This window comes from Fulvia fulva, chromosome 4 (assembly GCF_020509005.1).
Source record: "Fulvia fulva chromosome 4, complete sequence".
Lineage (NCBI taxonomy): Eukaryota > Fungi > Ascomycota > Dothideomycetes > Mycosphaerellales > Mycosphaerellaceae > Fulvia > Fulvia fulva.
The window spans coordinates 826,905-952,970 of record NC_063015.1 but is presented as its reverse complement, the minus strand read 5'-3'; the positions used below and the strand labels follow the sequence as shown (position 1 = coordinate 952,970).

At 49.2% G+C, this 126,066-nt stretch overlaps 36 protein-coding genes across 36 annotated transcripts; 19 read left to right on the top strand and 17 right to left on the bottom strand.

The window, feature by feature from the left end:
- Window positions 1-16,444: 16,444 nt before the first annotated feature.
- On the top strand, window positions 16,445-16,964 carry CLAFUR5_04087 (uncharacterized protein; the record flags this gene model as incomplete). Its single annotated transcript, XM_047903235.1, has 2 exons — window positions 16,445-16,487; window positions 16,537-16,964. The coding sequence occupies 2 exons, from the start codon at window positions 16,445-16,447 to the stop codon at window positions 16,962-16,964; spliced, it is 471 nt and encodes a 156-aa protein (XP_047761486.1).
- Window positions 16,965-17,283: 319 nt separating this feature from the next.
- On the bottom strand, window positions 17,284-18,219 carry CLAFUR5_04086 (Short chain dehydrogenase citE; the record flags this gene model as incomplete). Its single annotated transcript, XM_047903234.1, has 2 exons — window positions 17,284-17,471; window positions 17,526-18,219. The coding sequence occupies 2 exons, from the start codon at window positions 18,217-18,219 to the stop codon at window positions 17,284-17,286; spliced, it is 882 nt and encodes a 293-aa protein (XP_047761485.1).
- Window positions 18,220-19,389: 1,170 nt separating this feature from the next.
- CLAFUR5_04085 (uncharacterized protein) lies at window positions 19,390-20,040 on the top strand (the record flags this gene model as incomplete). Its single annotated transcript, XM_047903233.1, has 3 exons — window positions 19,390-19,491; window positions 19,545-19,648; window positions 19,698-20,040. 3 exons carry the CDS (start codon window positions 19,390-19,392, stop codon window positions 20,038-20,040), a joined length of 549 nt encoding a protein of 182 aa, XP_047761488.1.
- A 1,129-nt stretch (window positions 20,041-21,169) lies between these two features.
- CLAFUR5_04084 (uncharacterized protein) lies at window positions 21,170-21,895 on the bottom strand (the record flags this gene model as incomplete). Its single annotated transcript, XM_047903232.1, has 4 exons — window positions 21,170-21,557; window positions 21,610-21,657; window positions 21,711-21,739; window positions 21,809-21,895. 4 exons carry the CDS (start codon window positions 21,893-21,895, stop codon window positions 21,170-21,172), a joined length of 552 nt encoding a protein of 183 aa, XP_047761487.1.
- A 164-nt stretch (window positions 21,896-22,059) lies between these two features.
- CLAFUR5_20175 (uncharacterized protein) lies at window positions 22,060-22,509 on the top strand (the record flags this gene model as incomplete). The annotated part of the gene is made up of 1 exon (XM_059463012.1): window positions 22,060-22,509. One exon carries the CDS (start codon window positions 22,060-22,062, stop codon window positions 22,507-22,509), a length of 450 nt encoding a protein of 149 aa, XP_059318956.1.
- A 737-nt stretch (window positions 22,510-23,246) lies between these two features.
- CLAFUR5_04083 (putative feruloyl esterase) lies at window positions 23,247-24,896 on the top strand (the record flags this gene model as incomplete). The annotated part of the gene is made up of 2 exons (XM_047903231.1): window positions 23,247-24,342; window positions 24,397-24,896. 2 exons carry the CDS (start codon window positions 23,247-23,249, stop codon window positions 24,894-24,896), a joined length of 1,596 nt encoding a protein of 531 aa, XP_047761490.1.
- Window positions 24,897-25,227: 331 nt separating this feature from the next.
- On the top strand, window positions 25,228-25,443 carry CLAFUR5_04082 (uncharacterized protein; the record flags this gene model as incomplete). Its single annotated transcript, XM_047903230.1, has 1 exon — window positions 25,228-25,443. The coding sequence occupies one exon, from the start codon at window positions 25,228-25,230 to the stop codon at window positions 25,441-25,443; it is 216 nt and encodes a 71-aa protein (XP_047761489.1).
- Window positions 25,444-25,745: 302 nt separating this feature from the next.
- Window positions 25,746-28,583, top strand: CLAFUR5_04081 (Transcription factor pbcR; the record flags this gene model as incomplete). Its single annotated transcript, XM_047903229.1, has 2 exons — window positions 25,746-27,223; window positions 27,275-28,583. 2 exons carry the CDS (start codon window positions 25,746-25,748, stop codon window positions 28,581-28,583), a joined length of 2,787 nt encoding a protein of 928 aa, XP_047761492.1.
- Window positions 28,584-33,746: 5,163 nt separating this feature from the next.
- On the top strand, window positions 33,747-35,549 carry CLAFUR5_04080 (uncharacterized protein; the record flags this gene model as incomplete). The annotated part of the gene is made up of 1 exon (XM_047903228.1): window positions 33,747-35,549. The coding sequence occupies one exon, from the start codon at window positions 33,747-33,749 to the stop codon at window positions 35,547-35,549; it is 1,803 nt and encodes a 600-aa protein (XP_047761491.1).
- A 135-nt stretch (window positions 35,550-35,684) lies between these two features.
- Window positions 35,685-36,152, bottom strand: CLAFUR5_04079 (uncharacterized protein; the record flags this gene model as incomplete). The annotated part of the gene is made up of 2 exons (XM_047903227.1): window positions 35,685-36,025; window positions 36,086-36,152. 2 exons carry the CDS (start codon window positions 36,150-36,152, stop codon window positions 35,685-35,687), a joined length of 408 nt encoding a protein of 135 aa, XP_047760374.1.
- A 2,891-nt stretch (window positions 36,153-39,043) lies between these two features.
- On the top strand, window positions 39,044-41,311 carry CLAFUR5_04078 (Patulin synthase; the record flags this gene model as incomplete). The annotated part of the gene is made up of 5 exons (XM_047903226.1): window positions 39,044-39,186; window positions 39,539-40,614; window positions 40,674-40,910; window positions 40,941-41,088; window positions 41,146-41,311. 5 exons carry the CDS (start codon window positions 39,044-39,046, stop codon window positions 41,309-41,311), a joined length of 1,770 nt encoding a protein of 589 aa, XP_047761093.1.
- A 186-nt stretch (window positions 41,312-41,497) lies between these two features.
- Window positions 41,498-42,109, top strand: CLAFUR5_04077 (uncharacterized protein; the record flags this gene model as incomplete). The annotated part of the gene is made up of 1 exon (XM_047903225.1): window positions 41,498-42,109. The coding sequence occupies one exon, from the start codon at window positions 41,498-41,500 to the stop codon at window positions 42,107-42,109; it is 612 nt and encodes a 203-aa protein (XP_047761087.1).
- A 770-nt stretch (window positions 42,110-42,879) lies between these two features.
- Window positions 42,880-44,569, top strand: CLAFUR5_04076 (Cytochrome P450 monooxygenase gloP; the record flags this gene model as incomplete). Its single annotated transcript, XM_047903224.1, has 2 exons — window positions 42,880-43,110; window positions 43,163-44,569. 2 exons carry the CDS (start codon window positions 42,880-42,882, stop codon window positions 44,567-44,569), a joined length of 1,638 nt encoding a protein of 545 aa, XP_047761088.1.
- A 1,832-nt stretch (window positions 44,570-46,401) lies between these two features.
- Window positions 46,402-46,833, top strand: CLAFUR5_04075 (uncharacterized protein; the record flags this gene model as incomplete). The annotated part of the gene is made up of 2 exons (XM_047903223.1): window positions 46,402-46,570; window positions 46,622-46,833. 2 exons carry the CDS (start codon window positions 46,402-46,404, stop codon window positions 46,831-46,833), a joined length of 381 nt encoding a protein of 126 aa, XP_047760370.1.
- A 651-nt stretch (window positions 46,834-47,484) lies between these two features.
- On the bottom strand, window positions 47,485-49,647 carry CLAFUR5_04074 (uncharacterized protein; the record flags this gene model as incomplete). The annotated part of the gene is made up of 3 exons (XM_047903222.1): window positions 47,485-48,317; window positions 48,367-48,948; window positions 49,002-49,647. 3 exons carry the CDS (start codon window positions 49,645-49,647, stop codon window positions 47,485-47,487), a joined length of 2,061 nt encoding a protein of 686 aa, XP_047760371.1.
- A 1,203-nt stretch (window positions 49,648-50,850) lies between these two features.
- CLAFUR5_04073 (uncharacterized protein) lies at window positions 50,851-51,907 on the top strand (the record flags this gene model as incomplete). The annotated part of the gene is made up of 2 exons (XM_047903221.1): window positions 50,851-51,451; window positions 51,501-51,907. The coding sequence occupies 2 exons, from the start codon at window positions 50,851-50,853 to the stop codon at window positions 51,905-51,907; spliced, it is 1,008 nt and encodes a 335-aa protein (XP_047761089.1).
- A 36-nt stretch (window positions 51,908-51,943) lies between these two features.
- On the top strand, window positions 51,944-52,681 carry CLAFUR5_04072 (uncharacterized protein; the record flags this gene model as incomplete). The annotated part of the gene is made up of 1 exon (XM_047903220.1): window positions 51,944-52,681. The coding sequence occupies one exon, from the start codon at window positions 51,944-51,946 to the stop codon at window positions 52,679-52,681; it is 738 nt and encodes a 245-aa protein (XP_047761090.1).
- Window positions 52,682-53,095: 414 nt separating this feature from the next.
- CLAFUR5_04071 (uncharacterized protein) lies at window positions 53,096-53,467 on the bottom strand (the record flags this gene model as incomplete). The annotated part of the gene is made up of 1 exon (XM_047903219.1): window positions 53,096-53,467. The coding sequence occupies one exon, from the start codon at window positions 53,465-53,467 to the stop codon at window positions 53,096-53,098; it is 372 nt and encodes a 123-aa protein (XP_047761091.1).
- Window positions 53,468-53,494: 27 nt separating this feature from the next.
- CLAFUR5_04070 (uncharacterized protein) lies at window positions 53,495-54,744 on the bottom strand (the record flags this gene model as incomplete). Its single annotated transcript, XM_047903218.1, has 2 exons — window positions 53,495-53,732; window positions 53,819-54,744. 2 exons carry the CDS (start codon window positions 54,742-54,744, stop codon window positions 53,495-53,497), a joined length of 1,164 nt encoding a protein of 387 aa, XP_047761092.1.
- A 239-nt stretch (window positions 54,745-54,983) lies between these two features.
- CLAFUR5_04069 (uncharacterized protein) lies at window positions 54,984-55,451 on the bottom strand (the record flags this gene model as incomplete). The annotated part of the gene is made up of 1 exon (XM_047903217.1): window positions 54,984-55,451. One exon carries the CDS (start codon window positions 55,449-55,451, stop codon window positions 54,984-54,986), a length of 468 nt encoding a protein of 155 aa, XP_047760359.1.
- Window positions 55,452-56,230: 779 nt separating this feature from the next.
- Window positions 56,231-56,498, bottom strand: CLAFUR5_04068 (uncharacterized protein; the record flags this gene model as incomplete). Its single annotated transcript, XM_047903216.1, has 2 exons — window positions 56,231-56,414; window positions 56,461-56,498. The coding sequence occupies 2 exons, from the start codon at window positions 56,496-56,498 to the stop codon at window positions 56,231-56,233; spliced, it is 222 nt and encodes a 73-aa protein (XP_047760358.1).
- Window positions 56,499-57,549: 1,051 nt separating this feature from the next.
- On the bottom strand, window positions 57,550-57,869 carry CLAFUR5_04067 (Alpha-L-rhamnosidase; the record flags this gene model as incomplete). Its single annotated transcript, XM_047903215.1, is given in 2 exon segments — window positions 57,550-57,833; window positions 57,851-57,869. The coding sequence occupies 2 exon segments, from the start codon at window positions 57,867-57,869 to the stop codon at window positions 57,550-57,552; spliced, it is 303 nt and encodes a 100-aa protein (XP_047760532.1).
- Window positions 57,870-57,977: 108 nt separating this feature from the next.
- CLAFUR5_04066 (Alpha-L-rhamnosidase) lies at window positions 57,978-58,433 on the bottom strand (the record flags this gene model as incomplete). Its single annotated transcript, XM_047903214.1, has 1 exon — window positions 57,978-58,433. One exon carries the CDS (start codon window positions 58,431-58,433, stop codon window positions 57,978-57,980), a length of 456 nt encoding a protein of 151 aa, XP_047760357.1.
- Window positions 58,434-58,740: 307 nt separating this feature from the next.
- Window positions 58,741-59,106, bottom strand: CLAFUR5_20028 (uncharacterized protein; the record flags this gene model as incomplete). The annotated part of the gene is made up of 1 exon (XM_059462884.1): window positions 58,741-59,106. One exon carries the CDS (start codon window positions 59,104-59,106, stop codon window positions 58,741-58,743), a length of 366 nt encoding a protein of 121 aa, XP_059318955.1.
- Window positions 59,107-60,028: 922 nt separating this feature from the next.
- Window positions 60,029-60,819, top strand: CLAFUR5_04065 (Low glucose sensor SNF3; the record flags this gene model as incomplete). The annotated part of the gene is made up of 3 exons (XM_047903213.1): window positions 60,029-60,125; window positions 60,176-60,419; window positions 60,471-60,819. The coding sequence occupies 3 exons, from the start codon at window positions 60,029-60,031 to the stop codon at window positions 60,817-60,819; spliced, it is 690 nt and encodes a 229-aa protein (XP_047760356.1).
- Window positions 60,820-61,460: 641 nt separating this feature from the next.
- CLAFUR5_04064 (Beta-glucosidase 1) lies at window positions 61,461-61,870 on the bottom strand (the record flags this gene model as incomplete). The annotated part of the gene is made up of 2 exons (XM_047903212.1): window positions 61,461-61,656; window positions 61,803-61,870. 2 exons carry the CDS (start codon window positions 61,868-61,870, stop codon window positions 61,461-61,463), a joined length of 264 nt encoding a protein of 87 aa, XP_047760355.1.
- Window positions 61,871-62,532: 662 nt separating this feature from the next.
- Window positions 62,533-63,614, bottom strand: CLAFUR5_04063 (Growth hormone-inducible transmembrane protein; the record flags this gene model as incomplete). The annotated part of the gene is made up of 2 exons (XM_047903211.1): window positions 62,533-63,164; window positions 63,221-63,614. 2 exons carry the CDS (start codon window positions 63,612-63,614, stop codon window positions 62,533-62,535), a joined length of 1,026 nt encoding a protein of 341 aa, XP_047760354.1.
- A 562-nt stretch (window positions 63,615-64,176) lies between these two features.
- On the bottom strand, window positions 64,177-65,805 carry CLAFUR5_20174 (uncharacterized protein; the record flags this gene model as incomplete). The annotated part of the gene is made up of 1 exon (XM_059463011.1): window positions 64,177-65,805. The coding sequence occupies one exon, from the start codon at window positions 65,803-65,805 to the stop codon at window positions 64,177-64,179; it is 1,629 nt and encodes a 542-aa protein (XP_059318954.1).
- Window positions 65,806-66,672: 867 nt separating this feature from the next.
- Window positions 66,673-67,147, top strand: CLAFUR5_04062 (uncharacterized protein; the record flags this gene model as incomplete). The annotated part of the gene is made up of 2 exons (XM_047903210.1): window positions 66,673-66,981; window positions 67,004-67,147. 2 exons carry the CDS (start codon window positions 66,673-66,675, stop codon window positions 67,145-67,147), a joined length of 453 nt encoding a protein of 150 aa, XP_047761086.1.
- Window positions 67,148-67,801: 654 nt separating this feature from the next.
- CLAFUR5_04061 (RNA-binding protein 8A) lies at window positions 67,802-68,353 on the bottom strand (the record flags this gene model as incomplete). The annotated part of the gene is made up of 2 exons (XM_047903209.1): window positions 67,802-68,026; window positions 68,096-68,353. The coding sequence occupies 2 exons, from the start codon at window positions 68,351-68,353 to the stop codon at window positions 67,802-67,804; spliced, it is 483 nt and encodes a 160-aa protein (XP_047760353.1).
- An 862-nt stretch (window positions 68,354-69,215) lies between these two features.
- Window positions 69,216-71,696, bottom strand: CLAFUR5_04060 (uncharacterized protein; the record flags this gene model as incomplete). Its single annotated transcript, XM_047903208.1, has 3 exons — window positions 69,216-69,410; window positions 69,466-71,531; window positions 71,585-71,696. 3 exons carry the CDS (start codon window positions 71,694-71,696, stop codon window positions 69,216-69,218), a joined length of 2,373 nt encoding a protein of 790 aa, XP_047760352.1.
- Window positions 71,697-72,171: 475 nt separating this feature from the next.
- Window positions 72,172-72,354, top strand: CLAFUR5_04059 (uncharacterized protein; the record flags this gene model as incomplete). The annotated part of the gene is made up of 1 exon (XM_047903207.1): window positions 72,172-72,354. The coding sequence occupies one exon, from the start codon at window positions 72,172-72,174 to the stop codon at window positions 72,352-72,354; it is 183 nt and encodes a 60-aa protein (XP_047761018.1).
- A 399-nt stretch (window positions 72,355-72,753) lies between these two features.
- On the top strand, window positions 72,754-73,957 carry CLAFUR5_04058 (putative serine racemase; the record flags this gene model as incomplete). Its single annotated transcript, XM_047903206.1, has 2 exons — window positions 72,754-73,090; window positions 73,143-73,957. The coding sequence occupies 2 exons, from the start codon at window positions 72,754-72,756 to the stop codon at window positions 73,955-73,957; spliced, it is 1,152 nt and encodes a 383-aa protein (XP_047761019.1).
- An 879-nt stretch (window positions 73,958-74,836) lies between these two features.
- Window positions 74,837-75,271, top strand: CLAFUR5_04057 (uncharacterized protein; the record flags this gene model as incomplete). The annotated part of the gene is made up of 2 exons (XM_047903205.1): window positions 74,837-74,977; window positions 75,029-75,271. The coding sequence occupies 2 exons, from the start codon at window positions 74,837-74,839 to the stop codon at window positions 75,269-75,271; spliced, it is 384 nt and encodes a 127-aa protein (XP_047760425.1).
- A 3-nt stretch (window positions 75,272-75,274) lies between these two features.
- CLAFUR5_04056 (Fe(II)/2-oxoglutarate-dependent dioxygenase nvfI) lies at window positions 75,275-76,260 on the top strand (the record flags this gene model as incomplete). The annotated part of the gene is made up of 4 exons (XM_047903204.1): window positions 75,275-75,726; window positions 75,783-75,895; window positions 75,973-76,098; window positions 76,175-76,260. The coding sequence occupies 4 exons, from the start codon at window positions 75,275-75,277 to the stop codon at window positions 76,258-76,260; spliced, it is 777 nt and encodes a 258-aa protein (XP_047760104.1).
- Window positions 76,261-76,653: 393 nt separating this feature from the next.
- CLAFUR5_04055 (uncharacterized protein) lies at window positions 76,654-78,225 on the bottom strand (the record flags this gene model as incomplete). Its single annotated transcript, XM_047903203.1, has 6 exons — window positions 76,654-76,984; window positions 77,037-77,281; window positions 77,336-77,437; window positions 77,493-77,852; window positions 77,911-78,036; window positions 78,091-78,225. The coding sequence occupies 6 exons, from the start codon at window positions 78,223-78,225 to the stop codon at window positions 76,654-76,656; spliced, it is 1,299 nt and encodes a 432-aa protein (XP_047760103.1).
- Between the last annotated feature and the right edge of the window lie 47,841 nt (window positions 78,226-126,066).

Below are 126,066 nucleotides of genomic sequence, written 5' to 3'. Positions count from 1 at the left end.
CTCTAGCTTTCGTCTATTAGACTCTTATACGGTAAAGAGTCTCACTACGCCTATTGCCTCTACCCTCGCTCTAACTACCTCCTTTTGGCCGATTCTGTCGACAATCTCTTTACTTATTAGGGCTACGATTTCTTGTTTCTCCGCCGGATTAGTAATATATAGGCGTACCGCCTTACTTACCTTCGGAGGGGGTTAATTCTTACCTACTACTACTATTACCTATATAGTTAGTCTCTAGGCTACCTTCTATATTACTTATTAGATTGTCTTCGGGATTTAGTATAATAGCGCTTTTAGCACTCCTAGTAGCTATACTATAGTGTTCTTATATATCCGGGCTAGGTGTTTATTATCCCCTAGCAAGTTTTCCGCCTCCGTATATAGGGTCGTCCACGCTATATTATTAGTCGTTAGCCTCTACTTTCTATATAGTAGGCCTTAGCTTATATCCTAGGTTTTTTCTTAGTTTGTTCCCCGGTTTAGCTCTTAGTATAGAATGTTTATAAGGCTATAGCTCTCGTTAGTTACTATCCTTCGCTACTATTCGGAGTCGCGCTTCCTAATTAGGTAGTTATCCTCCGTAACTCCGTAACTATAGGGTCTGCCTTTAGGGGAACGGAACCTTAGTTTTAGGGTTCTTTATACTACGATTACGCCGCCGCTAGCGTAGGCAGGTCGCTACTACTTAAGTAGATTACTCGTCTTAATAAGGGCTGTCGAATAAATAGTCCTCGTCGATATTCCGCTCTCCGTAAAATCCTTAGTACGAGTATATAATCGATAGTATATATTAATAGGTATGTCGTACGGTACTAAAACTAACTTAGTATATACTAAGCTAGTCGAGACAATAGTACGGTAATACTACCGAGATATCGTACGAATAGTAGGAGCGACTTAGAGGACCTAAAGTTACTTAGCTAGTTAGTACGAGACTGTCGGAGGAACTGCCGTCGTAGGATAAGATATAGATAAAACCGATAAGACGTAGTGAAACAGAACTAGGACTAGAGTAATAACCCTCTATATAGGTATATAAGACGTAGTCTCTATACCGATAGTAGAGACACCTTTAGTACTAAATACTGTTCTACTATATACCTTCGTATACTATATTAGTCCTTCCTCCTTCCCTATTACGTGTCCTAACTTCCGCGTATATATATACTATACCTGTTTAATACTAGTCGAGTTTTAGGGTACCGTTACGCCTATTATAGGTAATCTTTAGTCCTAGTAGTTTCTCCGGTTCTCCGAGATCCTTAATCTTAAAGTATTACGCGAACTACTTCTTAAACTATTAGATATCGGCTAACCTTAGTACTATAATAGGTATATCGTCTATATAGATAAGTAGTATAATATCTCTCTTAGTATAAGTTAGGAGATATAGGTCTACCTCGGACTAGTAGAATCCTATTTTGACTAACGTAGCGATATAGAGCTTGTTCTAGTCTCTAGCTACCTACTTTAGGCTATAGAGACTCCGGAGTACCTTAAGGACCGTATTCGGTAGGGTTTCGACTCCTAGTAGGGGTTTTATATAGATGTCTTCGGCTAGGTAGCTTTAGGTAAACGTATTGTTAACGTCGACCTAGTATATCTCGAGATCCCGCTCGTAAACTACTACTATAAAGACCCTTAGGGTGTTATAGCGTACTATAGGTACGAATGTCTCTTTAAAGTTAACGCCGAATTTCTATAAAAACCCTCTTACGACAAGTCTTGCCTTGAACTTTTCGATTACTCCGCTAATAAGTCTCTTTACGTTAAAGACCTACTTAGAGGTGACTATATTCGCCCCTCTTAGAGCGATAGCCGTTTCCTCGGTATTATTACTTAATAACGAGAGTGGCTCGGTATCGATAGCGTCCTTCTATAAGTAGCCCTATTTAGGATCCCCTACCGTAGCCTTATATATCTTCGGGATAGGTACTTCTAATTAGTAGGCGATACCGGGTCCGAATATAGTAAAGGCGTGTTCTTAGACTTCGTCGAACAGTTCCTCTACCGTAGCTAGAAATATACGTTCGTCGGTATTAGTAAGTCTATTATTTACCTATAGTACTTAGTAGAACAAAGCTATTATAGCTTTGTAGTACTTAGCCTTATAGTCCTAGTCCTAGCCGTAGTTATCGTTAGGATCCCTAGTCCTTTTCCTCCGAACGATTAGTTCCGGTAGCTCCGGGGTTTCCTCGATCTTCTTATAGTCCGCGATATTATCTAGTTTACCGGGAAGTTAGATATAGAGCGGTCTTAAGACAGTTAGTCCTTTATCCTTAGCCGTAGCGGGTTCGGTCTCTACGTAGGGAGCGGGGATTAGCTAGGTCGGTTCTTCTATAGAGGACTCGGCTACTTTAGTAGTAGAAAGTTAGGGTATTTTATACCCTATCTCGCTTACGTTACTCTCGTCGGGCCTAGGTATTATACTTTTTATACCCTATCTCGCTTACGTTACTCTCGTCGGGCCTAGGTATTATACTACCCGAGGATCGTAAGATTGCTATCGGGGTATCCGCTAGTCGCTAAACTAGTAGTAGTCGCGAGACCGCTAGTAGTCGACCGACTAGCCTTCGTTCGGGTACCCTACTAGGTTAGTTCGTAAAGGAGATACCTAAGTCTAGATCTCCCCCCTTCTCGTTTTCGAACTAATCTACTTAGCTATACTACCTAATAGCTCGTATATCTAGCTCCTAGAACAACTATTACTTAGTCGATTGACTATATCTAACGAAAATAGCTTCCTTACCCCGGTTTATTAACTTATCCTATCGTAGCCCTTTTAACTATAATTTCGGTCCTACGTAAACTACTACCCTACAACCCTATACTCTTAGGTGATCCACCGTCGGCACTTTACTAGTGAATGCTTCTTCCGGCGAAAGTTAGATACCGTTAAGTAACGGTCCGTTCGGTAGTAGGTTACGTATAACCGCCTATACCTCTAGCGCTTTAGGCTAGAATTCTACCGGTATCCCCGATTCCTCGAGTATTACGCGGATCGCGTTCTCCGATACCTAGATTGACCTTTCTACTACTCCGTTTTATATAGAGTTATAAGTATCCGTCGTATCGTATTAAACCCCCGATTCTTTCTCCTATTCTTTTAGAACTATTAGTAGCTTAGGTGTATTATTACTCCGTACTACTCTTACGTAGCATTTCGATACTTTCTCTTTAGTTAGCCGTTATTATCGTAGTACTTACGGTACGTTGGATTTGTTCTTAAGCGGGATTACCTACTTCTTTCTTAAGAAGTTATCTACGATCTCTAGCTAGTATTTAAAACCTAGCCTAGATGTCGTATTTTCGAAGGGTCCGTAGATATCGATAGATATAAGCGTAAGTCTTTCGTTCTTTCGTTCTACGACAGCGCCTTTAAACTTCCGTTTATTCGCGATAGAGTATACCTTATAGTTATGCTCGTCCGGGATAGGAATCGGGTCCTTCTTATTACTTACCCTATAGACGTTCCGGAGTAATCCTTTACCTAGGTATACGAATCTTCTATACTAAAGCTCCTACTAATCCTCGGTAGTTGCCGCGGCTAGAGCTTCCTCGTATAGCATCTCCGGGGGTCTATTATCTACCTAGTTTAGGGAGTCGGATATCTAAGATACTACCGGTACCCCCTCTCGTAGTACTATCCGTACGATAGGCTTTCCGCTCTTATACTTAAGTATAAAGTTTAGAGGTTCGACATCGAATTGCTTACTAAATTGCCTCTATAAAACCAGATTAACTCCGAGATTAGGAATAAACAAGACTTTCTCTAGCGCAATTTATTTCCCTATTAGGCCTCCTATAGTTACTATTTCTTTATAGAATATATCTAGGTACCCCCTACCGACTTTAATTACTTTCCTTCTCGCTAGTTTCCTAAGCGATCTAAATAGAGACTTATTATTAGTTATATATAAGGAGGTATAGGAGTCTAGTAACTATTCGGAGGCGGGAAACTTACCTTTTACTTCGGTAGTAGAATAGGCGACTTCGTCGTCGTATATTTCCTCGGTATTGCTTTCTCGTAAGGTATAGGCTCGTGTCGCCTTTGCCTTTATCTTATTGTCGGATTGGCTTCTCCTATCCTTCTACTGTTTCCTAGACTTCTTAAGGGCGTTTTAGGCCTTCTCTAGATCCCGGACTAGCTCTTCGTAGGACTTCTTCTCCGGTTACTTCTAGGTGTTCTTCTTTTTAATAAACTCCTTTACGGAATCGAGTTCCGGGCACGATATAACTAGGTAGTTACTATCGTAGATAAAGTAGCCGCTCTTACCCCCTTGCCTCTAGGAGTATAGAGCGGTCTCGCCCTTACTCTCTTAGATCCGTAATTCGTAGGATTTAAGTAAGGTTATAGCGGATTCCTAGCCTAGGTTTAGCTAGGCTAGGATAGTGTCCCTAGTACTAGCGTAGACGTCCGGGAGGCTACTTAGTAGGTACTTAAACCTCCGGATAGGGTCCTTATAGTAGGTCTCTTTACTATCTGTTTCGGCAATCTATATAGATAGGTTACCTAGATATGTCTACCCTTATCTAATTGTCTAATCGTCCGGTAGCTTAAACGATACTAGCTCTTTTATAAGCGCTACTACGTATGCCTTATAGACCTTACTATACTTCTTCTATAGAAGTTTCTAGATCTCTTTCGTATCTCGTATATCTAAGATTTCTTAGTTATCCTCCTTAGATAAATATACTAAGATAGTATATCTCGCTATACCGTTCGCCTTTAAAGTAATCTTAGGCGTAACGGATTCTAGGAGATTAGCCGACGAGTCGTCGATAACCTAGAATACCTCCCGGCTTTCGAGATAGTCTCGTAGTATAACGAACTAGCGCTTCTAGTTCTTACGAGTAAGGGTAGGGCCGACCTTCCGGGGGCTCTCGTAACTCGTTAAGTCTTCTATAGCGAAGGTAGCCTTAGATATATAGTAAGCTCTACTTGACTACGGTAGTTAGAATAAGCTTAGACTCCCCGAGTCTATTAGTAGCGTTCGGTATAGTAGACTCCCCGAGTCTATTAGTACGTTACCGTACGGATTACGGGTATAGGGTATAATACCCTACGTCGTACTTCCTTAGTATATCGGTATCCTATTAAGTAAACCCGGGCTTATAACCTATTAAATAGGTATAGTATATATGTACACGGAAGTTAGGACACGTAATAGGGAAGGAGGAAGGACTAATATAGTATACGAAGGTATATAGTAGAATAGTATTTAGTACTAAAGGTGTCTCTACTATCGGTATAGAGACTACGTCTCTTATACCTATATAGAGGGATCGGTCGACGACGAGAATCACCTATACGTAGTGTCGGCTACGAACCTCTCGTCTTGCTATAAGAGAGCTAAGTATTCTTACGCTAGAGCGTCGTAGGCGCGACGGGCGCGTAATATAGGCAAAGCCGCGGCGAATAGAGGACTACTAGTAAAACGGGTATAAAAACTATCCGACGAGCGTGTACTCGTATCGGGAGCGAGTCCCTCTTCTTTCTACGTATAAGAAGGGCGCGGAACCGTAGCCTATACGCTCGATAGGACACCTCTAGTATAAGTATAGAATTTTTACCTCCGGAGACCGTAAACCGAGTAGGCTAAGTAACGAACATTAGACGAGCGGACTATAGAATAACAACTAAGCGGACTATACGACGGCGTCGAGCGGACTACGAAACAATCTAGTGTTTACTAGCGGGCAATACGGTAGGTAGGTAGACACGCGACGAAGCCTATAAGGGCCTATTAAACACCCGGTATAGGAACGAGGGTTTTACCTAAGGTACTACCTATCCTACTACATAACGTACCTAGTCTAATATAGTAGATTACGACGAGGAAAAGACGATAGCCTAAGTAAGGAAAAGACGGCTATTAGGACGGGGAAAAGACGTATAATATAAGTAGTGTTAAGATGTAGTATCTCAAAGGGAGTCAACAATCAGGAAGTGATCTGGTAGCCTAAGGCATCCACAATGACTCAGCTTGTAGGGAGATACCTTCTCTCCCCTTTAGCTTAGATAGACATCTAACACAATCAACATATTGGTTCCTGATATATTGCTGCATGCTCGTGCTATTAGTCAGTTGAAGATTGATCTCTTACTCCACTCCGCTGCCATCCACCCGTACCTGTTTCAACAGGTTATGAGCCCGGGTTTGTGCAGGAATAAGAGCAACCTATATCAGTACAGGTTACTTGTATCCCTTGCTATCGTAGCAGAAAACATCTGGGAATCAGAAGTCTACCCCGTCTATCCTATCAAGGAGCTTAGTTCGATACTAAGTGATAGGTAACCTAGACAAGGACTCTGTGCGGCTTACTTAAAGCCAATACCTTGAAGATACTCTATAGGCAGAACTGCATCGAGATACTATCAAGAAGGACTTCAAGTAAGTCATTTGAAGCTCTGCTAGGAGAGACAGACCTGTGTCCTAGCCCCGAGACCTCACACCGCTCCTTCTTTACTTTACCAAGCAGGCCTTAGTATCCACACCTACGAACTTTCCCATTCTACACCAGAAGCCTCAGCAGGATCTGAGCCACCACCTTGGAACATACACACCTTGTTTCATTACATCCAATTTATTATGGATTCATACCAAGAGAAGACAGAGGAGAAGGGAGGCAAAATCCCAATTCTTGGGAGGGACAATTGGAAGAGATGGTTCAACCTTCAGAGATACAAGATGGAGAGCCAATCAGCATTCTTTGCAATTGATGACCTAATGGAGGTGTCTTTTGACAACATCAAGGGCAAGACTCTGAAACTCCAAGAAGAGGCTACAACCAAAGAGATCCTCAATACGCCAACATGGACAAGACACAATGCAGTATGCAACTTCAGTATCCTTAGTAGGATCACAGAAGAAGATGAATTTGAGCTTGAGGGCTCATGTGAATCTGGAAGAGCTGCTGAGAAGTGGGTGTATCTCTGGAACAAGTATAGCCAGGTGCTACCAACCCATGCACATGAGCTCACAAAGCAATTTGTGACCTTTGAGATGAGTGAAGAGTTCACCATCAGATCTGCATAGACACACCTGGTTTCTCTTGGAAAAAGGATTGCTGATGTTGACCCAGAGGGTCAGCATTACAGGAAAGCTGATGTGAGGATGACCCAGCTCTTAAGCTCACTGCCACCTGACTACCATGTAGCCAGGGATACTATCATGGCTCAGCCAAAGATGGATCATAAAAGGACCTTAAAGATCCTTGAAGCTCAAGAAGCCAGGTTGGATCCCTCTAAGGCTGAGTATGGCATGGCAGCCACCTGGGTCAAGCCCTCAGGTCTAGCAAGACCACTCTCCTGCCTTCTCTGTGAGAAGGATCATCTGATCAAGGACTGCCCTAGTTTGCCTGAGGCAAGAAAGGTCCTTAGATCTCATTCCCAACCACCATCTTCCCAGAATACAACACATGTCAAGAAGAAGAGAACTCCACCACCCACTTCAAGGAGGACACCAAGAGAGAAGTCCTCTATGGAAGAACTTAAGAAAATGGTGAAGAAACTCAGCTCTGACATGCTGTCACTCCAGAAGAACCAGGCCCAGTCTTATACCTCTAAAGCAAAGAAGACTGGAAAAGGTTTCTCCGCCCAAGAGTCACCATGCAGCTCATCCCCAGAGACAATGTCTGATGATGATGAGTATGATGAAGTGGCTCACTCAACTGCAGAAGTCCAAGGCAAGTTCCCCTCGTCAGAGTGGTTACTTGACTCCTGTGCTTCATCCTATATGACTGACCAAAGCTGCCTCTTTAGATCTATGACTCCCTTGACAAGGAAGAAATGGATCAAAGTGGGAGGTGGGTTTTTATTGGCCACTCATATTGGGAATGCAGAGATGAGTGGGAGAGCTGGCAGAAAAGTTGTTTTGGAAGATGTCCTGCTTGTACCCAAGCTAGGAGTGAACCTGGTTTCATGGAACCAGTTTAGCAAGCAGTTTGGTGTGCAACCTCCATCATTTTCTCTTGTTTCCCCCTCTGGTGAGACTGTTGTCCAGACAAAGCTCCTTGGGGGGGTTCCATTCATTGATGAGATTTCTCCTCTCCTACAAGAACGGGCACATTACTCATCATGTGCACCACCAATGGAGAATGCCTTTGTGACTGCTCAATCAGAGACCGACCTGAAGCAGTGGGAGCTTTGGCATAGAAGATTTGCACACTTTGGGAAGAATTTGCTCCAGAATCTTCACAAGGTAACAGACTTGAAAGAACCCATTCCTATCCCTAAGGATGGCTTTCACCAGTGCAGAGTATGCTCAATAGCAAAGATGAAGAAGTACAAAGGCAAAGTTACAGAGAGAAGACCTGAAAGACTTGCCCTTGTATCTATTGACATATGTGGCCTACTACCAATCTCAAGACTAGGATTCAAATACTGGCTTGAGATTGTTGACAACTTCTCTAGGAAGAAGTGGACCTTTTCTCTTAGGAAAAGAGAAGATGCTCTAGTTGCTCTCCAGAACTGGAAGATCAAAGCAGAGAGGAAATCATCAGCGCAGCTGAAAGCAGTAAGACTTAACAATGCAAAAGAACTTATTGCATTAGTAAAGCAGTGGGAGAAGGATTTGGGGATTGGGCTCGAGCCGACTGAGGCATACAACTCTCTACAGAATGGACCAGTTGAGAGGTCAATACAAACCTCAGAGGACTCTATAAGGGCAATGCTTGAAGAGGCTAAAATGCCGGTTAAATTTTGGCCTGAAGCACTAGAGACCCAAACTTATATAAGGAACAAACTACCAAATGGCCTAGATTACGATAGGTTTAAGGTTTTACTAGATGAGGCTTTTAATGGTATCAAACCGACCATCAACCATTTGAAAGTTTAGGGATGCAAAGCTGTTGTCTATATAGACACAAGATCCTAACCTTAATAGGCAAGAAGTAACAAGCTAATGAATAGGGGTAAAGAAGCAGTGTTTATTAGGTATGTTGAAAACATAGCTAAAGCCTAGCTCTTTTGGGAGCCAGACATAAGAGCTGTTAAACAACACACACATATAGACTTCTTTAAGGACTAGCCTGGAGGTGATATAGGTCTCAATGTTCCAACATTGAATCTACTAAGTAGTACACTAGCTAGGAAGCCCTTAGGAAGGCCGAGGAAGAACGTATCCTTAGGACAATCTACCTACTATTTAGGCGTCCATTAGAGCACCCCCGAAATAGATTAGCTAATTGAGAGCCCTAAAGTCGCTCAGCCGAGAAAGCTGTTTGTGCAAATTCCCTAACCTCCGGAGAACGTAGGGGAATTTCAGAAAATCGATCAGCTAATCAAGAGAAGCTCCCTAGATCCCTAGGAAATAGACGTTACTAGGTCATAAGTAACGGTCCCTAAATCATCCCTTAGAAAGAGAAAGGCTGACTATGATGTTGAGGGCTATGACATGAAACAGAAAGCCCCAAAATCTATAGTCCCTAAGCCCGAACTAACTACTGAAGTGGGAGAAGCAATAGACCTCTTAGAGAATCTTGCTGCTTTTCACTAAGCTTTCTTTGTAGCTATACAATCAGTAGGCAGTTCAATACTATAGGATAGCGAATTCCTAGAAGAAGTTGAGGAAATAGCCTTTGTAGCAACTGTAGAAGCTATTACATATAAGCAAAAGGTCCCAATTCCAAAATCGTACAAGGATGCTATAAATGACAAGAAATGGGGACATCTTTGGAAGGAAGCAATCCAAAAGGAACTAGATGCTCTACAGAGTAACAACACCTAGGAAAATTCTGTTCTACCAAAAGGAGCAAATCTGGTTACATCAAGATAGGTCTTTGATATTAAGAGAAGCATTAATGGAGCTATTAAAAAGTTCAAGGCTAGACTAGTTGCAAGGGGCTTCTTACAGAAGTTTGGTGTTGACTTTATAGAGACATTTGCACCTACAGTAAGACAGGACACCCTTAGGGTGTTTATGGCTATTGTGTGTAAGAAGGATCTTCATCTTTACTAAGTGGATGTGAACAATGCATTCACAGAAAGCACCCTCCATGAAGACATCTTCATGTTACTACCACTAGGAGTTGAGCTTCCACCAAACATGGTGTTCAAAATCCTCAAAAGCTTGTATGGACTTAAGCAAGCAGCTAGAGATTGGAATCAACTCTGTGTGTCAAAGCTCAGAGAGATTGGATTCACACAGTCAGAAGTGGATCCATGCCTACTTATCCATAAGAAGAGGGAGATCATAATCCTTATACATGTGGATGACATTCCAATTGCTGCACCAAAGTTGACAGATGTTCTCTGGTTCAAAAGAGAACTTGGCAAGATCTTCAAGATCAAAGATCTAGGTGAACCTGAAAAGATCCTTGGCATGAGAGTCACAAGGGACAGGAAGAGAGGAATCCTGAAACTTGACCAAGGACACTTTGTTAGGGACAGCCTAGCCAAGATGGGAATGAACCATGAGAAGGCAGCACCTACACACTCACCTATAGACAGCTATGAGGCCCTCAAACCTTCAAGCCATATAGATGAGAGGTGTGACAAGGCAGAGTACCAGAGTATCAATGGTACTTAGATGTGGCCAGCAACAATCATAAGGCCAGACATTGCTTTTGCCCTAGGAAGGATGAGCTCATTTGTGAGTGACCCATCCACCTACCACATGAAGGCTTTGAAGAAGATCACTAGGTACCTAAGATCATACCCTGATCTAGGACTTCAGTTCTCAAAGTCTGGAAAAGGACACCTTATTGGATACTGTGATTCTGATTATGCAATGGACAAAGCAGACAGAGTCTCAATCTTTGGGTATGTCTTCTTCCTCTGTGGGGCACCAGTTTCTTGGATGAGCAAGAAGCAAAAGTCTGTAGCAACATCCACAATGGAGGCTGAATACATAGCTATGAATGCATGTGCGAAGCAGTCCCAATTCCTAGCTTCACTGCTGAGGGAAATGGATTGTCCAGAGTTAGTGGGAGACTGTTCCTATCAACTAAGAATCACTGGAAACCAGGAGACTGTATCAAATTTGAGACCAGTCCAATTAAGAGGTGACAGTCAAGCTGCCCTCACCCTAGTGAAAGATGCATATGTTTATAACAAGTCGAAGCACATTGACATTGCCTATAACGCTGTTAGGAAACTTTGGTAGAGGAGGCTTATTACTGTTAAGTACACCCCAACCTCTAAGATGGTTACAGACGGGTTTATAAAACCAAAGACTGGTCTACACTTCTAGAGGTTTGTAAGCCAGCTGAACCTGTCATAAAAAGGTCCAAGTACTATTGACAGGAAGTGAGCAGACTGTAACCTCCTATACGAGATGAGTGGGAGTGTTAAGATGTAGCATCTTAAAGGGAGTCAACAATTAGGAAGTGATCTGGCAGCCTGAGGCATCCACGATGACCCAGCTTGTAGGGAGATACCTTCTCTCCCCTTTAGCTTAGATAGACATCCAACACAATCAACATATTGGTTCCTGATATATTGCTACATGCTCGTGCTATTAGTCAGTTAAAGATTGATCTCTTACTCCACTCCGCTGCTATCTACCCGTACCTATTCAACAGTTCTTAGCAAAAGTGGCCCGCTCGGTAGTAAAGCACGTTACTAAGAATTAGGTAACTAATTAGTTACCTATAACTAGCCTCTTTGAGAGTAACTAATACTTGTCTATTCTAGATAGATATATACAATACACACTCTGCTTTTAAAACACCCTATATAAGCCCGTACAATAACTTCCTACACTTCTAACGTGATAACATAACTATAGAGCCGTAACGCTATGCAGCCGACGGGGCTATCTTGAGATACGTTGCCGTTCAGGCTTCCGCCGCAACCCCTGCAGAAGGTCTCGCACCTTTTAACCTTTAGAATACCCGGAGCAACCGACGCCAAGCGAAGGATGCAACACTGCCACTTCTGGCCATCAGCTACATTAGCCGAACCTAGCTTCGGATGTATCCATCTCCAGACCGAAGCTTGCTGCAGAGTGTGCGTAGGGCAAAGCATGTGCCGCGTTCCTGTTCAGGCTGTGTCAAGGTACTTTCAGGTGGCAACTTGCTTTGTATGGAGGTATCTGCAACCTCGTTTCAACCCGCAGTACTCCTTTCGTTTGGATGCTCATGGTGAGAAACATCAAAGAGCGCGCAGGCACAGGGACCATAGCAATGAATGGGATTGGTGCCGTGTTCATGTTTTTCTTGGACGAAGGCTGGACAGGGTGAAGAAGGGGATAAAGCATTCGGAATTGTGAGGCGCATGATTTGGTTCAATGTAGCTATTTGGTCTTTCAAAAGTCTGTGTACTTACGGAAGACCTAGCGTACAACAGTAGTGCGCTCGTGCGTTCTTCTTGAGCATGTGATGATGTGTCTGGTGTGTTGTGCGGCGACGGCAGCTGACCAACTGTTGGCGACTTGCACACGCGAGACGGAAGCGCGCTTGCTGCAGCGGTCGACTGACGCGCAGGAGGATGCGGACCAGGCACAACACGGATGCAGGTGAGCGCACAAGCCGGCGGTGCTGTACGCTGCACGTTACTGGTGCTTTGCTGCTGCACGCTGCTGGAAGCCGCAGTCAAAGCTCGCGGCCAGGACGATGTTGCTTTTTGATCCTTCGATGTCGGTTTATCCTATCGCGCTGCAGTCAAGACAGCTGACGCCATGTCCCTTCCTTCGCAGCTTGTGCTTGGGACCAAACACCTTGTCGAAAGCTTTGGCAACCTCCTTGTATGACTCTGTCTTCTTCCGGACCATCGCTGAGACCTGCTTCTTCTGTTCAGAGCTGTAGCGCTGTCTGGAGTCGGCAATCTTCTGGCTCCAATCTTGACAGATCCTAGTCTCTCCAAGCATCCAAAAACCTTCGGGTAGGTGCGCTGTTCTGATGCAAGCGTTGGCGACACCTGCGTTGCGGAATCAGCGGAAGTCAATACAGCAGAGACAAGGACCGTGAAGGATGGGAGGGCAGTCTTAATCAGAATGATGAACCACTCAAAAATGAGTATCCACGGTCCAAATTGAAACGGGACGATAGACTTCCATCATGACTGCGAAGCGTCGGTCTTGGGTGATGAAGCTGCTTACCGGCGGTGGTGTGACCCGTGCCGATGGATGGGCTGACGGAATGCTGCAAGCTCGTTGAGGAGTGGAAGGTGACGGGCGGAGATCGCTACCGTGTGTGCCTGCCCAATGGAAGTTAGCAGGGGACAAATGGAACACAGGCAGGTACATGATATAGTTGCAATCGAGCTCAGTATGTGTTTGTTGTCAGCGAAATCGCCGCGGCAAGCCATGGAGACTTCTCAATCAGAAAAGACAAATATGCTCATCATATCGGGAGTGGAATGGAACGAAAGAGTATTTCAACTGACCTTTTGTTGAAGCAGAGCCCAACTTGACGAAGTCTCTTCGAGAGTCTGTGCGTGAGTGACTCCTGAAGCAGCATCCGAAGCCTGTTGAAGATCGTCAGCGTAGGTCGAAGTCACGTATTGTTGATGCAGGATCGTGGAGTCAAGCTGAAAGTCAGACGCTGTAAAATCATCAGGAACCACAAGACTGAGTTGCGGCTCCCTCAAATAAGTGTAGTAATTTTTTGGACCATCATCAATTTCTTGAAGATGATGATCATCATTCTCTTGAAGAGTTTCCGGAGTGAGGGTGAATCGGACTGACCTTGGGGTGTAGATCACTGGTTCCAGACAATATGCGGTGCTTGAGCAGAGGCGCGTTGAGGACTTGCGTGATAAGACAAGTCGAGACCTTGACTTATCGTTGATCTCCTGTTCAAATGGGTCAGCGATGAAAGAAGGTGCTCGAGCGTCGAGACCAGTTATGATAGGGCAGAGGGTCTCATAGAATGGTTCTTATCGGTCGAACCACAATGGCGAACCAAGGTAGTCCTTCGATACAGGTACACATATGCGGATCATCATAGGCGAGTGACTGGAGTTGATTGGGTGTTGTACTGACCTTGCGATTCGAGTAAAGTTGGTGATGCTCATGCTTCTATTCTCGCGGGTCAGTATGTCTCGAGATGAGAAGGTGTCAAGGAATGGTGTGGTATTCGGAGGCGTCAGACTTGTGTAGTGATTATCAGGAGCAACCACGATGGCGGACCATGGGCTGCTGCTCAAGTATCGGTTCGATGTCATCACTCGCCGGGGAAGAGCGGAGCGATTGCTTGGACTGACCTTTCGATATATGCAGTGGAGTGACGTTGGAACTGTATGCATCAGCCAGACGGGAAGCCTTCAAGCATGGGAACAGTGGTGGACCCTCGACTGTTTGAATAACAGAGCTGATCTGGATATTTGGCATCTGTTTGAAGCGGTCAGCAACGGTAACGGTGACAGCCACAGCAAGCGATGACAGTGCAGGGTTGCAATCAGTAGCATGGCCTCAGTTTGGCAGCAAGAGGAACCACAAGGGCTCCTTCAGAGGTGTGTCATTGGTCAAAATGAAACGAGAAAATCGGGGTGGTTTCATCATGCGAGTGCAGGAGGTCGTGTAGGGGTAACTTACTGCTGTAGTGGTACACTTCGCGTATGCTGTGATGGCGAAGGTATCGAGGGGGTCGTTGACCTTGTTGACTTTGGTCTACGTGATGATAGAGTCAGCCAGGAAGCGCATGAAGTTCCGGTGGCGATGGGGGATGGGAGGGGAGGATCAGATCAAAGCGATTGTGTGACTAAATTAGCGTGTGAGGAGCCGAATCCTGCTGCCAGTGATGCCAACGCAAACATTCGCGGATCCAGGAAGTCGCCCGCCCTCAAGGACGACTTCCACGAATGCTACGTCCGTTCCAAGTGCACCCGGCATCGCACAATGGCAGCACCAATGTGGGCGGCATCTATTGCTGGATTATATGCCTGACAACAGTGTACACTTGGCGCCGATTTTGATATCGTCATCTCCAAGGAGGTGTGCGTGTGAGGAAGAGATGTTGACATACCGTCCTGGTCCAGCGCCGATGGCTTGCTCTTTGTGGGTGGAGGTCTTGAGAGTAGTGGTGTCGTGCTCTGGGGTTCGCATAGGTCAGTGAAGGTAAGCAGAGAGCTTGGAGTGCATTAGGCAAAGTGCTGCTGGGTGCTCGCCATGGTAGTGGGTGGTTGAGCGTGAGTGAGCTTTACGTACCATTCTGCTGCAGCTTCGTGCACCAGCGCCTTCCAGCTGTTGGCGGCGGCGGTAAGCATGGCGGAGGAGCTGTTGATGATGGAGGAGCTTGCAGCTACTGGAAGAAGGCGGCGGCATATAGTCGAGAGGAATCATAAGGCGGTCCGATGAGGGTGATGTGTTGTGTTGTGTTGTGTGGTCGCGGTCGTGTTTGAAGCAAATCGGGCAGAATTCGAAAGCGGGCGAAGATTTCACCTTGGCCTAACCTTTCTCGCGTGCTAGCACTGACCAGCATAAATTACGCGAGAACTCACGTCAATTATCAACGGTCGTGATGAATCAGAGAGGTACCATGTACGTACAGGAGCATACGGCTCCTAATAAGTTACTACTAACAAAGGAGACCGGATGCGGTGAGGTATGTAGAGCCCATTGTCCAACAGGTCGTCGTGCATAGCCACTGTCGGTCGTCGAATACCAGGCAGGATTGCAGACAGAACTAGGTTAACTTCAATACTTCGAGACACAACATTGGCAAAGAGCCCTCTCGCTCTATTGTGCAGACGTTCGATGGAAGCTCCTAACTGACAGCATCCAAACAAAGGGAGAACGAGATGGATTGTCCCTTCGCCGCAGCAGAGCGTTGCGGGACTTCGCCGATCTCCCGACTTCAGTCAAGCCAGGGCCAGAACTGCCTTACCTGTTGAGGCCTGCCCCCTCGCATGAATACGGTCTCTCAACGTTGCAATAAATAGCAGCTTAGTCACGAACGAAAACAGTCTCTCTAATGGAGACAGCAAATGTGGCCCATGGCATGTCATGTTACGGTTTTCAGAGCCGTGATCGCCCATGCCCAGCGATCACTCGAGAACAACAAGCAATCAGCGGCCAGCGCAGCAGTATGCAAAGGCCAGGGCTACCATGAACAAAGGACATAGCGGTCGTATAGGCGTGAGGACACTTCGACGTGGGCGATCGGTAGAGGCTTGGCTCGCACGTGAAAGCCGACGGCAGCGACACATGTTGTAACGATGTCCCCGGAACGACTTTCCCACAAGAACTCTAGACAACTTCGTATCTATGACGGGCGATGATAACATGTATGATAGCCCTTAAACATGTTCTTCGAGCATGTGCCGATCGACCAACAGCACTTTATGTATGGGTTTGTGGCACTTGGGTGATCTAGCGCCAAGCTGATTGACAACTTGAGATAAGCGCCCTACTCAAGATTGCGGGATCTCCCAGCTTCGACGCGTGAGGAGTATTCGAATTTGTTGCTACCACAAGTGTTGACAACACGGCGAAATACTCCTGCTGTCCACGCTGCCGTCCTCAAAGCTCTCTACCACGTATAATATACCTTAGACATTATGGCCTACAGCAGACACGACTACGACTCCATCATCCTACCCGGTATAATCTTGCATATAAGCCCCTGGTCAATATAAGCTAACGATGATAGTCCTCGACGACTACCGCATAACCGATGGACCGTACGATGCTTTCGCTCGCCGGATCCTCGACCTCCAGCAGCAACTCGCTTCGCGCGACATGATCATTCACAGCCAAAGCGTCATGAACGATGCTCAAAGCCAGGCCATCGCCACTCAAGGTCAGCAGATCGCGGCTCAAAGCGACCATAGCGTAGCACAAGACGAGCGCGTTGCCTCCCTCGACCGAGCATTGGGCTCCTTCAAGCAGCAGGTCGAGCAGCTCACAGCCCGCCTGCACGATGCAGAGTGGCACCGCAACAAGGCGGAGATTGACGCGAAGATAGCGGAGGACAGCAAGAAGGCGCGCCGGGCCTACTACGATCGACGTGTTGTGGAGCTGGACCAAGAGAAGGAGGAGTTGAGGATGAGGTTGAGGAACTTGGCTGAGAATATTTGAAGAGCACGATACGTAATACTGTTGATCAAGCGCAGCGGTACAGGCGAGGTGTCCTTGGGCGTTGTTGCTTGGGCTGGTGATAAACGAATCGTGGACGCGCAAGGTAGGTCGTATCAAGAGGGAGAAGCAGCGAACCGACATTGTGTTTGTTGCAACGTTTTCTTTGTACCATATTCGCCATGACGCTCAGTGTCCCGTGGACTATGCTCTCCCATAACTAGAAAATCGCTCGAATGCCACAGACTGACCTCTAGGGCTAACTCCAAACCTCAGAAGCATTTCCGGCCGCCTGGAACTTCCAGCCCTCACTTCCGAAAGGTCACCTTACGAGGCCAATCGACAAGAACTCGCTGTCCCGGATCTCCTCCGTGCGAGTCTTGAGTTCATTGACATCCCAGTTTGCCCACAAGTACTTGCCTCGAAAAGGAATTGAGCTTCTGGACTCGCGAGCCAGACGTTGAGCTTCTGGACTCGCGAGCCAGACGTTGAAGCTTGCTGGAAGAGACACTGGAAGACGAGTCAGCATGAGGGCAGCGGGAGAAACAAGACGGCATATTATACCATGGTCCTCGTGACCAACAGCAGCAACACCCCCTACCGCTTTGTCCATGTCGGTATCCACGACTCCGGGCTGGACGTGAAAGACACTGATGTTTGGATTGGAGACAGTGATGGTGTCCCACAACCGGAACACTGCCAGCTTGGCGACACTGTAAGATGCGACGCCAGGGCCGAAGCTGACATGAGCAGCTGAACTGTTGATTTCGATAGCGGTTGCATTTACCGATGCATGACGAAGGAAGGCCTGCGCAACGTACAACGAACCTCGCCGATTGAAGTCGATGGCGTCCATGAATGCCTCGCTGCCGACACCGCCGACAGGCTCAATTGGACCAGTCATTGCCGCGTTACTGACTACGACATCGATCTTCTCAGCCTTGGCGTGTTCATCAAAGGCATCGTCGACTTGCTGCTTCTTTGTCACATCGGCGGAGACTACGAAGACGGAGGTGCCTGGAAACTTCTGTTCGATTGAAGTCTTGGTGTCGAGGAGTGGCTGCTTGCGGCGTCCGAGCAAGGCGACTCGAGCTGCTCCTGCTTCGGCGAAGTGGCGAGCTGTTTCTGCACCAATTCCGGTGCCGCCGCCTGTTACGAGGTTTGATTTGCCTTCCGCAGAGGGCTTAGGTCGGCGGGGAGGAAGAGAAGGATAAGTGTTGTCGTGGAATTTGGAGGTCGGAGACGGGAAAAGAGGCATTATGGTGGAGCTTGTGGATACGGCGCTGGAGGGCGATGAGTTAGGATGTTCGAGATGTGTGCTGGTAGCTGGGAGGGTGACATCTTCAGCAACGACGGTATACCGCTCTTATATGCTGCAGAGGGTGCAAAAGACACAATCAAGCCCGGCAGTACAATTTGCAGGTCGGATCCACCATCGATGGACTGGAGTTCCTCTCTTCGCAGCATGGCTACCACGATTTTTTGACGATGTACATGCTCTGCTGGTGTCGACAATGTGTTCCGGTGTTGCACAGTGGAAGGATCGCGGCGCCATACAAATTTGGTCCGCCCGAAATCCTTCGAGCTGAGCTGCCAAATGCTCACAACTTGCGATTTCACAATCTCTAAACCTTCCACCTTCGCAGTCTGCTTTGATTATGTACGAAGATTCCAATTCGTAAGTTTTGCGCTGCGAGCAGTGCAATAAGCCGTTCGACAAGCGTCAGTCATCTTCCGCTATGCCTTGCGATCGCCTACCTTGCTGACAACACTTGAGCATCGACATTGAAGCGACATCGATACTATTGCCGTTCTCGGGCATCTGGTATCGTGTGTGCAAAGACCAAGTCTCGTTGTGACAACCGCCGACCACAATGCGCACGGTGCTCGACAAAGGGAACACAATGCCATTATCCAGGCAAGACCACCGCGGCTGGGAATACACTCAGGAACGATGCAGCTGTATCGTTGAATTCCTCGCCCGCATCCAGGACTGGACCCGCGACATCTGACGATGCATGGGAGTTGACTCTGGAGGGTGGATTCCTACCTTCGATCGACTTCCCTGACACCGATCTCGAGCCCTTTGAACTGCCGGATCTGGATTGGGCGCAGCCTTTGTCGGATCATGCGTTGCCTTCCCGAGCCCCAGATAGCCTTCAGCTCGCCAAGACGGTGTCTGATATGCCATTGAACATACCGCCTCAGCCAGCTGACGCTGTCCGAGCACTCGTAGCTTCTGCCCTTTATTCACCCAACAGTGTTCTCCCTGGACTCGCTGAGCAAATACATGGAGCCGCTGACGGACTGCATCAACCTTACCCGAATGAGTGACAACGGATTTCGAGGCAGTCGCAAGCTGTTCTGGAAGAACGTCAGATTCGAGTGCGAAGGACTTTGCGCACAGCCTCGGCACGAAGCTTGATCGATGGGAACTGCTTGCTGCTCTACAGGCTTTGTTCGTCTACATCCTGACAAGGGAGAAAATGAGCATAACAATGTTGACTTTTTGATGCTGAGGATTGTGACGGTGAGTCTTGACCGGTGTTACAAGGAAGCACAGGCTGAGACAAAATCACGAAGATGCTCTCCATGCAGCTGAACGGCGACGCTGCTACGCAGGCAGCATTATTCAACGACTTTTCCATGAGCTGGCAAGACTGCATCTTCAACGAATCGGCTCGAAGGTAAGATATGTGCTTTCTAGCCTACTGCTCGCCCTCAGCTGACGGACAGGCTTTGCATAATCTACCAAATTGTCAAAATGCTAGTCCACTTCGAACCAGCTTCACGGTGCAAGGACTGGACTATTCTTGTGCTTGCTCGACTTCCCTCGAGAAAACAGCTCTGGGAAGCAAATAATGAGACTTCATGGATGGTAGCGACCGTGAGACCGGACTCACGGGACGCCTATGGTATGGCAGTGAGTGGTCAGCTTGTCAAGCTTGATTTCCACGAAGCGGTGGACATTGCAACGGCCCTCAATGGACCAGGCTCGCGCTCTCCCGCGAAGTGGCAAGATTGGTGCGCAGGCATTGATAGCTTTGGTGGACTGGTACTGCTTGCTGCTGCCATGTAATATCATCAGGCATTGCTACTGCGAGTGGGAAGAGAAGCCGTTTATGAGATGTAAGCCACGCGATTTCTTCGATCAATTTTGACAATCAAAGATTACTACACGATCTTACTCCCATACGACCCATTCTCTCGCTGACTATTGTACAGAGCTCGTAGCCCTATCCCCGATCATCACAAACAAACGAGCCCAACCCAAATGAATGGATACCAGCCTCATTGGCACTCGCGTACCATCTTTTCAGCCCTTGAAACTCCTCGCGCGGCCACCGCGGTCGTCCTTATCCCGTTCGATCTATCCCTTCTTGCTCGCACTCTTACCATGGGTTGCACCGCTTCCTGCTCCAGCCCCAGAGGGTCCTGTCTCGACCGTATCAGGAAGTGGTACATCTGCTTGCTTGTCACGGCGACCCACGTGTGTGCAGTCGTCGCACTCGCAGTGTGCGCAGCGGCTACAGATCGATGAGCCGGTGGTGCAGGTGCCGCAGCGACAGCAGACGAACATGTTGTTGATGGGACGCGGTTCGTGGCTCGGAGGATGTCACATTGGAGCTTGCTGTGTGACAGGTATGGTGGTCTGGTCGAAGTTGCGATGCTTGAGGGATGTGTTCTGCCTTGGACGAGAAGAAGAAGGTAGACGATCTGGGCTGGAGTCTCATGGATCTAGAGATGATGGCTGCAAGAATCGTGAAGAGCGAGAGGAGACTGTTATTTACTAAGACTGCACGCTACCTGCATGTTCACCTCAATGCCTGGCTCGTGGATGCGCTTCTCTCCTGACTCGAGGACAAGCCAGCCTCGTCAACCGTAGAGAACTTCAACCAGTGGCGTCGGATGTCCCCTTCTGCGGTATTGGGCGACCGGAAGCGCCCTCCCTACTCCCTGAATATCATCTTCTCCTCGACCACCTTCCTGCCCTCCTCAGACTCACCTTGGGCAGCTACTGGTTTCACTCGAATCGAGCTACTCTCTCTTGGTTTCGCCCCGAAGGACTACTCACGCCGGTCACCACGTGAAGGTGTCTGCCATCGACCGACTTCACTGCTCAGCAGCGCCCTCGCGGACGGTGCTGCAGCGGCCCATTTTTCGGTGTCAAGCATGGGTGCTTGTATCTTGTCGTGACCTACACCAGGTCAATTGTGGCGTCGAGCCTGTCGTCGTTGCCACTGCTGCTGGCGGCGGATGTTGCGCGCTCGGCGCAAGGCCCATCTCTCTGCTGGCGACAAAGTGCTTGTCTGGTGGTGGTGGGCTGCGCGGGCCCGGTTGAACTCGCGGAGGTTGCGGCGCAGCGTGAGCTGTTGGCGCGCGTGGGTGGCGGCGCGGCTCAGCGGCCACCACCCGCTGCCTCGATTGATGTTGATGATGCGTTGCCATAGAGCATCGATGCTGCTGTCATCGTATGTGTTGATGGCGGTGGCGTACCGCTGGGCCTCTGCCAGCTCGCGCTGGGCGACGAGATCTTGCACCGTTCGGAGGGCCATGAGGTCGATGGAGAGGGTGATTGGTGTGGAGGCGGCGGTACTACAAGGTTATCAGTGACGTCCAGAGGCAGGTGTCATGCTCTATGACTTACAGGATGTAGCGGCGGGAGAGAAGTTGGTTGGCGGTGTATGTGATAGCCCTGGGCTCAAGCTGTTAGTACTGTCCAATCCATCGAAAGGGGTCTGTACTGACATGTCGAGTGATGTGTATGTCTTGTTGTTCTGCAAGCAAGAGAGGTGATACGTTAGCAAAGGCTGCAACGCAGGTGCTGGTCAATGAGTGGTACGTACTGTGTGTGTTCTCGTCGCTGAGAAGGAAGTGTTGCAGCAGGCGGCTAAGAAATCAAATATGACCGCGAGAGCCCGCCAAGCCGCCATTGAGCCTTGCAGTGACCTCACACAGCAACAATAGCTCCTAGAGCCACACCCTCACTTAGATCGATTGGAATCATACAGCTTCACAGCGCTTCGACATCGACAGATACCATCACACAGCACCAACAACCACAACAACAAGCTCACACCCACCACCACAACCCACAATGCCTTCCGCAGAGCAAGAGCAGTACCGCCGCCGCTTCAACGAAGCAAGATCCTTCAACGAAAACGACGACGACGAATTCTTTCCCGGCCCTCCTTCGACAGCACCACCACCACCACCATCATCATCACCCGCTGCTCAGCAGCAGCAGCAACCGCAACAACAGGCGCTGAACCCAGCAGCACGGCCCTTCGTTCCTCCAGCCAGGCTCAATCAGCTCAGCATGCCCGGCCTTCGCGGCCCAGTGGACGAGTTCCGGCTCCGCACCAACATGGCGGTCTTGGGCTTGCCAACGCCCAGCCGCATCTCGATCTGGCGAGAGGGGAATGGGACGTGGACTGTTGTGGCGTTATATAGTCGGCAAGAGCACGCGCAGCTCGCCACTGCGTCGATGCAGTCAGGGTGGCTGCTCGGCTGGATGCATCTGTGGGAGCACTGGGGGTTGGCGTGAAGGGAGGCGGTGGGAATAGGTAGAGTAGGTAGGCTAGGTAGAGTATATAGGGGCGCAAGACCTGGGGGCGGTCGGGGAGGGCATCAGGTTGGTTTCGTCCGTGGACAGGCCACTGGAGACTTCCCTCATCGTTGAGGCGATGCGGTGGGTGCTTCGAGTAAGATGAGTACTCTATGCTGTCTATTGAGGCTCTCGCTGATTCGACCTTGCAGCATGTTCCATTGTCAGGAAACAAGATTTTTCAAAGCGCCTCGCCTGCAATCCGATCAATTCAAGTCTTTCAGATATTCTCTGCAGCTCATGTTGGCCTCGCGGTTCAAGACAGCAGTATTTGAGCAGTATGATGGTCGCGATGCATTTCAAATGTTGCATATATCGATCCCAAACAACCACGCCAATGCATTCACCCACATCTTTCACCACGCTCAATCAGGAAAAGCGTCAGCTGCCAATCGCGACAAAGCCAAGCTCAGCACAAAGCCAGCCCATGGCAGTATCGTTACCCAGATTTCGGCAAGGGAAGCCCAGTCTTCGGATCAGAACTCTCGTGCGGGGAAAGCAGGAGGCTAAAGCAGGAGGCTCCACTTTGTTTGCATCATTCATCTTGCAGTCTGCGTCATCCATGGATCTCAGGCTTCGGGACCTCGATCTGGTAGCACTGTAGTGGGTACAGTGTAATGCAGCAAAAGGAAGCAAGATAGCCGGCTGGGCACGGGTAAGAGTATAAAGAGGCGGTCATGGCGGAGCAGGACTTCCTCGCTGTGATTGAGCAGCTACCTTTGCAAACGACAATGGCATCCTACGGCGAAATCTCCAGCTCCAATCTCGTACAGCGCTGCAATGGTTCCTTCCTGAACAACCTCGACGTCTTCGGCGCCAAGATCCTCGAAGTCCAAGCAAACCCCGTCCACAACTTCGCCGCCACATCAGCAGAAATCGAAGGCACAAGGGTAAACGGCACCTGGAACGACCTCAACTTCTGCAACGTAACAGTGACATACACCCACCCCGGCCGTCATGACGAAATCAACGTCTTCGTCCTACTACCCTTCGACAACTGGAACGGCCGCTTCCTTGGAACCGGCGGAGGAGGCTGGAGGACAGGCAGGCCGTGGGACCAAATAGCTCCGAACACTGCAGATGGATGGGCCTCGGCGTCGACGGATGGGGGTCACTCGCAGTACGATAGTAGTGCGGAGAGTTGGATTCTGGATAGTAATGGGAATGTCAACCTGACTGGGTTGCAGAATTTTGCGAGCGTGGCGTTGAATGATCTGGCAATCACCGGGAAACAAATCACGGCCAACTTCTATCAGACAAAACCGAAGAAGAGTTACTGGTCAGGCTGCTCGACTGGAGGGCGACAGGGACTGATGATGGCGCAGAGGTATCCGGATGCGTATGATGGAATCTTGGCGATTGCGCCGGCGATCAATTGGGCGAACTTTTTGCTAGCGGAGTTTTGGGGTCAGCAGGTTATGAATGAGATGGATTATTATCCGGCTGAGTGTGAGATTGAGGCTATCACGAGGAGGGCGGTGGAGGCTTGTGATGAGATTGATGGGGTGAAGGATGAGATTATTAGTTTGCCTGGATTGTGTGAGTTTGATGCGAGGAGCCTGGTTGGGGAGGAGTTTGAGTGCAATGGGGAGCAGAGGAGGTTTAGTAAAGAAGCTGCAGACATCGTCAATGCCGTTTGGCGAGGAGCGAGGAGTAAGGATGGGAAGTATGGATGGTACGGTTTTACGCATGAGACGGATCTGACTGGTGGAACATTGGGAACCGAATGTTCAGGCAATGCCAGCGTCTCAGCGTGTACCGGTGCCTTTGGTTGTGAGTTTGCTTCTTCAGCCCTCAATCAATGACGACCACTGACCATGTTCCCAGCCGAACACATCAAGTACCTCCTACTGAAAGACGAAGATGCAGACCTCCGCAACTTCACAAACGAGGAATACTTCTCCCTCTGGCATCGATCGATACAAGAATACACCAGCATAATCGACACTTCCGATCCAGATCTCTCAGCCTTCCGTGACCATGGCGGTAAAATGTTGACTTGGCACGGTCTGGCTGATCAACTCATCATGCCGAATGGGTCCTCGCACTACTATCAACGGGTTCTCGAGCAGGATGCTAATGCAGCGAACTTCTATCGATACTTTGAAGCTCCTGGGGTGGCTCACTGCGCTGGTGGAACTGGGCCCCCACCTGCAGGATCTCTTGATGCTGTGATTAACTGGGTTGAGGGGGGAGTTGCGCCCGAGACACTTCTTGCGAAGGGCAAGGGGGATATGCACATGGAACGGAGAGTATGTGCGTGGCCGAAGCAGCAGGTGTATCTTGGTGGAGATGCAGCAAGCGTTGATAGCTTCGCGTGTAAGTGAGTAGGTCGAATGTAATGAAGGTTGTGTTATTGGGAGGGTGCCGTAGAAGAGGGCGTAGCATTGCAATGCTTCACACTGGAGTTCCGTTCCTTCAACGGGCGAAGATACTAGCAGAGAGGGGTGTCTGATCCTTGCCAATGCTACGCGAGCGGTTTGAGTAGTCAGCAGGTGAAGCGCCGCCAGCAAATTACATACCTCTCGACGAGCCCAACCGTCTCTGCTACGAACAACATCGCCGCGAGGTACGTGAAACCACCTTCACCGCCCCATGCACTCTCCCGAAACTTTCATCTCTTGCCCCATACCATATCACTGACCTTATCTTCCAGAAATGGCCAACTTCAACGACCTGCCAGCAGACATCCAGGGCGCAATCTACTACCACGCCCTCAAGGCCATATACCTCCCGCAGTACTGCCCGGCAGTACTGCCAAAGTACACAGATAAGTGCCAGCGGCTCGTGGCCATCCGCAACCTCTTCAAGGCGCACCCGAACACGGGCAAGAGGTTCTGCTCGAAGGCGAGGGCGTTGGTCCTGCGGGATTGAGGTACGTACAACACCACATGCGCGAATTCACTTGCCGGACCGCGTCGTGCATTGCTAGATACCAGATGGATGCGGCGCCCATGCTGCTGGACGTGGAAGTGTTGATGTTGCAGTGGCACAAGGAAGTGAAGGACGGCATTATATCGATGAAGTTCAGGCCTCAGGCAGAAATGCTTGGCGAGGATCCTCCTTCTCGGTTACTTCGGATCTTTCACAGTCGCATTCGCGGCCTCTTTCACGCCGTGTTCTCGCCGACCACCGACGACGACCAGGCTAACAGTAAGTATCAGGCTATCGCGACCATGAGCGGACAACAGCAACACCCGCAGATCGACCCTCGACTTCGACTCGGCGGCGACTCCACCCCCTCCGCTCCGCCACCGCCGCTCAAGTACGAGCGACCACCACCCGTCCCACAGACATACGCACCATCCCCGCCGCAGCCATACTACCACTATCCGACACCGCAGGGACACACACCCCAGCAGCCGACTACAGGAGCACCATCGACAGGCAGCGCGAGCAACCAGGCGAGTCCCGCTGCCCCACCGCCGCCGGGCGCGTATCACATTCCACACGACGCAAACGCAAACAACTCCCACGATGACGGCGAAGGAGGAATTGGCGAAGATCCAAAGAGACCACGCGCGTGCGAAGCCTGCAGAGGGCTGAAAGTACGATGCGACCAGGACCCGGCCCACCCCGAGCTGCCATGTCGCAGATGTCAGAAGGCAGGCAGGCAGTGCATCATCACAGCACCAAGTCGTAAGAGACAGAAGAAGGCAGACAGTCGAGTCGCTGAGCTGGAGAAGAAGTTGGATGCCTTGACTGCCGTCCTCCAACAGCAGCAGCAGACAGGACATGTGCCACAACCTCAGCAACAGTACGCTCCCTCTCCACGAGCTGGACCGGCACCGCCTGCGGATATGATGCAGGGTAGACAACAGCCGGCGAATATACAGCAGGCACTGCAGCAGTATCATCAGAATGCGGCAGACAGCCCGTCCGCGAGATCTGGATCGTCTGGAATGCAGCCTCCGCAGAAGCGACGACGCACTGAGGAAGGCGCTACGGACACGCAGGAAAGTGCAGACAATGCCAATGCTGGACGGATGGGACGATATCAAGCGAACCAGCCAGTTCAGGACGACTCGATGAAGAGGCTCCAGCAAATGAGCGACTCTTGGGGACCATACGCCGACTCCATGCGGTACCTTATCCATCGCTCGCCAGAGGAATTCATGAACAGGATCAACACGCTCGTCAATCCAGAAATTGGCGTGACTATCTTCAACCGCTACCTCCACAAGCTGGCACCTCAAATGCCGGCAGTCGTATTCCACCCTGACACAACAGCCGAGCAGATCTTGAAGGAGAAGCCGATCCTCTACGTCTGCATTTTATCGGCATCCTCAGCAGGCACTTTACATCCGGACGTCACAAAGCAACTCTCGCGTGAAGCCATTCGCGCCATCGCGGACTGTGTTGTATGCAATGGAGCCAAGTCGCTCGAGCTGATCCAGGCTATGCAAGTCCTCGCACTTTGGTACAAGCCACCGGAGAAAGCGGAGCAGACAAACTTTTACCAGATCATTCACATGGCTGCTGTGATGGCGATCGACATTGGCCTGGGCAAGAGGTTCAATGCGACGAAGGCGAGACGAGGTTTTGGTGGCCCGCATGCTGAGTTCGCGCCTGGGCCGCAGATGCAGCTGCCGCAGAACTCGGATACTATCGAGGCGAGAAGAGCGTGGCTGAGTTGTTACTTTTTGTGTGCGTGGTAAGTTTCGAATTTCTTTGCTGTTTGTGATCGTTTTGCTGACGATGATAGTGCTTCGATGGTGCTTCGCCGACCAAACCTGGTTCGATGGTCTCACTACATGAAGGAATGCGTCGACATCCTGGGGTCGAGTCCCGAAGCACTTCCTTCCGACAAGCTCTTCTGCCAGCACATCAAGATCCAGCACATTTGCGAGGAGATCGGTCTGCAGTTCCTGATGGACGACAATACTGCAACAATCAGTATCACAGATCCGAAGGTGACCTACCAGCTGAACGTGCTGGAGAACGAGCTCAAGACTTGGTCAGACAACATCCCGGCCGAGCTCAAGCAACATCCTGGTCTCTGCTTCTTCGAGCATGTTGCAAATCTTTACTTGCATGAGATCGCCTTGCACTTCAACCACAACATTGAAGACTTCCGTCTTCCATTTACCGAAGAGTCACTCAAAGCCGTCAACAACAGCTCGGAGACTCTGACACAACATCAAATGGCAGCCCTTGACGCATGCCGCAAAGCCGCCAACGGCATACTCGACACAATGCTGTCGTACAACCTTGACACTGTCAAAGCACTACCGATGCTCATATTCTTCGTGCGCTGCACATATGCATTGGTCATACTGATCAAGATGCATGTCGCCATCACGACGCCTGGTAGCGAGATCTCAAAGATCATGGCACCTGAAGATGTCCGTGTTGATCATTATATCGACAGTCTGATGGGCATGTTTGGATCTGTTGCCAATCAGCAAGAGTTCAGACCACATCCTAAGATCCTGCGTATCCTGACCGTGCTTAAGGATTGGTTCGGCAGGCACAAGGAGAACATCGCAGCACAGGCTCGCGGCGAACCACTACCTCACCCACCAACATGGAATGGTCAGGATCTGATGCAACAAGCAGATCGACTTGGTCAGACACCACTTCACATGCTCTCGCAAGTCGCCACAGCCAATCGCCAGTCAGATCAGCAACCACAACAAGGCGAGGATCAAGGTCGCGGCGAAGGGTGGACCTTCAACACTCCCTTCCCGGTCGACTACAGCCAGCGCCCAGCACCAGGACATCCTGACTCTCGCTTTCCGGTACATCAAGAAAAGCAAGCCCAGCAACAGCAAGCGACATACCCGCCACCGCCAGACAATGGCCAGGCTTATGCTGCTGGCGGTCCTGATCAGTATGGTATCGATGGTACGATTCCAGACTATCTCTGGGGCTCTGGCTTCGAGCAGGCTATGGGAATCAATCTGGGCAGTATGGATGAGTTAAATGGAAGTGGGATGGATGGACTGTTCCTTGGTGGAGGGATGGGACCTTTCAACTTCAATGGGGATCCGGGTGCTGCCAGTGGATGGTGAGTTGGGTCTACTTTTAGGCTTGCTACGAAGTGCTTGCGGTGCTTGAAGCCGCGAAAGCGTGAGAAGCTACTCTAGCTACTTGTATGAGAGATGGAGTGTCGACTGCGCGAAGTGCTCGCAATAGTACTGGACCACGCTTCACACTGCCTGCTTCCTCCTTGCCGCTATGCTCCACGAGTCTCGCGGAGGCTGCCGACGTTCGGCGGCTTCTTGATTTGAATGTACCTCGGGCGGCAGAGAGTGTTGCGAAGCTCCACAGCTTCGATAGGTACCAGCGACAGACCGGCCAAGAGCCTTCTAATTGCCGGCGCCATGTCTTCCTGTACAACGTTGCCATCACGACCACAGTCACTGCCTACAGAGCGAGTTGATGCAGCCAGGACACGCGGTCTACGCTCTTCAAGAGTGGTCTCACCTACGTGCATCAAGTAGATCTTCTGCAGTATTGCCCGGACAGAGGACCCATGTCGTAGCGCGCGCGCGTCTCCTGACAGCCTGGAGACATGCCTCTTTGTCCGGTTGTTTGTCCCTGATCGCTGGTGTTCCCTCTTGACCTCCCGTTCGAGGTCCTTCTCCTTCTCCTCCGTTTCCAGCTCTTTTGTTATCTGACACGGCGTCCGGAAAGCTTGGCTTATTCCCGCTGCTTCGATATCTCCTGGACGTCTGCTTTTTTTTGAGCAATGCTCTTGAAGACGATGTCCTTTTCTGGCTTTGCTCGACGGCGTGCAAGCTGCTGCTTGGACACGCAGTGTATGTCTCCTCTCGTGCGCCATATTTGCTCAAAAGCCCCTTCCCTTCGAGCCTTCATAGCATACAACGTGCTCTCGCTGTATTGTTTCTTCTCGTCGCCTGTGTGCTGGCCCGTGGGTGGGAGGCTCCTGAGAACCGTCTTGCCGCAAGCTCAGAGGTGCTGAGGCGAAGTTTAGACAGGTGTCTCGTGGGCGCTCGTAGACCTTTCTTCGTGAGGTATCGTTTGTGCGTTTGCTATAGGTCTGATAGCATTCTGGGAGTGAAGGTGTGCGCACAGAGTCCGACTTCAATGCTGCTTCGATGTGGATATCATCTGGGCTTGACCGTCGCTTCGTTCTGCCTCCATCGCTCCCGCGAAGTCTTTCTCTTGACCGTCTGACGGGAGTTTGAGCAGAGCGGAAAGGATTTTTGGCTTGTGGTAGTACATAGACGCGCGCAAGGTGTCATCCGCAAACTGGAGATGGGTGGTTTGAATAGATATATGACAGCATGAGTTTTGCCATCGCGAGTCCATCTCGTGGAGCGTGTGTGCAAAGTCCGTCAGCTGCCTCAGATCTTTACGTACCATTCCACCGTCCAGTAATCGCCGTGGCTCTCGTGAGGGCTGTGTCGGTACAGGCTGTCTTCAATCCGCAAGAGTTGATGACAACAGGCGTCTCGGTCTTATGCTTCCAGCTCGAGTTTGCGGGACTGTACTGCAGCTGTGCCGCCGCCAAGTCCCCTCGTGGCCTCAATCCAGCATCTTCTGGACAACGGCACGTCTAACAACGTCGCAGCACTGTGCCGCTCTTCTCCACAACCAGGCACCAAGCCCAAGCATGATGAAAAGGATAGACCATCGCCCAAAAATTGATGAGAAGGGGGAAGCAACAATCGGGAGGACCAGCCTCGACCGACGGCATCCGACGACAAAACCAAAGTTCTATCGTGAAGTATGAGGAAGGAAGGGAAGGAAGTCAAGCAGGACCGGAAGAAGATACTTATACCTCACCTTCACCGCTGTCGGATCTCAAGTGAAGATGGCTGTCGCAGGTGTGCCGCAAGTGAGGCACGACATGACCGCAAGTCCGACACAACATGACTGCAAGTGAGATGCAACATGGAAGACTCTTCTCCAACCTCAAGCGTGTGGCTCAAGTACTGATGAAAAGATTGTGTGGGTTCCAAAAATTAGAGCAGAGTGAATTGAGCAGAGCAGGCGGGAGGGCGAGCAACGCAAAATCCGGATAATAATAGTATGAAGAGGAAAGGGAAGAGAGTTGCAAGAGGAAGGGCGAAAATTCTTATAGCTCCAAATTGCGGCTGTTGCCGCATGTTCGGCGCTACTGGTTCGGAAGCGAGAGACGCGTCACATGCGACGGCTTGGCGTTCTGGCTGAATGGCGAGCTTTCGATGTATTGCAATGCAGCAAGGAATGGAATGCATGGTAAGCATGCGGCTACGGGTCATCTACGTAAGAACAAGGCTCATGCCATTCGCTCCGCAGTTGCTTCGCCAGAGAGCCACAGGTGCGTCGAAGGCGAAGCTGGAGAAGAGCAGCGAGCATTGTCACAACGCTGCAAAGTAATTGACAGCATTGCCGAAGCCCGATCAATAACACTCTCGCCTATGTCACGACAGTGACGATGAGTTATTCTGCCGTAGGTGAACCTTGCAAAGTCCAGCGGCTTTTGGTCATCTCGCCTTGGTCCAACGCTGCAAGCTCGCCTTTCCCTATTATCGTACATGCACTCAATCGGTCGTCCTCTCTGCCATTGTATAGCAACCTCGACGAGCATGATGCCTCAATCTACACACGAAGAACGACTTCCAGCTGCGCTAACCCGCTCCATCATCAGGGATTTTCCCACGGCATATGCAGACTTGTCCTCTCGCTGAAAGGTTGAATTTGGCAGCAAACGGTACATTTACACGAGTCCTGGATGCCGCCGGCGACGCTGTTCATATTCTCGTATACCCATAAGCTTGCTTCCATCGATGAGCCTCCCGCTTCACCACGTACCATTGCCTCAGCGTTCAGGCAGCAAACCCAATTCTCGAAGAAGGCTGGAGTTTGTCGTGCATCGTTATCTTTGGCACGACTTTCAATAACACCCGAGCTGAGCTCGCCGAGATTGTGGTGTTCTTGGGAGCAGCCTACGGCACCACCTTCAGCAAAGCAGACGGCTCAGTCTCTGTTCAAGTGTTGCCAACAGGGCGTGGGTATAACGAGGATGGTCGGCCGTGGCGCAGGCACCTGAGCACTTCCTTCATCGTCGGCGCCATGCTGCACGAAGTCTGTCACGCTTTGATTCGAGCGATGACTTGTGTTTGTGGCGAGTGTCAAGAAGAGCGCCGGCGGTGTGGCGGGCATGTTGGAGGTTGGGCATTTCTAGCGCGAGCTGTCGAGGAGAGGGCGCAGAGAGTGCTTGGGCTGACGGTGGGTCTGGGGTGGACTTTGCGATGATAGATGATGATTGCACTGCCGAAAGGTGCCTAGTCGCTGCTTGCTATCATGTTGTTGCCGCCTGATCCTCGTTGTCCCAAGCTCTTGCGACATGCCAATCTACTGTCTCGTCTCTTGCTCCATTGTTCTCGTCTGTGTTTTTGCCCGACGACGAGTCTGAGATCTGTATGCTGTAGGGACTGTAGTGCCATGCTGGTGGTTGTAGCTGTCCGGCTATGGGCAATCGATCGGAGAGAGCTGGCGACGATGGAGACGCGTCGAGGGTGGCAAATCGAGGCTGGGCTTCTGGCTTCCCGTCGTTTCCTGCAGATGTCAGTCCAACGACGCACTCTATACCGACGCCACCATAACATTACCGCACACTATCGCCAGTACACGAGTGCTGATCGCCGGCCGCTCCGTGTTTACGGTATGAGATTCGAGCGAGTAGATCCAACGGCGGTAGATCTTGCAGAGACGTGTCGAGCGTGATGCACTTGAGGGCAAAGGCGTGAGCTCGTTGCAGCATGACGGAGCAGAACAAGAATGCTGCGTGAGAGTATTGGCTGGCAGGGGCAAATTCCAGATGTGACGGTCAACACACGACGCTGGAGAATTGTGAGCAACGAAAATGGCAAACAGTAGCGAAGTTGAAGCAGGAGGGAGACTCTTCTCCAGCGACCTGCACAAGGCAAGGGACTGGTGAAAAGTTTGCGTCGGCTGGAGCAGTGCGATACCAGCGACACGATGTCGAACAACAGACTGAACAAGTCCAGCTGCTGACAACAGGTTGCAAAAATTGAGCATCGTACCCACGTGGTGTGCGCGGGGTCTGTTGACCGCATTACCAGCCAAGGCAGGAGATCTGAAGGCTAGCCTTTGAGCAAGCTCTCAAGCCGGGCCACCAGATCGTCCTAAGCATTATGAAGAAGAAAGAGGGGCAGTTCGAAGGGGAATTTCAGCTACTTATACCCTCACCTCCGCGGTGCGTTCTCGCCGCTTCACAACAGCACTAGTCCGAGCTCGTCGACATGACGAAACCGTTGCAATGAAGTGAGCAGCCAATGAGGGCATTTGTTATTGTGGCCCATGAGCGGTGATCTGGCGAGCTTGCACTGTGAGGGCTCTCCTATAAATACCTGGATCCCCATCCACCCAGAGCTTCCCCTCCTCATACTTACCTGTACGTTCTCTCTCCCCCCCCCCTCCCCCACCTTTACCTCCCCCTCCATCATCAGCAACCATTAACACACTTCTGTAGTGTCGGGGGGGGCGGACGCTCATGAATACCCAAACCGCTCTGAACGACCTGCATTGCACACCGCGGTGTTGGACAGATCGATTCGCCTTCGGGCGTGTCGTCGGCGTAAGTCAATCCACTAGCTGTTCATCAAGACCATACTGACCGTCTTTAGGCAATTTTTGTTGGCTATCTGCTGCTTGCAGCACTTCTTTTCATCATGGTTGAGCTTCGTGCTTGATACTGGAGAAGGGACATTTCTCTCGACCTGCTAGAGACCGCTCCATTCAATTATCCGAGTATCTGCTGCAGAGGCTGCATCGATAGTGTGCTGCGTGGTGCTCGATTCTGCTGCTTTGCCTTCTCTCACGCCGGCAAATACACCTGATCCGCCGAGCGTTTACCTTGAGAGTCTGCACCTACAACGCATTACGGATCTGCTTTCCCTGGTACGAGTCGAGAATGTCAATTTGGCCAAATTCTCATTTCTCGAATCGACCGAACATGCCCGACACTTAGTTAACAGTACCATCCCACGAACGCGCCCAGCCCACAAACACGGCCTCCGAAGCACGAACAAGATGCGTACTCCTTGCTGACCGCAGAAGTTTAGCAATTACCTGTAGGCTGCCGCGTCTTATTCCAGCAAACATCCGACACGCCCCCACCGACCTCAATTCGCCGTCCTCTGCTCGATCCATCTCTACGACCCCTTCTCACAGCCCTCGTACGATATTCCATCGCCACGATGCAGGTCTACCATCGGCCCACACATTCCTCGCCGCAAGCCAAAGCTCTACATGACGTTGTCTACAACAACGAGGACATTGTCCACCTAGTCCTGACGAAAATACCTCTCGCATACCTCCGATACAAGCGACTTGTCATGTCGAAAGCCACGGTGGGTTATGTCGGCATCCTCAAGTCTTTGGACTTCCACATCGAGAATCATCCAGATATCGGTCGATTCATAGGGCTTCACAACAACTTTGGCACAAGATGGAGAGCAGCAGGAGATCCACGGTCAAGGCGACAATTGATTATCAACGAGGTGGAGCACAGCCCAGAACATGAGCTGATCATCAAGGCTTTCTTCAGACAGCTGTACACTGGACAACTGAATGCGTCCTTGGTACCATTCATTTGCTGCGGTTGTCTGGATGTAGCTACAAACTTTACTGGTGTAGGCAATTGGGAGACTGACCGACATCTCGGTTTCTGCAGACAATGCTACATCACCCTGTGCGAGCTGGACAAGATGTCTCTCGAGAGCCTGGACAAATGCTGGCTAGGTGTCATTCCTGAATGGGAAAAGCACAACAGCAGTCTGATCAAGTGGTCCAACGACATGGCCAACCCCTATGTTGAGGGCTCAGAATCGGAGCGTCTTGCATCTGAGTTGTTCTGGACCGCATTAACCGACATCAAATACACCTCTAGATCATGGCTTAGGTGGAATCTCTGCTGCCACATGATAGATCGTCTTTGGTACCAGATCACTGTAGACTGGGCAGGAGGTCTCACAACAGAGCCTTTCTCATGGGGCTCCAGGCTCGGCATCAACGACTTTGTCGGGAACTATGGCGCTACCCGAGTTGTGTCTGGTCGCCTGGCAGAGCTTGCAGGTGCAGACAAGATTGTCCAAGACATGCTCCTCGTCGCTGACGGATCGATCAGTGGCAGCCATGTCCGCAACTCCAGGCACATCCGGGATCGATTATTGAGCACCGGCTGGACAGCAGGCGAGGTCGGCCGAGTCTACTGTCTGCTCGCAGCAGAGCGCAAGAATCGACGCACCGGCTTGATGCTCACCGCAAGAGTCCACGGTACAGGTGACACCCGTGCGACAAGCGACCGCAGCTTCGACCTTCGCCTCGTCAATCAGATCTGGGTAAGCCTGAGGCCAGGGACCAGTTTCGAGGCCGTATGGCACGATCTGGAGCATACTCTTGCGGACGCCGTGTGTCGTGAGGTACTGCGCATGTGGGAGTCTGCTGTAAACGATGACTGGAGAGAGTATATCGATCTGATCAACCACGGTCGGGATCCTTTCTTAGATCGTGGTCGAACTTTCGACGACATCAGCGACTATATACTCACTCACTGCCCCAATCACTCACAGTCATGGGTCAACATCTTTCAGTACTTTATAGATCTGGATGAGCCTCGTCACTCGGATATCGATACTGCTTTGAACGTCTGGCTGTACATGTCAGCAGAGGATTTCTGGTGGAGATACGTCGAAGATGCAGTTTTCTCTACCCGAGAACGTCTTTTCCTCAGGAGCCATCATATACTGTACCGGACGCATATGAACGGCCAGCAGCGGTACCCAAGGCCGCCTTTGATCGTGGAGAGGATGAATACGCGGAGAGCCTCTGGCGTCAGGGACAACACAGCTCCGTATTATGAGCTATACGAGTTCAAGGACCAAGCATGGAGCCTTAGCCCGCCTTTGAGGTTTGGTAAGAGGCGAGACATGGCTTGGCTATGCAGAAGAACTAGTTGCCCCTGCCATCAATATGGCTCCCAGGGACGGACCGAGGAGTAAGGGGGCTTGGGAGTATGGGAGGACTGTGCACTGCGCTTCACGCATAACCTGACCTCAAGTAGATTCAGACCGCTGTAAACTGATCAAGCATTACTGCACGGCCCTGTCCTCTGCTATTCTCCGTGTTACTACACCTCAAGCGCGCTCCGTCTTCACAATCCTCAGTCTCTCTCCCGAAGTGAATCCCTGAACCTGCAGACTTCTTCCAATCTTTCGCCACCAAGCATATCTACTGAGGTCGCGATGCTTGCAGCTCGAGCAGATTTGCTGGTCTATGACAATGCTCCGTACTTTGTTGAGGTCGGCGAGCGGCACGTTGGCCAGGAGTGCTTCGAGGGCGGAGATCGCCTGCTTGCCATCGCATGGGTGGACGTTGATGTGAAAGTTGCGAGGCCACTGGTATACTTGTGTCTCGCCGCGGAGCTGACGGCAGGTGCTGATGATGCCTTGCGGGGCGAAGCTTTGCGGCTCTGGCTCTGTCAAGGTGGTTAGTTGGAGTTGGAGTGGCGGAAGTCAGAGGCGCGCTTGAGGCATACCGAAGACGAGGTCGTAGATGGTGTTGCGGAGCTCAGCAGGAAGTCGTTGCAAGAAGGGAGAGGCCATGCTGGTGGAAATGTCTTCATAAGGAAGCGTAGTTGGCGGACAGCTTGTAGGTGAAGAGGATGCAACTGTGAATGCTCACAACGAATCTGAAGGAGCTTGAAATCGATCAATGGCGTGCCGCCAGGCAACAAAGCACGCAGATTCACTGACAGAAGTAGTGGCCAGGGCCTCCAAAATTTGATATACTAGCAGGTCATTCCCTACTGTTCATCGATGCCTTTATATTGTTCCGGCTTGCACACTATGTCACTGTCCCACCCCCTTTAAATTGGGACAATGCCTGTCCTGCTGAGCACAGGCCAGCAGCCAGCAAGCATAAGTCTTTCCCCAATCCTCCTTGTGACTCTCCTTTCTTTCCTCCTCAGTAGCCGGCACTTGGGGGGCTGAGAATACCTTGAGAGTGGCAGCACAGCCCTTGTCACCGGCGTGTGACTTGGTGCAGCTGCCCAATTTTTTGAACAAACCACATCATCACTTTTTGGGGCAGAGGCTAATTTGGTGGCCTTTCGCAGGCCACCTCAAAGGTGACCACCCAGCCTGGCCGTGAGTCACAGCTGTTGACGTCGCATGAAGATTCGTCTGATGACCGAAACGCTCCGGTTATCGAAAGTGTGTAATTTTTGGAACCTTACGATGCTTTGCATCAACCCTTTTTCATCAAGGCATCTCGCCCATGGGCAGGTGATTGGAGAAGAGGGTGAAATTCTAAGCTGAGTACTACTGTTGATGGTGAGAGTTGGAAGGATCTTGACAGTGTCTGCAGCTACTTGATAGAGGCACGAAGACTCTCGATTGGGTGTGGGAGGGATATATAGCCGTTTCTTGTATTATGTGTAATTGTCTTCATCGAAGGAGTCTTGTTCTTCGAACGGGATCTTCATGTTCTCACTGTATCATTGCCGTGTCAATATTCTCGTTGTGGCTCTCGCCGTAAGGCGGGCAGATGTGATCAGCTTGGGAGCTTCCATCGGGGAGGCAAACTCTAGCTCGCCAACACCCACCCACACTCCACGCGCCCACAAACATCTACACCTGTGGCGAGGCCTTTCTCCATGTTCCAAAGAATTGTTATATGCAATAATGTCACCAATCCGTTGGGGCGTTGTCATATTGCAGCATGGTGGAAGATGTATCTGGATCTCGGCTTCAGGCAAGCGCGCCGACTTTGGCCTCCAGCTGGCTGGATTTCAGATCGCCACAACTATGCACCACATTCATCATCTCAGCTGCAACCACATCGAGCGATCTATGAGTCGATGAAGCAATCGTTACGTGCTGCCAATTTATCTATACGCCGTTGCGGTGTTGCGCAATCGCGTCGAGTGCTGACAGCTTCGGCTTCAGGATATCTAGCACGGCGACGCGAGTTTCTGCACACACGATTTCCAGACCATCAGGTATCAGCACGAACTATTCGACTGGTTGATATGATGACTTCGGTACTCAGCACCGTCACCGCCATCACATTTTGCCCGGCATTGGAGCATCATGCCTTGAAACCAGCCCATCGCCTTTTTGAACGGCGAACGATTGAGAAAGACTATGCCACACCAGTCTGTTGCGTGGAAGGATTGGCTTGCCACATACAGAAAGAGACGGATCGACCAAGCGCGGTAAGGACATATTCACGAAACGAGGAAGACGGGTGGCATCGAGCAGCAAACAACTCCTCGCCACAGCGCAAGCATGCCATCACTTTCATAGCAAGCACAGCAAGCGCAAGAGCACGCCGGCCTCGCGTTTTGCGGCAGCAGTGCCATCGTTCAAGAGTCAAGGTATCGGTGTTGGTGGCGGCGACAGGTCACTGAAGGAAGGCAAAGTCTTTGACGGATCTCTCGGAGGCTCTGAGGCCCACTTGCCCTTGAGAACACAGTAGACTAACTTCTTATCACTTCAAAAGTTCTATCGACCCACGTAGGGCGCCACGCGACCCCAGGAGATTGTTGTTTGAAGCTTCGGTCAAAGACCAACCCAAACGATCGACGGCCGATGCAAGCTTGAAGAGACGAATTTTGTGAGGCGCAGGCTGACACGATGCCTGGCGGGAGGTCAAGACTCGGATATGAGGAAGAGCTAGTTGTGACGGCGGATAGCAAGCATTCAGGACTGAGGCAACGGATTATTCGGGAAAGAAGGGAACAACGAAGCGCCAAGAGATCAGGCATAGATGCTCTTACGGCTCAGCAGACTTGCTCCAATGCTGTCTTGTTGCATCTCAGATGCTGGTACATCGCATCCTGGCTATTTCTAACAGAAGTTGATCGCCGACTTTTCGACCGCGCAACCTTCACAGACATCGCATTCCAGCGTGCAGTGTGTCGACATCGTGTGGAGTCCGTCAAGTCCGCAACAACTGGCTCACCTCTTAGCCACACACCCGGGGCAGAGGTGGTATAATGCAATCTCAATGCGTACTTCAGACCATCTGAAGACGACTGAAGTGGAAAATGCTTCAAGTATCACAGACAAAGGGCCGCTTGGCTGTCACACAGAGTGTGGCTGCAGTCGAGTAGTTATACCTACGAAAGCCTCAACCCCAGCGTAGAAGGATCACCTATCAAGCTTTGGCACAAATCCGCCTCAACACAGTGCAAGCACTCGTTTGGGACAAGATCTGTGCCAATTCAAGAATCGAAATCTGGAGAAGTGCCGGCGATGGCTTGAACTCCTTCACTCGTGACGTCAAAGTACGTTTTGGCTTCAGCCGTGTTGGCGGTATGCACGATACGCCTCGAGCTAGCGGAGTTGAGGATGAGAAATTGCTTGATATGGTGTGTGCACGGTGATCAACAACGCAGAAGATGAGCAAAGTTCGCTGGTGGCACCGAAGTGCTGGAAACACAAAACAGAGGTGATCCCACAGACTCTTCGTAGGTCAAGCATCATCCATCATGGCAAGGAACGCGTTCGCAGCGCTGGCGTTGCTGGCTTTGAGCACGCAAGCTACCGTTGTGCCTCAGTTCGACAGAAAAAACCATATCACGGGCACTGGCTTTGGCATCCCGGGACGAAATTCAACATACGACTATAAAATGTGCTGCGAGGCGGCGGAGCCAAGCCTCGTATCTGTGCGCCGAAGGTGCTCTCTTAATGTCGCTGCCCTTCGATAAGCTGCTTTCGCTGTTTCTTCGTTTCTAGGGGAGACCCCCAGGACCCCCTTGCCTGCGGCTAGCCTCGCATTCGCAATCTATATACTTCGTTTCGCAATGTCGCTCCGCTGGGCGCAATAACCTTCGCTCGAGTGTTCGCAGGCTCACACGTCGCTGTGATATTGCGCGGTGGATGGCTATATCCTACTACGTCGTCGACTCGCTACAAGCAGCGAGTCTCCACCTTGTAGGATTGGCCAATGGCACGAAGCGCTAGGAAGCTTAGCGCTGGTCTAGCTCGCTAACGCTCACCAATCAACGCTTGCGCTTCCTTGCGCTTCTGTGCCTCTTATATCACGCCTTCGGCGCAATTATCGTGGGTGGCGGACTGGCAGGATCAGTCGTTGCATCTCGTCTCACCGAGCACAGCAATGCATCTGTTGCGCATGTCGAAGCAGGAAGCTTTTACGAGTTGAGCAATGGCAATTGGAGCCAGATCCCATACTGGTCGGAGCAGTGGGTCGGAGCAGAGGAGGACGATTGGCAGCCACTCATCCATTGGGGTCTCTTCACCGAGCCGCAGCTTGAGACTGGTGTGATGCACTATGCTCAAGGCAAGAACCTGGCCGGAAGTAGTGGGAGAAACCAGATGATGTACCACCGACCATCGAAAGGCTTGCTGCAGGCTTGGGCCGATCACGTTGGAGATCAATCCTGGAACTGGGACAACATGGAGAAGTTCTACGAGCGCAGCATGAAGCTTACGACAAATGTCATGAAGCGCACGATCAACGGGTCTGTCTTCGATGCTGCAGCATACACCACGGAATCTGGGCAATTTCAGCCACTGCATGTCAGCTACCCAGGTTACATCAACCCTCTGTCTCAATATGCTGCCGCTGCCTTCTCGTCCATCGGCCTGAAACCGCTTCCAGGCTTTGTGAGCGGCGACCTGGACGGCTACGGCTGGTGGCAATTCACGATCGACGCTGCAACCGGTCTTCGCAGCTCGGCTGAAAGCTCGTTCCTGTCGCAAGCGTTCGGCCGTCCTGGCTTGACTACATACATCGACGCCCTAGCCAAGAACATCATCTTCGACAATGGCACTGCTACTGGTGTCAACATCACCAACTATGGCATCCGCCCTTTTACCTTGACCGCTCGAAAGGAGGTCATCGTTCCTCCTGGTGCGTATCACTCGCCTCAGCTGCTTATGGTATCTGGCATTGGTCCAGAAGAGACTTTGGACAAGTTCGACATTCCCATCGTCAAGGATGCGCCGGGTGTGGGCCAGGACATGTGGGACTCGTGCAACGTTGGCGGTCCAGTCTACGAGATCTCGCTGAATGGCTACTCATACTGGCAGCAACCCTGTCCGTGAGTCCTCTCACAAACATCGGCCTCGACTTTGGTGCTTGGCAGACTTTCCCAGACGGTTCAGTGTTCAAGAACACCACCCAGGAGGCTCTCTCAGCTGTGTTTCCGCCGGACTGGCCACTCATTGAGAACTCTTTAAGTAGCTCGAGCCGAGTCTTGACAGCATCGGACAGCAACAAACAGTACGGCGTCGTCGGCAATATCGTGATCGCACCACTTAGCAGAGGTAACATGACTATCCGATCCGCGAGCAACCTCGACAAACCAATCATTAGCCCAAACTGGCTCACTAGTCCAGTCGACTAGGAAGTCGCTGTTGCAGCATACAAGAATGCACGCAAGGCCTGGCAGGCGATTCCAGAAGGCATTCGCATTGGTGACGAAGTGTCGCTAGCCATGAATGTCACCACCGATACACAGATCCTGGACTACATTAGGAAACATCTCAGCCCGATTTATCACGCCTCATCGTCGAACGCTATGGGAAAGGAGGACAACCCGATGGCTGTCGTTGATTCGCAGGGCAGAGTGTGTGGCGTGCAGAATCTGCGAGTCGTCGACTCTTCGAGCTTCCCATTCACGCCACCTGGGCATACTCAGGGTGTGACATATGCTCACGCTGAGAAGTTGGTTCAAGATGTGTTGGATGAATACCTGGCTGGAGTGCACGGCAATACAACAATGCGTGGCTAGATTGGAGCGGAGCACTGTCGAATATTGTAGAACGAATTCATGGCTTGATGTCATCGTTTGCTATGACTGCGACCATTCCATGTCTCCTGGCAAACGCTTTTGCGCTTGAAGGTTGACTTCAACAGCTGTCCGCGCCTCTTCTCGCCGTGGAGATCACTAACAAAACACAACTTCACATCTGATACAATGACATCGAACTCTACCATACAGCATATGCCTCACAATTCGCCACGCGCCACCGCCGACCACTACATCAGGCATCTACGTCAGCTGCCGAGCCTTCCTCGTTTTTCAATCTACCTTTTCGGACCCCAGGCACGCTTTCGCCGCTGGCTACGCAAAGCCAAGAAGGCGAAGCAGAAGAAGCAGCATTTCGACGACGCACTCTGGCAACAAGGACTCGAAGTCCTAGGAGATGTGCTTCTACCCAATGCCTATATTGGCGACCGCCACACGATACGCATGGTCCAGCATCGACTGATCCACGACGAGGAGGAAGCCGATGCTTGGACACCGTATTACCCCGAGGGGGCTGTTATCGAGGTGACCACCAGGAACTTCCATACCAAAGTTGATCGGACTGTCGAGGAGGTGTTGGGCCTCTTGCTGCACGAGATGTGCCACGCAGTTTTGTGGAGTCGCTCATGCGCTTGTGAGGACTGCAAGGACTTGTTGCTGTATAAGGGAGGTCATGGTGAAGAGTGGGAAGACTTAGCTGGTGAGTGCAACGGCAGAGTCTGCGTCTACTCGGCTTTCAGGCGAGTCTCAAGTGGCGATTCAGTTGAGTGGAAGAAGTGAAGAGGCAGCAGGAAGCGCTGGTAACACAACAACTCTGTTTGGTTCTGGATAGCTACCGGCAGCCCTATCTCTAGGGGAAGTGGTCGGAAAGATGAAGTCAGCTTTGACTTCGTGGCGTGTCACTTAGCTCGGGGAGGCTGGCTGATGTCGTCCGAGTAGTCTAAGCACGTCAGCATCCTTGAGGATCGCGGGATGGCTTTGCTCTGCCGTCTTGTGGCTGGATTCTCTTCGCCAAGAGGTATCACCGCCTAATGATGGGGTCTACGCAGGTATTTACTGCCTCCAGGGGGACACAAGAGAAGTGTTGCGTATCGCCAGGCGTCATCGAGCCATGGCTCGTGGTCTCGTAACATTCGCGTTCGGCAAGTCTCCGGCATGAAGGTTCATCGAATCCAAGCGATTGGACATAAACGAGTAAACGAGCAGTGATCATATATGTGCGGTCGAACAATGTGGAGCTGTCCAACCAGACCGCTCGGCAGCAAAGTAACTGCTCATGTACAACCCAATTTATGCAGATTTATGCAGCTGGTAGTGCAAGAGCGACATCATGAAACGCGCGGTAGGCTTAATGTGATTTGGCGCTGCCGATCAAGTACGAGGCGATACGAGGCAAACGACCATGGAAACATACAACCTTTCTCAGACTCCCACATTTTGATGTTCAGACTATAGACAAGGCGAATCGATAGCAAGACATGATCTGTTGCCATTGATCGAGCATACCACAACATTGCACGAATTCGAGACCAGAATCCAACTCCTCCATCATGCAGCTTGATAGCGGCGTCACCACAGCTCAAGTCGCAGCAGCTGCCGGCAGCTTAGCTGTGGCTTACATTGCTCTTACAGTCCTGATACTTCCACTGCTGTCCGAGCCGCAGAAGTACTGGAGGTCGCAGTCATGGGTCGGCGTGAAGAAGCAGGCTTTCGCACGAATCAGAGCAGGGTTCAACTCACTGAAGCACACCAAGGAGTATGTTGCAGAGGGGTACGCAAAGGTGCGAGATGAAGCTCCCAGATGGCACGTTCTCCTACTGACCCATGTTCCAGTACTCGCAGAACAACCGGATGTTCGTGCTGCCACAGCTTGCCCAAGAGCCTCTGGTTATGATCCCTGCCAACAGGCTGCACGAACTGGTCAACCTCACAGATGACCAACTTGATCCGTTCATCCCAAACTCAGAGTCAATCGCCGCCAAGTATACCGTCGGCTACGACGTAAGACATGGACCACATATCGATGTTGTCCGACGACAACTCACTCGCCGCCTGCCACTGCTTACTGCCGATGTCTACGAAGAGCTTGATCTGGCCATGAAAGATAATTGGCCAGTAAACTCCGCGGACTGGACCACTGTTAAGGCCTACCCAACATGTATGAAGATTGTCAGCAGGGCGGCGAATCGTGTCTTCGCTGGTACGAAACTCTGCCGGACTCCAGACTTCCTTGAGCATTCACGACTCTACGCTATTGCCGTCTTCAAGGCAGGTGGCTTGATGAGACTGCTGCCAAAGTCAATCCACACTATTGTTGCACCCTACTTCACAAGAGATGTCAAACGTCACCTTGCCATCTGCAAGGAGATTGCATTGCCCGAGATCCGCGAACGACTGAAGCACATTCAGAGTCCCAGCTACAAGCCATCCGAAGCGCCAGTTGATGCACTCCAGTGGATCCTTGAAGACTGCAATCAACTCGCGCAGAACGATCCGACCGAGCTTGACGAAGATCGTCTGTGCCGCCGCCTTCTGATGCTGAACATGGTCGCCATCCACACAACAAGCATGGTCACCACCGACACACTGCTCGACCTCTTCTCGTCCCCTGATCGGGAGGACTATGTCGCCGGACTCCGTGAGGAGGTGGAGCGAGTCTTGCATGAGAGTGGAGGCCAATGGTCAAAGAATGCAATCAACAGCATGCACAGAGTCGACAGTACAATCCGCGAGACGATGCGAGTCTCATCTCTAGGCGATATTGGCATGAAGCGCCAAGTCACAGACCCAGCCGGTATCGATCTCAGCGGAGGTCTCCACATCCCAGCTGGTGTTCGTCTCGCCACGCCGAATCGAGCTATCCACACAGATCCAGCCTTCTACGGCGAGAATGCCTCTTCCTGGGACGGCTTCCGCTTCAGCAAGCCTCGCGAGGCATATCTCGAGCAGGTAACGGACGCAGGCGATCGTCCCGACAGGCTGAAGAGCGTTCTGGAGCAGAAGAATCAGGGCTTGATTGCTACGAGTAGTGACTTTCTCAGCTTTGGGCATGGCAGACATGCTTGTCCTGGACGGTTCTTTGCAAGCCAGGAGATGAAGCTGATGCTAGCGCATATTGTGATGAATTATGATATCAAGATTGATGGAGGGAGGCCGAAGAATATGGAGATCAATGGTGCTAGTGTGCCTACGAATGAGGCGGAGATGCAGATCAGGCTTAGGAGTAAGACAGTAGCATAGGGGTATGACAGGCACCGCTGTCGTCCGCAATACAGATCATTGCCTGGAGCGATCATAATGCCTCTACGTACGGACAATGTCGGTCTTCTCGATCAGACTCAGGAACAATCCAGTAGCATGGGCCGCGGCGTATATTGTTGCAGCCGTTCAATGATCAAATGCTTGGGGCGACTGCACCGTTGCACCTACGAATGATGCAGCGGCTCATCTCAGGCTCGGGACAAGCTGAGCTGTATGGAAGGCCGACGGTTGACATTGTTCTCCATCGCGGGAGCGTCTGCTATTTTCACGTAGTGGTCTGACACTGATTTCATGCCGTAGCTTGCTATTGGGGTGAAGTTCACAATAGTCAGGACTGCTGCCTATGTGATGTTTGTACCGCCCCCTTTTTCCATCTTGAGACAACTACGATGTCCGTCAATCGACAGTCTCAACACCACCAAATCAAGCAGCCATGTCGCCAGCATTCCTCCCTCGGCTCGTCATCTTCACCATCATGCTGCTCTCCTCTGCCCTCCGCATCGCCGTCGGTCTCCTCAACGAAGTCCGCTGCCGCCAGCCCAAACGCCTTCGACGAGAGTGCGCCCGCTGCTCACTCGAACAGTGGCCACAACAACACACAGTCCTCTTGACGAGCTCAAATCCACGCTGGTCGTGAATCATCTCCGCCTTCTCGCACGCCGACCTCCGCACTACACTACAAATGTGTGCCTCCTCCTCTTCGCATTGTGGCCACTCCCGGCTTTTCCTCAGATCTCGGCGCTCGACATTTTCTTGGTGGGAGTGGTGGCGTAACGCATTGGGAGTGTGATTGAGCTTGAGCGCATCAGGCGTCATCAAGAAGATAGGGAGCTTTGCGGCGCGAGCGGCGTTGGTTGTGCTATCTTTGCTCCTATGGCGGCGAGCAGGCCCTGTTTCGGTTTTGGGAGTTGGTGGCAGCTTTTGGCAATGGAGAACGTGGTCGTCGTTGTGGTGGTGGTTGTGCAGCCACTTTGGGATCCCTACGAGGTTATGAACTCGACATGGGTGGAAGAGGAACCGGAAATCGCGCATGGAGTGCATTTCCCAGGTATCGTGGTTGGGTTGGTTTACGGTCGCGTCAGCAAGGCTTTGGAGCACTGGAGTTAAGATTGGAGGTGCAGCGGTAGAATTTTCGTCGATAGCACAGGAGAATACACGATTGTGTCGACAGTAGCGATTCTATTGTTGTGAAGTGTCATCGTTGTGTTTGCAGCGAGAGATGGTTCTGGATCGTTGTGCCAAGCATGTCTCATGGGATTCCTTGGAGACGCGTCAAAGAATCGAGTTACTGACGCGCAGCCAACAGAATTCGTTTGCTCCAACATGCGTACCGCCTTCCAGCGCAAACATATGGACTGCCGCCTGTCATTGTATTTGCTCCCTACAGACGGCTACCGTCGTACGAAGCGTGCAATGGTCGGCCTGCTGCACCGCTTCAGGTCCAAGGATCGCAGGTTGCCTGCTACTTCAGCCCTCGACCAAGGATGAACCGCGGCACTCGTGAGACGACTGTCGACTTTGTTCCGTGACCAAGCTCCTCTTTTGCCATTAGTTGCCATGCAACGAAGCTCGAAGCCTGACGCGACGCCACAATTCGTCCACCGCGAAGCTTCGAGGCCGCGCACTGACTGAGAAAGGCTTGACCTGATACATTTAAGACTCTTCATCGACTTAGGCTCTTGTACAACAACACAAGATCAGCACGCGCATGTAGCAGGACGAACACTCGAGCGACAACGGCGACATCCACTTCACCAAGCTGCAACCACAAACTCACGCCTTGCACTACCTCATTCTTCTCCACCGCCGTCATGGGCAAGAAGCGCGGCAACAACAACAACAACAGCAACAAGCGCGGTGGCAGCGACACCTCCGAGAGTGTCCAGGCTGCCAAGGTCAGACGCAACTCCGCCAAGTTCACCATGTCGCCTGATGCGATCGTGAACGACTGCTACGGCGACAATGGAAGACTTCGCGACTGTGAGTATCGCACCGGTCTAACACTGTTACGCGTTGACTGACCTCGTCGAGTTCTGACTGAGGAGACCGTTCTGAACGATGGCATCGTGCGCTACCGCGTGGGAAACAAAGACCGCGACTTCGATCTCACCAACAACACTGGCAACTTCAAGGTCGGTGGCGTCAACCTCCGCGATCACAAGAAGCAGAAGCTGGAGGAGGATGAGAAGGAGGCTGCTCAGAAGAAGAAGCAGCAGGCGAAGAGTGGCAAGGCTCGCAAGTAGCCGTGAGTATCGCGCCGTCCCTCGCACTTCACCGTCTCTACTGACGATCGAGCATAGCTGTCAATCTCTCTGCCTTCACAAACTCGGGACACTTCCAGCGATGACTGTCGCCATAGAAGCGCCTACAACGCTCGCAAAACCACCTCCCCTGATTGAACAAGGCACATTATGGTAATACAGATGAACCTGTCGACTACGAACGACACTCTCATGATGGTACCTGCCGAAGCGCAGAGTACAGGGCATATAGCTCAATGGAATGAACATCGAATCCTCACAGTGCAGAGTTCCTCCTTATCTTCTGACGATGGTCCATTTATCTGCCACGAATTTAATTTATGTCTGTAATCGTAGCAAGTGACATCGTCGTCTGCCACTTTGATTGATGGAGACAGACATCACACTCCATGCCAAGGCGTTCCTCTGTCTACGTCGATATTCAGACCAAGCCACTTCGTAGGTACAGTCACAGCCTTCCTCCACACTGTTTGCTGACTCCGTCTTCTGCAATTCACCACTCTGTCAGTCGCCCAAGGCAGCTCTCGCTCCTGATATAGTGTTCCCATAGCGATCTACTGCACAACTCATCATGAAAGGAAGTCGTGCAACATTTGCGCTCTCGTCACCTCTGCACTGGCGTAAGCTCGTGCTCTAGGGTAATTGCGATTCGTCGAACCACAGAACACGACCGCAGCAGAAAGGCTTGGCCTTCGTGCCCAGTATCTTCTCGCTCTTATGAGCAGCGAACCCGTCGACGAAGCCTTTCTTGACGTGGAAGATGTCACATTCGACGCATTCCAGTATTTCTCGCCATGGGCCGGAGAGTGCTTCGTCGATCTTGTGCTTTTCCCAGATGCTGTAGCGCCCGCTACTGGTCTCATCGAGGACGAGCTCAGCGACCTTACCACCAAGCCATGTTTCCACGTCATCTTCAGAGATAGTCGGAGTACTGTGCTTCCAGAAATCTTGCACGAAAGGCTGTAGGTGCTTCTGATCGACCTCATCGGGAGTTCGGGCGAGGAAAAGCTGCCCTCCCTCAGCGTCGATCATCTCCTCCAGCCACTTCACGTAGGTGTTGACGGGATCCTGTGCAGTCTCCAGTATCCACTTGCGGCCAATGGTACTGGGCTTGAATGGCGGAAGCTCCGCGAAGCTAGACGTGTCAAATCCCTCCCCGCGACCACGAACAGCAGTAGACAGATCATGAGAAAGCTCCATAATGCCCGGCGTAGTCTGCGTCTCCAAAACCTCGAGTCCGACCTGAAGATGCAGATAAATAGCAAGATTGCGTCTTCGTGTGTGGTAGTCGATGTTCGAGAGTAGTGTGTCCAGGCCTTGGCCATGAATGAGGTTGCAAAGCTCTTCGGCCTCCTCAGTCGTACAATACGACCTCTCGGTAGGGGTGTTGAACTTTCTGGTGAAAACTAGTGGCTCGAAGGACTTGTCGGCGACAATTTGGAACTGGTTGCAAAGTCGGGGTTGCGCTACGGTTTATCAGTGTCTCGTTCCATGATATGCATCCATTGTACTCACGGATCCAACCCAGGCTGTCAAGCTTCGGCTTGATCCACTTCCGAGCTGCTTCATTGGCCCAAAGTTGTTCTTTCTTAGTGATCCGATACGCTGACTCCAAGCGATACTCGTCGACGGTCGCTGCTGGACTCGCCTGATATTGGCTGCCCAGGTGACGAAGCAGTTCGACGATCTTTGGCATGCTCCGCAGATCTTCGCCAGTGGCAGCTCGGAAAGCAGGAGCCAGATCCCATGGAAAGTCGTCTGCCAGCATCTCACCGCTTATAGTGCGCTCGCCAGAGGTCCTGTCCATGCCAGCGTATGTCCAATCTCTCAATACTCGAAGCGCTTCGATACACGCCGAGTATTCCTTGCCTTTGCGCTCTCGCAGTTCCCTGCTCCATGCTTTTCTTCGCCGCTGCAGCTCCACCCAGCGAAGCCCATAGATGCCCAATGTGATGACATCGGCTTCGGCAAAGGATAGTGACTCAAAAGCGTTGCGGGAATCGGTAGAGAGGAAAGGCACAGTCCAGGAGAGCACCCCGCCTGGCTCAGTGTCATTCGGAATGATACGAATGCAGAAGTCTGCAAGCTGCTTGAAGGCTACTAACGTTAGCATCGACGTGGTAAAATACTGGCGAGATCGATCGACTTACAGACAGTGCCAGAGTAAATGTGCTCTTGTAAGTGAACGTCGCAAAACTTGATGTCGTGGTGCTGTTGCCGTCTATCGCCCCCGTAGGCTCGACAGAGCCGCGCCTGGCACACCTGGGTGGCGATGGCCTCTCTACGGACGTTGTTGAAAAGAAAGACAGCACAGGCCCGCTCGCGTGCTGCGCTTCGTGCCGTTGGGAACAGCAACTCTTCCTTCAAGCGTGCTTGGTCTTCGCGCTGGTCCTTGTTCAATCCATCCTTGCTGATACCGTGCCTGCGTTGGTGACGGCGAAGTTGGTTGTAGGTATACTGACGTAGCGCAGGGTTATGCTGAGCGATGCTGCTGGCCATGGAAGGCTTTATCCGCATCGGTGTCCAAGCTTTGATGGCGATATTCAGGGCTTCGGCATACGTCAGAACGAGATTTTCGTTGTTCAGAATGTTCGCTTTGATGTCTGCTTCTTCTATCATCTTCGACCACTCGGGTACCCATTTCTCGACCAAACTCCGAGTCTGTCCTCTGGTATCGCGGAACGCAAGACTGGCATTGACACGGTCCTTAATCGAGGGCAGGTTCTTCTGGACGAGGTCCCACAACTCTGCGGGTAGTCTGAAGATGGCAACCGGGGCAGCATTGAGAGCCGTCATCCTAGCTCGATGCGTGCTGGAATCGGGTCCGTGGTCCAGAGTTGTCTACATTGTCGTGGAGGTCATGGAGTAGATGGTGTGGTGTTGATGCGTGAAGCGGTGTCAAGTCTCATGATGTTCGAATGTTCAAGAGTGCGGAAGAGTAATTGCTGTGCACGTTGGGCATTAACCCGCACTCACGCTAGACGCCACATGCGGCTGCTTTGAAAATGCTTTTGGACACCGACCTAACCGGACCAGCCGCTCATTGCCTTCAATAACTACTTGCTTGCACAATCTACTTCTGCAGGAAGCGCTTCTCCACGCGCAGATACTCCTGAAAGCTCCTCTCAACACCCAAGTCCATCGGCATGGCCATGACTTGGCTCGCCTTCTTCTCGACAGCACGCGCCAACATCCTCCAGCCTTTCTGATGACCACCAAAACGAGCGAGATCCCACACGCAAACGTTGCATTGGCAACCCCATGTGCTGCTTCAATGCCCTTACTGAACGGCTGAGGCCATCCCTCCAGCTTCTTGATGGCTTGCTTTGCCAGGTAAGACGGGCGGTTGTTGCAATGGGAGTAGACGCTTCTGTCTGCCATGTTTGCTTATAGTATGCTGTGAATCTGTGAAAGGAACGATGAGACTGGGAGAAAGTACAGATAGATATACCACGTGTGAAGTTGATCGCATCACTATAGAACTGTCGCGAGAATAATACTGACTATGCTTCACAATGGGACTGTGTGGCTGAACTTCACCTCCTGTATAGCAGTATCGTGTCCCGCATCGTGTACTGCAATGAAGGAAGCCAAAGACAATACATAGAAGCCTGCTATTGAGTCTATGCTGAGTAGAATAGCTCAAGCTATCACTATTGTGTTGTACTATTGCTCGGCGCGTCAGACGTCTCTGCTAGAACAGACAGGGGGGTGCAGATGGAACTCGTCTGTATGTCGACAGCTCGGGACGAAACTTGGAGCGATGTGGATCAATTTTGGGACGGTAATGAGGATTTAGGCAAGAAGATCAATGCACAGACGTTGGAATGTGGCGTTCGGCTCCCACGAGTCTGTTCGGGCTAGCAGAGCCACGAAGTTCGCCATTCATGCTCTCGTCGAATTTCTGAATCATCGCCTCATGCAGCGTCGCTCCAGCACTGCACAGCACCAGCAAACTTGTGCGCACGCGGCTGTGCTACCAGGCTATCCTCTCGACCGATGAAAACCCCGATATATCGCGGTAGTAGGTCTACCGCAGCTCAGCAAGCGGCTCGATCGCTGCCACGGTTCGAACAGCCAGACCCACGACCTCAGCAGGAGAAGGACGACAGACTACTGTATTTGAGGGCGCAGTTTGCATACGAACTAGAAGATACCTTCATCGAGAACATCGTCGCAAGCAACCTTCCAGTGTACCATCGACTCCAGCTTCTCCTGGGCATCCGCGCCGATCGAGGATATTGCGCTCTACTCAAGCGTGTCGACTGCAACATAACAAGCAACGACCAGCTGATATTTGCCATCTCTTCCTTTGTCCCAGAGCTTGATGAGGCATATCGCCGCAATGACTACGACTTCAGAGCTGAGGCCATCGAGAAGTACCTCCGCCACCAGCACGAGTCCAACATTGGATGCCTACTACGGAAGCTGTTCACGGGCGAGTTGGACAGAGGCAGGACATCACCAACACAGCAGATTGTCGTGCCCAGCACTTGCGCAGGATGTTTGAGGCAGGTCTCGATCTCTTTCTCGCAAGGCCCAATGCACATCTGCGAGCACTGCCTACCATTGTGGCTCGAGACATCAGAGCGATATATGAGTGAGTGACGACCTTTCGTACTGTGGAACGATCTGCTAACAGCTTGTAGGCCAGGCGCAAGTCGACGAACTCTGGGTCGGCTTCCCTCCAGGACACATCTACAGCCGCCACGAGGTCGGTACCAGCTTCACGGCTAGCGAAATGCCGGTCTTCTACCACACCGAGACGATCCGGATGCTGGCACCCCACGTACACGGAGGGCTGAGTCTGGCTGCTCTACAAGCAGGGCAGCTGAACCGCGGACAACTCGCCATGAACTACATTCGGGCCATACTTACACACCCGGTGCCCCTCTCGCAGCAGCAAGCAACAAGTGTTCGCAAAGGCCTTGCCAAGATATACCGCGACTCTCAAGCACTTGATATCCTCGAGACTGCTTCGATCTCCACCGACCATCTCGAGCGGGCACATTTGTCGCGCCTCCAGCGACACATGTCTCTTTATATGCTGCATTAACTCGTTGTTGACGGCGGACACCTCAACAAGAGTGCCATGACCTCCAAACAAGTTCGAGAAGCACTAAAACTCTTCAAGCAAAGCGTTAGTGAGCCACGCTACTGCTCAGAGCTCATCTTGCAGTCCATCGACGGTTACGGATGTAAGCATGCTCATCATCAACAAAGCTGTGATCACAGGCTGATCATTCTCACAGGCATAGCTTCTCCAGATCTCATCGACTACCTCGCGAGCGTCATCAAGGACGGCATCGAAGTTGGTGCGACGGCCGAAGACATACTGGACCACACGATGCACCAAGTACATATTCTTCTCGATGCCACCCTCAACCAGACGTTAATCAAGGCAGGCGGCGAGACCTGGCATGAGTGGTTGACCCTGCTCTCTGACCAGACCGGTCCGCTACCCTACCCTCTAATTTCATGGATGGCATTGGGCTCCATCCTGCACAGAGTACTCACTTTTGACCTGGATCCGAAGGCGACAGCAATGCTATGGATACATCTAGCTGTCGGTGTGCGATTTAGAAAGGCCATCACTAGCACTGTGTGCATGGACAGGGCTCGGCGATTACTTGGAGTCAACAGAGTCGTCTTCCACCTCGACGAGGCGAACAACATACCCGTCCCCCAGTGGATTCAGGACTTGGTCGCTCGATTGTATGAGGGACAGCACAAGGTTCACATCGTAAGAAGCTCCAATGCTCTTGATTCCTCTGGCGGCGCTTACGTCAGTCCGAGCGGGAACTTGGGAGTCTACTCGGATTACGTGTAAACCATTCACGGACATTTTCGAGCATCGTTGTCAGATGCTGATTGTGCGAGTCGAAGGGCCAAAGCGGCAGGACATTGATTAGGTATGAAGTCTGCATAAGCTCCGCACGAGCATGAAACTCAGACCAGGTGGCTGTTGCAAAGCCCGCGCAAGAGTGAGCCGAAAAGTAGCAGGCGGAGAGGATGCCTACGCGAGGTATCTACGTACAAAATGTCTGTGCAGAATGCTTGAGGCATCTCTAGCACTCCTCCGAACAAGTTTCAAACATCCAACCTTCGGTCTCATGCATTTCTCAATCCCCAGTTTACGCTGAAAATGTGACTAAGCCGGGCAGCTGGACAACAGAGCCACCTTTGCTCGCGGGGAGATTGCGAGTCGTGAGTCGGCTATTCTGGCCCAGGGTGCTCTGCCATGTCACGATCGTTGTCTTTGCAGGTACCTCCTCAGCCGCAACGAGGGCAAAGTCTTGGAAGAGGCATTGTAGACAAACAGTGAGATCCCGCCGGCATCGAATTGCACAGCCAGACCCATGGCAGCGACATAGATGCTTCGCTGCACGCTATCCCTTGGCGTCACAGTCACAGGGTTGGTAGAAGTCACCTGCCCGCCCATGGCGACCCATCCGAAGTCTGGGTGCTCAACAAGGTACGTGCCTGCTCCCATGATGATTCCATTGTAGGTAGGGCCGTAGTCTCCAGAGTACCCATCCCAAGCGAGGGTATCGGGCCAGGAGTGGAACGCAGTGGAGGTCATACCTGCGTCGCTGATGTTCGACAGCGGACCCATGATACCTCCGTATGCGACACGTAAGTCCTAAAAGGCCGCCGGGCTCGCTGGACTGGACTGATATTCGTAGTTGTCCAGAGGTGGCAGAGCATTCAGCGATGATCCATAGTGGTAAATCATGCGCTCGACACGTGGGAGTTTGCCCCCGTAGAGGAAGTCCCAGTAGTGTCGCGCGCTCCCGTTCCAGCCCCAATGCGCTACCGTAGGCGTGTATCCACGGATGTAATCCAGCGACTTCGTCATCGTGGCCTGATCCTTGAAGTATCTAGATCATGCGAGTCAGCTGGCAGGTTCAACACCGTTCGACTAAATCGTTCGTCAAGGTGGAGGAGTATGATGTTATGCACTCACCTAGACCATGCATAGACACCTTCCTCCGCAGTTGAGTGCCGTTGCATCTCGCTCCCAAAGGGACCTGACTGCGTCGCCCAGAGCGCTTGTCTACCCTTCATGGTTTGCGTCACCTGAGCGGCCTCACTGCTCAAGCCTTCCGCGAATAAGTCCTCCAGTAGCTTCACCCACATGGTCTCTCCCATCAATCCCACATCAGCGTACACAATATGATTCTGCGAGGCCACCACAGTATGGAACGCCTGGTTCCAGTACCACATCGGGGTTTGTAGTTTCAAGATGCCTAGCGAGACTCGTGATGCGCGATACAGAGCGTAGTAAATCGCAGAGGCGTGAACGTAATCTTCCGCTCGCCAGGTGGAGTACGCATCGTTTTTGTTCCAGGTACCTCCCCAACTGATGCGTGTGCTGTAAGGATACCCTGGTACCGCCGATGGTTCATAGAAGAACAAGCTGCGTTTCACGCTGTAGTCGAAGTTTTGCAGGTTGCTCCAGATGGAGTGGTTCACCATTTGCTCCAACTGGAAGATATGCTCTTTATTCGGATGGGCAGACTCCTTCATGCAGATGCCCTCGTACTGCGACCCTGCCTTGTCAGCTTCTCCTGCAATCCACGCCCGGTCGTCTTGCAAGACTTGGGCATTGGCAATCTGATCATAAGTGACGAGGCCATAGCGATGGAATTGATCTGATGTGTCGTTGAAGTAGGAGTTGGTGAATGATTGGTCGGCATATTTCTCGCCTGTCGCTAATTGAGAGGCTGTGACAAAGTGATGTACGGTCTGTACAATTCCATTGGCGTAGTTGATGGTCAGTTGCACTCGGCCGAAGACGCCGTTGTTCGCAGTGATCTGGTATGCTTGGCACTTGGAGTTGGGAACAGTGGTCTTCGTGAAAGTGAGAGCGTTGCCAGGTGTGGTGTACATTTGTGCGACTGATGAATTGTACTGGAGATTCAGCAATGCAGTCGTACCGCTTAGCAAGACGTGGCCAGGCAGACCGATGGCCACAGGATGGCCGAGGGTAGCGACAGTCGATTCGATGTCGTACAACTGTGGGACCGGCGTGAACCGAAGGCCATAGGTCACCAATTGTCCTGGTTACAGCACGGCAGATGTTGGTGGACTCCAAGGGTCCGTCTTGCTCTATGCTGAGTGAGGACTTCCTACGAGTATAAACCCTTAAACCCAGTGGACTGGTAGTAGTATGGTGCGCCATTGAACTCGGCGAGGAAGCGCCAGGCTTCGAACTTGATGCCGAAATTACTGGGTGTCACCACCATGTCCGGTACATTTCCACCCAAGCGTGCGACTTGAAGATAGCCAGCCCCGAGACCAATGTATGGGTTGACCAAGCTACATTCTGCCGTGACTTGATCTGCAGTACGACTCGTGAAGATCTTGTTAAATTCGATAGGGAATCCAAAAGAACCAGGCTCAACTGCCTTTGCCCCCTTGGTCATCGATATAGTGGCTTGCAGGACCAGGTCAGCGCCGTCTTGGACCCAATCTCGAGTGATGTTTAGTTTGCCCGCAGTGGTAGGTGAGACGTTGGAGAAGTCGGAGTGCAGCAAAGACCTGGAAGTTTTGCTGTTCACTGGGTTGGTAGAGCGAAGCTGGGCCGAATCGAACATGGTCCAGGCAGTCTGGCCTGTTTGTCGCCATTGTATGGTAAGGTCGCCAGTATGATAGTTTCCGACGCCGTCTCGGTTCGGAAAGTCATCTGACGGGCTGAAATCAAAGGATGTGTCGGATGCTGGTCGCAGAGATTCGAGAAGCCCCGAGTTAGCAGCAAGCTTTCATGCCAGTTGCGAGCCCAGCCGGCTAGCAGAGTGACGTGAATGCCAAGGCGCATGTTCATCATGTTGTGGAACAACTGGGCCCACTGAAAGCTTGACTTACTTGGCGCATTGAGCATCAGGGTTCTTATACAGCTGAATCAGATGGAAGCCGATGCTCTGACAGACACACTAGGAGCTTGTGAAGTAGTGTTGCATGAACAGCGTGACATCTAGCCACGTCTGGCTGCCACTTGAAGGAGCGTCTGCTTCAATTGTCCCACCAATTGTTATACTAAGCGAAGGAGATGTTTCCGGAGCTAGTATATTCGCAGCTGAGACCGGCGCTTAGCTCCAGGAACGCTGTACATCCTTTGCGTCGTATATGGCCTACGTCCAGCTCTGTCTCCGTCTCTATACGCTAGAAGAAGCTAGTGCCAGAGGACTTCAGCCCGAAATGATTGCTTTATAGTACCGATCGAACCTTCTTAACGGACGAAAAGGAGGGCTGCTCCTTGTTCATGGAAATCCATAGATGCTGCCCGTCTACCCGGATAGCCGAATGCGAGCCTCCTCGCAAACCGAGCGTGGTAACTGTAGCTTTGAAGATTCATTGGTGGGTAAAAAGGCCTCTGCTACATTCTCCTGGTAGCGATGCGTTGTTCAATCTCGCTGCCAAGGGGCGACAAGTACCGTGTGGTGGGCGTCAAGCTTGGAGTCCCATATGCGCCATTGCCATTCTGGGTGCCTTGGAAAGCTCGATTCTGGATCAACTCGCCATACATTCCGCCATCGCCAGAGTGGTATATGCCCTGCAGTCTGATTCAGCTGAAAGTGTCAGATGTGAAAATGACATGGATCTTACCTCAAAGAGCTGCCAATACATGTGTGGACTAGATGCATTTTGGGGGGACGAGGCGACGGACAGCGTTAGTGACTGTACGCTTCTAGCAAGAGCGAGGATGGAAAGTGTTTCCACTGTCGACCGCATCGTTACAACAACCGATCTTCTGGTCGTACCTCTCATTTTTTTTCGAGAGCTATGTGTATGTGGCCACGATGGCGAGATATATGAGGCCTTTCATCAGCGGCCAAGCACTGGGGCCGTTGTCGTCCCCGTGGGGTAGCTGGACCTAGCAATCGACCATGTGCTCTTCTCGCTATGTCAATGTAGCGACACGGACATTGATTCAGCGAGATGTTGCGGCCACCGAGAGATAGAGCAGATAAAACACGAGAGTGAGGGTTGAAAATAGACAAGTACGGGAGGGAGCAGAAGGGCGTTCCTTAGCGTCGGCTTTGGAAAGACATGATTCGCGGAAGAGCTCAAAGCCAATCCCTACAGGGAAAGGTACGCTGAGCCCATGTCCATTGGAACGAGGTCACGTTCCAGATCCCTTCAGGTTCAGATCACTGCTAGGGGGCTGAAGCTCTTCTCATAGCTCTGTGTATGTAGTCGTTCCTCTGAGGCTGTCTCATCTGCTTACGGAGGCGTACTGCCAATTTCGTTATCGCCCTCGCTGGGCGCAAATCGGGCTTGGATACTTCGAGGAGGCCATTCAGGCGACACATAATCGACCTCCCATTCATGCCGACCACAGCCAACAGTCTGCTGTTAGCCACCACTAGGCAGGGTGACACGTGCCTCTGCGTTAGGCGGCACCTCCACACGAATCCAGAACACCTCACTTCGCTTCGCATTCGGTGCCGTCTCAGCATCTCGCCTTATCTTCCAGCGTACTTGGGATAATCCATAGCCGCTAACGTATGATCCTTCTGCCCACTCTAACCCGCCTCCCGGGACAGGCTCAACAGCGAATATCGACCAGCCTGGCTCGAGAGGACGTAAACCGAGCAAGGTGCAATGCATCCACGAGCCAACAGAACCAAGAGCGAAGTGATTGAAGGAGGTCATCTCCCCAGGGTTGATCTCCCCCGAAGGCAGCATGCTATCCTACCGCTCCCACATCGTCGTTGCGCCCATAGTGACAGGGTAAAGCCAGGATGGGCATTTGGTGTGGAGGAGCATACGATAGAAGACATCTGAAAGACCACATTTGGTCATAGCATGTCCAAGGTATGGTGTACTAGCGAAGCCAGTTGCAATGCTGAAACGAGCGCCGCGGCGGACCAGGTAGTCGAGCCGCTCGGCTGCCTTCCGAATTTGACCAGGTTCGTCGTAGAGAGAAAGATGCAGTGCAAGAGTATACGCTGTCTGTGTATCCACGGCGAGACGTCCTGATGGACTTACATACTCCCGGTGGAATACTTCATGCAGTCGTGCGCGCTCTGATTGCCAGTGCCCAACTTCCTATTCCATCCTCAGGACTTGGCAGACCTGCCTCATCAGCGAAGATGTGTAGACCAGGAATGCATCTGATACTAATAGGGGATCAGTGCTTGCGTTGCCAGGATCTTCAGGGGGGCCACTGGATCAAGCCAGTCACCCAGCTTCCAGTCTGAAGTATAGTCCCAGAGACCATCTTCACGACGTGGGATACATCGAAGCCACGCTTCCATGCTACGGTATTGCCGAGCCAGAATAGCCTTGTCGCCAAATGCGGTATACATGGCCCACGGCAACATGACAGCAACGTCACCCCAGATGGCATGCGACTCATCTGCCAGACCAGGCACAACATTGGGAAGAGTAAGTGGAACAATGCCATTTGCTTGGCCTTGTTCAGCTGACACGTCCTTCAACCAAGAAGTTATCATACCAGAAGTGTCGAACAGATAGTTTGCAGTGTCTGCGAAGACATTGATGTCGCCCGTCCAGCCAAGTCGCTCGTCTCGCTGCGGACAGTCTGTGGGGATGCTGAGGAAATTGCTCTTCATGGACCAGACAATGTTGTGATGCAGTTTGTTCAGAAGACCATTCGAACAACGGGAGTGGCCAGTACGCTCCGTAGCAGTGTGCACGACAATGCCGGTTACTGCGCCTTCTGGTATAGTTCTGTGCCAGCCTTCGACTTGGACGTACCGAAACCCATGGAAGGTGAATGTCGGCTCCCACACAAGTGGAGTGTTCGCGGGTATGAGCAGAGTGTCCTTCGCCTCTGCCCGACGAAGAGGTCTGACCCCTAGCTCGCCTTTGTCAAGGACCTCCGCGTGTTGAAAAGTCACCTCGCAAGGCACAGGGAAGTTAAGCTTCACTCGGACCCAAGCCAGCGAAGTTCTGCCCAAAGTCGAGCACCGACTTCCCAGAAGAACTCTTGAACATCTTGGTGACCGGGATCTCCTCAATACGTCGCGCAGGAGGTCCATCCGGAGCTGTGATGGTGCGAGGTATTGCCATTGATCGCACGGGACGCCACTCGAAGCTGTCAGCAGTTGGCACTCGAACTCCGGCATCGTAGACCTCTCCATCGTAGAGGCTCGCCATCCCATGAGGTGGTCCAACGCCAGGAGTCATCCGCTCCAAAAGAGTCCCTCCTCCCATCGTCATGACACAAGACCAGAAAAGCAACGACGCCGACCGCATCGCCATAGATGTTACTACGGCCTCCATTGAAGCCTAGTCTTCCGCAGTCCATCCATCAGCGACTGTGACATGAATATCCTTCGACTTGTTGTTGCGGATGAAATGAGACACATTGTAGGTCTGGTATAACAGCCGGTGACTGTAGCTCGTCCATCCAGGTGCGAGTACTTGATCCGAAACTGCCACTCCATTCACACGGGCATCATAGATACCATCGGCGGTGACGTAGAGCCGTGCCGAGCGGACATCCGCTCAGGGCTCGATGACTTTGCCGAAGACAATTGGTCGTTGAAGGATGATGTCTCCAACAGCTTGAATTAAAGAGCATTCCCAGTCGCTCAGCTCCAGAGGCCCAGTCTCAATTATGGTCCATTCAGACCACGACATGGCGTGGTCCTCACTCCCACCAATGACTCCCACCCGCACTGAGCAGCGCTCGCCAGAACGGTTTGGTCGCCATGGCCAAGGGATGTATCTGGACTGAGATGAATCGACCTTGACGGCATCACTTTGCCCCTCAGACCAGAGAATCTGCAATTCATACGTCATCTGTTTCCAGCCCAGTTCAACGCCCTCGAAAGACCACGACAGGCGAAGCTGAGATTCGCCAATCCCGATGGTGTTGGGAGCGTGGTGCTCGGCGTGGAGTCCCGTTGGGCGTATCATGTTTCAGTAGCATCCCTCGTCGAGGTCCAGACCTGTCGCAGTAGTAGGTGTAGTATACAGAATCTTCGGTGCAATGTAACCCGGCTCTGGACAATGTTGTTGCGGCAAGCTTCTGTTAGCGCGTGTTTGCCCCCGCAGCACGTGTTCAGCTCGTAAAAGAGCGTTTGTGGAGTGCAGCGTGGTTCAGCCATGCGAAGTTTGTCCGTGTTGGCGATCTACATGAGAAGTCATCCAAGCCTCGCTGTCTTACTGTCGTACACGAGATCCCGATCCACGCTTCAACATGGCACTACCACCAAAGGTCTACCAGGTCCTCGTGGGCGTCTTTGCGGCGCTGGGATCGTTCCTCTATGGATATGACCTGACCATCGTTGCCGAAGGTACGTAGCTTGATGATATCCTTCCGGTATAACAACTCTAACGCAAGCAGTCATCTCAAGTGGATCGTTCCTGCGCGAGTTCAACCCTAGCACTGCAGAGTTGAGTCTTGTTGCATCGATGTTGACTGCAGGAGCATTCTTCGGAGCATCGATCGCAGGTCTCATCTCGGATCGATTCGGACGGCGATGGACCATCGCGGTTGGTGGACTGGATTTTTGTCTGGGAGATGGTCTGCAGACCGGTGCTGAGAGCTATGCCATGGTCATTGCTGGCAGACTCATCGCTGGGTTGGCGTGAGTGTCCCGGTCCGTTCACCGAAATAATTTGCTGACAGGAACGCCCAGTATCGGTGTTCTGGTCATGGTAGTACCAATATACCAAGCCGAGCTGGTCCATCCTGACATTCGAGGCTTCGTCACCGGACTTGTTCAATTTATGCTCGGCGTTGGTGGCATCGTCAGCTCCTGGCTCAGCTACGGTACCTACGTCTCCTTCAGCGACGACCGTCAGTGGCGCATTCCATTCGGTGTCCAGATGGTGCCAGCAGTGATCATCGCTACCATGATCTTCCTCTTTCTCGAGTCACCGCGATACCTCATCAGTCAAGGCAAGACGGAAGAGGGATTGCGCACACTTGTCAGATTGCATGCGAATGGAGATTTGAAGCGATCCTTGGGTATTGGCCGAGTATGATCAAATCCAGACGCAGATCCCATTCGAGAAAGAGCGTGAAGTCACATCACTGAAGGAGCTGTTCTCGACCAAGTCGAGTTTCCGTCGGGTGATGTTGGCCTGCGGTATTCAAGCTGCCACGCAGATGACCGGGGTGTCGGCAATCCAGTACTACAGCACCACGAACCGGTAGTCGGCATGTAAGGTCTAACTTGATGAGCCTGCACCTGCAGATCGGAGTACGCGAACGTAGTATAACTCAGCCCAAACCCAAACTCGTAGATGGGCGTGATATTCTGTTTGTCAAACCAGCGATAATCGACAAAGATCCCCTCCGTAAAGTCCAACTGTGGCGCATCAACCCCGTTATTCGGAACATACAGCACGTCAGTACCATACTTCGTCCGATCAGGTCCCCACGTAAACGGGGTCTTGCCTCCAGGGTTGACGTAGCCGTAGAGGATATCGACAAGAGCGTTTCCACTTTCTTGGCCGGGGAGACCGGCCCACAGGATCGCGGTGACGTCGGGGTTGTCGTAGAACTCGTCGACGAGAGCGGGGCCGGTGGTGTGCAGCACCACGACAGTGTTGGGACAGTATGAGGAGACGTTCCGTATCAAGGTCGTAGCATCATGCCAGAGGGTAAGGTTGTTCCGGTCGCCCTAGTTGCCATCGACGACAATGTAGCCCTCGCCCGAGTCGGAGTTGCCGAAGACGATGCAAACACCGTTTACCTCACCGGCGCGGGTGGCTAAGTCGGTGATTTGATCGGCCGCGTAGTTGTCGGTGACGGATTCGATGTCGCCGCGACGGCTACGCACTTCAGTCTTGATGGCTTCGAGTGGCGCGACGAGGTATCTGGAGGACGGAATCAGCCTGACTCTCCGTTGAAAGTGAAGGACGTTCCACTCACGGAAAGTTTGCAGATCCGCTACCCTAAAACGCAAGGTCCCCGTCAGCTTTGTATTCATCTTGGAGAATCAGCCACAAATGCACATACATACCCAACCCATCGCCAAAGTCCCATTATCGCACCCGCGATCATTAGGACCCCACACATCCTCCCTCGCATCCTCACCAAAAAAACACCCGTAAGCACCTCACTCCCCGTAAGAGGAAGCACAGCCGTAATTTGCAAAAGCACAGTCCCCTGCCGAGCCACTTTCCGAATATCTTGATAATCATCTTCCGGAACATTAACGTGATAAGTTAATTGATCTTCCCATAACCCTGTTTGCTATAAAAGTGCTCGACTTAACCGGGCTGCCGCCAGATGCGGGTTGCCTCGTGTAAGTAGCATGCGTGGCCGTCGTGGCCTGCATGTTTTCGATAGACTGGGGTACCAGTCATGCAGTTCCACATGGGATCTTTGCTGAACTTGAGCAACTTTTTGTTTGTTGACATCGTTTCACGACCATGGTTGGACGTTCCGCGCCTTGCCTCTCGCAGTATTTCCGTCGTCGAAACTCATTGCTTGCGGGATCCGGTACATGGCTGTTCGAAATACTCTTCCTCATTGTGTGGTTAGCCGTGTGATTTTGGTTGTCTCTTCGTGACTCCGATATACCGGCGAAGGAAGGGACTGGGTAAAGATCTGTTATCTTATTGTGTTATCCGAAGCCATGGGAGAATCTCACTACTCTTACATTCAACGATCTCGTCACATTCTGGCTCTTCTCCATCACCTTTTTCTCCGTCATCCTTGTCGAGATGTCCTCAGCTTCATCCAAGCTCTTACTTCCTCCTCTGCGACATGCCCATAATCTGCACCATCCTCACAAAGATATTGATGAAGTCCAGCTCGAGCGCAATGCTCTCGTTGACAGCATCGCGCTTGAACTGTCCCCTTTCAGCCATCCGCGCGTGTGCCAGAATCTTCTGCGTATCGTAGAGAGTAAAGCCTCCAAAGACGGCCAGACCTCCGTACAGCCAGATGTTCTCCGTCCACATCAGCGTCCGTGCAGCAGTCGCAGGAAGAACCAACGGAGCCAGACCGGAAAGCGCCACGATAGCGACGCCAGCAAGGAGTGGGCCACCGATGTAGAGGTACTTGTCAGTCTTTGCAGTCGCACCAACGAAAGCGATGGAGCCCATCAGACCGACGGTGTAGAGAGCTGCGCGCGCGAGGATGGCCGGGGAGAAGAACAGAAGTGGCGAGAGCAGGGCAGCCTGCGTGACGTTGAAGCCAGCCCAGAGTCCGTATTTCAGCACGTAGTTCTCCGGTGGTGTAGCGTGGCAGCCCATCATGGTGCCGATAGAGCCGACGAGACCGATGCCGAGGACGAGCCATGGGTTGGCGGACATGAGGCGGTAGGACCAGCCGTTCGTGTGCAGGGCGCGAGCTGCGATGCCGATGATGCCGATGCCTGGAGATATTGTCAGTGTTGTCCTCTTATCCGCTTCGATATGTGTATGTCCTTACCGAGCCCAGTATGCAAAAACGTCTCATTCAAATAACTCCTCTCATACGGCGGCATACCTCCATCCTCTCGTGTCTCACGGTTAAAGATCAAGTGAACAGCCAGCAGCGTACCACCAAAGATGGCACCTCCATACACCAGCCTCTGCGTCAAGTTACCCTGTGCCAGTGGGGTTTGCGGTGTTTGTGTCTGATACCCCCTCCTGCTCTGCTGGAACGCATTACGGAAGACACTCTGCTGCTTCGTGATGGGCGCGATCTGCTTGAAGGCGTTCTGCTTGATGGGTTGCTGGGTGGAAGTCTGGAAGGATCGGAAGACGGTTCGGGGTGCGGATTGCTGGAGTTCGCGGGCGAGGGTCGAGGTGACGGCGAAGGGTCGGCGCATGAGGAACGCCATTGCTGAGGATGTCTGCAGTCGTGTGCGATGCAGAGCAGGTGGTGTTGTGGTAGACAGACGGATGTTGTGGAGAGAGCCGTACGTCACGATTCTGCTGACTGAGCTGCGTGGCGGACCATCTCGTGACGAGCAGCGCGAAAGTTCCAGAGCTTCGGCAAAGAGAGCCGAGAATGCCGAAGCACAGACATTTTGAAGGAGGACGAGCATGTGAAAGGCGTATGCCTGAGCTATACTTGACAATGACGACGAAAAGACACATATACGACGACTGATGATACCTCACCCCACTCAGGATTTGTGATAGGTCGAATGGCCGGGAGAGGAGCATGCGGGAACCCCTTCGCAATACAGCACTTGACGAGTGGAAAGGACAGAAATACACGACTTTCCATGACTGCTCACTCCACCAGAAGTTCGTTCGTGCTGCATCGTATGCTCCGCCAGCTCCCTCAGCTTTCCATCTTCAACTCGAGACTGCCCATCATTCACAGCCCAAACAACCTGTCGGAAAAACGTGTGTAAGCCAAATCCCATGCCAGATCTGCGCAAAAGCCCAACTAAACTACCCATGACAACTCTCCGCCCTCTCCGCCCTCCCCTCCTCCACCAACTGCGCCAACAACGCATCCACCTCCGCATCATCCTCCCTCATCACCCCAATACCATCCACAGCACCACGCGGCTCCCCATTATACCAAATCCAATTCACTGGAACCCTGGGCATGTCCTCCGGAATCCTCAGCGGTCTGTCCATTGTTGCGCGTTGGAGTAGCACCAGGCGGTCCAAAGCAATGATCTCCCTTTGCACGGCTGGCCGCAGTGGAAACGACATCTCCGCCTCGAACGCTCGAATTTCCGGATCGGTGCGGCGAGCGTCTTCAACTCTGGCTCGCCTCATGCATTGCACCACCACCAAGATGTCGAAGATATCGATGCCTGCGGTAGCGATGTCCCTTTCCATGACCTCGAAGTTGTTGAAGCGAAAGCGGGTGACGTTTCGGTTGCGGGGGCTGTTGAACTGGTCGATGAAAGCACCTACGGCGCTTCGTGCTGTGTCGGGCATATCGGGGATCATGATCGAAAGACTTGATTGGCTAGAAAAGGTTGTGTTAGGGTTTTGGCGAGTGTGGTCTGCCATGCGGATGGCTTGAGCTAACTCTCCACCCAGACGAGGGAGCGCTTCTAGCGGGGAGGCGCCGGGGAGAGATGGGACAGTAGTTGGTGATGAGGTCCCAGCGCGTGAGGTATTGTCGTTGTCTGAGGCGGCCACACCGTGTGCGGCATTGTCGTTGTCTGAGGCGGACCCATCGCGTGAGGCATTATCGTTGCCTCGAGGGTTGGTAGTGCGGCCAAAGGGCCCGGTTGGGGCATTGCGTGGCCCCTCAACCCATCTCCCGTAGTGCGGATACTGCTCAAGCACCCACTGCGCTCCTTCGTGATTCAGACTCACCCTCGTCAGACCATACAACTCGCGATCAAACGTACCCGTATCAGAATCGCTATCCGGATCATATCTACCTGCGCTTGCTGCAGTGCTCTGCTCCGAATCACTGCTATCACGCCGTGTAGCAGGAGCAGCAGTCGGCGGATCGAATGCCGTGGTGTACGGTTCGTGCGCCGAGCTACCGTCGCTCTCGTCGGAAGCGTTACTGCCCGAGCTCCTGGCTGTAATATCGGTAGCGCTTGGCTCAAGATCGCGATGGAGACGCTCGCCAAGGTGTTGATTCAGCTCTCGACGTCGCGACGTATCAAGTCCGCTCGTGAGTTCCTCCAGTGGCCTGACCACGTTCTCGAGCAGCGCATTGGTTTCGTTCGAGGGAAGTCGTTCTGACAAGAGGCGGCCCATATTAATGATCTCCTGAATAGCATCGGATGTGTCGTCGTCACTGCCCGATTGTGAGCCCTGCTCATAATCTTCATCCTCGCCATCAGCATCAGCCATATACACATCCTCCCAAGCTTGTTCTCGCGCGAGAGCTCTGGCATGAACTCGAGCTTGTTCACGTCGTCTGCGCTGGAGCTCGCGAGCATCGCGAGGATCTATGTCCTCTCCTTCCGAGTCTGCCCTGGAGGTGTTCTCGTCAGATTGTGAGCCTACAGCCTGCACTGCGAGCTCCTGAGCCTGTTCACGTCTCCTACGCCGCAGATCGTAGCTGTCGTCCGTCGAGTCTCCTGCTTGTCGTTGGGACATGGTTCGAGTATCGACCTTCGAACTGTGTTATTGCGTTGAAGAATATGCACATCGAGAAAAAGCCATGTCGAGAGATACCATCGCTTGCAAAAACCTGCGTGAACACTGCAATTCCCTCCTTCGTCACGCGGACGCCACAATCCATCAGTAAATATCCAGCTCCTCCAAAATCGCAGTCTTCACAAACTTGTCCATTGGCAAATCACCGCTTAAGACCATCTCCACCAGCCCACTCGCCCACATGCTCTTCACAATGTACGCAAAAAAGTACGCCGGCACAGCGGCGTTGCTTGAAGGCACGTTTGGCAAGCCCGGAATGCTGAGGAGGTTGGTCTTCTCTGGCAGAGAAGGCACATCCAGGATCGCTGCGAGCTGGGTCATTGAGCAGAGGCCTCGACGTACCGGGAGGGTTGACCTGCTCCATTGGATCACTGAGCCAGGCGTAGCCTCGTGCCACATTAGATGTGTGATAAGATGTTCCGGAGGTTCATTGACGGCTGTAACAGTGTCAAGGAGTGGGACTCCCGCGGAGGTAACGCCATCAGCCCAGTAATCGTTACAAGGAATTGTGGGATTCCAGAGCCTTTTGTACCAGTTCTCGATCCTGTCCTTTGTGAAACCGTAAGGTTCCAGATCTTCAGTATACGTGTGCTGCATAAAGCTATCGATATTTAATCTTTGACATATCACACATGACAATCCTGGCGTGGGAGGCATATGTTTTGTGACATGCACCTGTATCAGGCAGTGGAGAAGGTTGTTCATAGAGTATGCAAGCTGGCGCTGGCTTGTCGGCCGATTGACATGCAGTGGTACATGTGTCAAATTGAGCATGAATAGGTCGACCATAGCTGCCGCCATGTAGCGATGGCGACCTGCGTCGGTTATCAAACCCCCTCGATTGATAAACCTGCTGAGCGCATCCAGGAAGTCGCCATCTTTCTGGTTCACAAAACCGCGCAGTGTGAACCGAACGACCTGTGTGTGAAGGCGTGCCCGGGCTGTATGCTGTCTGGTAGTGAGGAAGGTGTCAACATTTTCAGGAGTGGTGATGATTTTGCGAAAGCGCTTGCAGACCCGCTCTGCACGCTTCAGACTCCGGATTGGCAGGTGCGAGAATACTTCAATCAAGAGTTCAGCAGGCATCGCGTGGATGGGACTTGGGAAGTCTCCCGTGTGTGTACGAAATGTCTTGCAGAAATCTGTGGCCTCCGAGGAATCGATCTCCATGTGGCGGTGTCCGCAGACCCGTGCTGCAGTACCCAGGTGGTACGAGTATCTTCGCAATTCTCTCGCGGTGCAAGCCTCGAAAGTGGGCTCGAAGAACCCGTCGGCGGTTTGAAGTCGTGATACCAGCTCGTCCTCCGTGGTGGCAAAGGGGGGGAACCTATTCATGCCTACCAGCTCTCGATATATGCAACCACCGGGCGTGGTAAAGAGTCCATTGCTCACTGCAGTTGGTGATAGCGGCTTATCCTCCATGGTGGAATAAGCACGGAGCCTGCCCCTTTTCGCCATTTCCAAGGTTGGCGTACACGAAGCACCCGGGAAGTCCAGCAAGTCGGTTGAATCGAAGGTATTGACTGTCGTCCCGGCAGGGGGCTCAGGCGGTCCAATATGCAGGTCTTGTCGTGCCAGACCGCACACGATGAGGTCTTGTGCAGCACGACTGGTGGTCTCTTCTCAATCCAGAGGCTGAGAAATTTCGCGGTCGCACCAAATTTAAGAACGCCGCTGGACAGCGCTAACACTGTCAGCTGCGAATTACATAACCCAAATTGATAGTGCGTGGCATCGTGCGAAGTTCTAAAGCTGGTCAGCAATGATTATCTGGCATCCAGTTCAAACCGCTTACCTTTCCATGTCAAAGCTACATTGCCGACATGAAAGTCGGCTGCTAACCTTATTTGCCGGAGCTTTCATGCCCAGCATTTTCGTGATCGTGTCATGGGACCATCCGGGATTCTTCCTGGCCCCGTGCGTGTGTGTCCTGCCCTTAGTCTTCATCTTCATCCTCGCGGCCACGTCTCTCACCTGGGCTACGACTGCGCTGTCTGCCGCCCTTGCGACCGCCCTTTGGTCCTGCCTGAGTCTTGGTTGGCGGGGGTCGCACGAACGCAAAATCGACGTTGATGGTCTGCTCCAGCAATTCTTGTCCGTTCGCGCCTTCGATGGCTGCCAGCGCCTCTTCGCGGGTCGGGTACTCGATCAACACGTATCCCTGAGGCAATCACGTCAGTACTGCTGTTCCTGCCCATCACGTGTTGTAACCATGCTGCCTATTCCTTACCTTGACATAACCCGTGCGCCGGTCGAGGTTGATGTGGATGTTCTTGATCTCGCCGTATTCGCCAAATAGATCTTGCAGGTCCTCCTCGCTGGCCTCCTCGTGTACGTTGGTGACTATGACGATCCAGCCTTCGATACTGCGGACCGCGACGGCGTTCTCTTGTGTCTTGGTGTCGTTTGAGCCGCCGTTTTTGTTGTCGCTCTTCTGTTCGGGTGATGCCGGCGCATCCACCTCCATCTCGTCTTTGATGTCTGACATCTTGGAGGTATCGTAGTGGTTTGTTGTGGTGTTCGAGTTTAGGGCAGTCCAATGTGGGAGGTGTGACGCTCAGATCGCGGTCGGTGGTCGGCAAGTTCTGCCGACATGGCACGTGCTCATTTCGCGAGGAAAACTTCGCCCGCGACTTCATCTTTTCTCACTTCACCATTCGCATGTGATACTGCCGTCAAGAAGTGGCGACAAGCGATGCGCGATGAGCCACTGGATGTACGCGGTAACGTCAGCCTCTAAGTGGTCCAGCAACTCCATCACACCAGGTGGACAGTGCCTACGGGACCAGCCTCCCACCCTGGAAGAAGCTCGCATACACATCACATGCAACATCGACCCCACCCGAGCACTGCTACGGTAGAGCCGCGCTCAGCCATACACCCTTCAAAACACTCCACAGCGCAGCCTCTTTCCATCTCTGCTCACAATGAAAACTCCAGCAACCAGACAATCCAGCTACTTGTGCCTCACGGCAATCACCACAAGGTCTTCATCAGAAGAGCAGCCCTCCCGACCACGTCTTGTGTGAAGGAGATCGCTGTGGGCTCGCAGCGTCGCCTTTCACTTCTCTTCGGGGAGGTGGAGGGTATTGGAATGTTGCAAGAAGAATCTGGACCTTCATAGTTCATACTGCTCTTCCACTCGGAATCTTGGTGGGAAGTGTGACTCCTTGCGTACCTACATACACCTGACCACGGGGTCTTCTGCACCTCGCGCGCTTCTTGCAGAATTCTCAACAGGAGGGACGTTACGACTCGGATTGTGGACCATTGAAGGCGATCGAGCTCTTGAGTGCAAGTGACGCGAGCAGACCACAGGAGTGCTAGCGCTCACCGTCAGCCAAGTTTCCTCAACCCTCCCAATAATCATCCATCTTTCCCGCGCGTATAGAGTCCACAAGAACCCTCACATCCACGGTACAGCCTTCCACCCATCGATATGGCTGTCTACCCTCTTGCCAGATATCCGAGAGATCCACCCTTGAGTCGGCGCCCCGATCTAGAAGTGCTTGGAGTAGTTCGGTAATCTTTCGCGGAGTCCTTTCCTCATCGTCACAGTCTGTATAGCCGTGCCACCCAACGGCACCTCCGCTGACTCACCAGTCGTTGCCACGCTGATAAGCTTCCGCCGTAGATACGCAGTATGGGCTGATTGAGGTCGGCGCCGAGCTCATCGACTATTCTCAACACGGTCTCTGTCTCGTGCCACAGCCAACCTTCATTATTGATACTAAGCTGAAATACCGAGACGGTCGCGCACTCAAGCCAGAACTGTTTCGATCTAGCCACTTCTTCTGAGGTGCAAGACTTGACCATTGTCCAGAACATGTTGTGCAGGCTGCGATTCGTCAGGAATGCAGGTAAACCATTGCCCTCAATATCATATCGACGGAGATCTTCAGTCAGCCCCTTATCGGGATCAGACTCGTCCGGAGTCACGACGGCCACGTTTGACACTTTAGATGCAGGAAGGAGGTCGTGATCATAGGCGTCAAAATCGAGGATGAAGCTGGTCCAGTGACTATTGGCAGGACCATCGCTGATGGCGTTTGCCATGTCATCTAACTTCATGAGTATGCGTGCAAAGCTGTACGGCCCAGTAAGCCAGTCTTGAAGCGTGTCGTCGTCGCGATCCATGATCTGCGCAAAACGGCGCAATTCGTCACTGAATGATTCGAGGCTCCGCCACATCGACACTTCTGGCATGACTCGAAGATGACGGTTGACTTCGTATAGGGCGTGTTGAAACGTTGTCCCTAGCCACTCGACAAGTTCTTCTCGATGTTGATCAACAAAGTCCAACACTGTTCGATGCAACAGTATAGTCCGCCGCTTTTCGCGCCCCGACACAGACCCTAAGGAAGAATATTCGACAAGATCGTTGGTCCACGCCCTCAGCTTCAAGGTTTCCTGTTCCACACTGAAGCTTCCTACGCCATCGGGAGTATCGTCCAAGAGGGAGTCAATCGCATAGTAAGGGTTTCGCACAAACGCACTCACCTCTGCAAGGTCCGAGCACTCAGGATGTGGACTCGAAGCCAGCGCCGCCTCCGTGTATGCCGTAATCTGAGGACTGTCAAGTGTGAGGTAGCGTTGGCGATCGCTCGTCCAAAGCAGGATCCATGCAGCCGGTCGGCGGTAGACCTCGTCAATGCCATAGAGCATCTGTTCCAAGAGCGCGTCAATTTCTTTTGGCTTAGTACGTAACCTGTCTTCCAAGAAGGGTGTGTCGTCGCCGTTGGTAAGGCCGCGAGCTAACGATTTGGTCACGAGGTTCACCCAGAGGAACACACCTTCAGCCCGAGACAGTGTCTTTTGGGCTAGTGAGCGTAGGTCCGCATCATACATTGGGAAGCCTTCCGCCTGTGCTGCTTCCAGCCTGCTGCGGATGACAATCGACATGTCCATTGCCGTAAGGTTGTGAAGTGCTAAGTCGTGGTTCAAGCCACCGAAAGTATTGCTGAAAATCTTGTCCTTTCGGCTTGCAACACATATTTTGGCAGATATGGTCAACTGCTGTATGTATGTGACCAGGTCCGAGTGTTCGCCCTCTGTGACTTCGTCCAGACCATCGAGGAGGATCACCAGGGTACGATGCTTGCTAACTTCCGTCAACATAGTCTTCAAAGCTGTCAATAGACGACCAGATGGGGCGACGGGAACTTCTCCTTCGGCCCAGTCCTTCAGAGGAGAGCTATCCGCCAACAAGTTTCGGCATTGCTTCGTTAGTTGATAAAGCAAGCCTCGCCACATTCCTACTAATTTGGACTCAAGCTCCGATCCAGCACGGAACGCAAAGAAGGCCAGTGTGATGACCTCCGTTCCACTTCCAGCGCTTAGAGCAGCCAGCTTCTTCGTACGTGCATGGTCCGAGATCGTCTTCATCAGCGTCAACTTTCCCGAGCCGGCCTTTCCGTGGATCCAGAAGACACTACGATCTGAAGGGCTTCGCAACCAGTTTTGTAGCTTGCGTGCTTGCTCAGCCTTTTGGCGGGCAACTTTTACGTCTGAATCTGCACCAACTTCAGCCGACTGGTCAGCTGGCAGGTCGTTGAGCAATGTCTGAGAGTCTTCCATGATCCACCCAAATGTGCCCTCGTGTGCATCGATGTTTCGAGATTGCCAGTTGTGCATACCTGGAAAGGAGAGTTGCTTGAGGATCTTCTCTGCAAAGATGCGTTAGGTGAAGGATACTTCGCGATACACTCAAATCATTCACCAATCAGATCTTCGGCTGTTGTGTTGTAGACATTGCCTAGATGAGCTGTTGCAGAGTCTGAAATATTGACCTCACTATAGCCGTGACTGTGCGCAGTCTGATGTTCCGTCATGTAAGATCAAGGTTCGACACTGTGTGCAATAGTATGAGGTTGATATCGGTGCAAGGCCAGCCGTATTTGAAGCAAGCGGAGCCTTGTTCGAAACAAAGAGTTATGTTCCATCATACAGAGCACCCGAGCCTCTTCCAGCTCGGACCTGACATACATGGCCGAAGTCTGTAGCGAGATTCGTACCGTCTCATGCACGTTCTGGAATAGATTCTCGATCTATGGAAGCGTCGTATGAGCGTATGCAGCAACTGAACTGTAGAAGTGCGTGAGTGCTACCAGCAAGGTTCAGTCAGCCAGACAGTGTGCGGTATCCATTGATACCCGAGCTTCCCAGGTGGTCATTGCAGTCTATTCTGTGAGATCTAAGGTACTGGCGACTGTGGTAGCATACGACTCAGCTCTGCCAATATCGTCGGGTTGGAGACCTGGATAGTGATGTCCAGGAGACACATCTCAGCGGCTCTAACCCATAAACATGGCCTGCGCGGACGATTGCCCATTACCTACGTCATTCTATGAGTGGTTTGACGAAGTCAAGATACGTCTCGACGTCCGGCATAAGTCACCTCGCAGTCCAGAGCAGCCCCAAGATCCGAAAATTCTCTCCAACTCAGAGCAGCTGATGCTGGATGGATGCTGGTTGGAGAACACAGTATGAGATGCAACAGGACAGTCACTGTCGCTGGAGGCATTCAGACGACTTCTAATCATCGTTGATTCTTGCAAGGGCCATTGGCTCTTGCAGCCATCCTGTCTTGAGTCAAGCCTTGGCGCAGCAGGGACACCGCGTATCCAGCAGAGCCAGTGCCGGTTGTGTGGTGGAGAGTGCTGACTGAGCGGTCACGATGGAACTGATGAACTCGTGTGGTTGATGATGATGTCGATGGAGATGGTGAGCAGGTTGTTCGTCAGCATGCCCTGGTGTTTTCTCGGTCACGTGTCACCCACGATCTTTCAGCCTGAATGGTTCAGGCGAGTCTGGCCGATGTCATCTCGACTTCGAATAGTCCTCAAGTCATCTATTGTTTGACCACAAGATCTCTCCGTCGAAACCGCCATGGCTAACGCTTCCACATGCCCACCTCTGACCAGAGAGTCGGTACAGACAGCCCACAAACGTATCGAACAATACATTCACCGAACGCCAGTCGTCACCTGCGAAACACTGAACCTAATCGCATCTACTGCACAGTCAGAGCGCCACGACGGGCAGCCAGATGATATACCGAGTGATGGCACTGCGAAGCCACAGTTGCGTCTGTTCTTCAAGTGCGAGAACCAGCAGAGGATAGGAGCATTCAAGGCAAGAGGAGCATTCCATGCATTAGGACGACTCATAGAAGAAGAAGGACTCGAGAATGTAAGGCAGAAGGGCGTAGTGACACACAGTAGTGGTAAGGGTAGTTCTACATGGCCTGGAAGTACACAAGGCTCATGACGAGGTAGGTAACCACGCTCAAGCCCTTGCCCTCGCCGCAAAGACCCACGGCGTCCCTGCACACATTGTCATGCCCACCATCTCCACTCCCTCTAAGATCGCAGGTACGAAGAGTCAAGGTGCCAATGTCATCTTCTCGGGTTCCACAAGCGATGAGCGTGAAGCAGTTGTAGCTGAGGTGATCAAGAAGACTGGTGCTACACTTGTCCCGCCGTACGACCATCCCGATATCATTATTGGCCAGGGCACACAGGCGTTGGAATTGGAGCAGCAGGCTCAACAGCTTATCGCGGATAATGCAGCGTTGGGTATACCACGCAAGACACGCCTTGATGCTGTTATCGCGCCAATCGGTGGAGGTGGCATGCTCAGTGGTATTTGCACAGCATTACATGGCACCGGCATCAAGGTCTTCGGTGCAGAACCCAACTTCGGGGGTGCCAACGATGCCGAGCTGGGCCTGAAACAAGGCAAACGTATTGAGAAAGTCAAGACACTTACAATTGCTGACGGCCTGCGAACACCTGTTGGCACAATACCGTGGACAATCATCACCGACAAGGATAAGCTTTCGGGCATCTACAGCGTGACAGAAGAACAGATCAAGGCAGCTTTGCGACTCGCTATGGAGAGAGCCAAGCTTTTCATTGAACCGAGTGCTGCTACGACACTGGCTGTGGTCCTGTACAATGAGGAGTTGAGAAAGCTTGTGGAGAAGGAAGCAGGACCTGAAGGATGGAATGTTGGGATTGTGCTCAGTGGTGGGAACACTACGGTAGAAGCTATTGCGAAGCTCTTCGCTGCGCCGTCGAAGGTAGAATAAAGGGCAGGGTCGAAGATTGGAGCGAACGGAGAGAGACTTGCTGAGAATGTTGCAGGTTGACGCGAAAGAACACACAGTGGCCTCATGAAACAACCAGCTCTGACAGTAGTACAGGTACGAACACTTTGTCACTGTTCCGCTTTGCGGCCGAGTCAATGCAGTCTCGAATGTCCAACAATCCCTAGCTCCGCGGAGTCTCTGACACTCCGACCTATCTCAATCCAGATGCCATGGCCTGGAGCTACACTCAGCCACGGCTTCTGCTGACCTCAAGCGGATCAAGTCAACCATGCGATCATGGGCCCTTATCGCAGCTTTTGTTCAAGTCGTATGCGTTGACGCTATAACCTCTCTAACGTACCTCAATATGTCGAGCACCGACTACATCGTACCACAAACGTACTGACATGGGCAGTTGCAGCACAACGGAGCGACCAGCGCCGTGGCGAGACGAACATGGAGCACTCTGACAAGCTAGTCTTGAGCAACGTCCCGCATTGGACGGAGACCTGATCAAGGGCATACACCCCATCCGTGTTCATCATCGTCATTCGACTGACAGTTCCCCATACAGTATCCGTGAAGCTCAACAGAATCCACCCACAATTGTGTTTTCCCGCTCGCGAGCTGGAATGGTGGTTGAGGGCAGTGTAAGAGGCTTTCGTACAAAATACATCTGTACACGCTATCTGCTTTCGGCCGATGCGATGGGGCTTCATGGGCCGCACGCCAATGGAATGGAGCGTACGCTAGGCATACTCGTGCAACATAATGATAGTCAGCACATCGGCATCGTGCGTATATTCCCTCTCGGCTGACACAATAGGTGTACTCTAGAACACGCTACCGACGTGTTGAGGACTCGCCCTGGCAGATGTCATGTTGTCGGAAGCGGCTGCGTACAACCCGCCGCAAAGTCAAAGATGGAATACAAACTCAACAGACCAAAGCATTGACAACGTCACAAACCCTTGGAATTGCCAGGGTCCCATCGCCGAGCAGCTACCTAGTCAGAACCAGGTCAGTCTACACCAACGTCCACCCCGGTATAGGACAGAGCTCAAGCTGTAGCTACGAGTGTTGTGCCCGAACCGTCCTTATAAACACAACCCCGAACCTGGTGGCCCTGGACAGGTGGCATGGGGTGCTCTCTACTTCTCTCTCGCTTTCATACTGACCACCTTCCAATCCAGCGGTGCGAAGACGCTGTATTGTGTTGCGGATATGGCGCAAAAATCAGCAAAGAAGTGGGATATGCTGTACTTCGCCGAGGACGCATCGATCAAGACCGAAGGTGCATACAACATTGTCTAGCCTATGTCAATTGACGGCAACCACGTAAAACTCACCAATCACCGGTACGAGTATTCGACGGTAGTTATCCAGGATATGAGATCGATCTCGCCCTACGACATGTCTCCTTTCACTCTGGATCGCTCCGGCTTCACAGTGCTCAGCGACATATTGAACGCTTCCCAAATCGAGTCCGACCACGCTATAAAGACACAATACTTTGAGCATATCCGGGCGTTGCTCCTACGGACCTTTCCACACTACACTGATATCTTCTATGCAGGCCATCTGCAACGCAGGCGGCACCCTGCATTTCCGCATGCTTTGCCGAACAGCGTGGAGGGAGAGCTGCACTATGCGCAGCCCTTGACTGTGCCGCACCTTGACTACACACCCACCAGTGCAGCCCAGCGTCTGGCACAGCTTTGTGGTCCAGGAGAAAACACAGCGGTGGATAAGCCATTCGATCAACTCAAGTAAGTGTGTACCGACGATGATACTTGAGCCCGGACGCTCACCACAATCAACGAAGCGTTTGGAGAGTCACCCAAGGACCGAATAACGACTGGCCGCTTGCTCTCTGCGACTTCCGCACCGTGGACCTCGCTCGAGATGCGGTGCAAAATCGGGTTGTGGGAACTGACGGTGAGCTCAAAGCGACGCTGCTTGCGTCTCGGAAGTCCCTGTGACAGAGCTGTATAGGCTGATGGGATTCAACGCAGACGGTGCCAGTGAGAACTACCATCTCCAGAAGCATGCTGCCCATAGGTGGTACTACGTGAGCGACCAAACTACGGATGAGGTAATCGTGTTCCGCAACTCTTGCTCGGAAGGTCGAGATAAGCCGTGTGAGTATCCCTGGGATGTCTCGATCACTGATTGCTCCTCTTGGTTCATGTGGTAAAGCTGATCGAGTGGTTGAAGGGGCGTGGCATACAGCTTTTGATACTGGAGACACGGCGGACTCATGTCGCGAGAGCATCGAGTTGGTTCTCTTTGCTGTCTTGTGAACGGAGGACTTGCCGTCCTGTGAACGGAGGACTTGCCGTCCTATGAACGGAGGACATGATCGCCCACTGGATCACATGGAGTGTTTCGCCTCGGCGTATGCAGTTGTAACTTGCAGGTTGAGGTTTGAACAGTGGCCAAGCGTCCGAGTATCCGTGTGGCCATTGACTGATATTACCATCTTGACTTTTCTGTACTGTTTCGTGACAGCACGTGTGTGAGTGTTTGCCGACGCCATAGACATTCCAAGAAATATTTCGCATACTAGCATAAGGGCAAGAGACCAGTACAATTCGCGCAATTTGATGAAATAAACTGCAAAGACGATTGTTTTCTCCATATTCCCTTCTCTCTTCCTCGGGTTTCCTCTAAAGCCGTGTCGACTACAAATACCACTAGAATACGTAGATAGAAGGCTTGCCATCCCCCATCATCACCGTTCCATCCTTCCGAATGATGTTTAATTGCGTAACGATAGGCGGGACAACACTTCTAACTATACTAGTGGTGACGGACTGTGGCGGGCGCTCCTTGTTGAACATGGAATCAAGGAAGCCGACCGACTGTTTCAAAAGGTCACTCTCATCGGTAGTCAAGCTGGGCTCTGCTGCTGTAGCTGCATTTGCGATGTCCTCGAGACTCATGCTGCCATGCAGTCGATGATGCAGTAGCGCAAGCTTGATCGCGATGCGCCGAAGCGCAGGTGTTGCCGCGTTTGGAATGTACCTGTTGCACGAGGTCAATGACTTATTCTGTTCCAGTGCATAGTCCTGCTTACGATTTTGGTGGTGTCCACGAGACGAGCTCCTCACACCAACCCTTCTCGATTTCGCTGTAGGTCTCCGCAACGTCCAGTTCTGGGTGGCTGATGCGAAATGCTGAAGTGAGACCGAGCTTGTATCCAATCTCGATGTCCTTGTAAGCCTGTGGGTTCGCTGGCAGCTTCTTTGGAGGGACATAGAGTGTGGTTCCAGCATTTATTGGAATGCTTCGAACCTTCTCGGGATCTCGAAGGTCTTCAACCTGTCGAGGCCAACGGAATCAGCAAGTGTCATTGGTATTTCTGGAGCATCTTACAGTCATGTGGTCCATCTTGGAGTCGTTGAAAGGTTGAATAGCGGCCAAGTAGGCAATGGCCGGGTGCTTGGGGCCGTACTCCGCCTCGAGATAATCGGCCAGCTATGCATATCATCAGCGGTCTAGAAGCACGGCGACTGCAAGAGACCACACAGACCTTGTACAACTCTTTGTTGTCAAATACCATTGCTTCCTTACCAACGCAGCCAACCTGCCAGATGATAAGGTGGTGGCGGGAGTCCAACCGATCGGGCTCGAGTAAGAGAAAGCTGGCTTCGTACATGGAGCAACCCGAACTAGCAGGGTCGATGTCCAAGTCAGCGTACAAGCAGTCTTCAGCAGAGACTCCCGGCAGCATCTTCGCCTTGTATCCTTCCTGACGAGCAATATAGATTGCGCGATGGGATGGAGTAACAAAGACCCCGGGATGGCCATAGAAGACAGCCACGGTCATGTTACCTTTGCGAACTGAGGCAAGAATTGTCTCTGCCATCTGCGTATACGTCGCGTTGCGGTTCTATCTCATGTTAGTACAATTGTGGATGATCATTTTAATGTCTATCTCGCAGCAGTACCTTCTCCGTATCGTAGTACTGGTACAGGTTCTCGGCGGCCTTAGCGTGCTGCTTGATGAACGCCTCTGTAACAGCGTCGAGTGTAGCGTAGAATACAACGTCCGCTCGCTGGATATAGTCCAGTGCCTACCGCAAGCCCCAGTCAGCACCGTGTTCCTGATATTATGTGAAGATGCTTACCTCGACAGTCAATTGTCGGAGAGAGGCGATACCAGTTCCGACGACAACGAGCTCTCCTTTGTGCGGTACATCTTTCGGAACAGGCCCACCGCGAGTGAGCTCTGCGATATGACTCCAGATAGATTGAGAGGGCATTCCTGGAAACGTATCTTGCTATGGTGGGTTGCTTGAGACTGCTTGAGACAAAGAGGAGGTTTCGACAGTCGATAGAGGATTGGGTCACTTTAGAGAGCCTCGCAATAGTATTACAAAGTATATTGGATTGAGTCTCCTGTCTCGGAAGCGACAGCGCGGGCGAGTTGTACTCCAGGCCTGTTGTAACACCAGGTCTTTGCCATCCTGAGCTGCCTACAGCATCTCACGACACCTCGCAATGTTGGTCTCATACTGTCATCATCGGAGTGTTCTCCAATTTGTTGCGAGCCCTGCTTTCATCGTCTCGCAGCTGGATGAGCTGATCTCCCGAGAAACACCCTCCCTCACGATCATAGTCAGTTCGAGGATTTGAAGCCCGAGATATCGCTGGGTCGACCGAGCAGACGCAGGCTACCCTTCTGCATCTTGTGGGTCAACAAAACTGCGCTCCATTATTGGCCGCGTTGACTGCTGACTTCCTCTGCAATTGGCCTTGTGTATCCGTTGCGATCAAAACAGTGTTCCACCTTGACCTTACCACCTGGTCAGCGGGTACTCGAGCAGCGGACGGGTGCCGATGGAAGGTTTCTCCTAGGTTCTCTCCAATTCGTAAGCTACACTTAAAGTCCAAGAGCCTGTTGTTCTGTATTCAGAGGGCTTTGAGGTAGCTCTCAAATGGCACCGCTGAAAGCCGGCGTAGCCATCTTAAGGTGTGAGCGAAAGGTGCCGGGCCCGTCGCTTCGTTGCAAAGACCGGCGTAAGCGGCCACAAGCTTCGCCGCACCCCAGCAATCACCGCACCCCACCACTAGTTGTGCGTCTTGCACGTCGCCGTTGCGCCTCGGGGAGGGCACATCGGCGGGGCCCCTACCCCCGCCTCGTAAGGGCCCCCCCTCCTACTCGTTGCCGGCTCGAATCCGGGGCGCTGCGGTACAGCCTCTTCGTGCAGCGGAGTCACATTCGCTTTTAGACTAGTGCGAGCTGCCAACGACACCGGCTGGTTTGCTGAGATCCTGGATTTCGCCGGTCAAATAGTTTATGCGTGATCTTGACCTTTCGCAGATAGCGAGTCCGATTTTCAAGTCCATGCAAACCTCCTGTCGGTCGCTCGATTGGCTACTTAGGCCTACAAGTGCCGACTTGGTAGAGACTAGGACAGATTACTGCCGATGACATTAAAACTATCAGGACTGTAACGGGATGGACGATGGTATAGAAGTGTCTATCCAAGAGAAGGTGGTCATTTAAGATCTACCCTTGTGCCAAGACTGCACCTTTAAGCTGCACAGCGCCCCTCCAACACAACTTAGATACACAACGTGGCCACGAACGTTCACACTTGACTTTTGGCTTGATCAGGGTATCTCTGATGAGCCGGCTATTGCATCATCGGTAGACCCTTCCAGCATTATCCAACATTGTCCATCATTGTTCTGCATCGCAAGTCAGGCATATACTCCAGCCTGAAGCTTCCCGAGGGCCTCGCATTGCTGCCGGCACAAGGTCCGAATAAGCTCGGATATTGTGGTTTCATTTGAACACTATAATACCGAGCGACAGCAGCAGTCAGGGTCTAGGAGCTAGGGGCCCGTTCGATCACTCGATGTCGTAGCTTAATACCGTACGAAACTAGTAGGATTAGGCATCTAATATTACCAATAACTATTCCTAATATCGGTAGGTCCTCGCTTTACTACCTATAAGGGGAAGATAGTAGGTCGTTTATATAATGTTAAAGAGATTCTAATTAAGCGTAACGACCGACGAGCGCTAGCTATACCGTAGCGATATATAAGCTTACGAATACTCGAGCGTAGGTAGTAGCGTTAGCGAGAAGGAGTAGAGCTCTATATTAACCCTCAGAATTCCTTAGCGCCCTTTTAATTAGCTAAAATTAAGTTAACGTAAAGCACTAGTAAGCTAGGAACACTAGTAAGCTAGGAATTTTGTCTTAGTACGACTAACTCGTATTCTTTATTAATCGTTTTCACTACTATTAAATTACTATTAAATAGAGAACTAGTGAACTTAATAGATAGATAGATTTGTCATTCCCCTGTTCTAGGACCCTATCCGGCCTATATAGGTATATATCTATTGTTATATACAAAGGGAAACCCGAATAGGTGAAAACCCTTCCCGCCCCCGACTACTCCTTATCTAGTTTAGCTTTCCCTCTAAACGTACGTAGTCTATGTCACTACCCCGTTAGCCCCCGCTCCTAGCCGGTCTCGTCGCGCTACGTCGTGTCCTCTCTTCCTATACTACTCCTACTAGGCGGTACTATTCTAGCCAGCCCTTCTCTAGTATCTAGTTCGTAATACGCCGTAGGTCCTTAGCGTTGTTAAGAAGTGCCCTAATCGTCCGGTTCCTCGCCTTTACTATCTACTCCCCCCTTCCTAGCGACCACCTCGGATAGACGAGGAGTACGTACCGTACGTTCTAGGAGCGATAGCCGTAGGGGTAGCTAGTATTCGTATATCCTAGAACCTTCCTCTATAATAGGTACCCCTAGAGGCCGATGTGTTCGCTTCGTAGTTAGGTTGCTATACTACTCTATACCCTCGTAAGGCGGTAGTAGATAAGCTTCGGGGGGTGCTTGACCGCGGATTTTGTAGCTAACTATTCCTTAGGTTATCCCGCTAGCTAAGGGCGTCTACTATGCCCTACAACCTAGTTGTTCTACCTCTCTTTCTATAGTTGCTCTATAAACGATTTCTTACCTTCCTATTATATTACTAGCTATTCGTCCCTTACCCGGTAGTTCGGCTCGTTTCCGGGTCGAATGCCCTTATACGCTAGTACTAATTTGCGGGCCCTTACGACTATACTAGCGATAACCTTCTATACTAGGTACTATACCGACTTGCCTAAGTAGGAGGTCCGTAGTCCCTAGATATATAGGTCGATCGGCGGTATAGCGGTCTCGTGCTTAAGCATCCTCGTTAGTGTCGACTTATATACCCCGGTGACCTTCCTTAGGCATTAGTTTTAGATCTTCGCTAGCGGCGCGACGAGTCCCTTTAATAGGTAGGCCCTCTTGCCTAAGGACTACACTTAGCTACTATAGGTAAGGACTGGCCGTATAATAGCCGTATATAGAAGTCGTGACTACCGGAAGTCCGCCCCCTATATAGACGTAGTGAGCCTCTAGCATAATGCTATATTCTGTTTAGCTTTCCGTAATATTGCCTATACGTGCTTCCTCTACCGTAGCGCCGGGTCCACCTATAGTCCGAGGATCCTAAGCTAATTTACCGGGTTAGTCGTATACCCCTATATCTAGATAGAAGCTTATATATTATAGAACTGTAGCCGGCGCGTAAAGTGTATTAGATTATACTTTTCTAGGGCAAACCGAGCCCCGTGCCTCCTAGCCTAGTCCTCGTAGATCTTGTGCTTCTCTTCTAGTAGCCTACAGTTCTCCTTAGTCGAGGAAGACTACGCTAGGATGTTTATATCGTCTACGAAGCCGCTCGTAGCGGTGTTCTAGGATTCTAGGGCTAGGAGTGGCGTCGCTATAAAGAAGAGGAACAGAATAGGTACTAGCGTTAAGCCTTACGGGATTCTAGTGTAGACTACTTGAAATGGGCTTCTATACTAGCCGACTAGGATCGACGTACTACGGTTTTAGAGGTAGGACCGTACGAAGTTAACAAGCTACTTAGGGAGTCCTTTCGACCTTAGGATATAGAGTAGCCGCGGGTATAACACGTAGTCGAAGGCTCCCGATATGTCTAGGTAGTGAACTTAATGCTCTCATCCGATTTAGAATTGTTCTCTTTATCTTCCTAGTACGTTCGTACGTTATAGCTAGTCCGACCGTAGTTACTATACCGCCGTCTACTTAGCTAGCCCTCTTTTATACCCTCTTACCTACGACTCTTCTTTAACTATTCTATAGCCTTTGACGACCCGACGACTACCTATAACGAGCCAACTCTATACTCTAAGACCCCGCCGTACTAGAGACGCTTTCGTTTACGAGATCGGCGCTTTATAAGAGTCTTAACTTATCGGTTAAGCTTAGAGTTACGAGCTCTAAGAAGCGTATTCTCTTATAGTATTACTTTACCGCCTTTTATAAGCTAAGAGAAGCTATTATAAGCTATTTTGGAGTTGCTTAGTATAGCGTCGTATATAAGCTTAGAATACGACGTAAACTCTATTACGGTTCACTACTACCGTGACGTCGCGCGCCTTAGCGCTTCCTTATATATCTCGCGCGCTTCGCGCTTCTCTTTCGTAGCCTTACCGAATAACGCTTGTTTTACGGTAACCCTATACTATCGTCTTATAGATCACTACCCGTATTAAACTCCTTCGAATTAGTCGAAGTTTAAGACTACTATAATGTCGTCTAAGGCGGGGGTAGTCCTAGCGGGATTTGTAGGCGTATATTAAGGCGATCAAGTAACCTTAGACAAGTAGGCGAGCTTACTAAGAAGAGTCGCTCTCCGGACATCGCGTTCGTATTAACTAACTGTTCATTCTAAGAGAGCCGTAGTGTCTTAGAAACCCCCTCTACTAAGAGGGTTACGCTATAGTGTCTTAGTACTAACACGATCCTTACCGACCGACTTTCCTCCTCTTCCCGGCGGATAGCCATCCTCTCCGCTATCAACCTCGCGTTCGGTTTATCCTACTTCGATCCGATCGCGTACGACCGAATACATCCTTTTACCTAAGGGTAGCTAACCTATCCCTTAACTTATAAAAAATAGAGAACGAGACTAGGTTTATAAGAAAGAGAGTAGTACCTGTTCTAATAAGAGAGAACTACGAAATATAGTTCAAGCTAATAAGAATATACCTAGTATTAAAGCAGGTTGACTAGGTCCTCGAAGACATTATTACGGACATTCCTACTATAACCCTATCTATAGCGACACCCTCTATATTATCGGAGTCATCCCTTCCTTTAGATTAAGCGATAAGGAAGGCATCGTATAGACGGCATAATATAACGGCCCTATATAAGATGTATATCTATCTGTCGATAGATAACTAAGAGATAATATACGAGATCCGGTATACGAAGGAGTTATAGGAATAGGCTAAAGCCAAATATAAGAGAAGACTTCTCGCTACTCGAAGAAGTTTGCTTTAGCAATACACCAATTTCGTAATAACAGAGGACTAGTTAATAGATAACGCCTAGTAGGAGCTTAGCTCAATTATAAGGAGGGCTGTTTCAATCTCGCCTTAGTTCTAAGACATCAAGACTAAGGACAGAAAGATCTAGTAACTCTTAGTAGCTCTACTAGACTCATTTGGCTCAATTCGCGATACAATTGATGCCTAGGTAAATCTCTTACTATAAGACGTTCTTATAATCCTTAGGGAGAAGCAAGAATTAATGATTTATTAAGGGATAGCTATATTCGCTAAGAAGGGTTTCTAGGGCAAGCTTACGTACTATCTCTATAATAGTGACCATTTTATAAGCAAGTGCCTACACCTTTCTATAGCTTAGTAGGCTATTAGGAATAAGGACAAACTAGCTAGGGTTACCTACCCTACTAAGAGATAACCGTCACTACCTCGTAGGAGGTTATTATTACCAAATCTTCGTGATGTCCTTAAGGTAATAACGGACCTTATAAAGTAGATAAAGGAGAGCCGCAAGCTAAAGGCCTCCTCTAGTAAGAAGCCTATAAGGGCCTATACGACCTAGGAAGACGTATTAGACTCTAAGATACTATTAGAAGATAATAATGTTGATAAGGTTACCTATTCTACTATAGAAGCTAAAGGCAAGTACCCCTCGTCCGAGTAGTTACTTAACTCTTATACATCATCACATATAACTAACTAAGATTCACTATTTAGGACACTAAAGCCTCTTTAAAAGAGGAAGTGGATCAAGGTTAGGGGTGGCTATCTATAAGCTATATATATAGGAAGTGTAGTAATAGGTAGTCCTTCTAGAAAGCAAATTGTCTTAGAAAATGTCCTGTTTGTTCCTAGCCTTAGAGTTAGTCTTGTTTCGTAGAATTAGTTTAGCTAACAGTTTGCTATCTAACTACCTAGTTTCACCCTAAAATCCTTGTCTAGTAAACCCGTTATCTAGACTAAACTTCGAGGAGGAGTACCGTTTATCTACTCGATCTCGGAAATTTTTAAGCTATAGTATACTAGTATACTCTCTTAAGAACGTGACGGCACCGCTATAGCTAATACTAAGTCCGAAGATTAGTAGGAGCTATAGTATAGAAGATGTATACACCTCAGTAAGGGACTACTAAGAAACCTATATAGAGTCACTAATAAGAAAGATCCTATTCTAGCTCCTTCTAAACACTAGAACTATAAGGTCTGCTCCCTTACAAATATAAGGAAGTTCAAAGGACCTACTATAGAGAGGAAAGAGGAGAGGCTGGCCCTCATCTCTATTGATATCTATAGGCCTTTTTAGGGCGCAGTCTCTAGGCTAGGATATAAATATTAGCTTAAGATTATAGACAACTTCTCTAGGAAGAAGTAGGTAATCCCTTTAAAGGCTAGGAGCGACGCTCCTATAGCCCTACGGGATTAGAAGGTCTAGGTAGAACGGTAGTCAAGGTGCTTTCTATCTACGATCCGTAGTAATAGTACAAAGGAAATTCTCGCCTTACTAAAAGAGTAGGAGAAGGAGTTTAGCACTTAGATAGACACAACTAATGCCTACAACTCTCTTCAAAATAGACCTATAGAAAGGTCAATTCAAGCCTCCAAGAACACAGTCCGGGCTATACTTAAAGACTCTAGCATACTAGTCAAGTTCTAGCTAGAAGCTTTGTAAGCATAGACTATAATCAGAAACAGACTGCCTAATAGTCCGATTATTAATAGTATTGCTCTTTTACTAGAAGAAGCCTTTACTAGCTAAGTACTATTAGTCGACCATTTCCGCGTCTAGGGATACAAAACTATAGTCTATATTGACCTAAGAGCCTAACCTTAAGGCTTGAGGAGAGATAAGTTAATAAACCGAGGAAAAGAAGCCGTATTTATAGGCTACTTAGAAAACACTACAAAACAATAGCTATTCTAGGATCCCGACATAAAAGCTATAAAAGCGTATAGTCACGTCGACTAGTTTAAGAATAAGAAGGGGGGAGATATAGATCTTGGTATCACCTTTACTAACTAGCCGAGTCGAGCGCTATAGCGCAATCCTATTAGGAGGAAGCCCTTTAGGGCGAAATTTTCCGATAGGGGATTATTAGAGACACCGTTACAAATGCTAGGAGAAAATATTAAGGCGGTTTTAACACTATCGAAGGCCGATAACGGTGGATCTATACAGAACCTACCTAAGTCATTAACACTATAGTAACCGCTATTTATATAACTTCCCTCTCCCCTAAAGGACATTAGGGAATACTAGAAGTTTAGAGACTAGGGTACTCTAATAAAAGAAAAAGAAGATATCGTTTAGTTCGACCTATCCGAACACCTAGCGCCACCTTAGGTTATAGGTAATAAGAGGTCAAGGGGGGACGGAGATAATAACTCTTAAGAGTATAAGGCTAAACACTATAAGGCTCTTATCGCCTAGATGTTCCATCTAGACCCTATAATGAGCTAGGTAGAGGAGATTCTGAACGACATAGAAGAATATACATTTGCTACTATTAGGTAGGCCATAGCCTATTAGTAGGAAGTGCTAATCCTAAAGTCCTATAAGGCAGCCGTAGGAGACCCCGAATAGGGACATATCTAGAGAGAGGTAATCGAGAACGAACTTATTACCTTAGTAAGCAATAATACCTAGGAAGTAGTTGTACCGCCAAAGGGTACGAATCTAATTACTTCTCGGTAGGTCTTTGATATAAAAAGAATGATTAGTAGAGCTATTAAGAAGTTTAAGGCAAGACTAGTTATAAGAGGGTTTTTATAGAAATATAGGGTTGACTTCGAAGAGACCTTTATACCTACTATTAGACATAATACTCTCCGAGTATTTATAGCAGTAGTGTGTAAGAGAGATCTCGAGATATACCTAGTAGATGTGAATAATGCTTTTACCTAAAGTAGCCTTCTTAAAGACATCTATATAATCCTACCCCTAGGAGTTGAAGTACCTCTAAACATAGTGTTCAAGGTCCTACGAAGCCTTTATAGGCTTAAGTAAGTAGCTAGAGACTGGAACAAGCTCTATGTTACGAAGCTAGAGAAGATTAGATTTACCTAGTCCTAGGTAGATCTAGACCTACTTATCTATACGGATAGAGACCTTATAGTCCTTACCTATATAGATAATATACCTATTATAGCTCCGAAGCTATTAGATGTTTAGTAGTTTAAGGCTTAGCTTAGAAAAGTGTTTAAGATTAAAGATCTTAGTAAACCTACGAAGATTCTTAGAATAAGGATTATAAGAGACAGGTCCTAAGGCACTTTGAAGCTTAATCAAGGACACTATGTCTACGCTAACTTAGCCAAGATGAACATAGCTAGAGAGAAGGCTACGCTAACCTACTCACCTATAGAGAGCTACGAGCATTTAGTACCTACGGCTCCTATAGATAAGAGGTGTAACAAATAGGATTACTAGAGCTATAATAGTACCTAGATATAGCTAATGACAATGACAAGGCTAGACTTAGCATTCCCCCTTAGAAGAATTAGCTTATATATTACTGATCCCTCGTAGTAGTATATAAAGGCTTTAAAGAAGCTCTCCCGATACCTACGGTCGTACCTAGACCTAGGTCTTATATATAGAAAGGGAGGGGGCAATCTCTAGGGATACTCGGACTCTAACTACGCTATAGACAAAGTGGATAGAGTCTCAATTCTGGGATACGTGTGGTTCCTTTGTAGACCACCTATATCCTAGATAAGTAGGCAGCAGAAGTCTGTTATAACATCAACAATAGAAGCTAAGTTTATAGCTATAAACGTAGCCGTAAAGCAGTCACAATTTCTTGCTGCTGTCCTTAGGGAAGTGGGGTGCCTAGAACTAGTAGGAAAGAGCTCTTTCTAGCCGAGTATAAGGGTAAGCAAGGGCATTGTTAACGAGCTAAGGCTAGTTAAGCTTATAGGTAATAACTAAGCCGCTTTGACACTTATTAAAGATGCCTATATATATAAAAGGTCAAAGCATATTAATGTTATATATAACTATGTTAGACATCTCTAGTAGTAGAAGAAGATTGTAGTAGACTACTACTATATAAAGGACATAGCTACTAATAGGTTAATAAAGCCCCTTAATAGCTAGTAGTTCCAAAACTTTATAAGGTAGCTCTAGCTTACGTAAAGGGATTATAGGAGACTATATAGCCTAAGTAGGAGTGTTAAGAACATATAGGCCGTAGGACAAGTATATAGGTGTAGGTGTGTTATATGACTAGATCACGTGACTATAGTTTACTAGCCTATAGGCTAGTAAACATCCGGACACCTAGCATCTACCTATACTAACACCGGCGATACTATATATAGATATATACTATCCTATTAGGTCCTTCTTCGTCGTTCGTATAATCCGCCGTCTTCTACTACTACGTAACTCGTACCTATTTAATAGAGACTAAAGAGGAGGTCGACTATACGATAGAGAGGCTAATAGCGATAGGCGGAGGGCTCTTTACTATCGATGCCCGCCTAGGACCTAATTAGGTTCGGGCTAAGGTTATCCTAGACTACGTAGCCTCTAAAGTATACCTCTTAGCCCGAAAATCGAAGTAACTCCCTCGATCGCTTTTTAGGGACTTACCGCTAGTAAAAATCGTCCTCCTAAACGGTAAGGAGATCATTTCTACTTAGGGTGTCCTTCTACTATATTAGATTAGTACCTAGTAGGACATAGTCCCCGCTAGAGTTATCGATATAGAAGGATTTAACCTTATCCTAGGCCTTAAGTAGTTCTAGGAAGTCAACCCTAACGTAAACTAGTAGTCTAGCTCTACTAGACTACGGGACCGGCGTAGCCGGTACTATACGATCAGGTCGTACTCTAAGGTGTTCGACCTAAAGGACGACGAAGGCGAGCTAGAAATGTTTAATTCTAAATGTTTAGTAGACTTCGCTATACGATACGAAGGACCCTAGCTCTTCTACTCGCTTAGGTAACTCCCCGACGATACCCTAGTTAATATCGACTTCGAGGAACACGGCTTAGATAAGGTATACGAACGCCTTATAGCTATAGTAGGGGACCTAGACGACGAGTCTTAGCTACCGTAGGTAGGTAACTAGGTCTTCTAGACGTTAGTTAATCTCTTCCTAGAGATCTAGAGAGCTTAGCTCCCGGCTAGACTCCTACGGAAGAGAGCTTTCGACTATACTATCCCTACTAGTAACGCTCGACCTATTAACTAGCCCGTATACCGTCTAAACCCTAGTTAGCTATTAGGGCGAGAGCCTAGCCTATAAGATGTAAGGGTGAAAGCGAGAATATAGGTGCGAAGTGTAGATACAAAAGGGTATAGTATGATTGCTACACAAAACAAAAGACGAAGGAAGCAAGAGAGGCCTAGGGAAGGCTAGATATTTATACGCGACCCTCGCGAGTGCGTGTCCCCGCATTAACAGGGCTAACCCGTACGAAGCCGCGCTTAGTAGCTTTACTCAAAACCTTATTCCAACCTACCCTACGTTCCGAGTCTTCTACGTGCTTCTTCTAGGGTCTAGCGTAGTCGCGGGTGCTCGCGGGAGTGCCGTGAGTTATATAGTCACGAGCCGAAGTGAATCTGTCAAGGTTTAGTAGAGGGGTGAATTTAGAGGGCTAGGTCCCGTAGTAAATGTTACGGGGCATATGATTCTTAGCGCTTATACACTAAGCTAGACTGTCACTTCTTAACGACTTCTGAGCACTCTAAGGCTCTTCTGTCCCCACCTTCTGTACTCTCTATAGGGAGACTATAACAGTAGCCCCCCCGAATAAAGCTAAGTTCCTACGAAGCCGTAGTAGTTCTATATATCGAGGATGTTCAGCTTCAGTACTAGGCCTAGGCCTAATATTATAGTCGATACACTATTAGTAAGCCCCGTCGAAGAGCTTAGATTCGAAGAGCCTACCGATGTTGACTTCTAGGCCGTCTACGCGGGCGTAGTATTCTTCGATTACTTAACGATTGAAGATGATATGTTAGATAGGTTCCTATAAGGTATCCTACTTAGGGCAACCTTACTATTCGACTTTATACTTGATCGGCGGTAGTCCTTTAACGTCGTTAGGCTCTACGCGGATTCCCCGGATCTTACGGACGGCATAGTCGTCAGAAGGTAGGTTAATAGGCTCGTCGACTTCTACTTTATTAGGAGGACCTAGTATGTCTTAGTTTTAGTTCGGGAATAGGTCCTTAGCCGACGGCCGAAGGCGTACGGGATAGAAGACGTCGTAGATCTTTATGTTCGTAGGAAGAGCTAGACGGTAGGCGTGTGAACTAATACGCTCGGTGATCTTAAAAGGACCTAGGTTCTTCTAGTTTAGCTTCTTAGAGGGGCGGTCTGTCTTAATGTTCTTAGAGTTAAGGTAGACTATATCGCCTACTTAGTAGTCGGGAGCTGGCTAGCGACGACGATTGGCTTGATCCTCGTAGATTGCTTATACGTACACTATCTCGTCGTGAACTTCTTTATAGATCTATAAGAGTATAGTAGCGAACTCGTCTACTACTTACTCGTTTACGTCTTCGGTAGGCGGGAGAGGTTCTTCTAGTTCTATACCTATACGAGGGTAGTAACCTCTCGTAGTATAGAAGGGAGAGTAGCTAGTAGTCTCCGAGTCCTAGTTACGAGTAGCGAACTCTACCGTAGGGATATGCTAAGGCCAATCCTTCTAGTAGTAGTCGACGAAGTAACGAAGGACCTACTCGAGGATAGCGTTCGTAATTTCGGTCTAGCCGTCGGTCTGTAGCTAAAAACTGGTCGAGAGGTTATGCTTAATGCCTAGGATAGTATATAGACGCTTCTAGAAGTACGAGATGAACTAGGTGCCTCTATTAGAGGTGATGCTATCCGGGAGGCCTTGAAAGCGCTAGACGAATTCGTAGAACAAGCGAGTAGTCTCCTTTACGGTCATACTCTAGCACGGGATTATGTACCGGTCCTTAGAGTAACGGTCTACGATCACTAGAAGGGCCTTTACTTTTACGCCGCTAAAGGTCTTACCGTAAGGAAGATCGGTAATAAAGTCTATAGTGATGTACTTCTACGGACGATTAGGAGCCGGGAGAGGGTATAAGAGACCGTAGGGACGGTAGCGGTTAGCTTTGGCTCTTCGGCAAGTAGCGTAGTTTAGTACGTAGCGGCGGACGTCCTTCTAGGAATACGGCCACTAGTAATACCTAGCGAGGAGCTTATAGGTCTTAGCTACGCCTAGGTGACCCCTAGAGGCGGAGTCGTGGATGATTTGAAGAATCTCAGCTCGGATATTAGAGCCTTCGGGCTACGGTACGTAAAGCTTCTTACGGAAGTAGACGATACCTCCCTAGAGCTCGTACTCGGACAGCGAGAAGCCCGGGAATGTCCTCGCGCTAGATTTAAGGGCCTGAACTAACTCTTAGGCGTCTATGTCGGCATCGTACGCTATTCGTACTCGTGCTATAATGCCTTCGGGCTGCTCCTCATTTTTATTAAACCCCTTAAAGTCTAATTCGGATAAGCCGTCGGTCGTTACTAAGCCCTCTTTATCGTCGTTCAAGTCCTTAGCGTCCGAGGCGTATTCTTTAGGCTCGGATTCATCGTCACTCTCGTCAAGGTAGGCAGGAGCGAGTATAAGAGTAGTAAAGGAAGCGGCGAGCGTAGGCTAGCCGTTCGATAGGTACTCTCGAAGCTCGGAAGAGAGGTTGTGCTCTTTAATGACTTGTTGCCCTACGATTTGCCGGCCCCCTCTTCGATCAACTAGAGAGTCACTAGGGCGGCGGGTAAGGGCGTCGGCTATCGAGTTGGCCTTACCGGGCGTATACGAGATCACGAAGTTGAACCGGGAGAGGAACTCGCTCTAGCGGGCCTAGCGACGATTAAGCAGCTTACTCTTTATAAAGTAGACGAGGTTCTTATAGTCGGAGCTTACTTAGACGGGCATAGCAGAGCCTTCGAGCTCGGGGCGCTACTCTTCGAAAGCTTTGACGATAGCGAGAAGCTCCTTATCGTAGATCTCGTAGTTATACTCCGTAGCGGTCATCTTCTTAGAGAGGAAGGCGACAGGTAACTAGGGGGATTCAGGCGAGCGGCGTTATAGCAGGACACCGCCTACTACGCCGTCGGATACGTCGGTCTCTATACGGGTCTCTAGTTCGAAATCGAAGTGCCGTAGAAGCGGGTTCTTAACAAACTTCGCTTTAAGTAAGTCAAAAGCCTCCTAGCATTCGTCGGTCTAGGCGAACTTCTTACCCTTACGCGTGAGCTTCGTTAAAGGGCGTACTACGCCCGAAAATGCGTAGATGAAGCGGCGGTAGAAGTTAGTAAAGCCTAGGAAACCCTAGACCTCTTTAACGTTCGTAGGAGCATCCTATTCGACGATAGCGTCGATCTTCTCTTAGTCTATCTTGATGCCGTCTACGGTAATGATTAAACTAAGGAACTTGACTTCGGTCTTCTCAAACTCGTACTTGTCGATGTCGAGCTATAAGCCGGCGTCTACGAGCTTCTAAAGGACCTTATAGACGTACTCGCGGTGCTCCTCCTTAGTCTCGCTATAGACTAGGATGTCGTCGATATAGGCAGTGTAGAACTGATCGAGGAACTCCTAAAGGATGTCGTTAATGAAGTTCTAGAAGGTACTAGGCCCGTTATAAACGCCGAAGGGCATAACGAGCGACTCGAATAGCCCGTAGCGAGTACGGAAGGCTATAAGATACTCGTGTCCTTCTACTATTTGTAACTTGTTGAACGTAGCGATAACATCGAGCTTAGTGAAGTACTTGGCCTTAGAGAGGCGCTCGAGCGTCTCCTAAATCAACGGTATTAGGTAGCGGTTCTTCTTTATAATAGCGTTTAAGCCTCGGTAGTCTACGTAGAAGCGTAGACTACCGCCGGGCTTCTTAACGAACATAACGGGACTACTAGCGCTAGAACGGCTCGCTCGAATAAACCCCTTCTTTAGGTTCTCTTCGAGGTATCTCTTAAGGACGATAAGCTCTTCTCGGGACATAGAATATAACGGTCCGAACGGTATCTCTATACCTTCTTCTAGCTCAATCTTGTAGTCGTAAGGGCGATAAGGAGGTAGCTCGTCTACGGCTTTAGCATCGAATACGTAGAGGATATAGTGTGCCTAAGGAGGGACCTTCGTAGCAGGGTCGGTAGGTATACGCTTCTTGTCGAGCTTCTCGAGGGCGATGTCGATATCGCGGAGAGAGGCGGCGAAGACTTAAGCTTTAGGCTACTTAGTAGTAGTAGTGAAGGTAGCGGCGTTTACCTAGAAGATCTTAGTATACTCAGGACCGCGCTAAGGCGGCGGAGAAGGCGGAGGTGCCGGAGGAACTTCTAGAGGGAAGCTGATAGTAAGGGCAGTCTAGTCGATAATAGGTCGGTATCGTCTAAACTAGGGGAGGCCGAGGATAAACTTCTAATACGGTAGGGACGTAAGGAAGCTAGTGATCGATATACGCTTGCCTCCGAGGGTGATTGACGTGTATATAATATAAGTAATCTTACTAGTAGTAGTCTCCGTACCGTTAAAGAGTTTAAGGGTACGAGGGTACTTCAGTTCCTAGGGTTCGAGGTTGAGAGAGGTCGCGAGTTTATAGTCTATAAAAGACTCGCCTAGTGCGCCAGTGTCTATAAGAGTAAGATTGGAAGAAGAGAGTTTCTTTAAGCCGATATTTATATTCGTGACGAACGGTTTATAAGCGTAGTCCTTGCCCGTCTCGTCGTATAGGTCTAGCTATACTATATTGATCCTTAACTTCTTTCCTCTCTTCACTTTCGGTAAACGTTATTCTTAGTCTTTATCGCGTCGATAAGGAAGACCTAGGCTTTTTCCTGCTTAGCGGGAGTAGTAGGAGTAGGCTCGATAGCGCCGATAGCGCCGCGAACCGGGTTGCGGGCGTTACGGGTAGCGAGCTACGGACAGTTAGCTACGATATAGCCTAGACCGCCGTAGTAGGTATAGAGTCCGGCCTAGCGACGGCGAAGCTTCTCTTCGGGAGTAAGCTTACCGTTAACGAGGCCCTAGACTCGAGGGACGGCGGCACTAGCGCTAAGATCTATAGCGTTACCTATAGAGACGGGAGGGAGAGCCGTAGGAGCGGCGGCGCCTAGTAGAGCAGCGAAGTGGCTTCCGGGACTACGAGGCTAACGACCTTAAGAACGGGAAGCGAGGAGAGAGGCGGTATGTTTTATGTTAGAGTTGAGGCGCTAGTAGGTCTCGACGAGCTCACGGAAGCTTATAGTACCGACGTCCTTGTCCTCGAGGGCTCGAAGAAGCTCTGCTAACAAACTACGGCGGAGAGTGCTCTTCTTAGTCTCTTCGTTATAGCCGGTAAACCCGATATCGCGGTTAAAGGCCGCGAGGTACTCGGCGAAGCTCTTGTTCTTCTAGAGGAGGTTATAGATAGCGTTCTAGGCGGTGGCTCTACGGTCTAGATTACTAAAGGTAGTACGGAGGTCCTATATTAAGGTGAGGACGTCCGGGCAGCCGATAGTCTACGTAGCGTTATCGATATAGTGTTATACCTAAGCCGCGGCGTCTCCCCGAAGGAGGGAGAAGACGTACGTAACTTTGTCCTTCTCTTACGGAAAGTGGTCGGCATTAGCTAATAGCTTAATAGTGAGCTATATCTTAAATGCCTTAAACTTGCTCTTGTTACCGTCGAACTCGTCTAGGTCGTTAACCTTCTTAGAGAAGTACTAGCGGCGGTTGTCGTCGGCGTACGGGGCGAGGTTCTAGAAGGTGTTTATAATACCTTAAAGGTATGTTACTTAGTTGTTTGCTTGCTCGACCTACTAGGCGGTCTCGCGGAAAGAGGAGACGGTACGGTTAATAAGAGCGTAGGCGGTGTCGGGGTTAGCGTTTACCTAGGCACCGAAGGTAGCGGCGTTCGAGAAGGGGATGTTAGTCTACTTACTAAAGTGGAATAGAGTGTCTTGGTTATCGAGGTTAACACCTCTATCGGTAGCGTAGTTACCTATAAGGATGACTCGAGTGGTTAACGGTTTATTAGTCTTTTATGATGTTAGGGCGAGAGCCTAGCCTATAAGATGTAAGGGTAAAAGCGAGAATATAGGTACGAAGTGTAGATGTAAAAGGGTATAGTATAATTGCTATACAAAACAAAAGACGAAGGAAGTAAGAGAGGCCTAGGGAAGGCTAGATATTTATACGCGACCCTCGCGAGTACGTGTCCCCGTATTAATAGGGCTAACCCGTACGAAGCCGCGCTTAGTAGCTTTGCTCAAAACCTTATTCCAACCTGCCCTACGTTCCGAGTCTTCTACGTGCTTCTTCTAGGGTCTAGCGTAGTCGCGGGTGCTCGCGGGAGTGCCGTAAGTCACATAGTTACGAGCCGAAGTGAATCTGTTAAGGTTTAGTAGAGGGGTGAATTTGGAGGGCTAGGTCCCGTAGTAAATGTTACGGGGCATATAATTCTTAGCGCTTATATACTAAGCTAGACTATCACTTCTTAACGACTTCTAAGCACTCTGAGGCTCTTCTGTCCCCACCTTCTATACACTCTATAGGGAGACCATAACAGTCTATAATAAACGATGTTACGGCCCTAGGCCTAGCGAATGTCTAGCTAGTACGTAGGTCACGTGACCGCGCGTACTAGCGTAGCACCTTAGCTTATATATAGCCTCGGCGTACCTCGCGCTCCTCTTTCCTATATACCTAGCTACTTTATATTAATACGAGTATAAACCGTTATACTTAGCTAGGTCTCTATATCCGTAGAAGAGCTACGACGGGATCTATAAGAGCGTAGATTATTAATAATAACCGTAATAAGAGATTACGGCGTACGATAAAAAACGCGCGACTCGGTATAAGAGACTACTATAGGCTAAGTAGTACCTAATATAGTACGACCCTAAGGATAGCGAGGCTCGCTACTAGCTATACGACTAGTAGTATAGCGCGAGTCTATATTTAATATATAGACTTAAGGACAAACGTAAGAGTAGTAGTAGACTACTAACGACGCTATATAGTAGAAACTTGAGAACTTATAGCGCCTAGTTACTAACCTACCTAGTAAGTTCAACTTATACGACCTTCTAAATAACGACGAGATCTAAGATAAGAACGGCGTTACTATAGCGGTAGTCGACTACGACGACGACGGCGCGACCGAGGAAGGTAAGGGCGAGGATATATAATAAGTCGCAAAAACCCTCCGAATCCCCGCGAACGACCTCCCTTAACTCGATATCGACTAGCTCGTTAAGCTCCTAGTAGAGCCCGAGACCGCCGCGGCTATCTACTTTATCCTACGACGCGCCGAGTAAGAGTATAGGAACGTAATATAGATAGCGACTATCCTCTACGAGTAGTTAGGCAAAGTAGGGTAAGAGCTTAGGAGATAGAAGAGTTACGACTAATAGATACGTAATAAATACGACACCCTAGTTAAGGAACTCGATAACCTAAAGGCCCGACCTAAGGTATTATCGAATGTAGTAATGTCCGTAGAGATTAGTATACTTACCGCGAAGAACGACACCCTAAAGAAGCAAGCTAAGGAGGCACTTTAGTAGTTATCTAATAATAACTCGAAGATTAAGACCCTCGAATTCGATCTCGATACGTATAAGACAGAAGCTCAAACCTACTAGAACTATATTAAGCATCTTAACAAGTCGTAGTAGACTTAGGTAGATGATCTTAAGAAGCAACTCGAAGACCGCCGAGGCCGCTCTCGAGTACGATCCTTACTATCTCGCGCTAGGTCATAGCGTCGTACCCTATAGAACGGCCGAACCCTATCTAAGGACAATAACAAGGATAATAATAGAGCTAGTAATAAGGACGAGGAGGATAAGGTAGCTCGCCGTGCTACTAGAAAGAAGGCTAAGAAGTCTATACGTAAGGATAATAGTAACGACTCCGATCTATTATCTAAGGAGTTAGAGAAGGACTCGGAGTCGGATAGCGATACTCGTACTTATCGCCGCTCTTCTAAGAAGAAGAAGCTAGTCTACGACTTCGAGTCTCTAGTTAAGTACGATCTAGACCTTAGCTAGCCCTTTAAGACTTAGCGTAGTATAGATAAGCTAGAGAAGTTCGTCGGTACTATCGATAGTAAGCTATCTAGACCCTCCCTCGAGAAGTTCTTCTCCGAGTTAGAGACTATTATCGACTATACGATCTTTCGCGATAAGAAGGTAGTACTTAAGTTCGTATATAACTTACTAGCCTTACTAGGTAATACTTAGGAACTAGTTAGACTAAAGATCCCTACTATCTTAGGTAGCCTAACTAGTAGTAAGAAGACGTATAAGGGCATTAACGACCTTATCTAGAAACTCGCTAAGCGATACGGAGACCGTAACCTAATTAGTAGGGCTCGTAATTGCCTAACTAACCTTAAGATAGACAATAAGGACAGCTTCTAGACCTTCTTCCCTAAGTAGCGCTAGAATACTAACATCCTAGGCCTTAAGGGTAAAGATGCGATAGACAATCTATAACGTAAGCTAACTATCCGCTATCTTAATAAGTATCTTAACTTCCGTCCTGAATCTTTATAAGAGATAATCGACAATCTCTATTAGGTAGATAAGGACTTTAGGATCCTCGACGCTCTCTACCTACGCTCCGAGAAGCTAAAGAACAATAAGAAGGATAGTAATAAGGATAATAAGGACGACAAGCTAGTAGGTTTAGGCTCTAACAAGCCGACCCGTAAGGCTTAGTCCACCCGACCTAAACTATTTAAGAGTAGCCTTAGTAAGCCTATAGACGAAGCTAACAACACTCGCTATATACGTAAGAGCCTCTATAAGAAGTGTCGTAAGCCCGGTTACCGCCTATAGTAGCGTACTTACGAGCTGTTCGAGTACGAGATACTAGTACATCTAGGTACTAACGCTAGCGGTACTACCGTTATACTACCGGCGGAAAATGCCTAGTCTACTACTTAAGCGTAACAACTAGTAGACATAAAAAGGAGAATATAAGACATAACGAAGAGGCACTACTAGTAAAGCTACCCGAAGGGCTTAAGCTATTATTATATGTTCTTAGAATAGTAGAAATAGAACACAACCCTATTATCGGCTTATACCTTATAATACTAGGGATAGCTAATAGGCAAAATGCATCTACTTTCCTTAATAACGGTGCTAATTCTAAGTATGTCGACTTCTCCTATACGTAAAAACACAATCTGCCCTTAATTAAGCTTAATAACCTACTAGCCCTTAGGTTAGCAAACGGCTCGATAGCCGCGGAAATGATAGAATACCGTATAAGTCTAGAACTTACACTCGGCAATAGTTATAAGGAGACTAGAACCTTCTAGGTTATATATCTAGAGTATAACATCGTGCTAGGCAGGCCCTAGTATAATAAACACTAGCTAGGTATCCACTTTACGTTAGGTACTATAACCCTCGACTCGGAGCACTATAAGGAGTATTGCCTATAGGATAGCAAGCCAGTCTAGGTATAGAGTATTAACGATAAGTAGGAACCGGTAATTACTAAGCAGACCTTCAAACCTACCCTAAAGACCCGACTAGCGTATTAAGCTACTATCGAAGAAGATAACGATAGAGATTTTGTCTAGACTATAACCTCTAACACAATTATAAAGGAGCGCCCGCGAACCGCTAAACTATTATTCGAAAAGAAACTAGCTACGCCGATACTACCGGATGTCGACATCTAGGAAGTTAGCGCGGAGGCAATTAAGAAGATAGTAAGGCGGAAAGGAGCAGAGGTATATATAATGTTTATCTTTAATAGGAACGAGCTATAGTAACCTAGCGATATACGTACTATAGACCTACTCACTACCTACGCTATAAGCGCCCGTAATATACGTAATATAGCGATATACTCGCCTAATACCGGCTATAGGATACTTTCTAATAACAAGACTATTAAGCGACTTAATGTACGTGTAGCGGCGTTTGTACTAGTAGCGTAACGCGTTAGTCCGACTCTCTCTGCCTATAAGATGTATATACAAGCCGATGTAGACAAATTTATGCGTAAGAAGGAGGAGACTATCGATCTAAAGGACCACCTTCTCCCTATATATCACGAATTTATATATTGCTTCTCTAAACAAGATACGAAGGAGCTTCTACTATATAGGCCTAGTATTGACCACGAGATCAAGCTGAAGCTAGGAACTACACCGCCTTTTAGTAGGCCCTACCGGATGTTAAACTAGGAGGACGAAGTCATCGCGTACTAGGTCTAAGAGTAGTTAGCCTAGAAGGGTATTCGTAGATACGAAGGTAGAGTAGATGCTTTATCACCCGTGCTTATTATTAAGAAACTAGGAGGTAGATTAAGAGTCTATATTGACTATAGACAAGTCAACGAACGTATAATTAAGTCTAGGTATCCTATACCCTTAATATAAGACACACTCAATCGTATTACTAGTAAGAAGTACTTTACTAAGCTAGATGTCATTGCCGCTTTCAATCGTATTAGAATAGTAGAGGGCTCCGAATAGCTAACCGTATTTATAACACGATATAGACAGTTAGAATGCCTAGTAATGCCATTCGGGTTATATAATACCCCTAGTACTTTCTAGTCTTATATTAACAACATACTACGAGAGTTCCTTAACGACTTTACGTCGGCATACCTAGATAATATACTTATCTTTAGCGACACTCTTAAGGAGTATATAGAGTATATTAAGAAGGTACTTCGTAAATGTAGTGAAGCCGGCCTATAACTCGACATCACTAAATATAAGCTTTATTGTTAAGATGTAGCATCTCAAAGGGAGTTAACAATCAGGAAGTAATCTGGCAGCCTGAGGCATCCACAATGACTCAGCTTGTAGGGAGATACCTTCTCTCCCCTTTAGCTTAGATAGACATCTAACACAATCAACATATTGGTTCCTGATATATTGCTGCATGCTCGTGCTATTAGTCAGTTGAAGATTGATCTCTTACTCCACTCCGCTGCCATCCACCCGTACCTGTTTCAACAGGTTATGAGCCCGGGTTTGTGCAGGAATAAGAGCAACCTATATCAGTACAGGTTACTTGTATCCCTTGCTATCGTAGCAGAAAACATCTGGGAATCAGAAGTCTACCCCGTCTATCCTATCAAGGAGCTTAGTTCGATACTAAGTGATAGGTAACCCAGACAAGGACTCTGTGCGGCCTACTCAAAGCCAATACCTTAAAGATACTCTATAGGCAGAACTGCATCGAGATACTATCAAGAAGGACTTCAAGTAAGTCATTTGAAGCTCTGCTAGGAGAGACAGACCTGTGTCCTAGCCCCGAGACCTCACACCGCTCCTTCTTTACTTTACCAAGCAGGCCTTGGTATCCACACCTACGAACTTTCCCATTCTACACCAGAAGCCTCAGCAGGATCTGAGCCACCACCTTGGAACATACACACCTTGTTTCATTACATCCAATTTATTATGGATTCATACCAAGAGAAGACAGAGGAGAAGGGAGGCAAAATCCCAATTCTTGGGAGGGACAATTGGAAGAGATGGTTCAACCTTCAGAGATACAAGATGGAGAGCCAATCAGCATTCTTTGCAATTGATGACCTAATGGAAGTGTCTTTTGACAACATCAAGGGCAAGACTCTGAAACTCCAAGAAGAGGCTACAACCAAAGAGATCCTTAATACGCCAACATGGACAAGACACAATGCAGTATGCAACTTCAGTATCCTTAGTAGGATCACAGAAGAAGATGAATTTGAGCTTGAGGGCTCATGTGAATCTGGAAGAGCTGCTGAGAAGTGGGTGTATCTCTGGAACAAGTATAGCCAGGTGCTACTAACCCATGCACATGAGCTCACAAAGCAATTTGTGACCTTTGAGATGAGTGAAGAGTTCACCATCAGATCTGCATGGACACACCTGGTTTCTCTTGGAAAAAGGATTGCTGATGTTGACCCAGAGGGTCAGCATTACAGGAAAGCTGATGTGAGGATGACCCAGCTCTTAAGCTCACTGCCACCTGACTACCATGTAGCCAGGGATACTATCATGGCTCAGCCAAAGATGGATCATGAAAGGACCTTAAAGATCCTTGAAGCTCAAGAAGCCAGGTTGGATCCCTCTAAGGCTGAGTATGGCATGGCAGCCACCTGGGTCAAGCCCTCAGGTCTAGCAAGACCACTCTCCTGCCTTCTCTGTGAGAAGGATCATCTGATCAAGGACTGCCCTAGTTTGCCTGAGGCAAGAAAGGTCCTTAGATCTCATTCCTAACCACCATCTTCCCAGAATACAACACATGTCAAGAAGAAGAGAACTCCACCACCCACTTCAAGGAGGACACCAAGAGAGAAGTCCTCTATGGAAGAACTTAAGAAAATGGTGAAGAAACTCAGCTCTGACATGCTGTCACTCCAGAAGAACCAGGCCCAGTCTTATACCTCTAAAGCAAAGAAGACTGGAAAAGGTTTCTCCGCCCAAGAGTCACCATGCAGCTCATCCCTAGAGACAATGTCTGATGATGATGAGTATGATGAAGTGGCTCACTCAACTGCAGAAGTCCAAGGCAAGTTCCCCTCGTCAGAGTGGTTACTTGACTCCTGTGCTTCATCCCATATGACTGACCAAAGCTGCCTCTTTAGATCTATGACTCCCTTGACAAGGAAGAAATGGATCAAAGTGGGAGGTGGGTTTTTATTGGCCACTCATATTGGGAATGCAGAGATGAGTGGGAGAGCTGGCAGAAAAGTTGTTTTGGAAGATGTCCTGCTTGTACCCAAGCTAGGAGTGAACCTGGTTTCATGGAACCAGTTTAGCAAGCAGTTTGGTGTGCAACCTCCATCATTTTCTCTTGTTTCCCCCTCTAGTGAGACTGTTGTCCAGACAAAGCTCCTTGGGGGGGTTCCATTCATTGATGAGATTTCTCCTCTCCTACAAGAACGGGCACATTACTCATCATGTGCACCACCAATGGAGAATGCCTTTGTGACTGCTCAATCAGAGACCGACCTGAAGCAGTGGGAGCTTTGGCATAGAAGATTTGCACACTTTGGGAAGAATTTGCTCTAGAATCTTCACAAGGTAACAGACTTGAAAGAACCCATTCCTATCCCTAAGGATGGCTTTCACCAGTGCAGAGTATGCTCAATAGCAAAGATGAAGAAGTACAAAGGCAAAGTTACAGAGAGAAGACCTGAAAGACTTGCCCTTGTATCTATTGACATATGTGGCCCACTACCAATCTCAAGACTAGGATTCAAATACTGGCTTGAGATTGTTGACAACTTCTCTAGGAAGAAGTGGACCTTTCCTCTTAGGAAAAGAGAAGATGCTCCAGTTGCTCTCCAGAACTAGAAGATCAAAGCAGAGAGGAAATCATCAGCGCAGCTGAAAGCAGTAAGACTTGACAATGCAAAAGAACTTATTGCATTAGTGAAGCAGTGGGAGAAGGATTTGGGGATTGGGCTCGAGCCGACTGAGGCATACAACTCTCTACAGAATGGACCAGTTGAGAGGTCAATACAAACCTCAGAGGACTCTATAAGGGCAATGCTTGAAGAGGCTAAAATGCCGGTTGAATTTTGGCCTGAAGCACTAGAGGCCCAAACTTATATAAGGAACAAACTGCCAAATGGCCCAGATTACGATGGGTTCAAGGTTTCACCAGATGAGGCTTTTGATGGTATCAAACCGACCATCAACCATTTGAAAGTTTGGGGATGCAAAGCTGTTGTCTATATGGACACAAGATCCCAACCTCAATGGGCAAGAAGTCACAAGCTAATGAATAGGGGTAAAGAAGCAGTGTTTATTGGGTATGTTGAAAACACAGCTAAAGCCTGGCTCTTTTGGGAACCAGACATGAGAGCTGTTAAACAACACACACATGCAGACTTCTTTGAGGACCAGCCTGGAGGTGATATGGGTCTCAATGTTCCAACATTGAATCTACTAAGCAGTGCACCAGCTAGGAAGCCCTTAGGAAGGCCGAGGAAGAACGTATCCTTAGGACAATCTACCTACCATTCAGGCGTCCATCAGAGCCCCCCCGAAATAGATCAGCCAATTGAGAGCCCTAAAGTCGCTCAGCCGAGAAAGCTGTTTGTGCAACTTCCCCAGCCTCCGAAGCTCAACTCCTAGTGGTGGTAACATGAAGATGTCTTCATGGAGGGTGCTTTCTGTGAATGCATTGTTCACATCCACTTGGTGAAGATGAAGATCCTTCTTACACACAATAGCCATAAACACCCTAAGGGTGTCCTGTCTTACTGTAGGTGCAAATGTCTCCATAAAGTCAACACCAAACTTCTGTGAGAAGCCCCTTGCAACTAGTCTAGCCTTGAACTTTTCAATAGCTCCACTAATGCTTCTCTTAATATCAAAGACCCATCTTGATGTAACCAGATTTGCTCCTTTTGGTGGAACAGAATTTTCCCAGGTGTTGTTACTCTGTAGAGCATCTAGTTCCTTTTAGATTGCTTCCTTCCAAAGATGTCCCCATTTCTTGTCATTCACAGCATCCTTGTAGGATTTTGGAATTGGGACCTCTTGCTTGTATGCAATGGCTTCTACAGTTGCTGCAAAGGCCATTTCCTCAACTTCTTCCAGGAATTCGCTATCCCATGGTATTGAACTGTCCACTGATTGCATGGCTGCAAAGAAAGCTTAGTGAAAAGCAGCAAGGTTCTCTGAGAGGTCCATTGCTTCTCCCACTTCAGTGGTTAGTTCGGGCTTAGGGACCATGGATCTTAGGGCTTTCTGTTTCATGTCATAGCCCTTAACATCATAGTCAGCCTTTCTCTTTCCAAGGGATGATTTAGGGACCGTCACTTGTGACCTAGTAACGTCTATTTCCTAGGGATCTAGGGAGCTTCTCTCAATTGGCTGATCGATTTTCTGAAATTCCCCTACGTTCTCCGGAGGCTGGGGAAGTTGCACAAACAGCTTTCTCGGCTGAGCGACTTTAGGGCTCTCAATTGGCTGATCTATTTCGGGGGGGCTCTGATGGACGCCTGAATGGTAGGTAGATTGTCCTAAGGATACGTTCTTCCTCGGCCTTCCTAAGGGCTTCCTAGCTGGTGCACTGCTTAGTAGATTCAATGTTGGAACATTGAGACCCATATCACCTCCAGGCTGGTCCTCAAAGAAGTCTGCATGTGTGTGTTGTTTAACAGCTCTCATGTCTGGTTCCCAAAAGAGCCAGGCTTTAGCTGTGTTTTCAACATACCCAATAAACACTGCTTCTTTACCCCTATTCATTAGCTTGTGACTTCTTGCCCATTGAGGTTGGGATCTTGTGTCCATATAGACAACAGCTTTGCATCCCCAAACTTTCAAATAGTTGATGGTCGGTTTGATACCATCAAAAGCCTTATCTGGTGAAACCTTGAACCCATCGTAATCTAGGCCATTTAGCAGTTTGTTCCTTATATAAGTTTGGGCCTCTAGTGCTTTAGGCCAAAATTCAACCGGCATTTTAGCCTCTTCAAGCATTGCCCTTATAGAGTCCTCTGAGGTTTGTATTGACCTCTCAACTGGTCCATTCTGTAGAGAGTTGTATGCCTCAGTCGGCTCGAGCCCAATCCCCAAATCCTTCTCCCACTGCTTCACTAATGCAATAAGTTCTTTTGCATTGTCAAGTCTTACTGCTTTCAGCTGCGCTGATGATTTCCTCTCTGCTTTGATCTTCTAGTTCTGGAGAGCAACTGGAGCATCTTCTCTTTTCCTAAGAGGAAAGGTCCACTTCTTCCTAGAGAAGTTGTCAACAATCTCAAGCCAGTATTTGAATCCTAGTCTTGAGATTGGTAGTGGGCCACATATGTCAATAGATACAAGGGCAAGTCTTTCAGGTCTTCTCTCTGTAACTTTGCCTTTGTACTTCTTCATCTTTGCTATTGAGCATACTCTGCACTGGTGAAAGCCATCCTTAGGGATAGGAATGGGTTCTTTCAAGTCTGTTACCTTGTGAAGATTCTAGAGCAAATTCTTCCCAAAGTGTGCAAATCTTCTATGCTAAAGCTCCCACTGCTTCAGGTCGGTCTCTGATTGAGCAGTCACAAAGGCATTCTCCATTGGTGGTGCACATGATGAGTAATGTGCCCGTTCTTGTAGGAGAGGAGAAATCTCATCAATGAATGGAACCCCCCCAAGGAGCTTTGTCTGGACAACAGTCTCACTAGAGGGGGAAACAAGAGAAAATGATGGAGGTTGCACACCAAACTGCTTGCTAAACTGGTTCCATGAAACCAGGTTCACTCCTAGCTTGGGTACAAGCAGGACATCTTCCAAAACAACTTTTCTGCCAGCTCTCCCACTCATCTCTGCATTCCCAATATGAGTGGCCAATAAAAACCCACCTCCCACTTTGATCCATTTCTTCCTTGTCAAGGGAGTCATAGATCTAAAGAGGCAGCTTTGGTCAGTCATATGGGATGAAGCACAGGAGTCAAGTAACCACTCTGACGAGGGGAACTTGCCTTGGACTTCTGCAGTTGAGTGAGCCACTTCATCATACTCATCATCATCAGACATTGTCTCTAGGGATGAGCTGCATGGTGACTCTTGGGCGGAGAAACCTTTTCCAGTCTTCTTTGCTTTAGAGGTATAAGACTGGGCCTGGTTCTTCTGGAGTGACAGCATGTCAGAGCTGAGTTTCTTCACCATTTTCTTAAGTTCTTCCATAGAGGACTTCTCTCTTGGTGTCCTCCTTGAAGTGGGTGGTGGAGTTCTCTTCTTCTTGACATGTGTTGTATTCTGGGAAGATGGTGGTTAGGAATGAGATCTAAGGACCTTTCTTGCCTCAGGCAAACTAGGGCAGTCCTTGATCAGATGATCCTTCTCACAGAGAAGGCAGGAGAGTGGTCTTGCTAGACCTGAGGGCTTGACCCAGGTGGCTGCCATGCCATACTCAGCCTTAGAGGGATCCAACCTGGCTTCTTGAGCTTCAAGGATCTTTAAGGTCCTTTCATGATCCATCTTTGGCTGAGCCATGATAGTATCCCTGGCTACATGGTAGTCAGGTGGCAGTGAGCTTAAGAGCTGGGTCATCCTCACATCAGCTTTCCTGTAATGCTGACCCTCTGGGTCAACATCAGCAATCCTTTTTCCAAGAGAAACCAGGTGTGTCCATGCAGATCTGATGGTGAACTCTTCACTCATCTCAAAGGTCACAAATTGCTTTGTGAGCTCATGTGCATGGGTTGGTAGCACCTGGCTATACTTGTTCCAGAGATACACCCACTTCTCAGCAGCTCTTCCAGATTCACATGAGCCCTCAAGCTCAAATTCATCTTCTTCTGTGATCCTACTAAGGATACTGAAGTTGCATACTGCATTGTGTCTTGTCCATGTTGGCGTATTGAGGATCTCTTTGGTTGTAGCCTCTTCTTGGAGTTTCAGAGTCTTGCCCTTGATGTTGTCAAAAGACACTTCCATTAGGTCATCAATTGCAAAGAATGCTGATTGGCTCTCCATCTTGTATCTCTGAAGGTTGAACCATCTCTTCCAATTGTCCCTCCCAAGAATTGGGATTTTGCCTCCCTTCTCCTCTGTCTTCTCTTAGTATGAATCCATAATAAATTGGATGTAATGAAACAAGGTGTGTATGTTCCAAGGTGGTGGCTCAGATCCTGCTGAGGCTTCTGGTGTAGAATGGGAAAGTTCGTAGGTGTAGATACCAAGGCCTGCTTGGTAAAGTAAAGAAGGAGCGGTGTGAGGTCTCGGGGCTAGGACACAGGTCTGTCTCTCCTAGCAGAGCTTCAAATGACTTACTTGAAGTCCTTCTTAATAGTATCTCGATGCAGTTCTGCCTACAGAGTATCTTCAAGGTATTGGCTTTGAGTAAGCCGCACAGAGTCCTTGTCTAGGTTACCTATCACTTGGTATCGAACTAAGCTCCTTGACAGGATAGACGGGGTAGACTTCTGATTCCCAGATGTTTTCTGCTACAATAGCAAGGGATACAAGTAACCTGTACTGATATAGGTTGCTCTTATTCCTGCACAAACCCGGGCTCATAACCTGTTGAACAGGTACGGGTGGATAGCAGCGGAGTGGAGTAAGAGATCAATCTTCAACTGACTAATAGCACGAGTATGCAGCAATATATCAGGAACCAATATGTTGATTGTGTTGGATGTCTATCTAAGCGAAAGGGGAGAGAAGGTATCTCCCTACAAGCTGAGTCATCGTGGATGCCTCAGGCTGCCAGATCACTTCCTAATTGTTGACTCCCTTTGAGATGCTACATCTTAACAATAACTAAAGTTAGGTATTATTGTAGGCTCTATAGGCTCTACTCGAGTATCGAACATATACGGAGTAGATTCTATTAGAGGTAAGGCTTAAGTCGACTTATTCGTAACAGTGTCTCTATTAATCCTAATCGTATTAAGTCCGAGCACCTTAGCGTCTAGCGGTAACTAGTTAGATAGAGCTACAAAACTTATAGGCGTAGACAACTCCGGCCGGTTGTAGTGAAAGTCTATAATAGCGGCGGCTGCCCTCGTAAATAGGTTCTTAGTAGGTTACTAAGTTTTACTATCCTCTATGTCCTAATATCCGACCTATCGCACCTTATACTATATGTCGACCTTACGCTTATGCTCCTTCTTTACCTTCCTAGTACGCTTCCTCGTATATATATCTAAGATCTTGTCTACCTCGTACTCGATCGCCGCGGGTACTACTATAATATCGGCCTCGGCATTAGCTTCCGTCGTATTAGGAACTATAACTACGGGTAGCGGCGGTATAAGGTACTGTCCCTCTAGCGGCGGTAGGTTAGTATCGTCGGCGCGCTATAATAGCGACGTATAGAAACAGTTGTCGAGTCTAGCTAACGTATCGGAGAGCTTTAGCTTATAGGAGAGCTTCGAGGGCATAACTTCTACGATCTAGTATAGTCTAGTATATCGTCGATCTAGTTTGTTAGAAGGGCGTATCGTACGGATGTTCTTCGTACTAAGGAACACCTAATCGCCTACCTTATAGTCGGGCGAGATACGGCGATATCGGTTAGCGGCCTTAGCTTATAAGGCTTAGGACATTCTTATGTTCTCTTAGAGGAACTGATATAGCTCGTAAAGGCGTCGGGCGAATGCTTCGGCGGATTTGCTATCGAGTCGCTAAAGAGTCGTTATCTAGCGGCGATTCCCGCCTACCTATAAGTCGATACGTTCCGTGAACTCGGGGTTATATCTAAGGTTTACGTAGAAAGGTAAGACACCGGTAGTCTCTAACACGTAGTTATTAATAGTAAACTGAGCTAGGCATAGCTATTTAGCCTAGTCGCTCTATATCTTATTAACGTAGGCGCGTAAGTACTGTTCTATATTCTAATTAGTACGCTTAGACTAACCGTCCGTCTCGGGGTGATATAATGAACTTAGCTTACGTTAAATCCGTAGCATCTTATATAGCTACTTCTAGAAAGTTACGATGAACTGTTTCCCTCTATTAGAGGTAATCGTGTCCGGGAGCCTACGTCGACTAAATACGTACTTTAAGAACAGGCGCGCTATATTCTTCGCCGTTATAGCTCTAATAGGAATAAGTTCTACTTCTTTCGTTAGGCGGTCCGTAACGGTTATAATGTTGTTATAAGTTATGCCGTCGAGTTCGCTATCTAGTAAGTCTACTACAAAGTCGACTAATATATAGCGCTAAGGTCGTTCTAGTATAGAAAGTAGATATAATAATCTAGGTGGCTAGGTATATAGAGATTTCGTCGTACGGTATACTCGGCAATTTACGGTATATCTACGTACTAATCTTACTAAGCTAGGCTAGTAAAATTCACGTGCTACGAGCTTATATATACGGGCTCTACTAGGATAGCCTACTACTAGTACGTCGTAGTTCATCTTTACTATTCGAGTCTATAGCTTCTAGTTATCCGGTACCTATAAGCTCTAGTTACCGTACTAATTACGGACGTAGAGTATATCTCCTTCTACCTCGTAGTATACTAGGTATACCTTTGCCTTTTAAAGAAGTAGCGGGATTGCGTTACCTTTCTATAGCATCTTAATTACTGCCTTAAGCTCCTAGTCTACGGCGTACGCTATTACTATTCGATACTCGAGTTTAGCCTCGTAATTAGCCTCTATCGTAGGCTTCGATACGGTAGTAGCTTCTACCGGTATAGCGGCTTCGGCTAGTATAAATTCTGTTACTTCTAGGTTTAGCGGAGTTTCCGTCTCTTTAGTAACATCTTCTACGGTTACGCGTATAGAGTCGATCTTAAGGACTCGCTTAGGCGGTAGTAACGTCTAGTGCTAATACTAATTACGCGGATCGTCTACCCCCTACGGAAGGTCCTAGCTACGTCTCGTTAGACTATCTAGCTTTATGCCTTAAACACCGGGCCTATAGACGATACGGAAGTTAAACTAAGAGAGGAACTTAGCCTACCTCGCCTAATATCGATTGAGCTACTTCGTCGTTATAAAGTACTCTAGGTTCTTGTGATCTATAAACACTTTGACCGGTTCGATAGTATTATTATCTACTTTATAGGCCAATTTAGGCCTCTACTCTTCAAACGCCTTAATAATAGCTAACAGCTCCTTATCGTAGATCTTATAGTTATACTCTTATAGACTTAACTTCTTAGAGTAAAACGCTACCGGGTGTAGGACGCCTTCTTCGTTATATTAGGAGAGGACGCCGGCATTAACAAAATCCGAGGAGTCCGTCTTAACGACTATCTGCCTCCCCGGTACGTAATATACTAACATGCCCGCTTTACTAAATGCTACCTTCAATGCGTCAAACGCCTTCTAGTACCCTAGTGTCTAATCGATTCTTCTGTTCTTATAGTTACTAGGGCTATCGGACTTAGTCAAGTTGGTTAGCGGCGATATAAGTCGCGAGAACGCTTCGATAAACCGTCTATAGAAGTTAGCGAAGCCTAGGAACGCTTATATATCCTTTAGGTTAGTTAGAGCCTCCTAGCTTTAGATATATTCTAGCTTGTCGGGGTCTATTTCAATGCCTTCTAGCGTAATAATTAGGCCTAGGTATTTGACTCTCTACTAATAGAATTCGCATTTGTTAATATCTACGGTCAACCCGGTATTAGGTAGTTTTATTAAAACCTTCGTTACGTACTCGATATACTCTTCGAGTATGTCGCTTAAAATCAGTATATTATCTAGGTATACCGATACGAAGTCGTTAAGGTGTTCCTATAATATACTATTAATGTATAACTGAAACGATACCGGGCCGTTATATAGACCAAACGGTAAGACTAGACATTTATATACTCTATACCGCGTAGCGAACGCTATTAGCTATTTATACCCCTCGGTAATACGAAGCTTATTAAAGGCTACGACAATGTCTAGCTTCGTAAAGTACCTCTTACTATACATCCTATTAAGGGTTTCCTAGATTAAAGGTATAGGGTACCTATTCTTAATAGTTATTACATTTAGCCCTCGATAGTTAATATATACTCGGAGTCCTCCTCCTAGCTTACGTACTACTAGAACAGGAGCTAGGGACTAGCTTGTCTTCTAACTAGCCTTACGGACTTTCCCTTCGCTCTCCTACTTAGTGACCTATTTCTTAACTGCTTTATTCTCTTACGGTACAAGCCTATAGGGTTTGCGGTAAGGAGGCTCTTATAGGCCGTCGGGCTTAATATAGATTTTATAGTTAATACCCGGCCTATAAGGCGGGAGCTCTTTATAGTCTTTAGCTAAGAACGCGTCCGTAATATAATAGTACTCGGGCGGAAGCTTCTCCTTCGGGTTGTAGTTGAATTGCTTATTTAGGAACTAATTAAGGTCGTTAGCTAATATTACGCTTAGCTTTAACTCGCCGTTACTATCCGTTTCGCTAGACTCGTTACTAGTAGGCAGAATATAGAAGCACTCGGCCCTAGGCCGGTACGTATATATCTCCTAAGCGTGACGACTAACGCCTTAACAGTCCACTTTCTTATCGTCGTCTATATATAAGGACGAGACGTTCAACTCCGCCCCTCCTACCGTAAATCCTAGCGACTCCCCGGTAAAGGGCTCTAGTCCGTATTTCGTACGTTACCGGTGTTAGTAGTTTAGGGACTAGGTCGACGACGAGAATCACCTGTACGTGGTGTCGGCTACGAACCTCTCGTCTAGCTACGAGAGAGCCAAGTATTCTCACGCTGGAGCGTCGTGGGCGCGGCGGGCGCGTAGCGTAGGCGAAGCCGCGGCGAACAGAGGACTACTAGCAAAACGGGTATGAAAACCATCCGACGAGCGTGTACTCGTGTCGGGAGCGAGTCCCTCTTCTTTCTACGTGTAAGAAGGGCGCGGAACCGTGGCCTATACGCTCGACAGGACACCTCTGGTATAAGTACAGAATTTTCACCTCCGGAGACCGCAAACCGAGCGGGCTAAGCGACGAACATTAGACGAGCGGACTACAGAACAACAACTGAGCGGACTATGCAACGGCGTCGAGCGGACTACGAAACAATCTGGTGTTTGCCAGCGGGCAATGCGGTGGGTAGGTGGACACGCGACGAAGCCTATAAGGGCCTGTTGAACACCCGGTATAGGAACGAGGGTTTTGCCTAAGGCACTGCCTGTCCCGCTACACAACGCACCTAGTCTGACATGGTAGATTGCGACGAGGAAAAGACGATAGCCTGAGCAAGGAAAAGACGGCTGTTAGGACGGGGAAAAGACGTACAATGCAAGTGGATTAGTTCTGTGATCGGGGAGGATCGAGGGCAGGGTGATAAGGAACTTCATATTGGTTAGTAGGTGGAAACGCAAGGAGTACGCTGCCCGGCGTGGTGTGTGCCCCGAGCAAACCTACGAGGCATAGACGGCCGCTTTCTAGAGATAGGCTGCGGTAACGCGAAGGGCGTCAAAACCTAGGGCGTGGTGTACACTGGTAGCGACGGCTAACACTGTCTGTACAGCCCGAGAGGACGGATGCGCATGTCGGTCAATAGAGAGCACTAAAGGGCTTAGGCCTATAGAGGTGGATATTGGCTTAAGGAGCAAACAGGGAGGGAGGGCGTAGAGGGAAGCTTTTGCTCCGGGCTAACCTCTCGAAACGAGGCTACACGGTGGTGCTAGATAAGTAGGAAAGCGCGGTTAAGACTTGTCACCTTATCTCGTAGCTAGCTTGCTAAATACGATTCCTTCCTTGCTAGATACAGGGGCACACGACTAACCCGGTAAATCAGCTCAGGATCCTCGGACTATAGGTGGACCCGGCGCTACGGTGGAGGAAGCACGTACAGGCAATATTACGGAAAGCTGAACAGAATATAGCATCATGCTAGAGGCTCACTGCGTCCATATAGGGGGCGGACTTCCGGCAGTCACGACTTCTATATACGGCTATTGTACGGCCAGTCCTTACCTATGGCAGCCAAGTGTGGTCCTTAGGCGAGAGGGCCTGCCTATCGAAGGGACTCGTCGCGCCGCTAGCGAAGATCTAAAACCAATGCCTAAGGAAGGTCACCGGGGCATATAAGTCGACACTAACGAGGATGCTTAAGCACGAGACCGCTATACCGCCGATCGACCTATACATCTAGGGACTACGGACCTCCTACTTAGGCAAGTCGGCACAGTACCCAGTACAGAAGGTCATCGCCAGTGCAGTCGCAAGGGCCCGCGAATCAGTACCAGCGCATAAGGGCATTCGACCCGGAAACGAGCCGAACTACCGGGCAAGGGACGAACAGCTAGCAACACAATAGGAAGGTGAGAAATCGTTTGTAGAGCAACTATGGAAAGAGAGGTGGAACAACTAGGTTGTAGGGTATAGTGGACGCCCTTAGCTAGCGGGACAACCTAAGGAATGGTCAGCTACAAAATCCGCGGTCAAGCACCCCCCGAAGCTCATCTACTACCGCCTTACGAGGGCACAGAGTAGCATAGCAACCTAACTGCGAAGCGAACACATCGGCCTCTAGGGGTACCTATCATAGAGGAAGGTCCCAGGATACACGAATACTAGCTGCCCCTGCGGCTATCGCTCCTAGAATGTACGGCACGCACTCCTCGTCTGTCCGAGGTGGTCGCTAGGAAGGGGGGAGTGGATGGCAAAGGCGAGGAACCGGACGATTGGGGCACTTCTTAACAACGCTGAAGACCTACGGCGCATTACGAACTGGATACTAGAGAAGGGCTGGCTAGAACAGTACCGCCTAGTAGGAGCAGTGCAGGAAGAGAGGACACGACGCAGCGCGACGAGACCGGCTAGGAGCGGGGGCTAACGGGGTAGTGACATGGACTACGTACGTTTAGAGGGAAAGCTAATCTAGACAAGGAGTAGTCGGGGGCGGGAAGGGTTTTCACCTATTCGGGTTTCCCTTTGTACATAACAATAGATATATACCTACATAGGCCGGATAGGGTCCTAGAACAGGGGAATGACAAATCTATCTATCTATCTAGTTTAGGGACTAAACTGTTGTCGAAGTCTTCCTACGGAGACAGTGACTAAAGTAGTAGTCTGATCTAAGGGCCACTTCGCCGGTTTCCTAGAAGATGTTAGGGTTGTGCTAGCTTAACTAAGGTAGGCCGAGGACGATCTCGTATTTAAGGTCGGTTACGTAGCACATTATTTACTCGTGATAATAACCGCCGATAATAACGTTAACTAAGGCTACGTATGTAATACGTCTAGTACTCGCCTTCCTATCGCCTAGTATTAAGTTCTTGCTCTAAACTAGGGGTATTAGAGGGATGTTATGTTTGCGTATATATTTCTAATCGAGAAAGAGAGAGGTTAAAGCAGAATCTAGTAGGCCTCGTGCCTTTCCATTTTGTATTATTATAGGTAGTACTATATAAGGGTATATATCTAGTAACTATAGTTCTAATATATAGGCCAATATCTTAAGTTCTCCGCTATAGTCCGTCTCTTACATTCTATACCTCTCGATCTTATACTCTTTCTAATTCTTGTTCTAACTACTATCTACTATACTTAGGTAGTAGCCCCGGCATTTCCCTACTCGGTAGCGAGGGCGCTTAAGTTCGGAGTTACGTTACGTAGTCGAGGTAGGCGGTAGTCGCCGTCGTAGCCGTATATCTCGTACTCGGGGTTACTAGTAATATATAGTCCGGTACGGTAACGGAAGTACTTACCCTACTTCTTTAGATCTTCGCGACCCTCGCGGTTAAGCGGTAGTAGATTCTAAAGGTATACTAGCAAGTCTTCCTTCTTCTTAATGCCTAAGTACTATAGTAGGCGCTATACGATCGCGCCGGTCGCGCTAGCTACGGTAGCTATAGTAGTCATTACGTTACTAGTAGGGCCTAGGTTCTAGTTACTTCCTCCGCCGCTACTACGAGGGCGGTTATTGTCCTACTAAGGGTATAGCTGCTCGGTCTCGTAGAAGGTCTCGTCTAACTCGGTATACTCCTTAATAACATCCTATATACTATTTAGGTAACGGTTAACCTCTCGGTCGCCGAATGTCTTAACGAAGTACTTACGGTTTAGGCGGTTACGGAAAAGCATTAGCTCGGTGTTATCCCCCTAGTCTATCTAGGTACGTAACTTCGAGTAACGTACGAAGAATACGACAAAGGATTCCTTCTACTACTACTTATAGGTTATAATATCGACTATAGCCTTTATAGCTTCGTTCTAGGTACCGTACTAACGAGTTATCTAGTCTAGTAGCTCCTCGCCGGTACTAAACTCGTTATATAACTAATGTCCTAGGATAGGGATACGTAGCTTAATAGTAGTCTAGACTTCACTATTAGTCTATCTATATAGGAAGCGGAGGGTATCCTACTTAGTACGGAAGGTCGCTACTATAAGCTTTAGTAAGATACTCGTATACTAACTATCGAAAGATAGGTAGGTATCGTTCTTAAACTTCTTAGGATCTAGTGCTCCCTTACCGATCTCTATACTACGCTCTAAGGTACGGTCGATATTAATAAGACGCTCGGCGAGGTCTACTAGTAGTGTCTATATACGATTAGTACGTCCTCCTCTAGTACGTACCGTCTCTTAGCGCTAGTTACGGCGGCGATTATCGCGGCCTCGATCCTTGTCCTTATCGCTACGGCCTAGGCCGTCATTATTATCGTCATCTCTACTACTACCCCTACCGCCCCCGGTAGCGGCTTTACGATATATACGCTAAAGCTTCTCGAGGGAGGTCTCTCGCGGGTAAGAGCGCGAGCGTAACGGACTACGGCCTCGACGCCTATTACCGTTAGTAGCGTTATCCTCTATAGCTTAGAGTCGAGTCTTTAAGTTATCGATCTCCTTCTATAACGCCTAGTTTATACTCTTAGCATCTTATACCTTCTTCTTCTCCTTTTTACTAAGATCGTGAAATTGCTTATATAGATTATTAGCTTACTTATACTTATCCTAGACCTCCTTTATCTTAGCTAGGTCTAGTACGTTCTTAAGATCCTATACTATCTTCTATAAGGCGGACTTCTCGGTTCTAAGTATCTAATAGATACGGTCGTATTCGGCGTAGAGGTTACGGTACTAGTCGTTCTAGAGGGCGTTTATACGTTATAAGACGTCGACTTGCTCGGTAGCGGTCTACGCGGTATTAAATCCTCGTAGGATAAAGTCGTATAAGGTCTTAGGATAGTCTCGGACTAACTCGGCGAGGTCGTTCGCGTCGACGTTCTAGAAATCGCTAGTAGCGATATGTTCGGCTTCGTCGAGGGAGTAGTAAATAGGTAGTATATCGTCGCTACCCTTCTCCTAGTACTCCTTTGGCTCGTAGAGTTCTATAAAGTTAATAGCGCCTCTCTATTCCCTATCGAGTACCTTCTCCTATACTATATCTAACTCCTACTAAAGAGCGACGCCGGTGTTAATCGTAACACGCCGGTCGTTATCTTAAGTCTAGGACTATAGAAAAGATAAGAGATCTAGGAAAAGAGATATACGCTTGCCTAAGGGCTTTACCGGTAGTAGTATACCGTTCTAGGTCTATAAGTCCTACTGACTCGTTATAGTATAGTTGTTAACGCGACCTATCGCTATCGCTAAGGTCTTTACGGCGTTAACTTCCCTAGGCATCTACGTACTTAGCGCCTTACCGTGTTCTACTACCCGCTAAAGAGAAGGAAGAGATAGGAAAGATGACCGGGAGGGAGATAGTCGAGAAGATCGGAGTAAAGGGAATAGTAGGGGCAAGGGCAGACAACAAAGGGGTCAAGCTGTTTACAGCACACGTACAGGACAAGAAGGCCCTCGAAATAAACAAGGAGTGGACACTGAAGATCGGGAGCACAGCGAAAGTCTCCTATCAACAGTACATGGTAATTGCGTATAGGGTCCCACGAACCTTTGATACACAAAGGGATACACCAAACCTCCAGAGGCAAAACCAGGTAATAGTACTAGGACTATAGATCATAAAGACAGCGTGGGTCAAGAAGAAGATAGAGGAGGGCAAGAGGGCCTCCTTACTGATCTTATAGGTTGCAACACTAGAGCAAGCGAACAAGGTCTTAGACCAAGGGTTGTACTGGGACTTTGAGAGGCTGGATGTAGAAATCCATCAGAGCAACCACAGAATCCTTCAATGTTTCAACTGTCAACAGTACGGACATATTGCCCCAAAGTGTAGCAAAGCCACACCAGTCTGCTCACACTGTGCTGGTGATCACGCGACCCAAGAGTGCCAAAAACGGAAGGAGGACACAAGATACGCAGCATGTGGGAGAAAACACCCGGCATGGTCAAACCAATGCCCAGTTAGACTATCAGCCCAGTGGAGAGCGCGGGAAGCAAGGGTAACAACACCAACCAGGTTCCTAGTAGGTGAACAGAAACAACCAGAGAGAACCACCCACCCGAATAAGAGACCCCGGCCACAAGAGGAGCCACAAATAGTGCCAGCAATAGGGAGACCAACGTTCTTGTACAAGGCAGCGCAGAGCAATGGACAAATGAGAATCAACCAAATGATAGGGAGCCAACCCCAAAGGGAAGAACAGGAGGAGGGACGGGAAAACCAACAGCAAGACCAACAGCAAGACCAAACGGACCCAGACACAAACATGTCCTGATGCCTCACACTAACAGACTATCAATCATTCAGTATAATGTGAACAGAAGCAAAGACAAGGTCCAAAGGAGCTTTCTACAAGCCTTAGACCCGGAGGAACACCACATTATAGCAATACAGGAACCATAGATCAACCCACACTCTAGGATTCCATCAACTGTGCGAGACCCGAGATACCACGTAGTAATAAACAGAACCGAGGGAGTCCCACGAACTTGTATCTATGTCAGTAAGAAGGTACTAGCAGAGGACTGGCAGGCCTGGCCGAGTACCGACAGGGATATCACCACAGTGCAGCTCAAAACAACTCAAGGCCAAGTCCTGATCCATAGCGTATACAACCCACCTCCAGAGTCCAGAAGCAGCACACAACTACACACGCTAGGAAGGCTCCCGGAAGCAATGAACCAACAAAACCACAACATCGTGATAGGAGATTTCAACCTCCACCACCCAAAGTGGGGATCGGACTTCACCCCAGCACACCACTTCTTAGCAGGGAGGCTCATTGGTCAGATGGAAACAGCCCAAATGGACTTGATCACGCCAAAGGGAACAGAAACTTGGGCTAGAAACAACAGTTCTAGCACGCTAGACCTATGCTTCATGTCCCACGCCTTAACACGACGGGTAGAAAGCTGCACAGTCAATGACCAACTAGAGTCCTCATCAGACCACTATCCAATCCAAACCGACATCCAACTCACAGTTGAGGAGGAGAGGGAACCTGAGAGGAGGCTCTGCTAGAAGCAGGCCGAGTGGACACTAGTACAGCAGCGGCTAGAAGGCGAACTAGAACAGGTGAACATTGACAACATACACACAACGGAGGGGATTGACCAAGCAGTGGAGCAGCTGATAGAAGCTATGCAAAGGGCAGCCCAGGCCCATATACCTGAGAAGAGATGGTCGCTATACCAGAAGCCATACTGGACACTAGAGTGCACAGTCAAAGTCAAGGAGGCAAGGAGAGCAAGAAGGAGATGGGAGCAACGACGCACCCAAGCAAACTAGGAAGCCTATAACAACGCGTGCAAAGCAAAGAAGGCGCAGATCAGAAGAGACAAGACGTAGGAGTGGAGGTCAACTGTAGGGATGATCACAGAACACCCGGAACAAATCTGGAGACTAGCAGAATGGGCCAGGAAACTAGACGAGGAACGAAACTCCCCGCCCCAGTTTCCCTCAATACAGGACCAAGACGGGGAAACGCAAACCACTCCGATAGGGAAAGCGAAAGCATTCGTAGACCACTTCTTCGGGACTCAGGTAGAGGCAGACCTAAGCAACATCCCAGGAACACACATTCCTCCGCCAAGGGAGGCTAACTGGCAAGTGTCTGCTATAGAGATCGGAAACATTATCAAGAAACTGAAGGGCAACAAAGCCCCAGGCCCAGACAAGATCCCTAACTGTTACCTAAAAGCTAGCAGCAGCCTTATCACTCCAGTGCTTGCGCCAATCTTTACCCAGTGCATGAAGCAGGGGTATTGCCCAAAGGCCTTTAGGCAATCACTGACTTGCGTCCTAAGGAAACCCCAAAAGGAAGACTATACCAAGTTGAAGTCATACAGACCAATTGCGTTGCTGAACACACTAGGGAAGCTCCTAGAGAAGGTCGTGGCTATAAGGCTCACCGGAATAGTAGAAGAACACAACCTCCTCCCGGCAACGCAAATGGGGGGGAGACAAAAGAGATCTACCCTCACAGCAGTCGAACTGATCACAGAGCAAATCAGACACATCTGGCACTATGGCAACAACAAGGTAGCCTCACTGCTTTCACTAGACATATCAGGGGCTTTCGACAATGTGTCCCACGCAAGGCTCCTACACATCCTCAGAATGAAAAGCATCCCAGCCTGGATAGTACACTTTGTGCAGTCATTCCTTAAGGACAGAACAACCCAGATCCTCCTAGGGTCCTTCAAAGCCCCGCAGACCCCAATTGCGAACACGGGCATCCTACAGGGCTCTACACTCTCCCCAATTCTGTTCCTCCTCTTTATGGCCGACCTGACCCCACTCCTAGAAACAGCAAACACCTTAGCATCGGGGTTCGTGGATGACACAAATATCCTAGCGTGGTCGGGGTCCACAGAGGAAAACTGCGCACTCCTAGAGGAGAGACATAGACAATGCGAAAAGTGGGCAAGAGAGCATGGGGCAAAATTCGCACCGGACAAGTACCAACTTATCCATTTTAGTAAGGCAAAGACAAAACACAACTTGGCAGCACCAGTAAAAATCCAGGGGTTCGAGACCCATCCTACAAGGGAACTCAGAGTCCTTGGGATATGGCTAGACCCGAAACTCAGCTGGGGACCACAAGTGAAGAAGGCGTAAGCGAGAGCGGACACCAACAGACAATCAATCGAGAGACTCACTGCGTCAACCTGGGGGGCGACCTTCACAAAGGCCCAGACCATGTACAAGGCCATTGTCAAGCCCGCAATGCTATATGGAGCAGCAATTTGGGCAGCGGAAAAACACATCCCGAAGAGAATTGAGGACCCCCTCAACAGAGCGCAGGCAGCCTGCCTAAAGAGAGTACTAGGGGCATACAAGTCAACCCCTCACAGGACAATGGAAATGGAATCAGGTACAGCCCCCATCAGGGAGTACCTCCAGGGCATGAGGTGTCAATACGCAGAGAAGACATCAGCATACCCAGCCCAGGGAACCATCCAAGCAGCTACTCAAAGGATAAGAACCCAGTGGGAGAGGAGGAGAAGACCCAACCGGCCACACATGATCCCACAGAAGGAAGCAGACCTAAAAACATCACAGGAAATCCTAGCAGCCCTTGAACAGAGAGAAGCTCTGAGGGAGCAAGCTAACACAGGGGACAAAGGGAAAAAGAAGCAAAGCCAAGCAGAAAGGATCGCAGGTCACCTATGGGAAACGCGTTGGAACCAAAAACCGGTGAGGCCAGGAGCCCCACCAGCGGCCAGGACCTTCGGGAGGTATAACTACCTTATCTATAAAGACCTGAAGAGGGCGTAAGCAAGCATAGCTATCCAGATTCGCTCTGAGCACATTGGGCTGAGAGCATACTTGCACCAAAGAAGAGTCCCAGGATACGATTCCAAACGTTGCCCCTGTGGCTACCTATCCCAAAACCCGGAGCACATGGTGCTGAACTGTACTAAGTGGGTAAAAGGGAGAAGCCAGTGGAGGGCGAAGGCAAGAGACAGGCAATACCAGGCCATCATCCAGGACAGACAAGATATAAGGAGAGTGACAAGATGGATCCTTAACGAGGACTACCTAGAGCAATTCTCCCTAGCAGTAGAAACGGAAAGGTGGATAGAGAGGAGGGAGAGAGAGAGAAGAGCCGGGGAAACAGAAGGGAGAAAGGGAATCGAGAGGAGGACATCACTAGGGTTACGGGCAAGGTAGTCATAGGGTAACAACCATGACACTAGCGTACCCTGAAGGAAGGAGAACGAAAGGACAAGACAGGAAAGAACGAGGAGGGCAAAGACGAGGAGGTTTTCATCCGTTAATCGGGTTTCCTACCTACACAAATAGACCTAAATAGCGAGAGACCTGCATAGGCCATAGGGCACTAAAACAGGCGAATGAATAATCTATCTATCTATCTATATATAGCTACGAATGACACGGTTCATTAGATCTTTCGTACGAGCATACCGTATATACCGTAATAGCCGTAGTATTAACGAACCTTAATATAGACTACTTACTCTACTACTAGTCCTATTCGACACGTAGGACGACGTTGCCTTAGACTTCGTTATCGAACTACTAAGGGCCAAGTACACGGTAGATAGTTAGTACTATAAGAACGTACTTATAGTTATAGACCGTTTAGGTAAGGAGCGGCATTATATTCTAGTATTAGAAATAATAGCGGAGTATATCGTATATATCTATATAAAGTACATCTTCTCCCGATATAGTCTACTAAAGACAATTACGTCGGATCGTAGTCCTTAATAGGTATTAGCCTTCTAGGGACGCCTCTACGAGTTACTATAAATTAAGCGTAAGATCTTAACCGGCTATTACCCTAAGACTAATAGTCAAAGCGAGAATACTAATAAGATAATAGAACAGTACCTACGTACGTTTACTAGTTACGCTTAGGATAACTAGCTAGATTAGCTCCTACTTATAGAGTTTACTATAAACGACTACGTCTCCGAAACGACTAGCGTAAGTCCTTTTATAGTAAACATTAGTAAGAACCTACGTTATATAGATACTGAACTTAATCTCCCTATATAACTACTTCCGTATAAATAGCGATTAGACGTAGAGTCTACAAATATATTCGTATAACGTATAATAGACCTTAGGTATAAGCTACGAGGCTCTATAGTAATAGTATAAGCATCGTAAGCTAAATATACTAATAAGTATAGAACGATTATACTACGGTACGAAGTCGGAGACCTAGTATACCTTAGTATACGTAACTAGTATACTAAGCGCCTATTAAAGAAGCTTAATTACCGCTATACTAGACTATACGTAGTCACTAAGGTACTACTATACGATACGTACCGTGTAGACCTCCCTTAATCCCTAAGTAACCTCTATAACGGCTTTTACGCTAACTTACTAATACCTATATACGTACTAATACTAGGACAAGTATAGCTACCTCCGGCCCCGATCGAGGTAGAGGACAACGGAGACATAAACACGTATTAGCTTCTAGATATAGTACTTAACGTAAAGAGCACATTGCCTCTAGGCCTAGCGCTACGCGGTAGGAGGAAGGAACGAAGGTATAAATACCTTATATAATAGGTAGGTTATAGTGAGCCTACCTAGGAGCTCGCTAAGGAGTTAATAGATACTACTACCGCCTCTATCGCGGACTTCTACTATAACTATCCTATAAAGGATAGGCTAGCTAGCTTTACGCCGCTACTAGGGTAGATTCCTAATAAGGATATACCCGAAGAAGTTATAATCGGCGAAGTAATAAACGCTTTAGCCGTAAACGCTTCGTTAATAGTTACGTCTAGCCCGGTAACTATAGGTAGGCTACGTAAGTTATTCGCGTAGGTACCTATAGCTCTTCCGGTAGTTACCTATTACGAACCTAATACTAGTACTTATAATAGCCCGTAGGCGGCTACTTTAAGAAAGATGACCGTTAGTAGGTAAGTACCGGATATACGTTAATATAAGTAGTATACTTCCCTTAACTTAGTAACTACGGATATACCGCTAGCTTAAGCTAGTAATAGGTACCGTAGCTCTTCCTCGACTTAAGTAATAGCTACTATAACGGACTCCTTCGCCGAGTTTATACATCGCTACGATAGAAACGAAATTACGACTCGTATAGGCTAGGTTAGCTACCGCGGAGGATACGATAATACTAAGATTAACGAATACGATACCGGACTAACGAAGATAGATACGATAGACGGTATAGAGGATAATATAGAGGATAACGCCGCGTTTATAGCGGCTATACTACGAGCTTAAGGGACTAAGCGCGATTTTGAAGGGGGGGTAGTATCACGGCCCTAGGCCTAGCGAATGTCTAGCTAGTACGTAGGTCACGTGACCGCGCGTACTAGCGTAGCACCTTAGCTTATATATAGCCTCGGCGCACCTCGCGCTCCTCTTTCCTACGTACCTAGCTACTTTGTATTAATACGACTATAAACCGTTATAAACAAGATCCTAAGAGATCTACTTTAGAAGAAGGTCGTCGTATACCTTAACGATATCCTAGTCTTCTTAGACTCTAAGGAATAGCACGAAAAAGACCTAGAGGAGGTCTTCGACCGCCTAAAGAAAGCTGAACTATTCTACTCCCCTAAGAAGTACGACATTAGAGTCAAGTTAGTTACCTTCTACGGGTATTAGATCGAGAAGAATTCAATTAGGCTACTATAAGATAAGATCGACGCGATTAATAGTTAGCCTACGCCTACTAATATATAGTAGATTAGGCAGTTCCTTAGCCTCGTAGGCTACTACCGCCGCTTTATTAAGGGCTTCGCAAAACTCGTAGTACCCCTCTTAGATCTTCTTAAGGAAAGCGACGAGTCCCTTAGGCGGAAAAAGCGTCGCCTAGTATGATAGAACGCCTAGTACGTATACGCTTTTAAGAGCCTAAAGCTCGCGCTAACCTTAGGGCCTATACTAATCCCGCCTAACCCTAAGAAGCCCTTTACGATTAAGACTAATATATCTAAATAGGCTATAGGCGCTACTCTCTATTAAATAGGAGCTAATAACTAGCTATACCCTATAGCCTTCTCTAGAAGGAAGCTTTAGGGAGCCGAGCTAAATTACCTAGTTTGCGAAAAGGAGGGCCTAGTGATTAAGAAAGCCCTCCGAACCTAGGATAACTACGTAGAAAATGGCTATACGGTTACGATCCTAACCGATTACTAGTCGCTTAGGTACCTTAATAGCACTAAGGGCTAGAGTAAGAGGATCGTACGATAGGCTAAAGAGTTTTAGTAATATAACTTAGACATTAGGTATCGTAAGGGAGAAGAGGCGATCGTTCCTAATACGCTCCCCCGTCGGCCTAACTTTATCGGAGAAGGACCTATTAACCTAGCTTAGCCGGTTAAGCAACTCGTAGCTATAAGATTTAAAGCTAACAAGACCGACTTGTTCCCTAAACTAATAAGGTAGTTCAAGTTAACGGGATAGATACTAACTTACGGTCCCTACCTCGAGAGCTTAATTAAGGTACGAGAAGAGGAATTCGAGCTACTCCTACTTATCGACGAGTCTAAGGAACCTAGATTAGGCTTTATTCTTCTAGACGACAAGGGAATAGCGCCTTTCCTCGTACTAACCTAGCGTCTTGATCTAGTAAACTACGTATACTAGCGATACGGATACTTTACGGCGCCCGGACTAATAGGTTAGCTCGAGATAAGAGCCTAGTAGCCTAGTATAAGAAAGGACGTGCGAAAGTTTATCGAATCCTGCCCTAGATACTAGCTAATATAGAAAAAGAAGCCTAATAAGCCTAAAACACGCGAGCCGCGGTCTTACTAGGTTAACGATAAGCTTAGGCCCTTCGAGAGATAGGCGATTAATATCGTAGGGCCTTTACCAAAGAGTCTACTAGGGAACGAGTATATTATCACGGCGATAGATTACGCTACGGGTTAGCTAGTCGCTTAGGCCGTTCCGCGTACGGATACTAAAGCGTCTATAGTATTCCTATACGAGAGAATATATTAGGACTACGGGCCACCCCGCGAGCTCCTCTTAGACAATAGTAAGAACTTCCTAAGTAGGGTTATAAGCTACCTAATAAAGTAGTTTAAGGCTAATTATTGTCTAGTATCCCTATATTATCCTATAACAAATAGGAAGGTAGAAAACCTAAACGGTATACTAGGATCGATACTAACGAAGCTATATATCGGCAACGATATTAGGCTATAGGATACCTTCCTACCTAAAGCGATCTACTATACTAGATACCGCTAGTATATAATAACCTACCTTAGCCCCTTCTACCTTATATATAGCTAATACCTACGAATCCTAGAAGATAAGAACGAGCTACGAGCTAAGAATGTCTTAGTTAACGACTATAGGAAGCGTATTGTCCGCGTCCGCTATACGTGTTAGCTCGTAAATAAAAGACTACTTTCTCGAGCTTAGACTAGGAACCTAATAAGTCTAAAGTTGCTTCCGCCGGAGGTATAGCTAAGACGTAAAGTCGGAGAATAGGTCTTACTAATAAATCTAGATCCGCGTAAGCTATAACCTAAGTACTTTAGACTCTATAAGATCCGTAAAGCGAGCTTCCTAGGGACGTATATACTTCAGACCCCTACGGGTAGGACTCTAAGGCATCTCGTCTATAGGAATAGGCTTGTATTAGCCGTGTATAAGGATCTAGCTAAATTCTAGTATCGGTATCTAGCTAGGAGACTTCTAGATAGGTCCGGTGTTTTAGAAGATAAGCTAGAACTTAAGGAAGTTCTAGGTACTAGTTAAGACACGAGTCTTAATCTAAAGGACCTTTTAACTATACCGGAGGCTAAGTAGTTAAAGAAACAAGTTGAACTCTAGACTACGAAAGAACGTAGCTAGCCTTACGTAGGAGCGTAAGGGTTCTTAGTAGGGGAGGAAGGTTAAAGAAGAGAAGCTGACTTACTAGAGCAAGTTCAGCGAGACCTAAGAGTTACGAAGAATACTTAGAGGAAAAGAAGCGAGCAAAAGACTTTAGCTAAAAAACTTAGGTCTTAAAGGCGATCTTATTAGATTAAGTTAAGAAGAGTAGGCGAGGAGTAAGATCAGGTATATTCCCTACTACTCGAGAAGGACACTTAGGAAGATCGTTAGCCTCTATAATAAGAAAGTCCCTCGGAAGCCATCCCTACCCTAGCTAAACCCGCTAAGGTCCCGTAGGAGATGCCGGTTAGGGAGATTAAAGTGTTTAGCTCGACGCTCTATCCCTAGGCCGACGAAAAAGAGTCAGCTCTACCTTAGGGAACATTACTTAGATTAAGCGTAGCGGACGAAGTTATAGCCGAACCTAAAGCGGCTAATAGCCTTTTAGATATAGACATACCGGACTTAGTAGACCCGGAGGTTAGATAAGCTGACCTATTATAGTAGTTACTTTAAGAAGCCGAGGTAGTAGCTAAGACTGCTCGCCTAAAGGGACTAAGGTAGCGGATAACGAAGAAGAAACTAAAGGAGCAAGCCTAGTTACCGAAGCGGCGCTAAGGGAGTTAGGTCGTAAGAATTATTAATTAGGGTTATTAGTCTATAGTACTCTTAAGTTAGGCTACTCGGCTACCTATCGCTCGTATAAAATAAGAACGTAGTACCAAATTATAAAGTAGCCTCGGGCTTATTATTATCTAGGCTCTTAGAGCCTTACTTCTAACCTAGGAACCGGAAATTGCTAGGTACTACCTCTAGATCCTCTCTATTATTATCCTCTATTATCGGTATAGGCGAACGAGCTAAGGAGCTAGATAGAACTATAGCCCCTCTCGGCCTCTCGGTAATCGAGCCGAATCGTAAAGTACGTCTAGTCGCGATTGACCGCCTAAACCGCTTAGCTACTAGAAGAACGGGAGGACTAGCTATACGACCGTAGACTGTAGGCGAGGTTACGACCGCCTCGCCCTTACCCTTAGAGTCTTCTAGGAGAGGCGTCTATACCGGAATCTCGCGGAGCTGCCTAAAGTAGTCGGAGGTATCGCTTAGACCCTCCTCCGGCTCGTTACGGTCTAGGGTATAGCGCGGCGACATCTACCGAGGGCTACGCCGAGTCCTAGGAGCCGACTTCTTCTTAGCTAAGGCCGCGGGCTTCTTACTAGCTAAAGACACGGGCTTCTTACTAGGAGGCTTCCTAGGTACCTTAGGTATACTAGCGGACTTACTAGGCTTAGTTAGTAATACGAACAAGCCGTCGTCCTCCTTATCTAAGGTGTTCTCCTCCTAGCTAGGTCTATTCGTATTAGTCTCGGCGTTCTCGCGAATAAAGGCGCGGACGTAAGCTAAGTTAGCCTTTAACGCGGCCTTTAGGCGGCTAGTAGCGTCGTAGGTAGTATAAGGCTTATAACTAACCTAGAAGACTAGACTATATATAGCTAGGGTCGGGGTGTTAATCTAAGCTAGATTACGATACTTAAACTTAGTATTCTAGAACTAACTAGACTCCGTGACCTAAGTAATATCGTAGGCCTAGGGAAGATTAGAGAAGTTAGCTACCTTACTAGTGGTAACTAGGCGCTTAGAGTCCTTTAACCGGGAAGACCGCTTAGTATAGCTAAACTTA